The 144,179-nt window shown below is 42.4% G+C and overlaps 2 protein-coding genes and 1 long non-coding RNA gene across 6 annotated transcripts; all 3 read right to left on the reverse strand.

The window, feature by feature from the left end:
- Positions 1-14,094: 14,094 nt before the first annotated feature.
- LOC118311204 (cadherin-12-like) lies at positions 14,095-78,658 on the reverse strand. Its single transcript, XM_035634831.2, has 13 exons — positions 78,499-78,658; positions 60,073-60,684; positions 45,549-45,673; positions 43,167-43,336; positions 39,238-39,357; positions 37,551-37,718; positions 37,273-37,460; positions 29,541-29,794; positions 28,526-28,662; positions 25,638-25,759; positions 25,278-25,392; positions 22,272-22,523; positions 14,095-15,596 (listed from the first exon to the last, which is right to left on the reverse strand). Exons 2-13 carry the CDS (start codon positions 60,367-60,369, stop codon positions 14,983-14,985), a joined length of 2,562 nt encoding a protein of 853 aa, XP_035490724.2. The 5' UTR covers positions 60,370-60,684; positions 78,499-78,658; the 3' UTR covers positions 14,095-14,982.
- Positions 78,659-114,733: 36,075 nt separating this feature from the next.
- LOC118311457 (RCC1 and BTB domain-containing protein 1-like) lies at positions 114,734-123,255 on the reverse strand. Its single transcript, XM_035635354.2, has 12 exons — positions 122,966-123,255; positions 122,225-122,375; positions 119,126-119,292; positions 118,606-118,764; positions 118,406-118,513; positions 118,102-118,244; positions 117,746-117,809; positions 117,347-117,473; positions 117,127-117,253; positions 116,688-116,839; positions 116,469-116,599; positions 114,734-115,618 (listed from the first exon to the last, which is right to left on the reverse strand). The coding sequence occupies exons 1-12, from the start codon at positions 123,089-123,091 to the stop codon at positions 115,478-115,480; spliced, it is 1,596 nt and encodes a 531-aa protein (XP_035491247.1). The 5' UTR covers positions 123,092-123,255; the 3' UTR covers positions 114,734-115,477.
- A 205-nt stretch (positions 123,256-123,460) lies between these two features.
- LOC118311611 lies at positions 123,461-127,854 on the reverse strand. Of its 4 annotated transcripts, XR_004794035.2 has the most exons (5): positions 125,991-127,853; positions 125,483-125,603; positions 124,908-125,327; positions 124,117-124,187; positions 123,461-123,630 (listed from the first exon to the last, which is right to left on the reverse strand). It is a non-coding gene; the product is annotated as an uncharacterized LOC118311611 (long non-coding RNA). The 4 variants fall into 4 exon arrangements; XR_004794034.2 differs by having other exon boundaries at positions 124,908-125,603; positions 125,991-127,854; XR_004794033.2 differs by having other exon boundaries at positions 125,483-127,852.
- Between the last annotated feature and the right edge of the window lie 16,325 nt (positions 127,855-144,179).

The following is a 144,179-nucleotide window of genomic DNA, read 5'->3' on the forward strand; positions in this document are numbered from 1 at the left end:
TCAGGTGTGCTGGTGTCTTTAAACGTCAGTGGCGACCATCTGACCAAATGTGTTCAACCAGTTCATAAACTCAACGCAGCACTTTCACAGACAAGGAACTTTTGATGGTTCAGATCAGTGATTGAAGGCGTCGTCTGTGCACACACATACAAGGCTGCTGATAGAAACATGAGTGAGGACAAAACCAGAGATGCACAAGACAGAAAAGTCCTTTATTCTTAATCCATCATGTGATTCTCCATATTATTAACCTGCAGCTCTGAACAGACGATCGGACACTGGATGATTTCCAGCAGGAACATTTCTCCTGAAATCTCATGTTTTATTCTTTATCCAGGTTAAGTAGCTGCAGGTTGTCAGCAATCAGCTGTTCTTGTCTGGCCTCAGCTCTGAAGTCCAACCCCTCCCACCTGAGACAACTGGACCTGAGGTTCAACAAGCTGCAGGATTCAGGAGTGAAGAAGCTGCGTAATCTTGTCCAGACATTCGTGTGTTGAGTCTGGATCCAGTGAGGTGAGTGGAGGTCTGGAGTCAGAACTGTACTGATCACAGTCAGTATCAGAGCAAAGATCCAGAGTTTGATTTGAGGGGCCACCCACAATAGTGATTATCATCACTATTATTTCTTACTACAGATAAAATTAGCAGCATAACTATCAAGATGTGTTCTTGGAATCATCTTGAAATCCATAACAATAATATATTTTATATTATAAAACGGGTAGCTCAAATCGATGTGATTGGTTCATAGCCATGGTATATTGAGCATATACCACGGCTATAACGTCGAATCAGTTTGCACAGGTCCGTATCACTTCGCGACTGAGGAAGTAAGGGCGTAAGGAGATGTGAGTATAGCAACAGAGTGAAGTTGAGGAAACTTATGAGAGCTCAAAGCACAGGGTGAGGATGAATGGCGTGGCCCACGCCAAAACCCCTGCAAACTTATAATGCATGTAAGTCTGGTTTGCTGTTATTCAGTTCTTGATTCAAAGAGAGTCACACTCGTCCATTTCATGTCTAAAATGCTTAATGATCAAATGAATGAGACAGTACAACTATTTCATGATTTGAATAAAATGAGGAGTAAAATATTCTGAAGCAGAGATGCTGTGCAGTTGTCTGTGGAGATTCTCATTGATGCAGGTCATAGGTCATTATCCACCAGGGTGTTGAATCAGGAGCAACTGGACTTGGAGATGTTTCACCTTCATCCAAGAGGCTTTGTCCAGTTGCTCCTGATTCAATACCCTTGTGGATGCTGTACAGTTAAACAAATGTATATATTTATATATATTTCATTCATCTAATAACTATTGTGTACAGTAATATTTTCAGCTCAGAAATGTTCAAACTGTGAAGCGGCTCCAGCTTCAAATCCTTTTACACATGAATACCACAGTCAGGTCAGAATAACCCAGATTCTGAGGGGATCCAATCAAAATGAAGCATTTACTGCTCCTTCACAAAAAAGGTAAAGTTGACAAAAGATGGAGATGGAGGAGGAGGAGTACAGACTGTGAGGCAGGAGAACGAGTAAGAGAGAAAAACAAGGAAGAAGGACATTCCCTACTGAGAGAGCAGAGAGACTGGGAAATGGGTGACAGATGAGAGGTATGAGTGATGAAGAGTGGAGAGAGAGAGAGAGAGTAAGAGCGAATGGAGAAAGATACAGAGAGTGTGTGTGTGTGCGGCAGACCTCGCGGCTCACGGCTCGCGGCTGCCGGCTGCCGGCTGCCGGCTGCCGGCTTGCGGCTTGCGGCTGCCGGCGGACCTCGCGGCTCGCGGCTGATGGACATTTGAGCCTACGGTCGTGAGAGTGATGGGGGAATCTTAAAGGGCAGTCTTTTTGGATCACAACTTCTGCAGAACACCCTGGACCTGCCACACCCTGTGAACCTGCCTGGCACCAACACCAAGATGCCTCATGTGTTCGTGGGAGATGCCAATCCCATTGCATGTGAACTTGATGCGGCCATATCCAGGTAATTATCTTAAGCCAAAAAATGTTGTACATTAAGGATGTCACCAGTGCTTGTGTTATAATATCTTTTCAGTCTCTTAAGAACATTATTTTCTACTTTTGCAGGTGCCAATCTGGATGATGCCCAGAAGGCGTACAACTACCGGCACTCAAGGGCCCGGAGAACCATTGAGAACACCTTTGGTATCTACGCAGCACGCTGGAGGATTCTGGGCAGGTCATTTTTCCTCACAGAGGAAGGACATGTTCCCTGGCAAACTAATGTCATAAGGAGAGGTTGCCTGAACTGAGCTGCTCTTATAAATTGTAATTTGTGGTTGTCTAATAAAAATGATGTTGATCTTACTGTGGTACCCTTGGGTCCTGTTTTTTTGTTCCCCATAAGAATAAGATTACAAGTGAGACTAGTCTTAATTCTGTGAAGCCCAAATGTGAGAAAATTATCATTTCTAATGACAAATGATGGCATCAGCTGATGAAATAAAAGGGTTTTCAATAACTTGTAATGTTAACAAGTTGAAGATTGGAGGTGACGTTTGGTAAATCCTGTGATGCTGGTGACTTTAACTGATGGGTTATCAATAAAGTCGTCATAGACATCATATAATTTTATTGGGTAAATTATGTATTTCTATATTGGCCCTAGTTTGAAGCTGAATTTCTCAACGCTTATGATACTAAATGGAATACATGCAACCCCCAGAAGAACTACGTTCATTCCAGGCCTTTTGCACCTCTTCCTGAACATAACTGTCTGGCTAGCTTGCAACTGATCATGTTAAAAGGAATAGAAGCATCTCTCCTGAGCACTCATCCCAGAACATTATAACCTGTCCATGGACAATGCAAAAACCATCCCCTGGGTAATTCCAGAGCATTCAGAACCTGGTTCCACCCAAAACAGGTGCAATCAGCAGTCATTTACTATTCAATGTCATCGTTAGGCTGAACAAAAGGGTCAATACACTATGAAGATTTGCCATTTGAAGGCCATGAACAGAATATCTGGGGTAGCTGATGTGATTGCAACTGTGGACCTTATCTCCTGCCCAACTTTTTAAAATGCACCTATGGCGAGATCACAACAGGGAATTATGCTGTTTGTTTTTTTAACAAATGTGGGGACATCTCCCCCTCTGTTTTCTCTCCCAATCTCCGAACTGGTAAAGTTTTTTTTCTCCTTCTCTGATGTCATTTTCATGAGTGAACACTTCTGACACATGAGGCAGGAAGTGCAGCCTTATATGGTGTTATTGGCGCTGTTATTATGCTAATGTGATATCCATCGTGCACGTTTCTCTAAAGACGCACAGGTGGCATTTATCATGTTTACGCACGTAATTTACAAATTTTTCTGAAGACAGAAGCGTTTGAGGAATCTGACATGGCCTGTTCATACAAACTCAGGCCACCAAAATATGTAGGATAAGGATGCGAACATGTTCTTGCATGAGGCCCATTGTTTCAGCATCAAGGACAACGCATAAGCTAACTTTACCTGCACTGTGCTCGGTGAATGGTTCTGGACCGAACCCAGAACGTGACATATTCTGTTTGGGGTACCACCTACAGAAGCACCCTACAATCATTATTTACACGAACACACACCAACAAACTTTTTATTACAGTCACATGCACTTAAAACCATGTACAAAGGAAGAAATCATTTACTACCTGGCAACATACAAAACTTGTCCATGGACAGAGAGGGGGGTTATATCTCAAGAGGAAGACTTAATTTGAAGAGCATCACTCTTAAAAGTATGTGCATATCAGCTTGTGAAGTGATCTTGTGGACTGAATGAAGAAATCAAACAAAGCAAAAATATATCTGTTCAAAAAGCTGTACCAAGAAATTATTTTTGGAGAGATACAGGAATGAGGAAGGTGAATTTGAAGCACACTGATGGGGATATTGTTGTTGTGTGGTGATTTGGATTATTATAATTTTTTTCTCTCATTTTTTTTCTACACTTGAACATGATATAGAAACAATTGATTATTGATTATTTACAGTATTATTAAAATTTGTATTGTATAGAACGGGGGTAGGACTGGATAAGCATATTGCTTCTCCTACTCCTTTTTGTTTGTTGCGGAATTAGAACAGGAAAACAAATATAAAACATTTTGCGTTCACCCACCCCAAGAAAAAGAAAGAAAAAAAACAATAAACATATAGAGGTAAGCAAAATATTTACAAAACAGACGTAAATCATTCAAATAACATAAATGATTACAAGAATAACCAAAGTAAAGTAAAATAGGGAGGACGATAAAAATAAGAGGATGTTCGGGGTGCTCACCACAAAGAGTGGATATATCTGATCAGTTCGAGTCCAGAGACGTAACAATATTTACATTGGCAATGATGGTTTGCCATCTCTTATAAAAATTGGCTGTTGATCCTCTTAAGGAGTATTTCACTTTTTCAAGCAACAGAAAAAACATTAAATCCTTCAGCCAAGATGTGGTAGAAGGTGGTTTTGGGCTTTTCCACTGCAACAGAATATGTCTGCGGGCTATGAGTGAGGCAAAGGCCACAACATCAGCTTTGTTTTTCATGAGACTAGTTGGTCTGAGAGGTACCCCAAAAATGGCTATCAACGGACAGGTTTTTATCATAGTATTGAGGGCTTCACTTGGACAAGAGAAAAACACGAGTATGATCTGCTGGTGATAAGCAACATCTATCACAAGTATCAGCTGTCCCTGGGAACAGCTTGCTGAGCCTAGCTTTTCTGAAATTAATCCTATGAAGGACCTTAAACTGGATCAAGCTAAGAAGGGCACAAGACGATGTAGAGTTGACTCTGATTAGTGGCTCCCTCCCCCACCCATCTGTCACACCAATTTCAAGCTCCCCCTCTCAACTACCCCTCACTCCTGCAAGAGAGGCCATACATGAAGATGATAAAAGGTCATATAAAACGGAGATCTTACCACGTGTTTTAGGGAGGGAAAGCACCTTGGTGGGCAAGGGATCTCAACGGAGGTTGAGGGACAGATACAAAATGTGTGCGAGCAAATCATGAACTTTGAAAGTACCGAAACCTTTGACATTCATTCAAGTTAAACTTGACACAGAGTTTATTTGTTTCCCTGCAGTATTGCTCTACGAGCTCTTGTGTTCTTGCCAGCCGAAATGAACTTTGAGATTGTTCTCTCTAATAACTGGAAGACATTGAAAAAGAAACAAGAGTCTGGGCAGGATATTCCTTTTGATAAAAGTTATTCTGCCTGTCAAAGAGAGAGGGAGGGAGTCCCAGCGCCTCAAATCAGATTTTACCTCCATAAGCAATTTTGTGAAATTGTTTTTATAGAGGGAGGGGAGGGAGTGAGTAATGTTGATACCTAATTAATGTAAACTGGTTCGGGCTAGTCGGAATGGTAGAGCACCTGATGAAATCTGTTTAGCTGCCTCATTTATAGGGAAACACTCACTTTTACTGATATTCAGCTTATAGCCCCAGAAAGATCCGAAGGTTTTCAGGATTTGCAAAATATCATCTACACCGCTACCTGGGTCTGTGACAAACAACAAAAGTTCATCCGCATGGAGAGATACTTTATGTTCTAATTCAGCTCTATGAATACCGGTGAAGCGTGGAGACGATTTGAGGGCAATGGAATGAGGCTCTATCGCTATAGCAAAGAGCAGTGGGGACATAGGGTAACCTTGACGGGTTCCTCTTGTGAGGGGGAACTATTCAGATATTTGGAAGTTGGTTGTGACACAAGCAGTAGGGGCAGATTATAAAAATTGTATCCAAGAAATAAATTTAGACCCGAAACCAAATTTCCCCAAAACCGAAAACAAATGTTAGACGATAATTGTCGTCCTCTAACAAATCCTGTTTGATCTTAAGAAATAATGTCTAAACAGCAGGCCAGAACTTTGGCTACAAGCTTCACATCTGAATTCAACAAGCTTATTGGTCTCCAGCTGCCACATTCGTCCAGGTTTTTGTCCTTCTTAGGAATAAGTGAAATGAATGCCTTATTTAAAGTTGGGGGAAGAGAGCCTCATTTTAGTGAGTCATTAAACATGTCTAATACTAAAGGGGCAAGTATATAGGAAAACCTTTTGTAAAAGTCAGCTGGGAGTCCATCTAATCCTGGGGTTTGTTATTTTGCATTAATTTAAGGCAGGTGGTTATTTCCTCTAACTGTATAGGTTTGTCCAAGTCTTTCTTGATATTATAATCTATCTTGGGGCTAACCACGGTATCAAGGAAATTATCCACTGCAGCCTTGTCTGCCGGTGGTTCAGATTTATAGAGATCAGAGTAGTGGAAGTGAAGGCAGAGTTGATTTTGGCTGGGTTGGTGGTTAAGGAGTGAGAGGAGTCATACATTTGAGGTATAAACTTAGATGCTAAGTTTGTGCCAAGAGACAACTTGCCTTTTCACTGATCACCATCTCCTTAAGGTAACATATTAAATAACTCATACAACCCCACTTCAAAATCCCTGAACTATCCCTTTAAAATCACAGGCCAGCTTTTAAATGCCAGAAATCAAAATAGAATTACAAGACAAATAACTTGTGCAGACACAATAACAAAAATCTAATTTTATGGGACTTCATGGGCTCCGTAGATTTTAATATCACTCACCTCTGACCATCACCTCTTCCAATTACTGTATATTTAACTCCAAACTCATTTAACATGAGTTGTCACACTGTTACACAAGACTTCAGCAACTCTGACTTCTCTGCCTCTGCGTGCCAATTATATGTTACATACATTTATCCATCAATCTATAATTATCTGTTGAGCGTGCTCAATTATTCCAGTCACAATTATAAAAAACAAACAAACACACACAACACAATTAATATCAATGTATTTTTTACTTTCAAAAAGATTGCAAACAATGCTGGCAAAAGTTATATCGCCGTGGTTTACAGGCTGCTTACAGTTTTCACAACAGCACCTGTGTGAGTGTGTGTGTAGGTGTGTGTACGTATACTATCCTTACTCATTAAAATGAAACCAAAAACTGTGTGAGGCTCACTAAAGCTATGCAGAATATCCGCATTTTATTACATTTCCAAATAACAGCTCAAGACCTGCATTTAAAGTGAAAAAAAAAGACTAATACATGATTCCTTTCCTCTGTTTGCTTCCTCCCTCAAAGCTCCCTCCTCTTCCTCCCTCAGGCATTATCATCTTTGTCTGGGTGTCCTACATTTGTTATTCCTCCATTGTTCATTGGCCCAAATTCCTCATAGTCTACCTTTCCACTTAAAAAGATCTCCGACTGACGTGCTTCTTTTGCTCCAGACACGTTCCTCCGCTCCTCTGCTTCTCTGCTTCCCCACTCCCTTATTTTTGATGTACTTCTTCAAGAATCTCACCTCTGTGTTTGCTGCAGGTGCAAACCAACAGTGAGTGAAGACGGAGAAGACAACATGACAGGGGAGGTTTAACAGAAGGAGATCAGGGGGGAAAGATTGAAGATGCAGCGTGGCAGCGGCTGGGAATAAAGTCGTGCTTCCCCGGCAAAGAGTGCAGCAGCGTCGGCGACGGAAGGCCCAGGGATGTGGTTTGTCTTTATTTGAGCGGACACAGAACAGCTGTAGGGAACAATGGCTTCAGGCTGCCACGGAAAAGACTCATGGCGATCGTCCTTTTTTCTGTTTTATTTTGATATCTATAGCAGATATGTTTGTCCTCCGTTGGACCCCAGTCTTGTCTATACCGATAAGTGACCAATGAAAGCACGAGAGTAAACAAAGGCAGCTGCTTTAACTTGGCAATCGATGAGTTCAGACTACCGCCGCTGCTGCTGCTGCTGCCGCTGAAGCTGCTGCTTATTAAAAATATAGCACAGCCCTGATTTCTTTAAGTCACAGCCACCAAATGCCTCCCAGGTTAGCCAAACCTGTGAAAACAGAGTGATTTGACCCCAGACTGTCAAACCCATCAACCCAGTCCATGTGTGCTTGTCGTGATTCTGCCCCCACAAACAACTTAAAAGTGTTTTGCTTCTGGACTATTTTGTTTCTTTGTGTTTGCGTTTATGATTATATTCTGTAGTTTTCCTTGTGTCTAGGTTTTAACATCACAAAGCATTTGAAGAAATCCATCACACTGCAGAATATCTCTGTCTCTCAGTCCGACCAGGCAGTAAGTTCGCCGCTAATGTGAGGAAGGTGATGCTGTTGGCTTAAGCGGCGATTCAAAATGAACTTGTTGACTTCTCAGTCTCCGGTGGAATAAAAGCTGCTCTCTGGAGTTGGATGCTTGAGCACTTCTTGGACTATGGCACGCTTGAAGCGGTGGTTATGTCTGTACCAACCAGGTTCATGTCAACCAAAACGTGGTGAAACTGTGACATCAAAAATAGACTCACAAGAAGCACGAGAGTACCCGACTGTCTAACAAGTCTCTGGAGAAGTGTGGATAAGCCTGATATGAAGAATTTGGTGTCAGAGGGGGAATGTAATTCCTCCAATTAACCAAATGCGAAGATATTAGCCTCAGGATTTTATTCATGGAATTCACTGTGAGATGACACGTCTACTCTACGTCTTATGGGATGAACAGATGCCTTGCAGAAAGCTGCAGTGAGCCTTTCTGTTCAACTGATTCTCTAAAGTAAACACTTTAAACACTGTCAATGCTCTTTTGTTTTTCTTTAAATACAAAATGAATCATACTTTTTTTGGGGGTTTTCTCCTTTTGACTGAGAAGTTTGATCGTCTGAATGAGTTATCATTGCCTGCATGTGATGAAAAGGAAATGTTAAATAAAAGCCTGTAAAATAGACGATGCAAGCGCAGCTTTGATAGCGAGGCCAGCCTGACTCCAGCATGGGGCTGTATGTAATTAGAAGATGACAGATACACTGAACCTACAACGAACATAATCGCTGTGTTGGGTCAGATAATCATTACTGATGAAATATGATTTCCTTCTCAGTTTTTTTGGAGTTTAATTCTTTATAGCAAGAAAAGAAAGTTAGAGATCCTAATTACCCATGTTCTGACTTCTTACACATTCTGTGGGCCAGGTGACAAGCTGTGGCCCGCTAGCCGCCAGTTGATTACCATTGTGTAAAATTACACCATATTTTTCCAGAAGGGTCAGTATGGTGCTGTTCTAGCAGTAATGTACATCAACAGTTTGGAATTACGTTCCTCCAAAAGATGGAGACCACGGTCTAACTCAAAGTCTCTTGAGTCTGTCCATGATGATGTTGAAGATGATTTTATGTCAATTGTTTGAGTTTAAAAAATACCAACTTTCACAGCCTGATCCTTTGTATGAAGCACCTGGAAAAGTATTCACTTAATGTTAGCTCTCTTTTTTCCATCTTGTCGTGCATCGGTTTTCACCTGGTACATTATTCAAAGACTCACAGGTTGATCATTTTTTGTGTGTGCCACCTGAGTTCATACCACCAACTATCACCACCTCATTTAATGGTACCTTGACTCCTACTTTCCCTTTTGTCTGCAGGATTGGGAGGACATAATCTGCACTCGAGGTTCCATTGTAGTGTTTCATTTCAGAATAAATTCTATTTTTGAAGCACTACATGTACTATTGTTGCATTTAATTGTGCTTTATTTATGTATTTTGCGTTTTAAAAACTATGCAGAAACTGCAGCACTCCAACGATCTGGTCTTTATGGCCTCTGCTGAGTGAAAGTTTGCAAGAAGCAACTAAGGGACAGTAAGATTGTCAGGAAACAAGATTTTTCTGGTTGATGGAAACCCATTTGAACCATTAGGCCTCTGGTCACCTCCAGGCATGAGGATTAGAACTTATTGTTCTTCTGTGACTTTCTCCCATCTCCACCCAGGATCCACCCTGGGGTCTGAATGCTTTTTGATTGCACTGTACATGTTCTCAGAACATACCTGACATACATTACATCGGCATTAGAGCTCAGCTACTTGGAAACTAAGCCTTCCCACATCCCTTTTCCCAAGATGCATCAGGCACACTTTCTTCAGTCACACAGGAATTATTGTTACCCCCAACCCTGCTAAAAATTCACCCGCTGTGAGTGGAGGAGCTCACGGAGGTCAGCCATGTCCTGAAGCTTGCAGAGCGGCTTGCATACTTGTGATGTAGAGCAGTATTTCAAAAAAGAGCCCTTGATGTCAAGGTGTGGAGGGTCTGGTAAATTCAGGGTCAAACCATAATAAGCATGTACTCAGGTCAGACTGTTCTTTGCCGTATTCAAAAACATCTGGCATCTGAGGTAAAATTATCCTGAATTCCCAGTTGGATGTTTGTGTACAAAATAACTCAACAATGCATGGATGGAATCACTCTGGTTTAATGTTAGGGTTCAGATTCTGGCTCTTTGCGTTTACCCACCTGCTGGATTCTATTATTATTTATAGGAATGATGAAATTAAATCACAGGTTGTGACGAAGCGGATTTCTGGTTGTGTGTAGATTCCCCTAGATGCACTCGGCTCCTGCGGCAGCGACTCCTCAGAGGATTCCCAACTTGTCTGAACACTGCGGTCTGTGAAATGCCTTGTGTATTCGGGAAGACCTGCAGTATATTTAAAGCCGAGGGTAAAATAAACCTCTGCAGAACCATCACACTCCATGGGAGAAATTGCTCAATGAGATGAATGCTTGGGACCTTTTTATAGAAAAATCAGATTTGTCGGCGTGCTCGTACACCTTTCCTTTAGTGTGCAGCTGTACTTCATCTACTCCTCAATTAAGTCAGCTGGGAAATGGATTTGGCAGTTTTCAATATAAACCCAAAGGTACTTCACATCCCATATATCAGCCTTTCCCCCCATCCCGGCATGTTCTGATTGGAACGATCATACTGTGGCCATAATTTACCTTCCAAATCAAAATGAGCCCCGGAATGAATTGACGCCATGCTGCCGAGCCGACTGTTATCCATTGTCACAGCTGAGATCAAGGCTTGATAAAGTGAAGGTCATCCCCACTGTCTGAGGCTATCAGTTACGCCGTAGCAATCAACAAAATCTATTCTCCATCACAGCAGCTGCAGAGGAGAAGATGGATTCGATGCACATAGACAGGTATTGATTTGGCAATTTCCAAGGGACAAACAAAATGGCCTCTCCAACTATTTAACTGTTGTTATTGGCCTCCGAGTAATGCCCCGGCCCCGCTGGGAGTTTTGCACACTCTTTAATCACAAATGAGCCTCTTGGATGGGCTTTTCACAGTTTTCAGATGAATGAGAACATCAGAGACTGTAAGATGGAGAATTAATGTGAGAAATTGGGGACATTCACAATAATGTTATTCTAAAGTAACAATTCAAGTTATATAAATTAGGACTCCATGGCAACAAAGAGGCAGCTCCCACAAAATTTCCTCAAATAAAAACTGGTCGTCAATAACGACCAGCTGACAGTCATATCAGCTGCTTTCCACTTAAGCTTGAGGTCCATTTCTACCACTTAATTCAATATATTCAACAACATGTTAATACGATTTGCAATATACAATTTCTGTTATCTCAGTATTATTGTCCTGTTTTCACTCACCGTTGGTGTATGTGTGTCCTCTTTGCTTTGTCGTCCTTTAATCCCCTCCAGCTGTCCTTGCACATACTAAACCTGCAAATGTTTCACAATAAAAGTCCACTGAAACAAAATTTGGGAGGCAGATGTATCATGATGTACAAAAAAGCCTGTGGGAGCCATACCCTTTAGCCAACAGGAAGTCGGCCATTTTTTAAAGATGTTTTTTGGCATTTTTGGCAATTTCACGTTTCATACATTAACAAACTTCTCCAACAGATTGCACATGAGCAACTTCACATTTGGTTTGTCTCATCAAAAAACCTGATGGGTGAAAAGTTGTTAAAGACCTTTTGATTTTTTCGGCAGAGGGCGTGGACGGCACATCAAATTTTGATGTATCGCAATGAAACAGAAAGTTGCTCGTAATCAAAGGTACATGGTCCGATCTGACCCAAACTTCTCATGCATGATAATGGTCCCACACTCAGTACAACTACATGTCAATATTGACCGAACGTCATAGCGCTACCTGCTGGGAACAGGAAGGTTTATTTGCTCAGAAAAGCTAAAACACTTTGATGAGGTGATATAGAAAAATCTGTGACCTTTCTCCTGACTCCCTCCCCGTGGCCTAGCGGTGAATTTCAATGTGCCTCCATCAGACTGTCATAACTTGACCATATGTTGTCATATTGCCAATGATTACAGTCCCCCCTCAACACATTTGAATGTCAATATTGAACCACAGTTAAAGTGCCACCTAGAGGCAACAGGAAGTTACAAGCTTTGTATTTTTAGGTCCTCTGCCTTGAAGGTTCAGTATAACCACCTCAAATTTGCTCCGCTAAATTGTGAGAACCTTTAGACCATGTAATAAAAGCTGTTGACATAGTGATGCATTGTTCACAGTCAAATACGAATGTGTTTGTGGTACTTGGGATGTTTAGAAGCGCCACTCATTCTCACAAGCCATAAACAAAACAGATATGATTGGTGAACAAGTTTAACTGAAGAAACGAACAACGAAATGCACGGAGAGTAATAATCAATTTTACCAGATTATTTTGTTAAAAGGCTCACTTGAACAAGAATCATCTCTCTAAGCCAAGTGCACAACCCGACCAGAATGAGACACTGTGAGAACCCACTACAGTTTGCATCAACGGGCCAAACAAGTTATAATGTGCTAACTAATGTGGATTGAGCTCTGTTTTTTGTTGAGCTTTGAATAAATTGCCTGGTTTGAATAATACTGTTTTGTTAAGTTTAACTTGGTTGTGATTTCCCCCTTTTTTGCATGCAAGTTTAAAATTGTCCCGATCAAAATTAATGAATATAATTAAGATTAAAGAATGTTTTAATACAGACATAGGTTGCAGGGACGACTAGAATCATCATACTGGTGTGATTGTATGAATCAAAGGGTTAAATTGTGCTTGAGATGAGATTTAAAAAAAATGTTGAGATATATATCGTGTATCACCATATAACAAAAATATATCACGATATTATTTTTTATCGTCCAGCCCTAGTTCAATGGTTTCACCAATCAAGAGAGAATATATTGACAAACCACAGTAAACTTATGCTGAGCTGCCGGCTGTGGCTCAGGCGGTCAGAACCCGAAGGTCAGCGGTTCGATCCCCGTTTCCCTCACTCAGCATGCTGAAGTGTCCTTGAACAAGATACTTGCTGTCCAGCGCTGTATGAATGTGAATGTGTGAATGTGACTTGTCCTGTAAAGCGCTTTGAGTGGTATTAAAAGTGTAGTGAAAAGTATATAAAACAGTCCATTTACCATTTATTATCCTTCCTCTATTCAAACTGAAACCTTATCATTATCTTAACAGCATAGAGAACCAACCCTGTATTTGAACAAAGCTTCTAGCAGAATCAGGCCTTAATCCCTAATCCCCACCGTTCCCTCGTCAACACTTGTTTACCTCCTGTCTTGCTACAGTCGGAATTATGTGCATTCCTATCACACTAATTCCATTTTACCTGCTGCTCTGAGGTTTTCCTCATACTGTTTTCATTCTATTCTGCTGCGCTGCCATCAGTGACCTGAACACTCCATGCTCTCTGTGACGTGATAATGCCGGCTGAGCTGTCGGTAGACTTTTAATGTGAAACATCTGCACAAGACGTGTTGAGCGTCACTGACAGTAGCTCAACTATAAAAATGTATTTTAAAAAAAATGCAAAAAGGGAAGCAGGTGGGAAACAATTAGCAAGCCATGACATAGCTCAGCAGAATGTTTTATATGACTCCCCTGCCTTTGTCATGGTCTGGCTACATCTCTTATTTGAGACTCGGCCATTGTTTCATTTTGATTTTAATTTTGCAATAAAATATACAGGGATCATATAACGTTGGGCAAAAACGGGCACAGAACCCCACTTGTGCAGGGCAATGAAATCATCAATGGAAAGGGATCATTCTGTGCAGCAAAACCCACAAAAAGCTCCTCCTGACATCCCGCGTCCGGCCAGAGAGCCTCAAAGAAACAGATTGTTAATGCGAAACTGCTTCATTCTGTGTTCCTACCAGTTTTAATTACTCTACCTGGTCTGTTTGATTCAGAGAGACCTCTGCAGATAATTTTGCCCCTGTTGAAAATCCTTTATGTCGGGTGATTAAGCAGAATTGAAGACATTGTGTAGTTGTAGCTGACATCACTTCACTCTCAGTTGACTTTGGTACAGTGCTACTCGAGAGCCCCCTTTCTCTTTGGGGGGGCTCTTTGCTGTTGTCAACTCAGCGATGCATGTCACCCTGACCACAACTCGTCAACATTCAACAGGATGCTCCTCAGATTTCACCAGTTTTGGTTCCTGTGGCCTCCACTTTCCTGCGGCGTCCAATGTGAATCTTAGTTGGGGGTGTCAAAATATTTTTTACTAGACATGCACCTTGGTTGTCTGCTAATGAGGACCCACTCAATGTATCAGAGGCCCCTGACCCTCAGACAATCCGGCACATTTCGCTTGGACCTGTGTCGATTCTGTCTGTGAAACCAATGAATGTCTGAAAAGTTTGCTTTCTCAAAGGTCATGGACGTTGTGAGTGGTCTGCGCCTGGTGCACCTCCCCAGACTGAAAGTTTTTCAACTGCAGTCAAGCTCGGACATTTTCAGCTCTGGTTTAATCACCACTCTGTTTCGTCTCGCTTTGCCTGGCGGCGGCCGTTTCACAGGTTCCTCGGAGATTCCATCGGCCGTCAAGAAAAGGAAATATAAAAAGTAGGTTCATAAAATGTTTTTTTATTAAGCAACATGAATTAAAAGACATGTAAACATACAGTACCTCAGGCACTTTGAGGAGTTTACCTTGTCACGCAGCTGAAGCTAGGTTCTCTGCCACAACTCTACCTCACATGGACAGTGTTCTGTCAGTCCTCACATCCATCTAGCCCGTCACAGTAAAAAAAAAAAAAAAAAACATGTCTGAAGAAAGTAAACTAATTCCCACATGGCTGCTCAATGTCTCTGCGCCCTTCACTGTCCCCTCAGCTCTCTTTAGACACAGCGGGCGGCTGTCTGTCCAGGATGCTGGCCAGTGTTTTGAACGGCTGTCCCCAGTCACCAAGAGAGCTAAAATCTCCTGAAGTGTCAATCACCCACGACCCCTCTATGGAGCTGAGCGAGCCCGCCACGGAGCCGTCGCCCTCGTAGGCGTAAGTGGCCAGGGAATCGTAGGGCGGCGCGGCGGAGCCCTGCTGGCTCTCCTCCAGCTGGTGTTCGATGAACCCCCGGATCATTTCCGCATTGCCCTCAGTCACCCTGCCACGGGACGATGGCGGGGCCTTGCCGTTCACGGCCAGGATGACGCTGGCTGTTTGCCGATGGATGTCCGGGGACCTGACGCCGTCGCAGCGGCTGGCGAGGTGCATCAGAACCCCGTCGCCGTAGCCGTTCTTCTCCATCTTGGAGGCGCTGCTGTGGCTGCTGGTGTGACGCGAGTGTGTGTTCCGCAGGGTGCCCATATCGAAGGCACGAGTGTCCGCCTCGCCGCCGCCCTCGTCGTCGTAGTGAATGACATTGTCGCGGATGTCCTCTTTTGACGTCATCAGGGTCTCCTTCTCTTTGCGGCGCCTCTGGCTCATGTATAATGCTGCCATGACTGCAAGACACAAAGAGAATGAGGTGCTGGGTTAGTTGAAAAGCATTTTTTAGTATTGAGCTAAAAAAGAAAAAGCTCTCAGTTTCCCCGAGCTGTTCTGCAAGTGTCTGCACTTGACAACGAGTGTGTCTGCTCACAATTTCTCTTTGAACAAACTTTTTCCCAATAATCCAGTTGTTCCACCATGCATTTTCATGAGTTGCTGCGATGGTGGGGTCTACCGGGGTCGCGCTCCACTCCCAGGTCAGATCGGGGCTAATTTGCTCCGCTCTCAGTTGGAGTCTGCATGTGAGGATACAAACTGCCAGAGCTGAGCACGAGCAGCTTTGAAGATAGCGAGCAGAGGGAGCCCCGCTGCTCGCACAAATCTCACAAGTCCTCTTACGGGCACAAAGCATCGATCACACTCACACTCGTGTCCTGGACTGCTCTCTGAAGTTCTGCCGTGTTAACTGATCCGTCAACACACTCTCCCACTTTCTGACATAACGGCTCCACCCTAAAGATCCTGTAGCATCTGATGACTTGTATTCTTAACACAACATGTTTTGTCCACACAGATACGTACGACTCCAACGCATTCTCTCACAGAGGCCAACCTGGTTCTGTTTCAGCATTTACAGTACGTAGCCCGGCCTGCCCTCGACCACACCTCATAGTCTTCCTCGTGGCGTTTATAAATGCGTAGTATAGTCACAGGCTCGCATGATTACAACTGGGTAAACTCCATCCACAGAGGAGCACAATTATTCCCAGAGAAGATGGGTAAAACTGTCTGTCTGTGGATTCAGATTTCAGTCCTCCGTACGAGGGGTTTTAAAACAGTGGGAAGCTAAAACTGTAGTTTTCATATATTTGACGCAAACATGTCACATGATATTCATCTCTACTCTGTGATGTGTCCAAGGTCCAAGACTGAGTAGGCTGTTCAGTGGGACAAAACACAAACTGCAGCTGCTGTCATTCTGCTCTACGTCCCAGATTCTCTCTCTCTCTCTCTGTCTTCATTTGTTTTAGTCAGATTTAAATGCATCCAAAACTGGGAAATTAAAGAATGACAGACAAGGTGACGCTGTAATGTATGTCAAACAAAATGTGTTTCATTGTCAGCATTGCACCGTTAGAAAGGAGGCGTTGCTCCCAATCTGGGAGGTCCCACTCGCTGTTCACCGACTCACTCAATCACTCGCTCGCATCGCTCACTGTGCCTCCTGTCATCTGACATATCAATAGGAGCAGGAGAACGCAGGGCAGCTGCTTAAAGCAGACGTTCAGTGAGCATGGTTAATGTCACCACTGCTGCTGCCGAACGGAGCACGCTGCAGCCCCATCGGACAGTGGAAAAAAACACTGACGCACCAGACTTCTCTCGGACTCAGGTAACTTTACGAGAATGTTCCTGTGACATGATATATTTCCGGCTCGACTAATTCCATTGTGGCGACGAGACAGTCAATGTGCCACAGTTGACCGACGAGTTTCACTTCTTGGTCATGTTTCTGGGAAAACAGCTTGTTTTTTTAACTTTTAAGACATTAACAATTCCTCTTACCCCTCCGTCGTAAGACATCCAGCAGTGGGTTCTCAGATGCTGGTGTCAGTCGGTATTACAGTTGATATAACTGTTCTAAGGTCAAGTTGTGTGGCCATTTCATGCTTTCATCCCTAGTTCCAAGCCTGGAGTGAAATGGTACTGTATTACACCAATAATAATAAAAAATAACTATACTTTAATACATAACAGAACTTTGATACATAAGCCATGAATGCCATAAACATCCTCTGACACACACATACACATTCCATTGTGTATGAGTATGGAAGCCCACATCCTATACAGCGGCAGAGTTTGACCTTGCTCGGCACCGATCCCGGCAGAACTGAATCCACTTAAACACCAGCAGCATCCGGCCACAATATTAAACACCCTCTACAGTCAGGTCGTTGTCATGCTCGGCGAGTACGATCCGATCGTCTGAATCCTAATCCTGCAGCCGCGTGGGTCCTCCTGCACCGGCCGACTCTTGACATGATGCTGTTTTTCCGTCTTCAAGTGTGAAGGACTGTGAGTGCAGTGATCAAAAGATCTCACGATCCGGGTGTGACTTCTTTCCACCAGTCAGCTGCTCAAAGTTGTCGCCGGAAGCTCCCCACAGCCCCCCTACTCCCGATTAGAAAACCAAACGGGGGTCTCTGTGAGGCACATCAGTGCACAGAGAAGGAAAAACAACAACGTCCCCCTGGGATACTGTATGTGCTATAGAAAACGAAACAAGGTCAGAGTATGGACTGGGGTCTGCGGAGTTTATTGACGCTTCAGGACGTTCGGCTCTTTGGGAGACTTAATAGAAGACGGTCTTGTGTCTGCTGCTGGAGGAAACAGTATGCTACAACTGAGGGTTGCCAGAAGTGATAACAGAGGCTCCGCAGTGGGTCAGAGGAGAATTTGAAAAAATCCATTCAATGGGAGCCGCGCTCTGTTAATCGGCTTCCTTTGTGACTCAAGTGAAAACCCAAATTCTGAATTGTTGGTGCGTATAGTTTTTCAAGAGCAGGAAACTAGCCCTGAAGTGTCAATATAGGAAAAACAAACGGTCAAATCTTCTCTCCGATAAAACGGGCGGAACAATATGAGATCCTACAGGAGTTTCTGATTCCGCAGGATCAGCAGTAGTTGGGTTTTATGCTGCAGATGGGAGAGCACGTCTGTGTTAGCTTTAGAGTGGGATTTGTTTAGAGCTCCGAGAAGACGAGTGGGAGATGGAGTTGTCGGCCTGGTAAATTACTGAACTCTTTCCAGGCTGTGATGTAGCAGAGAGCTGCTCTCAGACGTGAGAGACACATTTACAGAAGTTTCGGAGCCAAAGAGCAGGAACAAATAGACCATATGAAAGAGAACTGATCTGACCACCAGCCACTTTAATACGAATAAAACTAGGGATGGCATTAACTCTACTCTCTCATTGTCATTATTGTTAAAAGTGTACGTTGACACATTAAAATATCTAAAAACAACGAGACTTTTGTTATGGATGTCATGGAGTTCTTTGCTCACATTGTCCAAAATGTTTCCAGGAGAGCCTGACGGACAGGGTGCGATTTGCTGGTGGGGGATCCGTGGAAATATTCTCCTTTCTGGTCTACATACCCCCACCTGCTTGAAATCTCCTCCCCCCTCGAAATCCCAAATGGACCCACCCACTGTCGTCGCTCGCGTACGTGAGACATTATGACATTGAGCCTAATTTTCCCTAATGATCCTGGTTCCATCCGCCTTGAACAATCACCAGGCACGGATATTTGGGAGAGGGATTTCATTCTTGCACGTTCTGTATTGTTTGTGCGTGTGTCACGGTGGTCAGCCGGTCGAGTGCTGCGCAGTGTGTACACCTCACTGACACCCGAAGAGACGTGCCAGCGACAGATGCCAGCACCCCTCCTTGCTAGCACGTCCGTTTTAGATCTCCTTGAGTTTCGACCATTAATTCCCATCAGGAAGACCAGACTGCAGGGTTGGGGCAGGACAGGGCAGGAAACGCTGCGGACAAACCCCACAGATACATATTTGGAAGAGAGAATGAAGCTGAGAGCCCTCAGAGAAGGAGGTCTCTTTCTGGAGTGGCTAGTTCATGGTTTGACGAATACTAATACCTTAGTATGGACCAACTACCAGAGGACGTCTGTGAGCTCCTGTAGCCAGATGTGGAAATGCAGCAGGGAAGGCAAACGGTGTAGCGGCAAGCCGAAGAATCAACTAATGGCTCACATGGGCGAGCAACGACGAATGAGGTTCTTTCTTCCTCCCGCCCAAGACAATTCTGACCAATAGCAGGTGTGCGTGTTCTCAGATGGTTTGTGGTGACCCCTTTTCAGCTCCAGTAGATTTCTAGTTTGTGTGGTTCCGTTCGGCTTGAGACCGAACCAAGACCAAAGTTTACAAACTCGTCAGCTGATTTAGACGGACCAAAACGCCCGAAGGTTGTAGCTTTTGGTCTCAGACTGTAAGAAGATTGTTGAATCACATCAGAGACAAATACAAGCAACTTTGCCTCTTGTGTTGACCCAGACAAGACGGTCAAGTTTGCCACACTTCTTCATGTTATGATCTCAGGCTCGTGGCCAGAAACAAAAAGTTACCCAGAATGATCTGTTAGGTTTACTTTTTCTTTTTTAGTCCTTGAAGAACCAGCAAAGTCTGGTCACGGAGGTGTAAGAACTGTTCAGTCTTTATGAAGCTGATATTCTTACAGAACATATTTTTCTTGCTGTGTCAAATGGCGAATGAATCTGCTCCCCCGAGTTGTGCCTTATGTGTCAGCTATCTTGTCTCAATTCCCAGCTTAAAACATCCTTTCAATTTCTCCCTTTTCATTCCTGGTTTTGCTTGGGGACAAGAAGCTCCAGCAATTCATGAATCGGAGACGTTGATCAACTTTGGTCCGGTGCTAAAATCCTGTGTTTTCTTTGTTAAATCATTTAAAACTGAATGACATTGTTTTTTGGACTGTTCCACTGATAAACCATTACTCGGGTTATCATGACATGTTGAGAAAAACATTACTACAGCACATAAATCCGCTTTTCCTGGCCTTTCTCATTGTCTGGAGCTCTTGTTTCCTATCATTGGCCAGTTACTTGCTTGTTTACTGCATGTTTCTCCCGAGCTCGCTTGCTGCTGCGGTGCTTCTTGCCCTGAAGGTAACAAGAGTTAACAGGAAGTTAATACATGGTAGGAGATGCTGAGTCAGAGGCCATTACCCACGGAGCTTTGTAAAACCTCGGCTATTGGTCTGTTATTCACCAGCTGCGATTTTCTCCTTTGCATCTATTCAGGGGAAAAACGACTTCTCGTAACACTTTATGAATAAACGCCAAAGCCAGGATTCCTTTACGCCACCTCTTCCTCCTCAGAGTGTGATCGCTATCACCATCATGGAATATATAAGGAGACGTCTCTCTCTGGCAGGCGGGAGGGAGAAATGGATGTTGGATGTGTTAGCAGCTATTAGCCCATCCTCCCTTCCTTTTCTTTATGTCCTCCTCCACTTATCCTCCCTCTCCACAGAGGACACCAATAAAGAAGGCACAATGCCCTCAGGAGGCTGCGATTCTTCCCTGACATGCCATCAGTCAGTCCGCACACACAAACACACACACAGATAGGGTGAATCAGATGTGAGGGCGGGGTAAAGAACTGCTTTCACTCTCCTTTCTTTTCATTTCTGCCTTCTGTGTAATGTATCACGCACATCTTAAGAGAAAAATGAGTACACACACACACATTCAGACACACAAAGGGAGCTGTTCATATGTGTCCGTGCTTGTTTACAATGCGGTTATGTAACTCATTGCAGGGGAATCACAAATTTTTATGTGATGATGGAACAGGGGTGAATAAGGAATCAGCCAACTCAGAGTGAACCCAACAACAAACAAAAAAACTGTGATAATTGGAGGCATGTCATGGGCTGTTGGCCCCCTCTAGTGTTTACTAGTAAAAATCTTCAGCTGTTGGGCCAGAGACCTCAACCACGACAACAAGAATTGAACGTACAGTCTGGATACATGACGTTTTTGTGCTTTAACAAACTGTGGCAGGGCATTTGACATGTCCCTCATACAAAAATGCACTCAGGCTATAAACCATATTAATTAATAATACACTATCGAAAGAGGTGCAATACATATAGAACAGAGCCACTGTCCTGTGTTAACGGACAGTTCGCATTTTCACACAGGGACAGTATTCGCTCTCCTTTACGCTCTGTTGGTCTGCACCAACTCCTCAGGAAAAATTTGTTCCGTTTTGTAAAGCGCTTAGAGTTCCCTGAAAAGTGCTATCAAAATATCACGATTATTATCATTATTACCTAAATAAATATATATTTTTTTTTTTAAATGTTTGACCTATTTTTATTTTATTTTCATTATTAACCTCTATTTAATTCTCGGAGTACAATTGCGGGCAAGCCCTCATTTTCAATGCAGCCGAGATTACACAAAAATCAAACACGATGAAATGTAAAATCCCAGAACAACAATAGTGCAAAGGGTGCAGAATAGTAAATGTTTGGAATAATAAAGGACATAAATCACACAGTAACATGAAATCAAGGACATGCATCAAAAGAAGCACTGGACATGATTGAAAATGATAAAAAATGAGGACATAGAAGTCACTAAAAACAATTACAACCAACAACAGGAATATTGATCATCATTGCTCTGAACTGCCCATAAGTCTGAAGCTAATTCATTTTTAGGGACTGTTGGAGCGTTTTCCAAGTGGTTGGGACATTAAAGGGGAATGCAGACTGTCCTAGCTCTGACTGTGCCCCCGGGACCTTGAACGAGAGCAGGTCACTTAGTGTAGTTTGCTCAGGACCGGTGTTCCACTCTCACATTGGTGAAATATAAATGCTCAGCCATATTCTGTTGCCTGGTGTTGTGCAGGTGGCCGGATCGGAACCAGCCACCGGACCGGTCCCAGTGGGCCGCCACATGGCTGTTCACGAGCAGGTTTCCAGCCACACTGACACAGGCAGCATTGAGCTTTTCACGTGTTTGGCAGTCAGCAATCACAATAAAAAGATTTGTTAAATATATGAAAATATATGAAAATTAGTTTTCGTGTCTGTACTATGTTTGTGTTGTGGTCCTGCAGAAGGAGCTCACCGATCAGCAGCGCGACGCACAGCAGAATCGCCATCAGCGCCCCGGTGCTGAAGCCCACGGGCAGGAAGATGGCCTGGGCGGAGCAGGTCAGCAGTGAGCCCCCGGCCTCGCAGGAGCACACGCGGATGGTGAGGGTGGCGGTGCTGCTCTGGGCGGGGTAGCCGCTGTCTTCGACTACAACCGGGAGAAGGTAGACGTCCTGCAGCCGCCGCTGGAAGCCGGAGCGCCTGGTCACAACGCCGGCAGTGTTGTCTGGAAGCCAATAGAGGAGAACGCAACGTCACCCACCACATCTGTTCAACAACTCACCACTGTCTGATAAATCTGAACAAACCTCATGGATTACACCCACAGAATGGTGAATGCATGAGTCACCTTGGACAATAGGGCTGGTGTTGGGCTCAATTTTTCATATTGTCACAAGATTTAATGGAAAAAAACAACCAACAACAATATGTTAGTCCGTCTCTCAAAACCTTCCCTATCCTGTCTGGAGAGTGTGGTGCTCAACTCCGAGCCTGTTGGTCCCCTAACCCTAATATTATATAATATATTTGTATTTAACACAAGCATTTGTCAAATGGACCAAACACAAGAAACTTGAGCATTTGTCGGGTATAATTTCAATTCTTGGTCTCCTAGAGAGAAATTGTCTGTGTGGATATTGGTCTCAGCGTCCACAGTGTTGTGAAGAACCGCGTCACCCAGTGCAACTGTGTGGATCACTCATGTGTTAGTCAGGGTTTCTATTTCATGGAGGAATACGGTATATTAGTTGATCACTCTTGTTAGTCATAGTTTGTATTTCATGGAGGAATAAGAGAGATGAGGCTTTGGACACGTAATACCTGTTAGAAGGATTTATTACCTCATTGTAGTAATGTAATGTCATTTATACAAATGCTACAGTACCACAAATGAGTTAAGACAAAGAATAATCCTGGACCTTGTTGGCAGTAAACATGCTGTTTGTCACTTTGGTCGCATGCTCAATGCACTAGGCTTCGTGACGTACTTCTGTTTCAAAATAATGATTCTTGTCTGTTTCCGGTCTGTTCACCGCTACTGTTTACTCACGACTTCATTTACGCAGGAAAATGTCCAAAACAGGACATTTTAAAAAACAGATGAAGACGTACTCGGAGCGCTTCTGTGTCCCACTTTGTTCGGCGTCATCGAAATTTAATGGCAAACTAAGTTTTCATGGGTTTCCGACCCGTCCCGACCTGAGAAGGTGATGGCTGGTTGCAAACCGCGACCAACTGAGCATCCGACAGGGGACACTTTATAGTGGCCCTAACCCAGGAGACGCAGCGAATCAAATGTGAGGAGTTGTCCTCGGAAGTCATTTGTATTGAACGCGATGAAGTGGTACTATTTGAACACGCTGACATTACTGTATACTACAGAGATTAACGAAAGGGTCATAATCCGTCAGAACCAGATCTGAATATGTCTGCTGTCTCTAATACACTGTAGACATGTAATCCTGTGCTGCCAGGCATCAAATCAGTGACGTCAAGCGATTTTACGATGGGAGAATATTCAACATTCTGTTCAAAAGTCTTCAGAGCTTCTACGGGGCAGAAACCAACCACAGAACAGGAAGTGTGATGGTTTCTTGCCGGAACAATTTCAGTCCAATTCATTTGAATGCAAACGACATGGACTGTTGGTGTGTGTGTGTGTGTGTGTGTCAGAAAAGATCTGTTCTCCCCTCGAGACGTAGTTTGACAAAGTAGAGACCATTAAGGCACCTTGTTCCTGTTACACACACACACACACACACACACACGTACGTGCGCTCCAGTTCCCCTCGGGCGGCTGCAGGCCTGGTGTCTGACTCTATCAGACATGATGCCGACTGTGTAGGTAACAAATATACAAAAATACAGCAGTGACTGTGTTAGTGTCGCTGAGGTGTTGCAGGGGGGGAAACAGGAAATGTAAGGGGACTGACACACTCTTAACTCAGCAGAGATGAGGGTGCGGGAGAGACAATGTTGAATAGCGGATAGCATCCGATTATGCAAAGAACAGAAAAAACGCGGGGGGAAGTGGGACACGATGCTGCGCCAGCGCCTTCCACTGGTTTGTTGTGACTCCTGCACGCCTGTCTGCAGTTGGCGACGACAGTCACAGCACTACACTGTGAAACTGGATGTCCCACAGTGGAGCAGTGGAATCAACCGATGACAATGGGTGAAATAGAATAATAAAGAAAAGGGGAAATTATACGACATCATTTTTTTTTTTCCGCAAAGATTGAATGTAAATCACTGTTTAAACCGGTCTCATGACACACTTTTTTCATTCAGATGGAAGAGTGAGAAACCCTCATTCATTTAAAGGAAAACGTTGGATTGTTTAAATGTCCAGTATATATAAGAGGAATGGTTGCATCAAACAAACCTGTTTCAGTATTGATATGGGTAACTGACTATCATTGCAAGATGGACATGAAAAAGAATGAACCGACTGTTTCTTTTAAACGCTAACTAATCCTTTTCACCAGCTGATCTGACTTAGAGACACAGGGAGAAGGCCCAGCAGCAGAGACGTGATCTGCAACTGTCATGCTGAGGTCAGGGCTCCTTTCCTGCAATAACTGCAAAATGACACTGACGTCACCATTTCAGTTGATTTAAGACTTGCTTAATGACAAGTCCAGCTGTTAAGGAGCAACATTTACATTCATTTAGAGTTGTGTGTCTGCCTACCTCCAACATTCCCGCTCTATAAGCTCTGTTTTTGGTCTCCTCCAACTCCTGAGGGAACTATGTGGCTCTAGTTTCGAAATGAGCAACGTTGTTCAACAGCTCGTCACTAAAATTACACAGTAGGGGTTGTTTTTTTGGAGGGGGGGGGGGTGAAAAAATCCAAAAGTGACACTGCGAGTCCGGTGAGAGTAAACCAGGAACAGCAAAGTTGTGGGAAACTCATGAGCTCACACTTGCTCTAAAACTCTGTGAAGCCAAGGAGAGCTTTAGATCACAGTTTGCTTACTTCCAAAGTCCCGAACAGTGAAGTTTCTGTTGCGGAGCTCCTTGGGGACTTTGAAGAAGAACCTCTGGCCGACAGGTGGAAGGTCCTTGTCCACAGCGCTGAGCTTCTGGATCACCTGGTCAGGCAGCAGAGAGAGCGAACAATAAGTCAGCTGAGAGCCCGGGAGAAAAACTGTTGGTTCTGTGTTGATCTGTTGCAGGAGTAACTCTAGTCGAGAGATACATGTTTTACAGTGTTATATGGCAAACAGCTTGACTGAATATAACTGAAGTCTTAATTGTACCCAGTACAAAGTACACAGGGGGAATATTTAGCAGATGAGTGCTTTTGGTTCCCCCCCGTTTGATCCAGTCCACTCACCTGTCCCACTCTGGAGCTTTCACACACAAAGGATTCTGAAGGAACCAGCAGCTCCGGAGGGAACTCGTTCACATCCAGGACGCTGACCGTCACGGACACTTTGGAAGACAGCAGCGGGTTGTCTGTGAGGGTGGACAAGGAAGTCATCATGTTACACAACCAGTGACGGACTGTCAGCGTCACCTACACAGACATGAAGGCTACAGTGTGAACACAATCAATGTTAACACACCTGCTGTAAAATGACGGAAAAGCAACATTCAGAGTTACATTGAAGGTGAAGAGGTATTATTTTTTTTAAGTTATAATGGTTACAACAAGGAGAGCGTGGGTGTGTTGTCATCAGATCAAATGTAGGGGCTGTGACTTCCTGCTTGTTTATATTTCTTATTTTCTTTTGGAATCACTTGTCGTATGAGTTCATACCTAACCTACACACCCGATCAGCCCCAGTCAGTATCTATAACCGTTATCTGTTCTGTTTCCTGTTTTTGTTCCGAGTGGCAGCAGCCCACCGATTGGACGGTACCAGCTGTCAATCGCGCTGTTTCCACACTATGATGCTTTATCGTGAGACCATAATGAACAAAATGAACATCATGTATTGAAGAAGACTTGAAACTAGGGATAGAACCATTAACCATTAACGTTATAAATCCAGTCATTTTCTCATAGACTTCTATAGAAACATTCAGTTGAGTTGCCCTCTGCTGGTCAGTACAGACAATACAGGCTTCAAGCACTTCCTGCAGAAGTCTATGAGAAATCTCTAGTTCCAAGTCTTCTTCAGTACAACAAAACGAAGATGGCGCTGGACAACACGCTAAACTCAAGGCTCTTTACTGAGTCTAGATCCTAATATAGAAGAGCTGCTGTTGCAGTGCTAAATAAACTGTGTAATATATATATTTTTAATCTATAATGTTCAACTTTAGAATTCAGTTAGTTCAAAGGGAGTTTTTTCATTTTATTTATTGGGACCATGAAGTTAAAACTGCACTTTCCAAACATTGAATATTTTTATCAGAAAATATCCATATTTCAAAGTGTTCACTCAATAACACCCATCTCAAGGATTAATGTGAGCACATTAACACAACACAAGCAGGTTGTGTCCCTCACTGTTAAACACAAAATATGAAATACCACTTTCTGTTTATTGATTCCACATTACCGATCACTTTACAACATAACGTAATGTAACCCAAGAGATGTGGCCTGATTTTACGAGTTTCGTTATGTCTGGAATCTGTTTAACTTTAAGATTCTCCATAAAGTACAAAAAACAATCGCACTTACTTATATCACATGGCAAATTATTCAGACAAACCAAAAATTATGGTGTGTTCTGTCTGTGTCATCCCAGTTGTCAACACCAGTTTTGACCAGTAGATGGAGTCAGACACTCTCCAACACGGATTCAGAGGATTTGCATTGTTGCTCAGCCTAATGAGGAGGGGGTGTCAGATCTGTGACTTGACAGCCCACCGCCTCCTTGAGGAGCTGACAGCGGGAAATCGTACGGTGCATTCACTGTCTCGATGAGTTGTTAAAATGTTTTTTTGCACCACAGTCGCTGCAGCTGTTGGGGTTAGTCATATTCAGCGAGAGTCAAAAGGTAGTAGAGTAAGCCTCCTTCAAGAATTGAAATGATTGCAATAGTCTGTCTTTGTTTTAATTGTGTGCCCAGCACAGCACAGCACAGTTGTTTAATTTGACAGTGAAGGAGTGTGACAGTGGTTTTAAGGGTTTCAGCCCACTCACTACAAAATACTTTTCCTCTCTTGTGGTGAAACAGTTTTACTCTTCTCCCGCTTGAATTTGAATCAGTACGTGATAGGATCCAAAGCGGATCCCTGGAAGTCTGTTCTCCTTCATGGTCACGTCATCCATCAGTGGTTAAGTTTAGACTGGCACTGATATTCAATCTGTACCAGGATATTTTATCTTGATCATATGGTTATGTTTTCATGTCATGGGCTGCTAATATGGGTCCCAAGAGAGTTTGTCCGAGGGTTTCATGGTGGCCCCACGTGTTTGCCATATGGGCTTTAAGTGTGATCTAACTGGATTTTAGTTGAGGCCCAAATGGGCAATTTATACGAGACCCATGTGGGCCCCACCTTTGTGCCTTGCAGAGGAATCTGACTGGGCCTCAGGTGGGGCCTATTTGGGCAGCATTATGGGTTCCATGTGGGTTTGTCCGTGGGTTCCACGGTGGCCCCATATGTGTTTGCCCATGTGGGCTTCAAGTGGGATCTAACTGAGTTTTAGGCGGGCCCCACATGGACATGCTGGTTGGGATATAGGAGCCGACTGACTCGTCAACAAACATGGCCGCTCCTGTTTCAAGGGGAGCTGTTGGGCTTGACTTATTTGTCCTTTGACAAAGTGGTTGTCTGTAGAATTTTGCGTCAATGAGTAGGGCGACGTGAATGGCACGAGTAGCCGAGGGCTCGGCAGAGAGTGAACGAGGAAGCTACCTAGCTTGTTAGCCCCAGTTAGCACAACCGCTTTGGGTAGCTTTCCCATTCATTCCTGTCTGACTCTTTTACCGTCAACAGTTCATGTTTACCTGCGTGTGTGTGTTTGTTCAGATGAGGTTTGTCAGAGAAAGTTGAAGGAACAACAGGCAAATAATCGCGCAAATGAGCAAATTGTTAGACCAAACCCGCGCAAGCAAAGCGACGCGAAAATTTGCATTGCGTCCGTTGTGAACACAGCATTACAGTAGTTGTTAAGCATTTGAATCACATGATGGAAAAGCAGGAAATGAAAAGGAGCTTAAAATGTATACAGGACATTTGATGGATACTATGAAAATTTAAATAACTGTGTGCTTGTTTTGGTCGCACCGTCAAAGGGCGTTGGTGCTGTGGAATACTTACTGACTTTGGTTGCCACCACAGTGATCTTGTGCTGGACAGCTGTCTCTCTGTCCAAGTACTCATTGGTTGAAATGGTTCCCTCAACAGTGTCGATGTCAAAACAGCTGTCCGACTCTGTGTCCCATTCAAGAGAGTACCTGCAGAGATGAGAGCAGCCCACATGGGAGGGGAACGGTTTAATGTGGTGAGTTCAGGAGATCACATTAAAAACATTGACACAGACAGTGAAGGACAGACAGGAAACAGAGTGAGAGAATAGAGGATTGATGCTCAAGGCGTACAGTATGTCCCAGCCCCCAGAGCAGGAGTGGGGCCACTTTTTAGCCCAGGAGTTTAAGGCCGAAGACTGGCCCACTTTTTCCATGGTGTTGGAAATTGAATAAATGAAGCAACAGCTCTGACTATCGTGTAGTTTTTATTTATAATATGTTTAAACAAATGTATAGAGGTTAAATCATATTACACAAAGTCAGTGATCTTTAAGAGAAGATAAACTAATGGGACAATTTTCAATGTTTTTTTTCCGACCGGCCCAAAAGTGAAGTGAAAGTGAAGCGGCCCACCGCGAATTCTCCCGATTCTCCCGATTCCCGAAATATATTTTTATATTTATTATTAATGTTTGTTATATGTTTTCTAAGTTAGTTGCACTGTAACACGAAGATTTTCATCCTGAACACAGGAGCTGATTTGGCCATTTACAGCAGAGCTATTCAACTTAGTACATTCAATTATTTATCACATTTGTCCATTTTTAAAGATGCCTTACTGCAGCACATGTTAATTTCATGCTATTGAAATCAAACCATCGAGCTGTCAGGACAGTAGTATTCCAGGAAGGATTCCCTCAAACGCTGGCCTACTTGATCAGTACAGCCACAGAGATTATTGTATGAGACTGTGAATAACCATTGTTAAATATTGACACAGAATCTGCATCAAACAGTGTTTGTGTTATTGTGCAGTACAGGCTGCGGTTAATATCGTTCCCACAGAACAATGAGGAGTTTGCTACCTGACCGCGCTGCTGCTGGCATCCAAATCATGGGCGGTCACTGAGCCGATGATGGTCCCCGGAGGCGTGTCCTCGTACACCTCCATGGAGTAGGAGGGCTTGGTGAAGACGGGCGGCTCCTCCATGTCCAGCACACTCACCTTCACGGTCGCCGAGTCCTTGAAGGGCCCCAGGTGGAGGAAACGGGGCTCCAGCTGTGTGTTGGACGCCTCGACCTTGAAAGTGTACGACTTCTTGGTTTCATAGTCGAGAGTCTGCAGAAATGGAGGGACATTGAGGGATTAAATGGGATTAATATATATTTGAAATGGATATTTTAATAACCACTGGTTGGAAAGTTGAACCTCATTATGAGGCTCTGAAGAGTTTGTCATTGATGTCTTGTCCACAAAAATGAAAACCAACACTTGTTTCCAAGAGTTAAAAGTTATTATTATATTGACTATTTTCCTTTTATCGAGGCATTTCTGTAAATTATTTTACCCCCAAATCTTAATGAATTAATACATTCACAACCGCTTCAGATCAGTGTACACATCGTTATCAATAACTGGATACTAAAAAAAGAATCTAATCATATGACTTTTTGCATGTCAATATCACTGATGAGAAATTAAGCCCTGTTCCTCTGCGCTGATCATTGCAGATGTAGACACACCAGAATTCAGATAGTGAAAGGAATTGTAGATTTATAGTAATTAGAAAGATCATTTAGATGGTGATCCTTGTCAAGGGATATCAACTATCACAGCTCACAGGAAGCTCAGGCCTTTCACAACACAATTACAAGATAAGCATCATGTCATCTTCACATAATTGAAAGATAATGTCTCCTTTTGTCTTTTTGTGGATGCAGTGTACCTCCAAATATAGCTGACTGAGTCTAGATATTGCCTTTATTTGACCTGGTCTAACCACAGACTGTATATAAAGATGGACGGAGTATGCATCCATCCCCAACACACACACCGTTTAACATTTTCCTTTCTGCATTTCAAGAATGGTGCCGGGATATCCTGCCTTTTTTGCTGCATAGCAACCATGACTGCACCTTGATATATTAATTCCTCACAGTGGGGACTTCAAAGGGCAGCACGCTCGGTTATTGATGTCCAATCGCCCACTGACTGATTTGGACACAAGCAGATGGGCGTTCACACACCTATCTTTTGGTGAACGCACCGGAGCGGGATGCAGGAGACCGACTCTTTGATATGGTAATGTGGCCGCAAACTGTACCAAGACACATTCATATGCACATCAAACTCAGTTTGTCTCACCATGCTGAAGCCAATCCACATTCCTCAGCTTGACAGCTGCTCTCTACTGTACGTCAGAATAAAACCTTCTTCAAAAGTCTTCTTCAAGTGGAAGAGGAGACTAAGGCCCAATCCCATTTCTCATTTTTACCTCTACCCCTTCCGCTAGAAAGGGAGGTACAAGGGGAAGGGGTTGAAAATCTACCCCTTCGAAATGGGAAACCCCTTAGAATGCGACACGTAAGCAGACGCGACGAAACAGCAGTTGATATTGTTACGTATGTGGTACAAATATACCGCTGTTTTGCGACTAGCGTTTTTTTTTGTGGCTTTTATGAAGAAAACGCCATAACACATTGAAACGTCAACGAACAAAGTTTGTCACACAAATTTGTGAGTTTCTTTGGTCGCCCTGGAGATTTTTTCAGCCGACTTGCCAGTCGCCCTTGCCCTCCCCCTCGATGCCGGAGGGAATTGAAACACCCCTACCCCTACATGTGAACGTGCAAAACCGAGGGGCCGGGCTAAGGGGTAGTGGCAAGGGGTGAAATGGGATTGAGCCTTGAGGATCAGCAACTGACCATCGCAACAAATGCTGCTGAGGAGGCTCTTCAAAGCTGAGAGCTAAGCACACACACACACACACACACACACACACACACACACACACAGACAGACCCAAACATGTGCAAATAATCTCCAACCTACACAGACACACATTTGACTCCTCTGCTTTCATCCTCTCACTCCCTGTGACCTTGTGGGAAAGAAACCAACCGCCGTTTCCCACATCGTACTGTCTGTTGATAGAAAACGCAGATGAGGAGACAAACAGTGGCGGACGTGCCCGCGCATCACAGCTTCTATGCGTGTGTGGAAAACCTGCGCATCTCTGTGAACATAGGTCAGGGGGTAAATAATTCAAGCCACCCGTACCAGAGGCTGTGGGTTTGAGTCCTGACCTGTTCAATGAAAACATTTACAACAACAAAGTGAGAAACAAGCTTTCTCCAAAATGGCTAATGCCCCTTTAACTTATTATTAGATAGCTGGTCAAACACTCTTTTTCTCACTAACTTTGTACATTGTGTCACACATTGTAATTGGCCTCCTGTGCTCACTGACGTGAGCTAAGGTGAAACCCATGGTGGATTTTTTAAGTTTGGTCCAATTCTCAAGTTTACTCAAAATTACAAGATGTAATCCTCTGGTTTTCGTGTTGTGTTTTTATTATTGTTATTATTATTTCCTGTAAAAATTGATCGTCCTTCCTATTGTCTTTTCCTAACCACTATTCCTTCACCTCAATGGAAATCGTCATGAAGGAAAGGTGTAAAGGAGAAGTCATAGGACTTAGGAAAAAGAGAATCCGACTCCACCTTCAGTAAACTTCGTTATCATGTGACGGTGGATGCTGTTGATGCATCTGTCGTGGTGAATGTAGTTTTTGTATTTCTGAAGATGAAATACAAAAAACATCTTCTATGCGACTTGGCCCCATGAATTCTTCAAGCGTGTTGATTCATGCTAAACATGAACAACGCGGTGACAAATATTTATTCATTACCAAGGTTGCAATTGAAATACTAAAACAATAATATAGGTTATGAAACTGAAAGGAAAAGGTTGTGACATTGCGAATGTTTGCTTTCGCTCCTGTCCACTCATATTCATCCACGACACAGTGTGACATCAGATTTATATGATTCATATGCAACTCATGCGTATGCATATCGCGTTCGAAGGGGTCTCTCATTTACAAGGGGTAGATTTTCAACCCCCTGCCCTTGTAACTCCGTTTCTAGGGGCAGGCGTAGAGGTAAAAATGGGAAATGGGAGTGGGCCTTAGTCTCCTCTTACACTTGAAGAAGAGAGGTACAGTTCCAGCCGCGTGGTTTTATTCTGATATACAGTAGAGAGCAGCAGTCAAATTTTAAAAGGATTGTGGTGGAGAACCTGTAATTGGCTGCTCCGGTCACAGAAGATATGACGAGATGAAAACATGTGTCCAGTGTGAGTCAGTCTGATGTATAACATTTTTGATCACCAGCCAACCTGGCTAGTAGATTTTTAAAGTTACCAGCCAATCAGATTTGCCACTAGCCAATTTTTTCCAGGGAAAATAAACCAGATTATGAGTGCCACTGAATACATTTAAAGCTACAGTATGTAATATTTAGAAGAATGTATTCACAGAAATTGAATATATTGTCCATAATTGTGTGTTTGTATATGTATAATCACGATATTTTTTCATCAATTTTGAATTAGTTAAATATAGTTACATTAGGTGGACGGACCTCCGCGTAAGTCTCCATGTTAGCTACGTCGTGTTGTGCTGCGTTCCGGTTCCACTGCGACTCGGGAGGTCGGAAAAAATCAAGTGTGAAATTTTTCATATTTCTGGCGGCAACTGGCGGTAAAGTGAGCATCCGACAGGGGACATTTTATGCCAGCGCACCGCTAATTCCATTTCCCGTTTCCCACGGTTGGAAATTCAATGCAAATGCGACGTATTCTGGACCGTTTTCTGCAACGTATTTAAGGCTGCGTTTCATTATACCTCAGAACCGCTCAGAACTTGGACCCCGGAAGTCGGGGTGATGATTATTTTCCGACTTCCCGAGTCGCAGTGGAACCGGAACGCTGGACAACACGACGTAGCAAACATAGCGATTTACACAGAGGTCAGGTCGCCGTAATGTTACTATATTTAACTCATTCAGAGTTGCAGGTGATTATACATATATGAACACAGTTATGGACAATATATTCAATTTCTGTGAACACGTTCTTCTAAATATTACACACTGTAGCTTGAAATTGTATTATTTGCGTTGATGGCAGGTATACATTAAAATGGTAAACATATATAAATTGTATTTGTTTCTTGGTCAAATACGAGCTGCTCACAACCCGACAGCCATTTAGAATTAAAAGTTCTGGTTTTCTTCTTTTCCCCTCCTCTTTCATCTACATCGCCTTGTGTCTGCAGCCTTCCCCTTTTGATCTTCTTTTTCTTATACTCCAGACAAATATCTCAACATGTTTCCTTTTTTTCCTAACTAACGTTAACTTTAAAACGTGTCCGTTTCAGCGTAGCTCGCTCGTAATCAACACCATGCGCGCTACAGGCAAGTAGCCGATGGTCGTGTGAAACGTCACGTCAACGTGTTCATGGGAAATGTAGGATTAGTTCTACAAGCTGTGTTGCCAGATAAAGATTACGTTTCCAAGACAAACACACATTTGCTTCATTCATCACGAGACAAATTGGCTAGTAACTTCACAATGTTATCAATTGTCAATTTAAAGCCCCGAGCCTAACAGCCTCTGCTGTTCTTTTCATGCCCCAGCGAGGGACAGTTAGTATTAAAGTTAGAGAAGACTCACCCGAGCATGTGAGACTTGTGAAGCTTGTCAAACACAAACCTGGTAAGTTTCACCAAATCCCTTTCAACACGTTCCCCTTTTGAACAATGACTCGAAGCACAAGTGACATGCTCCTCTGGAGTTCTGGGCACATCAAACTCTCATGTCCTCATTATATAACCCTCAGGTATGTCCCTAGAAGTCCACCTGCACGCTGTGGCTCATTTTCATCTTTTGCCATTTGAATGAGTAGGAGAATTTGAAGTAGGTACTAAATGCTAAATCTGTTCAAAGACACAGAGCAGGACAGAAGTCACAGTAAGAGTCAGGAGAGGAGCTGCTCTCAGAAGAGGAGAGTCTTCAACATCGAGAGGGACAGGTTTTTAGTAGCTTGTTCCACCGTTGCGGAACCAAATAGGACTACAGCCTGGACTGTGATTGACCAGAAGGGGCGTAAAGCCTGTATCATATGGTGCAGGAGTCGCTCTGTAGGCAAACATTATGATAAGATGGCCTGATACAGTACGTGGTGTAGTTTGCCCTCCGGTGTAAAAGTCTATATAGCAAACACAGCTTGAAATTCCCAGCTGATACTATAATGATCATTTACAGTTAATTCAGCTGTTATTAATATGTGTCTATAGGTACAGTACCACGTGCATGTCTGTGACTTCATTAATTTCATAAAATATATGCAAGATGCAAGATCCATGAATATTCCCTTGGAAATCTGTGAAAGGGTAAAAATGAAAAACACCCTATCTCACAAGTTTAAAGCTACAGTGTGTAATATTTAGAAGAGACCGGAAACGGAATCAGCGGTGTGCCACCATAAAGTGTCCCAATGTCGGTTGTTGTTTAGAAAAAATCAGTTACATTGTTTTTTTTGCGTAAAACTTCTGACAATCAATCAAACAAACAAACTACAATGGTGCCCAACAGAGCGTATACCTCTGTCAGAGCCTAACATTCTCCTTACAAAAAACATATTTGAAGCCAAATTGCACACACGCAGAGATATCGCATTTCAGAGATTCAGTGGAACTGAACGCTGTGGTTCACCAGGAGCCAGCGTCACTCGTTTCTCTCCGCTCTCCCCTCATAAGGGGAACTGAAGACTGTTTTGTGTGCAGCAGAGTGTGTTAGCATGCCTGTGTGTGTGTGTGTGTGTGTGTGTGTGTAAAAAGTCTGATCTAGCCTAATGAGCAGGTTCAGTGGAGGGTTAAGAGGCAGATTGATTGGGATCACAGTCAGATCAGCACATTCCTCCCACTCTCACGCCACTGGCAGCACATCACCAGCAACATGCCAATGACTGCAAAATTTCCTTATGCTTCTAAAGTCTTTTACTTATTTATTTTTGAATCATGAGGCGATACAGTCAGAAACTATATTAGTTTGTGACCTTTTTTCCCCACAATATTTTGCTATTTAAGCTATTCATTTGCTATTACACTCCGGGCTATGGAGCTGCAGGTATTGTTACTCAGTCAATGATATCAGCGAGGGTCCATGATACTGTGCTGTATCCAGTGTGTGTGTGTGTGTGTGTGTGTGTTTTTGGTCATAGTCCTCCTAAATGCTGTTTGACTTGTCCCCAAACGCCAGTCGATGCTGTTTGCTGGTATTGTCGATGTATGATAAATTCAGGATTAAGTATATTTTACTCAGCCTCATAATGGAGCAGCAGTCATGACTTACTTGTCATCTTGTTTTTTTAAAATAATGAAAAAAGCACTGCTGTGACTTACTAATTCCAGTAAATTTTTCATTTTTCTCATTTTTGTTGTTGTTGATGATTTTACTACTCCTATCGGGTCGTACAGTATGTGAGAGAGACGCACTAACCACGAGTCCAAAACCCCTGAGTCGTAGCGTCTGTCGCTAGAACGAACAGACAGCTAGCAGACCATAAAGAAATATTCATAAGGTCATCCACTAACTGGAAGGCTGATGGTTCACTTACATTCCTAGGGAGAGACACTGAATCCCAAATTGTGATGGACAAGTGCTGGATATGGAAGTGCTGTATGAATGTGTTTGTGAGGGTTGAAGGACAACTATGAGTGGTTGTTAAGATGAGAGAAGTTCTGTATGAATCCAGTTCATCTTTTCCATAGTCATTGATATCAGCCCCATGGTTATGGTGATGTCTCGCCTACTGTACGGCCACATCACAGATGTATCATGTTCTTTCTAACGCAGACCTTTCATTGTGCTGCTCCATAGGAAAACTGTACCAATGGCAAACCACAGGGAACCTCACACACAGCAACCTCAGACACAGGAACTTCACACACAGGAACCCCACACACAGGAACCTCACACACAGGAACTTCACACACAGGAACCCCACACACAGGAACCTCACACACAGGAACTTCACACACAGGAACTTCACACACAGGAACCTCACACACAGGCAACCTTACACACAGGAACTTCACACAGAAACCTCACACACTGGAACTTCACACAGAAACCTGACACACAGGAACTTCACACAGGAACCTCACACACAGGAACCTTAATGGTTTTGTTAGTGACAGATGTTGTTGCTTTATCCACACTGTGATGTTGAGCTCCAGGGAACAGGTTGCCCACCTTCGAGCCATCCCACTGCCACCAAACCAACCAGCAGTGACATCTGAAGGATTATCTGTCCCATCTAATGTATGCTTTACCTTAAAAATGTGTTTCACTGATGATAACACAGATCAACAGAAAATTTGAACACTTTCATATTTTAAGTGTTCAAATAGTGGCTGGTCAAATGCCTTTTTCATTTCCCCTCTGTTTAAACAAGTCAAATGAGACATACTTTGACGTCTTTAACTTAATGCATGCTTGTAATCCTTTCAAATTAAAAGCCCTCTAGCATTTCAGTGGACAGAAACACTGCATTTATTAACAGGGCTTTCATTTTGGAAGCATTTGCAGGCATTATTCATTCGACAACAGATGGGCGGGATTAAAGGACGACAAAGCAAAGTGGATACACACACGCATAGTGATTGAAATGGGACATTAGCACTCGCCTCGCTCTTTCTATCTATGTCAGCTGTACAGTACGAGTGTTCGCGCTATTAATGTGTACGTACCTTTTTCAAGACTACGACTCCCTCTTGACTTTGGCCACTCGAGACGATGTCAAACATTTTGCCCTCATCTCCCGGAACAATGGTGTAATGAACCTCTGCATTACTGCCGGCGTCCAAATCGTGGGCCCGAATCCGACCCACCGCCGAGCCAACGGTTGCAGACTCTGGCACCCGAAGGTGGAATATACCTGAGGGGAGGACCAACAAGCCACTCAATGGTCCAGTGACCTGTCCGAACATCACAAACCAATCAAACATCTCCAATGACACGTTCTCACTCTTAGCAAAGCGCGGTGGGTTGTCGTTGACGTCGCTTAGCGTGATGTTGACAGTGGTGGTGGATGCCAGCCCCCCCAGCTGACCCCCCATGTCCTTGGCCTGGAGAAGAACCTGGTATTCCTCTTTCACCTCGCGGTCCATGTTGGCCAGTGCTGTCCTGATCACTCCTGGGGAATGGCGAGTGGGGGAGAAGTGGGGAGTCACACAGAGAGAAATATATTCTTCATGTAGTCATCTTTACTCCAACATATTGCACAGTGAAATCATTATCAGTATTTAGCGGCGCATTGCATTTGAAGGAGCAGGTTCTGTGGACTATTTTCATGTCACTTCATGCACAGTGACATTGTGTCTGATGTTCCATTTGATGGTGACATGCGCTGGACTGGAGAGAGTTACAAAATGCCCTTTTGGGTTATTTTGACTCTTACTGTGAGCATTCATGAAAAACTTCTCTGCACTGAAAGACTCCTATTTTTCCTGCTGAACTTATCCGCTGTTTTGAAGAGGATTCTTGCAAACTTGGGCTCGGGCCAACCCGTGCCTGCCTACTCAGATTAGGTCAACATGGCATTATACAGTATTAGGTCGGTTATTGTTATAGAGTGAGGTTCCGGGAGTGAAAATCCCTTTCCCCAAATGTCAATGGAGAATATCTCCAACTCTGAGTCGGAGGTTGAAACTGGAACGCCTTATCGAGTTGTATTCTTACTCAGAGGGTCGGAGGAACCTGACCAACCCTGACTTCTGAGCTTCGAGATGTAATGGAATGCAGAATGAGTTACTGGTACCCGCTGCTTCCACTGAACTCTACAGTCGTTACACTATATACGCTCACAAAACACAGGCTGTAACACATCACAAGAGTCTGGTCAACAATATAAACTCTACAGTGATGATGATGAAGGTAAAGTAGTTGCTTCGCTCTTGAAATAATCAGCTATCGTCTTGTAACACTGCCTTTTTTTTCAATTTTTTTTGCTCCAAATAAAACATTTTATGGTAACGATCCATCTCGTAGCTTATTGTCTTGGATCCAGGCTTAAACCTCTTCATTTAAGGGTTTTATGAAATGTCAATGAAGTTGGACCTATTCAAAAAGTGGGCGGTCACTGTTGCGCTCTATTGTCTTCACTTCTACAGGTCGCGTCTGAATAAACCTCAAAATAATCACACAAATGATGACACTGGTCCCAGTCGCTGATCATCTCCTGACACTATTTCCCTGGTTTGACACTTTCCCAACTAACACCACCTTTGTTTCAGACTCAGTGGTTGATGCCGCCTGTGCGCACTAAAAGAGGCTGGATGTTGGGGCACGTTGCTCCTCGGAGGGAGAATCGAACATGACACCCCATGTTCACAGCGATTAGTTCTCCGCTGATATGACTGTGGAAGGACTGAAAATCTTTACGTCCCTTTGAGTGGCTGTTTCAGCAAGCAGGTGCAGGGCTGAGGAGGAGCTGCCTCTCAGAACCCCTCCCTGTGTCATGACCGGTTGAATTTCACGCTTTTGTGAGAGAGAGAGAGAGAGAGAGAGAGGGAACACGGCTGGGAGCGTAAGGCTGGAGGTTCACGGAGAAGTCACGGTTCTTTTATTCAAACCGTGCAAGTAACTTTTGGTTTACTGCAAAAGTTGGAATGGGAAAGTTGGAAACACGGGTCACGTGTTGCGGTCCTGCTCACCGGTCTTGGGGTCCACGGAGAAGTAGGGCTGTCCGTGAAGGACGCTGTAGACGATGCGCGCGCTGTTGCCATAGGTGGGGTCATCTGCGTCGGTGGCAGTCACCTGTGTCACGTAGGTTCCTGACAAACACAACACACAAAAGTTATTTTTTATTATAAGGCAGCCGGATGAATCATGACGGGAGCAAAGGAGGGGGTTAAGTGACATATGATACAAAGAGCAACAAAGTTTGTTTAAAGAAGAAGTTTGGGTGAATTGTTGACACTCGGGAGACTGATCAGTGTGATTTCTTTTATCTGTGACTCTTCCACAACCTTGACCCACTGTTCATTATTATAACCATGATGATGAATGTCCACTAACCTGAAGGAAACACTAAGCTTAAATAATATACTTTCCTAAACCGAACTAGGTAGGTTTTGTGCCTCAGGGTATTTTATCTCCTGCACATTTAAATTGAGATAAATCTATGACTGCAACAGGTAATCGATGAGTAATCGACTACTTGACTAATCGCCAACTATTTTGTTAATTGATTAATCGGTTCAAGGAGATTTATGGGGGAAAAATGTCAGCTTCTTTAATATGAATATTTTCTGGTTTCTTTGCTCTATGACAGTAAACTGAATATATAACACGCACAAACTCATTTGCTGATCAGGATCAGAATAAATTCACTGAGCAATAAGTAAAAATCCCTCGTCGGCCTATGTGGAATTATAGGTTGGTTATCTTTTTATCTCAAGAAAAAGAGTATTGAGATCAATATCTCATGAAGAGGAAAAAACGTTGTTGTTTGAGTAGCTCATAAACATGAATATGGCGATGGTCTAATCATCAGTGATGTTTCATCACCAGTTTTCAGTGAAAATGACTCAACAACTGCTATTTAATCTATAACCAGAAACCAGCAGAAACTACACACATTTTCCCTTCAGACTCACATCCTCTGCTCAACATTCAACATGTTCAATGTTGAACTTTGCATTATACTGTATGTTGGGGATAAGGGCACTAAAATAAACAGGATAAATGGGCCACTGTGAAAACACAAGATCAATAGTGTAAAGTGTAAGTCAGCCACTTCATAACAACAGCTAGTTAGGAATGATTTTATAGGTAGAGCTGTTTCGAGAGAGAGAAAAAAAATGGACATCTTTCCCTTTCTGTACGTGGAAAATGATTCTTGCTTGTTTTTATTCAAGCGTCTTTAATGTGATGGGTGTTTTTCTACAGAAATAATTATTTTACTCTGTTAAACTGAGCAAATATTGTCTATTTAACAAATGAAACTAAATCTATAGCTGTGATGTTGTTGGGCCACATACCAGCATCAATTGTAATGTTCAGATTAAAACTGAGTGGGAGGGAGGGGATTTAGATATGTGGGAGCAGGCTCTACACCCTCCACTGCCCAATTATGTAAAGCCAACTCTGGGAAATTGCAAAATGACATAAACAATTGAATTTGATTTCATAAGAGGGGACGTCTTAGTCTTAACTCTAATAGATGGAAAATAGCCCAACTCATACATTATAAGCAAAATATTCCAAAAAAAGAGAGTGAGAGGGAGTTTATTGATTTGACTCTGAATCAAGCGCTATTCGTGTTTGGTATCCTTCCTGGAAATATTCCAGAAAACAAATCGAGCTATATTTTAAATACATGGCAAAAAAAAATAGTTATTACAGTTTCCTTATTAAAACAGCAGGCATTGATCCATGGAGAAGTGGGCAACGCTGGTTCAGGCTCAGCCAGAACAAGGCGTCTAAGATTAAATTTTTTCCCTTTAAAAAATTATTATTGCCTACAGCAAGTGAAGTCTGTCAGCCGTCACCTCCGTGTCCGTTAGTTGCCTTGTAACTAAGTTGTAAATTGACTGAATATTAATAAAGAAACTGCACAACTGTACAACTGTACAACTGAGCCCAAAACATGACAAACAAAACTGCTGAACTTGTATATACTCTACGACGAGTCAGCAACTCTGCAGAGAATTCAACCACGCCACCTCCTCCCAGCAGTGGACTTCTCATAGGCAGGATTATGCTTTTATTACATGGACGCTTGTTGCTGTTTGCTACCGCGGCTAATCCGCGGCACCGCTTGCTGCAGTATTTCAGTGCAACAAGAGATGCACCAGGGTCAACGCTTCTCCCCGAGCACTTTGGTCCTCAGCTGAAGCATTAACAGCTTATGGCATAAAGACCTTGACTGTTAAATTACCTCTGTGTAATGGTATTTAGCTGACAGATGGGCCACTAAGTCTGGCTTAGTGTGTGTGTGTGCCACAACTACAACTTAATACGTCCAAGCACAGTGAAAAGCAGCAAGCTGAACCAAAACAACGTATTTTAATGACAAATAATGAACATATGTTATTCTTTACATTCATTTCTGTAAGAAAACAATAAGAATTCATAAAAGCCACAAACAAGACAAATTATTACTTACTTACTTCTAAATGCAGGCAAAGATACGGAAGAGTATTAGGGCCAGGCATAAGAAGAAAAAAAATGAGGGGGAAGATTTTTTTATTTATTTAACATTTTGAGAATAGAGTTGAAATACGAAAATTAAGTTGAAATAGCCCTAAACATCCTTGTTGTGGTACCAGTTCAGCTGCCGAGTTAACTAATGTTAGCAAAGCTACGCTAGCTTCGGTAACTGCACGCCTTTATTTATTAAGAGTTGTTTGCAATTGAACATTATCGTGTCAGGACACACATTGACGTTCATGTGCAAACACCCGTTGTCACCGCATCGTTTCTTCCAGATTCAGCCTGTCAAAAATAATATCGCTACTTTACAACTTGGTTAGCAGCTAGCGTTAGCGAGGAAACTGGCTATCAAAACATCAACATGCAATGGTTGTTTGGTGCTGCTGAAAAGTGCTTGCGGGTCACAATTTTTGACTTTATTCTCGACATTTTGGCTTTATTTTCAAAGTATTTCCCCTTTATTTTCGAAATGTAAGATTTAAAAAAAATCCTCCTCCTCTAATTGAGTACAAAGAGGAGCAATGGTTAAATGCCAACATTTCCATACTAGTATACTTTTGCAGTGATAAAAAAAACTAAATGGTTTGGTTTCCAAATGTTTTGTGTATTCTGATTTTCTTCCAAGGCCTGGGAGTGATGGCTCAACTCAATGTGTCATACTCCACCAGCCCACCTGATTTCCCCAGACTTTACTCCTGGTTCTACATCCACCTGCTCACCTGCTTTCCCTTCCCACCCACTGCATCGTCTTCTTTCCCCTCGTTTCCCCTTGTGCTGTGACGCGTTTTTCCTGTATTCTGCGTCCTGTTGTCCGTTACCTCCTGTCTGTCTGAAACGCTGCTCAACACTAGTTCTATAAAAGTAAGTTCCCATCGGCGTGTTGCTCTGAACCTGAGTGTGATCAGGCCCCGGTGTTGGCACATTGGGATCTTGAAGCAGCAGAAACTTGGTCTGAAGTCAGTGGTGCAGTATTTCATTGTTATTTTAAGACGTGTGATCAAAGTTGTGATACGTACAGAGTGCACAATGTGTACACACGGCTTGGTACACACACCTGTGATCTGCACGTGCTTTTCATTTTGGGCATGAACTGAGAATTGAACTTTCTTATTTCCTGTCAAATAGCCCATTGTCACGGCATTAAACTTTATGGATTCTACTGTCGTCCATTTCAGTTCGGATAACTGTCTCAGAGCCCACAGCACAATTATAAAGCCAAGTTCCAATGAATTACTCTCATCGGCAAAGACATCAAACAATTTGTCCTGGATACTTCACATGTTGTGCCTCTTCTTTCTCAGTGACCTCATTGTTCTCCTTTTTGGGGAATTGAAGTGGGCCATTAAATATTTATTCTGTGTACAATATAATGGTACACACAGTGAGTCTTCATATAAGTGGCCTGGTCTCTTCCTCGTCGTCCTACCTGTGGGGGACATCTCCGGGACACTGGCGCTGTACGGTCCCTCTGGGAACCGTGGCTCGTTGTCGTTGATGTCCTGCACCTTGATGATGAACTCAGACTCCGGCTCCAGCGGGAGGCCTGTGTGGACGTCGACGGCCTGGGCCCTCAGGGTAAAGTAGGACTTCTCCTCCCTGAAAAACATTGCATATAACAAACCCACTGAATATTTCCAAGCAACAGAGATGACACAATAGAGACTGCAACTGCGCCGTGATTTCCTCTGACAGTTTTCTGTCAGAGGAAATCACTTCCCTAATGAGATTCAGACCGAGTCCAACATATTTGTACTGTGATTACAAAAATTTGTAAATAGTCATTGCCTGACATGGTTGAGCCTCCTTATAGTCAATATGTGGAGCATTTGTGACTGAAGTTCTGTTCCCCTATGTTACCTTTAAAAGACCCTCTCCCCTTTTTTTCTACTGTGCTCCACGGGAGAGGTACGTAGCATTGTGGTCTGTAATTCTCTTGTTAGGTTCTGAGGTTTATCTGTCACCTTAAAGTTCAGTTTAATGTGGTGAAATGTTTTTAATCATTTGATTTGTGTAGGGGTTTTATGACCAACATTGACTGGAGGATGTTTAGATTTTTTCTTTCCATCATCAGTGAATAAATGTAGACCACCTCCAAAGATTGCCGCGGTCTTGGTCTCTTCATTACACAACGCAGACAACGATAGATTCCGCTGGATAGAAAAGTCTAGGTGAGTCTGATATGTTTGTTTGATAATTTAGTATGCCCCACAAAGGATGTTTAAGAAATTGAATTGAATCAATTTGCTTTGAGTGATGGCTGCTCGAACAAAGCAAGTGAATATTATCAGTTGACATTATTTAACTTTTAGCCATATTTAACTAAGAATTGCTTTCCCAACTATAACCACCAGGGAACAGAGTTACAATTGTCATCTTCTTACCTCTCGAATAGAACCTTCTCTGCCCTTATATGCCAGTTCCCCTGTTGCCCATTTCAATTGTGGGGTTCCTCAGGGGTCCATTCTTGGCCCATTATTAATTTCTATTTACATGCGTCCTCTCGGCCAGATCATTCAGAACCATGGTGTCTCCCATCGTTGTTATGCCGATGACACAGTTATATGTCCCTCTTCAGTCCAGTGATCCCAAGCAGTAGCTTAGACAACCTCCTTGCCTGCCTCAATGATGTCAAATGCTGGATGTCGCAAAACTTTTTAAAATTGAATGATGCTAAAACCGAGATCATAGTCACTAGTACAATTAACTCTCCCAGTCGTGTTCACAGCAAGCTTGGTTCCCTCACAAAAAATATGAAGCCGGCTGCCAGAAATCTTGGGGTAAAACTTGATGCTGCTCTCTGCTTCGATGCTCAGTCATGCTTCTTTCATCTTAAAAATATCTCGAAAAATCCCTTCTTAAAACATTCTTTTATAGCAAAGCGTTTATTAATATTTGATTAATTGTTGGTATGTATCATCCCTCCTTGCCCTTTATGATACCTCTAGGTTTTTTTGTATTTTAATGCATTATTGTTGGTTGTGATGTTCTTGGTTTTTATCTGCTGTTTTTTCTGGAAAGCACTTTGTAACCTTGTTATAAAAAGTGCTATAGAAATAAAGTTTATATTATTAAAAGTGTTTAACCAGACCTCACCTACAGAGTATTTGGAAAAACACTGACAGGATACCCTTTTTTTTGGACACATATGAATGCATGTACAGTATGAGGATGTTAAGCTCCTCACTCGTGGCAGATTGCCACTTCACCTGCCTCCACCTGTTTCCCATTAGCTCACCGCTTCGTCTTATTAACTTGTTAATCTGCAAATTATGCAGCGTCTGTCAGGAAGGAATAACATCAAATGATGCACCTTCAACACGCATAACTGGACATATTTTACTCTGATATACACAGATTATAATTATAATCAAAGCCAACGTTGTCTGCATAACATACTGTGTACATACACATTATTGAGCTCGAGCTGGAGCTATATTTGTGTGCATGAAAATATATAAAACGTAACAACGTTGCAAAATAATAATAATCCAAGTCCCCAGTCCAATTTCTGTTTCAAAAATCCCCATAGATTTTCTGTGTGTAGTTTGCCTTAAAATTTGAATAGCATAGGCAGTCACTGGAGGTGGAATAATTCACACAGAATTGCTTAAGGCCCATTCCGAGACTAAGGGCCTCATGTACTATACACATAATATATTATAAACAGGGATACATTATTGATACTACTTCCGTAACCAGTAGCTATAGCGAACTCCGAGATGAAATATGAATATATCCATCCTGATGATGATCAATCTGTGATTAGAAACAGACTATTAGTGTATTGTTATTATTGATGAGTACTGACCTGTCCAGCCCCACCAGCGCATGTATGTCTCCAGTAATTTGATCGATGGTGAAGATGGACCCGGCTCCTTCTCCTGACAAAGTGTACTTCACCGCATTGTCTCCGTGGTCCATGTCAGTGTGGAGCTGTAGGGACACACACATATGTGGCTCCGACTGTAGCAGCGATCCGTCACAATAAAGCATCGTCACTGCCAAGGTCAATGTCATTAATAATTAATGTGTAGAAAGGAACCTGCGCTGTTTACGAAGAGCTTTCATTTAAAAAAGAAAAGGTTGAATATGCAGACACATTCGATTTACGTGTTATGTTGATGGTGGACACATTTCACAGTTTATATATTTTTAAAAATATGTATATAAATAACATATAAACAGATGGGAATACGGGAATAAATACTGTAAACTACATCAACTATAAAATAATAAATAAAAACAGCATTTGAGAACACTTTATTGATCCAGGTTAACCATGTGAATATGTCAATTCATTGTGGTAATTTGCAGCGTTCGTGGTCTTAATTAAATCTTTTTAAAATGTGTCAGACAGTGAAAATGAATGAACAGTCAGGAAATATGCAGCCAAATAAGTTTTTTTTACCTATTACTGCATAGTTCATAACCTATTACAGAAGCACATCTTTACTAGCTTCTTACCATGTCTGTCTGCCAAAGTAAAATAAGTTTTGTATGTCTCAGAATCCAAGGTCGTATATGTTTAGATTAGCTACAGCTTAGTACGACCAAGATGCAACCACAGACTGTTACAGTCTACAGTTCCTGTAGACGCCTTTTAGAAAATACGGAGCCCCGGAGCGGACATAGAGAGAGATGTAGTTTTGCGAGATCTCTCAGAACTTTCAATGTGCTTCCGGGTCAGTTCGGCAAACCAAACACATTAGCGGAGTAACCGGACTTGGTTTATAATTTCTTAAAGACGTTTCACCTCTAATCCAAGAACCGAATAAGCCTCTTGGATGAAGGTGAAACGCCTTCAAGAAATTACAACAAAGTCCAGTCGCTCCTGATTCAACACTCTTGTGGGGTAAACTATGACCTGGATGAATGAGAATCTCCATAGGCACAACAGCGGAGTGCACACACTCGTGGCAGACAGGTGAACAGAGTTTTATTTTGAGATTGGCCTCAAATATAAAGACACTAATTCAGTGCTTGGTAGTGGAGACGCAGTTTCGACATAAGTGGGAGAGGTCTGAACTATTGACGCGAGTGGACACTCGTCGCAAAGTGTCTGGTACTTGCCAGTCCTGGTTAAAATCTTGAAGGGCCCATATTATGCCCCCATTTACACAAGTTACATTGGTTTTCAGATGTGTGCACTACATGTCTTTGCCATTCCATGTCAAAACACCTCAAGGGTCAAGCCACACAGCACCCTCCTCTTTCTGTATAAACAGCCCTGTGAGACTATGGTCGATTCCAGTGCTTTCCTGCTCACTCCTCGCCCGCCTCCCTTCGTGTTCCGCCTCGCTCTGCCTCGCTCCGCCTCGCTCCTCCCCGGGTCTGCAACGCAACTACGGTGTTGCGCTACCATGACAACAGTCGCACGTAACAAGGCACATACACGACGTAGTAGACCCGGGAGGCACAGCGAACACGTTCTCCATAATAACACAGAGCACAAGGGGCTGGGCGATAGAACGTTAAGGACATCCCGGCCTGCCGAGCTCGCGGCCGGCCGGGAGTCTAGCTACGCCCGCCGGTCGGGGCTCCAGGTTATGTCAGCTCATTATCAGAGCTGTTGTGGTTGTGGTTACAAACCAAAGTGACTCTGAACACAGTTGGACAGACCTTCAACCAATCAAAGCAGAGGACATGAAATGGCAGCATATAAAAAAAACACTGTCCTGTAGGTGCAGGTGTGTGATCCAACAGACCTCCCCACACCAATGGCAGCCATCGTACAAACACATGCTTCAGCCACGCCCCTCCGTCAGTCATCATGTCTAACCTGCCCCTGTTTTAGATGAATGGATGCGATTTGCCCGACCTGTTTCATGATGTGATGTCACTGATTGATTTTTAGAAAAGAGATCCTACACACCATAATGTAACTACAGTACAAACTATATTTACACTCTCTTCAGAGTTGACGACTTCCTGTCAAAATATGACTCCTTGTGTTCTCAAACTCTACAGTTGGCTGATAAATGATGCTGTCTATTGCATAATACAGAAATGCTCCATCTTATAGACCCTGGCTCTTCAATTTTAGGTCATAACGTCACATACGAGAAATGTGCAGCTCCTCTTTTCACCCTCTGTCTGAAGCGCCTGGATTTGTTTTAGCCCCGCCTCCCAATGAACCCCAGTCTGGTCTGATTTACCATCTGGCCCAGACTGTTGTGATCAGTCAACCGGTTTTAAAACATGTTGGAAATGTCATGACCCTTCAGCAGAGAAGTGGAGATTCTCAGATTGCAGATGGGGTTACCCCCAAAAGAGTCCAACTGTGACATCACAGTGGGAAAGAAATCTGAACCAGTTGTTCAGAGCTTCAGGCTGTAGGGTTTAGTCAGCTCACAAAAAAAACATAGGGTGGTCTTTTTTCACATTTTTACATAATATGTCACCTCTGATACAATGTTTCAGCCAGACACAATTTACAAGCATGCCAAGTGGCCGAAGTTTAATCAATGTGAATGTCGTTCTCACCTCGAAAACAGCAAAGTACCATGACACCTTCTGCTGAATGACAGACATTAAAGTCCTCCTAATCTAGCAGCACTGCAGTGATTAATCATATGAAACAAATGAACCTGCAGCAGAAGCAGGCATGTTCAATCCGCATACAGAGCGATGACACGCTTCCCCAACAGTGAATTCATTACATTTCTCAGAGAGCGATCCAAAAATGGATGTGAAAGTTAACAACGAGCCGGCCAGGCCCCGGCGGGATCCGAACACTAATGTGAACGGACCTGAATACTGATGTAATTTAATTACGATCCGGCGGAGCAGAAACGTGGATGTGAAAGCTAATGAGGACCAGAGGAAGACCGACTGCGGGACATTACACAGTCCTGAGGTCAGTGCACAGCAGAGCGGCTGTGGAATCACAGCGACAAACTCCAACATTAGCTCATAGCTTTTGAAATATTAGGGTAATGCAAATTTGAAAACGTGGAACACACATGTCTCGGGACATGGAGCAGTGACAGTCATGTCATGTACTGTATAAAACAATCTCTAATGCGATCGGGTTCAAGCGCGACTTGACGTGTCCTGTGCAGGGAGAGATCACTCTGCTGTTGTAACTTCAGTTTGAGACTAACTCAATGAAAGTGTGATGTGTGTGTAGTCCGTCAAAGAGCCGTGTAGAATACTGAACACGTTCGCGTTGCCTGTGCAGCATTTGAGGACACCAGACCTACGTAAATCAGGCCCTGTGCTGGGTGGGGTGTAGAGTTCCACGTATGGGTGAAATACAATCCAGGACGATTAGTTTTAATTATTCATGAACACGGAAATATTCTCAGTTGCCAAAAACGCTCTGATCGTATAATTCTGGAAAGCTATCAAAGTAGGAATAGTGGGTTCATGTATCAAATGAACCACGCATGACAATGTGTGTTTATATCACCAGCCAAGGCAGCATCCTGCCAAATGATGTTCCACTGCAGCAAAACGTTCTTTTTTTTGACGGAGCCCTCAGCGCTGACCCCCTGCTGTGTGGCAGGATGGGTCCCGAGGCTCGGGGCACCAGGCGTAAGCAGGTGAAAACTTTTAGACTCTGATAGTTATTTCCAGGAACGGATGTAAAATATGTAAAAGACTGGCTTTTTTTTTATTTCGAAATACATTCAAAGTTAGATGCCATGCTCTTTTTCCAGTAAACTAGACTACTGCAATGCACTTGATGCTGGATTGACGAAACAGCTGTTTAATAAACTCCGTCTTGTCCAGAGTTTTACCTAAAACCACATGGCCGTGGCTCAGCACTCCTGCACCAGCTCCCAGTAGAACAGAGAAACAAGTTGTAGTGTGCAACTTATCTGTTGGTTGGTTGAATTTCTGATTTTGGTTATTATGAGGTGGACTGGATAGCTCCTTTCACCAACCCTGCTGCTCTCTCGGACATGTAATCTATGTGCTCTATTTCTGTATCATTGCCAGTGTTGGGCAGTAACTAATTACTCACTAATATATTACTGTTATATTTTTCCCAGTAACTAGTAGTGTGATGGATAACAATTTCCGAAATAGTAATTATATTACAGTTACTGATCCAAATAACGCTGCATTACTTTCGCTTTTCGAGAATGCAAATTTGTATTTTGTCCTAGGTAGGCTTTCTTATATGATGACGTGCATGTGTGGGCAGGTCACGTCGGCTATGGCTACTAGCCAAAAGGTTTAACACAGGATGGAGGATGACCTGGAAAGGCTTGTCGCTGGGTATGTCATAGATAAGAGGTTTGAGAAGCTTCTGCTAATGACATACAATCATTGTTTCACATTTTAACTTTAGGACCTCGCTTAATATGCCAGGGCAGAAATAACAGAACAAGAAGCTGGACACAATATCAGCTTAAATGTGGTGTTATGCAACATTTTAAGGTTCTGTAAAACCATCAGATATTCCTTGCTTCTCTTATGACTGAATATGCAGAACCCACAAAAGTAATATAGTAATATAATGAGTAACATAACAAATTACTTTTAAAACCAAGTAATAAGTAAGGTTATATAATTACTTTTTGAAAAAGTAATAAGTAATAAGTAACTTATTACCCTTCCTGAGTAACTTGTCAAACATTGATTACTGCAGCATGCAGCCGAGAGTGATTTGGTTTTGAAAAATGCCTGTGGGGCAGTGAGCAGGATTTAAAGCCCTACAGGGCTTCTTAGCCCCCAGTCCAGGTCGCTGACTGTCCTCAGTTGATTCTGTTTGGCATTTTCCCATTTCATCTTAGTTTTTTGGTCGTCTTTGTCTGATCATTCCACACATCACACCGCAGACCAGGCAGCAGCTTGTATTTAAAAAAACTTTACAGAACCGACAGCTAGCAGACCCTGAGGAAATATTGGCTATGTTTGACAAAATATGCATTGGTTTAAAATGGCTTACTGACCCTTTAAATCACAATAAATCTCTAAATCTCCTTCAAGCACGGAAGTTGATGGAAGACCTACATTTATCTATTCTGCTTACCCCAGCGAATACTGGGTGAGGGGCGGGGTTCAGCCTGGAAAGGGCACAAGGCCCATCGCAGGGCTGACATACAGAGACAAACAACCATTCACACTTTCAGGCAATTCAGAGTTGCCGGTCAACCTGCATGTCTCTGGGCCGTGGGAGGAAGCTGGAGTCCCAGGAGAAAAGCCACATCCGCACAGAAAGAACATGCGAACTCCACAAAGAAAGAATGGAATCACTGCACAAGCATGCCACCCTTCATTCAAGACAATTTCACACCAAAAGACGGAAACTTTCCAATTAATATAATGTATGACATGATATTATGAATATGGATTTCAAGGATAAAGATGAACCCAGAGAATTATTACAGGGAATTATTATATTAGCCTGGATAGAGGAACACAGCTAGAACCTGTGACTTTTATGCTCACACTGTTCTGATGAATTGACCAGCCACATCGTGTGTACTCACTTAAATGCAGGCGTGAAAAGACAAGACTACCATGTTCCACACTATCCAACACCAAAAAACACACCAGATAGGTAGTTTTTGAAGCAGGTCCGTGGTAAGGAAGCAGGTCATCCCCTAGGATGGAGTTGTAGCAGCAGAAGTGAATTGCAGGTATGGGGGAAAACTCAATATGTACAAACATACTGTTGGACTACAGTTGTAAAGGGTTAGAGGTATTTCGCTATTAACCAGGTCACTAGCTGCAGCTGTTGTCTCTGACTGGGACCAGCAGAAGTAGAGTTTACTTTCACTTTCACTAAATGTTTCCACAGATCACTCGTGTTACCGCTTTTACTTGCAAAACATTAAATACACTTGTGACAACGATCCATCGTCGCAAGGAGCAGGTTAGAGTGTTCCGTCTGTGCTGCGCATTGAGAGCTGGGCACGCCCCCTTCACAGAACTCAGGTTTGGGAATAGCGAATGCATGAAATTCTACAATACCGTTAGCAGCACTAATAACATCTGAGCTTATTGATACTTTCATAATTTAGCCCCTGGGTTTGTTTAATACAGGGTTTCTGTTCCCATCCATCGATAAGACGGAGCCCAAAATTTAAAAAGTAAATTATACAAATTCAGCAGTGGCAGTCAAAATCCAGTAGTTCAGCACTGCCGCTCCTGAATGCATGTAGGGCAAACACTGCAGGTTATAACGACTTATATGGTCGTTTTAAAGATCCCAGACCACAAGTGGTAGTGCTGGAAATGATTCAGCGACACAAATCGTGCAGGAGAAGAATGCAGTGATTCACACACAACTTTCCCATAGGCCTTTGCTAAAAGCTCAAATGCCTCAGTTGCAAAAAATGACAATAATATAATTTATCGCAATAATTTCTTGCCTAATAATCGTCAAAAAGTAGTTATCACGACAGGCCTAGCTTCTTATCATGGCTTGGGTTTAAATAAGTACTTATGTGTGTACTTCTGAACCAACTGCTAACATCCATTTTTAACAGATTGATAACATTCAAAGCAGGGACCTTAAACCCACACGAGAAGCGTGGGTTTAATCTTTGCTGATTGGGAGTGAGAAGGTAAACTCTGGGCAGGGTAATAGGATTTACTTTAAAAGGTCTACTGTACAAATGGGCAAATGTCCTCTTGGACTCAAGGATGAACTGATTAGAATTTGGTGGTCACAAAACAACGTTCACGCATTGACTCAAGAATGCATTCACAAATGAAAAAATATATCTAATCAGATTAAGTATATAAAAATTCAGTCTCTATGACATATATCCTTGAGGGGATATTACATTGATGTACCGTCATTTCCTGGAGATTTACTCTAAACTTCCCCCAACCCAGTGGCGCCCCCAGAAATTTTTCACAGGGGGGGCCAGATGGGGCGGATCTCGAGATGGATTTGAGGTGTGGAGAGTTCTAAGTCTTTTGTTACCTTCGTTATTAAATACTCTTTTTTACTGCTTACCTTCATTTGGGTCGCGCTCCTTCAAACCGTGACACTTAAACCTAAATATACTATTTAACTATTATAGAAAATATACTTTATTGATTTAAATGAAAGGTACCGAATGTAAAATATCAGATAAAAGCATTTTACCACCATGTAGCATTTTATTTATAACATGTAACATAATATTTATATGCTACATGCAACTCTCCTTGATAGTGCCACTGCCCAAACCTCAAATCACGTCCCCTAAGAGATTCCCCATAATGAACAAAAGTCCCAATGACTGTATGAAAAGATTTTGGTCCCCAGAATCACCTAGACCACACACACAAACACACACACACACACACACACAGAGTTCTGCTGGGCTTGCACTGCTGGGCTCTGCACTGATGTGCAGAGAGAAATCCGGGGAGATTCCATCTCAACCCATACCCACAGTATATGTACTCAGCTGCGCCTCAGTGAGTGTGAGCAAACTGTAGCAGTGTGTGAATCCTCTCTCTCTCGGTGGAGCGGCTTTGTTCTGCCTCGGGTACAGAAAACCTTCCTTCCTCTCGAGGTGTTTATGCAGTTTCCCTTACTCCTTCACCACACTCCACCACTCTTCCATCCTGACAGATTTTACCTCCCTGTAATTCAAAACAGCTCAGTATGGAAAAAAAAAAAGACTTCCTGATTATTTCATTTTTGTTTAGGTTTTAAAAGAATTATATACGTCCACTGGCCATTCTATGAGGAACAACTACTTATTCATGTACCTATCCATTCATGTAGTGCAGTGCAGTGTATAAAACCCCTGCAGATACAGGTCACAGTGAAAACAAGAGGATCCCAGTGACTTTACTGTGACACGTGTTCCTGAAACTGCTGACCTCCTTACATTTCCACACACGACAACTGAGTTTTTACTCTTAGAGACTTATTGACTTATGATGTGATGCAGTCATGTGCACGCGGATCTCAAGAATCTCTTGCGGAATCATAGAAGAGAAGAGCTGAGACTGTTCTTATAGCAAAGGGAGGAAGTACCCAGTATATAGGTATTGGGTTCCTTTTAAAGTGATCAGTGTGATGTATGTTTTGGAAGTTGCTCACCTTGACCATCAAATCAAAAGTTCTCATGTGAGGAGCTTCACTGGTCCAGCACCCGAGAATCCATCCCTCTGACTGATCGTCCTCATTGTGGGCCCTTGGCCATGTTGTAGTTCAATATCTGTTATTATTGTGGTTGATAATGTAATTTTGTCAAATGCCGAGAGCATTTATCTCAGTTTGCTCTACATAGATGAGATGAGTCTGTTAAAGTGGAGCTGTGCTCGACTTGCACAAAAATATAAATTTAGCCGATGCAGCTTTCATTCGCAAACTAGGTGCATTAACATGCTTTTTAAAAAACCCAATTATATTCGGGTTAAGGAAATCCCCGGTCTCTCAAACGCCATGTAAACACCTCACCCCAGCCAAAATCTGAGTTCTCATCTAGGTTAACAGACCTAGATAACTCCTTCAGTAACCAGGGGATTCGTTCATGTAAACACCTTAACCGGTGGTAAACTCGGGTTATGCATCCGGGCATTCTCCGTAGGTTATAACTGCCCCTCCCCAACAACATCAACAACACAAACTGTACCTTTAAACCCGAGGACTTCTCCACGGCAAGTTAAGTTACTGAGGCGTATGAACGTATGAAATGTACAGCGCTGAAAAGTCCTCCGTGTTCTCCTCACGCTTGTTGTGATTTTGACAAAAGTCAACCAGGAAGAAAAAGCCTTATTCTGACCAGTTGTACGTCGGCAGAGCGCCACCTACTGTACCAGTTCAACCCGGTCACTGCCGTGCATGAAAACACATTGACTGTGGCATCGGACACAGGCTGACAGAGTGCTGAGCCGAGCTGCGTGGCTACAGAGGGAAATTGGTTTTCATCCAGCCTTCAGATCTCGCTCCTGCAGCAGGTGTGGTGTCTAAGCTTGTGTCTAAACCTGATTCTGTTAAATCAAAAGATTGGGCGTAGGAGCTCCACACACAACACTGGTAACGAGGAGAAATATATATAACATCCGCATCCCCTGTGTTGCTGAGGAGCTGGGTTATTTTCTCGCCTCCGCATCTCATACAGTATTTTTCATTTTGCTTTTATTACACCACATGTAAATATCCACATCTACAGTCACCACCAACACCTGTCACAGGGGAAATTTGTCTTTGTGGCTCACAAACATACATGTACATTTATTATTTATTTATTTGTGTGTGTGTCATGTTTTATTGTCTCACTAATTTCCAAGAAATTACACTAACGCAACAGCGTGTTGGTTTAGCTGGAAACATAATCTCTGGATGGAGTATATACAGAGGCAACATATTTTATTTATGAATCAACAGCTACATGTGTGAACAGAAGCAGAATCAGGGGGGTGGTACTTGCTGTTGTATAGAAACATCATTCTTAGCACACAGGATTGGCCCATGTACTAGAAATCACATACGCAGATCACAAACCCAGTGCTTGAGGAAATTTAAATGTGTTTTTCCTTCTGCTGGTTGCTGTACCATATGAAAGTATATTTGCAAAGTCTATGATTTTTTTTATAATGCATGCACACTGACTCACAATCCGGGTGATATTCAACAAATCCCATGTGTAGAGCCCAGACAATGGCCAATGTTTCCTCGGGGTTTTTTTTGTGTGTGTGTGTGTGTGTGTATGAAAGATATATCTTATTCCTCTTTGTCACGGATCACCATTGTTTATTTCACTGAGCCCCTTTAATTCCAGCTTTTTCCTCTCGGTGTTCAGTCTCCTTTGTGACAGGTGTCACAGTGTACAGTGTGACCGACTGTATATCAGATGTGCCTCGACGGGCATATAAAACTGAAAACAGTTCCGAGAGTTGATTGCTTTTCATGTCAAATTTCTTAGTTGAAACTAGTGTGAGCCTAAAATGGTTTCATACAAACAAGAATGTGACCAAAGCTTTTTAAACGCTTCACTAATTCTGAGGAAAATTTTGTCAAATGGTTCCCTTTTTCTCTGGATATAATATGTCTATAGAAGCTGTGAAATTAATCCAGAGCAACATCTTGACCTTAAAACACGCAAGACTTTACATAAGGCCATTATCCTGTTGTAGCTGTTGTCGCACAGCATGTGGCCTATAGACAATCTGTGCCTGATGCAGTTCACATTGGTCTGAGGGATTAGGGTGCAGCAGGGGTCTCGGTAAAAGGCTTTTCTTTATTTGTGTGGCCTGTTAGCCTCTTAGAAATAAAAGAGTAGCCATGTTCATTTCATCAGCTATTTTAATGGTTTAGTCTTAGAACTGAGATTTTTAAAAAGTCATTTGTAGTTTAAGTCATATTTAGACAATTTCTACCTTTTTCAATTGTAGTCTGTTTCCAGTAATTTGAAACGAGTCAATCAGAAAATAACCAGAAAAAAAGAAAAGCCTTCCCAATCAAAAAGCATCTAGAACATAAGTCCTGCAATAAATCCTAAACTTAGTGTCCACATCCGTCAGGACTGTGTTGATTGTGTCTGCCTTAGTGGCCGTGTTCTCCAATATTGTGTAATACACTGCGTGTTTAAAATATGTTGTAAAATAAAAACATTTAGAATAGAATGGCCTTTATTGTCATTGTATCATTAAAAGGAGTGCTACATACATAAATACATATATAAATAAATGTAGTAGTTTAAAAACTACATTCAGAAATTGCACAGGAAGAACATTGCACATTGGTGTAATAGTTATCCCCATAAAACTAAAAACGTTCAACTCACATTTTTTTGTCTGTTCAGAGTTCTTACAGCTGTGGGAAACTCTGAAGTATATTAAAGTACTAGACAGCGACAGTATCTGCTGTACAACGCACTTTATTCAGGTCAAAAATAATCTGAATAGAAATAATCCTTGCACTTTGATAAACATGATTTGACTGGCTTAAAAAAAATAGTCAACCACATTACACATGACTATTTTTGAGGGGATGCAATTTTATTGGCTGGTGCCTGCATGGGCTTGAATATTTGCATTAATGCAATTTGTTTGGCTGGTGGCTGCTCTGCCACTTGAAAAAGTTGAGCTTTTCTCAGCCTTTATCGGCAACACAAGCAAAAGCGAATAAATGGAACGACAATGCAGTGCGGCAAGGCATGACATGCTCCTACGTGAGCACTCCACCGTGCAACGAAACAAACAAATGTGTCCTCAGTAAACCATTAGCCAACGTAGCCGATTGGTGTGCCGACTTTCAATGAGACTAAATCTCCAATGCAGTAATGTCCTATCATTGTGAACCTGACGGATAATATTTCATCACTGCTTTCTGTAGTTAGATTAATGTGGCTTTAAAGGCAATCCTATACAACATTTTTATAAAGTGAGATCACCTCAGTTTTAGGTCAGTCTTGTTGTCATGTTGATGAAGTCAGTTAGTGGTGAATGACATAGGTGAATTCGTATCTTCGTCTTGTCTAAGTCAAGGAGAAAGGTATTGGTGAACATTTACATTTACAAAATGAACACCACTAATGAGACATGTATGCATCCTATTGTCTTCCTCGCAGACCCAGCCAGGGGTTTGAGCACTAGAAGCTCTGACTGAAGGGTCCTCTGATTCCTCCTGCCCCCCTCCTTCCACACAGCCCCTGCCTCCTCCTGTGATAATCAAGCTGTAAACCCTGCTGTTATCACCAACAGCAGATTAATCAGGAGCCCCTGGGCACGAGTCATGATTAGAGCCCGGTTCATTACGCCTAACTGCCTCTTTAACCCTCACACATGCTCTCCTGCCTGCCTGTAGTCGGGACTGCAGAGCTTCGAGAAGTTTGCTTGTAACAGTGCCCTCCATCAGCAACTACCACGTGTCCATGGGCGAAAAACTCTGAGGTATCAAAATCATGCACAGCCTAAAGACATCACATTGTTCATGTTTTACATGTCGGTGGTGAGCCCAGCTCATGGTGCTAACTCACTCGGACGATCTTGGGGTTCGACCATGTAAAGCACAGAGCCAAATCCCAACAATCTGTCACTTACTTTGATACGTGAGGACATATTTATTGTGTGTGAGTGTTGTGTGTCGCAGTGTTGCTGACTGCTGAGCTTCATGACAAGCTGTCTGGACATGCAAACAATGAATCCCTAACTCAGCAGCAGAATACATCAGAATGTTTGCTATAGGAGAAGGAAGAACCAGAGACCGGTCACACAAATGTGTTCCACACTCCCGCACTGACATATAATAATACTACAACCACAGCAGCTTGACCAATAAATTCATGGATCAATGCCTTTGTTGGTCAGTTTAACCTTTAATGGCCAAGTTCTACATCCACGCTTTGTAGCCGTGGCTAAAGGAAAACTGTGGCTTATTACAAGTTGGGTTGAACACTGTAGGTCGGACATGATCTCTACAGCAGCGGTGGCTTTCACTGTCTAAAATCACCTCAGGCTATATCTGACTCAATACACACATACTACTTGTTAGCAGGATACATTCGTTGCTGGTGTTGGTCTACAAGTGCCGTTACTCCATTGTGTGAAGGCACAACCTTTAGCGATGGCAATAAGGATTAATTATCGATAGTGTTGGTAAATGTGCATATCACATTAGACCATATGAGATGGATAAAATATGATATACCACCATTAGAAGTAACTCAAAATGAAATGTATTTAATCAAGCTCCAAGAACCTTTTTAATCTCAACAAGTTTTTTACTCCGGGTAAAATAAAGGTTATAGTAAAATATTAGTTTTTAGTTCATTTGTTCAACAAAGTTGGAACTTTTACCTTTCACAGTGTATCAACAGTAATGGAAAACCTATAGTACAGTATGCGAACGCTATGTGTTGTTCTACAGTATTTCATCATCATCAGATGCACATTCAATTTAAACACGCATTTAAGGTGATAGTAAGAGAAGATACTCAATTTCTCAATGTTATTTTTCTGTGAGGATCATGTACATGATTGTAAGGAACTGATATTTCAGTGCTGGTCTGCTGATCTGTCGCAGGAGGAAACAGTGCTGCTGATCAGAGTCTGTGCAGAGGGTGCAAATACATACTGGCCTTGATTTGTAAGTGTTGGACCGTTGATCGTTGACTGGATCATTATGCTTTGCTTGACCCCACACACTGTATTGCTGATTGTGCGCGAACAGCAGAAACTGACCTGACAGATATGGATTTGTCAGCCAAGCATTTTATTTCGTATTAGTCTGTCTCTGAATTGCACGCAGCATCCTGTTGAGCCTTCACCTGAGTAAGACGTACGCCCTGAAAAGCTCGCTTCCTTCTTACACGGGAAAAAGTCCATCTCTGGCCACTGACTAAAATTATTATTTTGTCATTCTCTGTCAGGACAAGGAACAAGTGCTGTACTCAATGATACTGGTTCCTCGAAGCAGAAACCATTTAATGATAAACCGTATGTAAATGTATTGTATTTATATAGCGCTTTTTTGGTCTTATAGACCACTCAAAGCGCGGTACAGTCCTGCTATTAACTGAGCTTTTTCTGTCACATTCATACACTGTCGAAAGAGCTGCCAGAGGCAATTTAGGGTTAAGCATCTTGCCCAAGCTATGCGGGCTGGTGGAGGCTGGGATCGAACCGGCAACCTTCGGGTTGGTGGACGACCGCTTCTACCTCCTGTCTGACATGATCTCCAATCGCAAAATAATTTGCAAAAAAAGAATCCCCTTGAAGAGAACACTGTACACACAACAGCTCTAAACTGGCAGAAGGAAGAAGATGTCAAATAAGGAGGAGGTCTGGGTGACCAGCATCAGCAGTCTCATATGAGTAATCGTGGATTAATGGTGGGAAGATTCTGCTTTTGATGACCACTCTGTGAATATATGAATATGAACGGATGTGACTGTGCATGAATGAAGCAACTGATGCCAATCAGCTGATGCAAGTGCAACTTCTGGGCTCTGCCTCAACGAGCACTATGCTCCATTGAAACAACACTGTGGTTGTGAATGGTCACCTGGCTGGCGACCTGTCCGGCATGTACCCCTGCCTCCCGTCCAATTTCAGCAGGGATTGGCTTCAGACCCCCCCCCACCCAGATCCACAAATACATTCATCAAACCGTGATACCTGCCACACCTGACTTGTCCTCTGTGCTTGATATTGTCTTATTTCATGATATTTTCCTGCAGGTAACCATTAAAAGAGATGAAATAATGAAAAACAAAATAATGTGTAAAAAGTTTGGCGACTTTTCTGTTGAGACAATAACCATTATCCTATATCATGACATTTTAATGGGCTCTGGATGCTGTACTATACTGTGGAAAACATTGCACAAAATGACAGCTTAAAGATAAAAACTCAAACTGGTTTTAACCTGGTGAGTTTAATTTGTAAAATTAGAAATTCAGACGTGACCAATATTTACTTACCTTTCCAACATACTGTGGTTCAGAGCCCATGTACTCCTCCAGGACAAAGAACTGGTTCCACACCCATCCTCTTTTAATCCGCTGGGCCCTCGACCTCCCATGTCTCCTTAGCCTCTTCCTGCCCTCCAGTGATGTCACCTTGCCAGTAGACACCCTCATGCTCTTTGGCCCTGTTGCCCCCCGACCTGACATCACCGCACCCTTAGTTCTGCTCTGGAGCGGAGCACTTTGGGAGCTGTAGTCCAACAGGAAGCAAGCAACCACCAGAAACAGAGTGACATATTCCCTTGTGATCATCAGGGAGTGTTGTCACGAAAATAAATAAAGGCAACTGAAAAGTTTAGAACGATGGCTGCTTCCAGGTTGGAAATTAACGTACATCCAAAACTGAATCTGGATTCCAATATTCCAGTATAATCCAAGATGATGACAGGGAAGTATGTTAATGTAGTGTCCTCTCTGACGTGTGCGCGTCACTCAAGATCATTATGTTGAGATGAGGGAGTCCCTAAGCACTCTGGTACCACAAAGAGCTGGTATCTAACGTTCTGGGTCTGGCTTTGTGATCCTGCTGATATCCGTTCTTTGTCATGTCAGTCTCAGCTTCGACACCTGGAGGGAAAAAAAATGAAATGTATGAAGATCATCTTGAGAAAGTAACTTAATTCTTTGAAACGGTTTCCAAAACAAGATGTATGGTTGCCATACACACACATGACCACCTGTGTCACCTGACCAAAATGACCCATTATGATAATTATCACAAGAAACATCATTCTGACTTGGTGAACATTAAAATGACCATAGTATGAAACCTTGCTGGCTCCAATTTATATTTCGAGTGCAGAATTAGAGGGCAATGTAACAGGCAATGTGAACACCCACGGGATTAATGATGAAGAGTGATATAACAGACATACATGCACCTGCACCAATAAAACACTTTCGTCCATTCGTTATTACTCACATTACTGTGATGTATGCAAGACATCTGAGAGGTGGAGTGTTTGCCCAGTCTGAGTCTGGAGCCATTGTCACCAACATATCAGGCCAAGCACCAAGGATTGGGTCCCAAATCAGATCAGAGGGCTCTAATTAGAAAAAGGCTTTAGCATGCATGGTTGGCAGCCTGGCTGGATTAGTGTGAAAGCTGATGCATGGCACGTGCACGTGCAGAAGGCGCTGTTTGCTTATGCGTGGCACTGTTAGAAAGCCTCATTAGTCATGTCATTTCTAATGGGATAAGATTGCCGTGTGTTGTAAAGCTTAAACCAGGGGGGCTTTCAAAGTCTGGAACCCATTGGAACAAATAGAGAACTACACCGCAAAGTTTTCTTGAACAAAGGAAGTGTTACCAAGGGGTTGTTGGGCTGTCACACGACAGACAAAGGTTCGCGTCCAGGATGACTGCCTGTGGTTTAGGCAATTACACTTTGGTTCTTTGGTTAAGATTAGGGTAAGATGGCGGCTTTAGTTTTAGGTTAACTTTTTTACTACCTAACCCTTCACCAAGTGCTGTGAGATTTAAACACAACCACACACATGTTTAATGATTCTGCAGTCACTACATATCGATATATACTACATGTCCGAGGTTAATTATTTTGGAGGACAATAAATACCAAAAAAAGTCCAGTATTAGAGTAATTGTGACTTTCCAAATACGTAAATCAACATACGCACATTTCATTGAGTAATGACTCCGGGACCGTGTCTATGTTCCCTCAGCCCTATGTTCCCTCAGCCCTATGTTCCCTCAACCATATGTTCCCTCATCCCTATGTTCCCTCAACCATATGTTCCCTCAGCCCTATGTTCCCTCACCCTATGTTCCCTCATCCCTATGTTCCCTCAACCATATGTTCCCTCAGCCCTATGTTCCCTCAACCCTATGTTCCCTCAGCCCTATGTTCCCTCAACCATATGTTCCCTCAACCCTATGTTCCCTCTATCTTTCATAGAAATAAGGGAACACAGCGATGACCCCATGACTCCATACTACAAACTACTTCACTTAGTACAGACACATTTGCATTCAACGTCCATGCAGCCGAGACACACAGAATAGGGCTCAGGGTTCCAATGATTCCTTTCACTTGGCAACATAAAAAGTATAAAGTACTGCAGGTTTTAACTTTAGTCTATAGGTTTTTTCTTGTACAGTGCCACATGATTCAACTGAAGCCATATCACCGGACACCTAAGGGTAAAAATAGTGCAGAAAGTGTGAATCTATGTAAATGAGATTCATAAGAGTCTTAAATAACAGCAAAGCCAAATAAGTGCCTACACAAGTTGCCCTGTGCACTATAGGTGCTTGTTGATATTTTGGTCCCAATGTCAAGGATAATGTGTCCATAGCCGAGTATGTGTTAAGTGGATAGCGTGATATCGGTTTGCCTGGTATTAATGTATTTCGTGGAGAGACGCCACCCCCCCCAGACCTTGTGTTAGACAAGCTTGTCTATTTGTCCTGATCACCTCCTGCTGTGTGTGGACATGGACACTGATGTCTTGGATCAGTATCTGTCAATCTGTCTGCAGTGGCTCAGCACTTTTTTTGTTTGTTAGTCCAGTCAGATTCAAGTGATAGGTGAAACAAGTTTCAATGGTTTGTCCCTAACTGAAGGAATATGCTGTACATGTACTTGTACATTGCAATGCCAGGGGTACTTTTTTATACAGTAAAAGACTACAGTGATACTATCGTGCACAGTTTTACATAGTGTACAATAGGAACTGCACATGGAAACGACAAAAGCAAACACACATTTGTCTTTGTATTCTACGTTCACTGGTGTGGTTCACAGATTTATGAACAGATTTATTCAGACTTCTGACCTTCTCTGTTTGCACACTTTACAAGGTAAATGGTATTTATATATTTCTTCTCTAGTCTTATTGACCAATAGCCCTCGGTTTAGTGGATGGCCTGGTCTTCTCTCCTGAGATGGAAGGCCTGTGTTGGATTTGATTTTAAATTGATAAAATGGCCATTTTGCAAATCAATTTAGGCACTCAGTGACCATGTTTTTGTTCTCAATTTAAACATACATTCTATCCTTTAAAATCAACAAAAAATAAAATATGCCAAAAGTAAAGCCGATATAGACTAATGAAACTCATGCCTAAAGTGAGGGGAGGGTATTTCTGGTTAAATATTGAAAACATTTTGTATTGGCCTCCAATATACTGTATATGTGTTAATAAATATGTTTTCCTACTTTCAACTATGACAATCTTTTTTTTTCAATTCCATTTCTGAATGTAATTCCTCAATTTGTTGTTTAAAAACATTATTAAGGCATAATATCCCATACAAAATAATTATATGTAAATATAAAAAAAGAAAATGTAAAAAGTCTGCTAAGATACAAAGGCCAGAGTCATTCTCTACCACAGGAAAAACAGTTTTTTTTTAGCATAGAGCATTTGTACTTCCCTTAGTAACATGTAACATGCCTGCCAACCAGCTAGTTGGGCACCAGCTGTTAGGGCAGAACCAAGATAATGTTACCGTGGCTACAGTGGTTGATTTGGCAGCGGGGTAGTGAGTGAGCTTTTTTGAAGGAGAACCAAGAGCTAAAACTGAGCATGTTGAACAGATGCTATGAGAGAAATATTACATATTTTGAACATCACAGATTGTAAACCTGTTTTAGTAGACCCCCAAATTAAAACCATGAGACTGTAAATGATCAAAATATGGGCACTGGTTTACTGGTTTCTGATTACACTGACCCACAGAGAGTGCGAGGGGCCAGTTCATGTCAGATACAGCACATCTGTCATTCTGTGTCCCACAAGGTTCTACTCTAGATCTAATGTGGCTCCCTCTATACTTTATGTTCCACCACTTGGACAGATCATTAGCTATTATAGCAGCATCTTTTATCATTTTAATGCCTATGACATTCAGTTGTATTACTCTTTAAACCTGTAACAACTTTTAACTTTAATTTTAAATGAAAGTTTAGCTGCTATCAGGATTTGGATTGCTGGCAACTGCCTTCAGTTAAATGCAAATAGGACGGAAATTCTTGAAAGTACTCATGTAAATTCAATACCAAACAACCCAGTATATAGATGAACTCTTCGTCACTTAAATGGCAAATCAGGCCTTTAGTCTTATGAATGAACATTTCTTCCTGTTCCTTGAACCTGGTGCAAAACCTGAGGTGACTGAGCCTGACAAGCTGTTGGAGCGCTCTCCCCTTACCACTATCCAGAGAGTAAGTAGATTCAATTTGTATAATATCTGTAACATGGTAACAACAGCACTGTTAAAGTCATTAAAAACCAGGAGGCAAACTCTGTCCTCCTGCATTCATATCAGACATGGGTCATCCTACAACCCCAACCTCCGTTTTCTGTAGAATGGCGAATGAAATACAAATTGTTGAATCTAAGACTGTATTCATATGTTTACAGCTGTACGACGGCAACAGGCCCTAAACATTGGATGGGACAGGCTCGAGCTCTGCTACAGAGGGTCACTCACCTGACAACCTAAAGCAGGATCAGTGTTGTAGGTACACTGCACACGCAGGTGGTGCACAAACAAAATGGAGTTAAATCGAAGTAAAATCAAAGATCAATACAGAGGATCTGTCACAGAGTCCAGAGCAACACTGTTTCCCAGATGTTTGTGTGCTCCACTGCCCCTTTCACCACCGCACAACCAGGCTGTCATGGATCAGTGCTCCCTAAAGCAGGAGATGGTCAAAATGCCTCTCGGGTGTGTGCGTGTTCTGCAGAGAGCCGTGAGCCCAGTCAGGCACATAACCTCAAAGAGTATTAGGATAATTCTCAAAGTAAAATGAAAGTGGAGTGGTACTTCATAGCAGATAACCTAGTTGCAGCTCTCGCTGACCTGGAACTTTCAAGCGTGTTACACAATTGGCTTCCCCACGATCACATCACAAAATATTTTTCACTTGTTCAAAACGTTTTCTCGCGCTATCCCGGACGACTCTTGGAGCATCTGAAAGAGAAAATCTGCTGCATGAAGACACAAGCGTGTTGATGGATTTGAAGCGGCCATGCTTTGCCTCTTGACTGGTGCCACTGGTGCCACCATCGCCAGACATACGTCATATGTTCTCTGCCCACATGTTGGGCTCTGATGAGGTGGCGACGTATTCACCACTGAGGACTGATGAAGTTTTGCCAGGTGCCGAAAAAACCAAACACAGGATTGTTGTGTTCAGAGCCAAATTTTTGTCGTGTGTTGTACATTCAGAGATGTGGGTAAATGTTTACGGCAGATTCCGGATCAGTTTTGCATAATGAATGAGTGCTATAGTTTGGATGAATAATCAGCCTGCTTCACTTTACCCTCACCGAAAAAAACCCATGTGCAATTAAATAGTATTTGACACTGTGTTCTCTATAGTGTATTAAAAATACACTCATTATTTGATATAAATGAATCAATTCAACCTTGGAGAGCAGTAATAGAGTGCAGTGAGGATTTGAACCACTGTAAAGCACAAGAGGGAGAGAGCTAGCCCCACCGATTACCACCCAAGTCAAGCAAAACGTGGCAACTCCCAGTTGCGGAACGCATGAGATGGTTTTACCTTCAATCCGTAACAACCGACAAATCCTCAGGCTACGAGTGCTGCAGCTTCAAACTGGAAGAGTTAGGAGAAACCCATGAAAAAATAAGGGGCCTGTCAGCGCCTCCTTTACGTTCACAAGTCCAAAAGCTGGAGACAGTCTGCACAGCTTGATACTGTTTTTAATTCTATATGTTCCTCACACTCCACGTGAGGAATATTTTATTTCACATTCACTGGGCCATCGTCTGTCAATCACAGTGGACAACCTAATGCTCACCTAATGCTGAGCTCACAGGTTTTCTTTGCAGCTGCTTTCTGTGGCCTCATGAAAGGTTAGGCCACGTCCACACTAATATTTTTTAGGTATACAACAAAATCACATTTGCTAGGTTTACATCTGGTGTCCACACAACTACAGACAGGACTGGGAAACAAAATTCTTCCCTGGCAATTTTGTCTGCACCGGACCCATTTTTCACAAAATCGCTTCACATTTAATCTGGTATTTTCACTACACTCCAGGTCGGTCTGCTTATACACAAAGTTTAAACAAAAAAGACTAATAAATACAGTCAATACATTGCAAAGACACTCCTAAAGAAGCTGCTGACGCTGAAGGAGCATCCTGAATGGAGAAGTGGTTTACTGACGTGTGCTGACAGAGCGTGAAAGTACGTGAGAAATGCCACTGCGGCAACTCTGGTGCCAAATGGACGGACGTCTCCTGTAATATTCCACACAGCACTGAACACTAATCAGCTCATTAATGACCCTGTCAATCACACGTCAGAGGCAGCAGCCAGGGAGGAGCAGGGCAGTGAACTGCAAACGCCTGCAAACGGTTTGAACCAGGAAACAGTGAGGGAAATTATTACACGGAAATTCTTTTAGTTACTTACAGCTATGTTAATATTTTTAAGAAAGACATTGGACAGAATCAATTCACTTTGGAACCATGTGATGTTCATTAATTAATGGCATTCACTAGCCAATGGGAGATGATGGAAGAAAGCTTTAAAAAATAAAATAACCAAGCCGCAATGTGTGAACATCTTTTCCACCTCGTGTACTGTATATAGACTGGAATTTGGTTGGAGATAATCATCATAATCATCATCACATTTTTGTTTTACACCAGCCCATGAAAAGAAATATTTTGGGGAAGTATATGGAGAATCATTCAGCATTTTTGGGTTGATCAACCAGAAATTTAAACAGGATATGAATTTTACCAACTGACTGACTGAATGTGATTGATTGAGTGACTGTTTTACTGACTGACTCACTCACTGACTGACTGACTGACTAACTGTCTGAGTCACTGACTGACTGAATCACTGACTCACTGACTGACTGTTTTACTAACTGACTCACCCACTGACTGACTGACTGACTGACTGACTGTCTGACTGACTGACTGACTAACTGTCTGACTGACTGACTCACTGACTGTTTGACTCACTGACTCACTGTCTGACTGTCTGACTGTCTGACTGACTGACTGACTGACTGACTCACTGACTGATTCACTGACTTACTCACTGACTGAATGTGATTGACTGACTCACTGACTGACTGTCTGTTTGACTCACTGACTCACTGTCTGACTCACTGTCTGACTGTCTGACTGACTGACTGACTGACTGTCTGACTGACTGACTGACTGACTGACTGACTCACTCACTCACTCACTGACTGACTGACTCACTGACTGACTGACTGTTTGACTGACTCACTGTCTGACTGACTCACTGTTTGACTCACTGACTCACTGTCTGACTGACTGACTGACTGACTGACTCACTGACTGATTCACTGACTGACTCACTGACTGAATGTGATTGACTGACTCACTGACTGACTGTCTGTTTGACTCACTGACTCACTGTCTAACTGTCTGACTGACTGACTGTCTGACTGACTGACTGACTGACTGACTGACTGACTGGCTCACTGACTGTCTAACTGTCTGACTGACTGACTGTCTGACTGACTGACTGACTGACTGACTGACTGACTGACTGGCTCACTGACTGACTGACTGTTTGACTGACTCACTGTCTGACTGACTCACTGTTTGACTGACTGACTGTCAGACTGAGTGACTGACTCACTGACTGACTGACTGTTTGACTGTTTGACTCACTGTCTGACTGACTGACTGACTGACCCCACTGACTCACTAACTGTCTGACTGACTGACTCACTGACTCACTGACTGTCTGTCTTCAATCCACTCAAATTTCTAGTCTCCTTCTCTCACAATTTCACGAGCTCCCAGGCCAACGGGGGAAGATGTCAATGAGGAGATGTAATTGTGCACTGAAGTGTTCAGTGGATTATAATTCTTCTTCAGCGAAATACTCAAGGAATGTTATCCTGAACATTTGGCGTTCTTGCAGGACTATCAAGCAGCATGGCTTGTGCAAATCAATCTGTAAAAACATACCCACCCGCACTGTCATTAGCCTTATACACATCCACCAACTACACACACATGAAATTTGAATAGCATAGGAGCTATTGAGTTTTAAATCAGAGGAATATTTGATGATCCCATGAGTGATAAAACCTCATGTTATGCACTGAATGGAAGGATTAACATTTTTAAACCATGTTGTTGTAGCCTCTATACTAGTGAGAATGTGTGTGTCATTGTATCATTAACATGAAAGAGTGTTTGAATTTCTTTTCACAGTCAAGTACAGTTCTTCAACAAAAAGTGTGTGATGGACACAGAAAAAGTTGTGACAGAATTTTCACTGGCCTGCTCAGTTGCTTTTATTAATGGTTTACACTTTACAACTTTACAGGGGAAAAGACTATATTTGATTATAAGTCTTGATTCATAATCTTAAGAACAAACAACCATAAATTAATAAACAGAGAGAGAGATATTAAGTCCTCACATGAACTGAACTAATTTACCACAGCTTTAATTGAATTATTTTTTATATTGACGAACAAAAGAATTGGAGTTGAAATTAGTGCCATTTGAGCGTTGCAGGAATTATTGTTATTTTGTAAGCACCACTCTATAGGATTAGTTTTAATATTCAAACGGATGAACTTAATAATTGAATATGAAGTACCAGAGGTGTGTGTGTGGTGTTGTAAAAGCCACAGTATCGGGGCACAGTTCCACTGCAGTGATCTTTAAAGAGCCAGACAGCGTCACAGTGATTCAGACTCAGCAGCAATGCATAATTTTTTTAGCCAAGACAAAGGATAGAGAGAGAGAGAGTGTGTGTGTGTGTGTGCGTGTGTATGCGTGTAAATAAAAATGCAGACATATTGTAGATTCCACCAAGAATTTGCAATTGCACAGATTTCCTTTTCATATTTCATTCCAAACTAAATTTAGATTCTACCCACGTTCAGCACTTCAATCACATAATGTGCCATATGAAAAACAATGCAACTACCTTTCTAACAAAAGTACACTTCATTACATATACAGGCAGGTTAGTTTTATGGTGGATGGATTTAATTACTATAATATATATATATATATATATATATATATATATATATATATATATATATGCATGTGCCTCAGGCTTCGTCTCTGTGGAGAAGACAACAATCAAATGCAAATAAACGCTGTGGCAACTTGACGATACTTCATCATTGCAATGTGGAGTCAAACCCCAACAACGCGTGTGAATAAAGATGTTCAGACAGGGAGCGCAATGCAGAAATCCCCCCATGGGTATATGAGAGTGGGCCCGTGTAACGCATTGAATATTTTTTGTTTTTTATTTTTTTTGAGACATTTCAGGACTAAAGTAGAAAGTTGGAGGCTGGGGCGGAGGAGGTAAGCTTTGCCAGCAGCCGCAGTGTATGATGGCATAGGTGTGCAGAGATCAGTGCAGAGAGAGTCATATTAAAATGAACTGGCTTGGGTGAGGATGGCTGTGATTGGTTTGTGCCAAGCTTTTACTGCCAAGTTACTTGACTACTCAGTGCTAAAGCAAGCTAACTAATACTCAAATTTATGCATATTGGTCTGGAACCTCTGGGTTCATTTTCGATTTTCCATGAGGTGTTACCAACGGATGCAGAGCAAAATGCCTCTGGATTCATTGGATAGCAATGAATCATTTGACATCTGTTGAGCGACGCAAAAATGTCAACAAACTTGAGCAGAGAGGAGATGTGTCCATGATGATGATTCCACAATGTCTGTGAACGAGTGTTGCCGTCTTTGTGGGAGAAATGTGAAAATATCAGGTACATTAAGTCAAATGCTTGTTCAAAAAAGTCACTTCTGTCCGTGTCGTGTTATAAACCCCGGCCATTATCAGATCATCGGTTGTGTTTGGAGTGGCAAGTTTTCTGCCGGACTTAAATCTCTTCCCAATGGAAGGGATCCAGACCGTATTCTGGCAGAGCAAATTTAAATTTAAAGGAGCTCCCAGAATTTATCTAGATCGCAGGCTAGTGGTGCAGTGGCTTCAGAAAAATATTTAGACCGCTTCATTCTTTGGACATTTTATTTTATTGGGGATTGAATGGTACATGTCATTCTTTCCATCATGCTTCAGCCATTAACCCATAATAATCTGGATTCAGGCATTTTATCCAATTGTTCCTGGCAGATCCTCTCCATCCGCTCCATCAGACTGGATAGAAAGTGTCTTTCAACGCTCAAGAGATACATTATAGTCTCATCAGACTAGATAATATTTGTCTTTATGATCTCAGAGTTGTGTCATTGTCGATTAGTAAACTCCAAGCAGGTTGTGGAAAGTAGCTTCTACCTATTCTCTCCACCATGAAGCTGCTGAGGTGTCCGTCCTCCTGGCTGGTTCTCTGTTTGAATCACTTCCTCAACACCTAACCCAGTTACTCCGTTCGAAGAAACTAACAACTCTGGAAAGAGTCCAGGAGGTTCCAAATGTCTTCCCCTTCACAGTTATTGAGGCCGCGGCACTCCTGGGAACACGCCGAGCATTAGAAATGCTTTTATACTCTTGTCCTGATCTGTGCCTCGCCAATGTTTTATCGTGCAGTTCCACAGAGACTACCTGGGTTTCTTGTTTCCGACATGCAGTTTGAATTGTGAGTCCTCGTATTCACCGGTGTATAGCTCTCCACACTGTGTGTGCACTTCAATTCAGTTTGCCACAGGTGGACAACAGTTGGGTTCTAAATACGTCTTAAGATTTAAGCAAAAATTGACCTTTTAAACTAGCTTAAGTGGATTTGGAGACCCACTTAATGCACTTCAGTGAGCTTTAGAACATGATCTCAAATCATTAAAACAGAGCCAAAAAGCAACAAGACATTTTCTAATTTACTTTGACAGTATATTTTCATGTCAACACCTTGAAATCTTCGCCGCGCCGCACTGCTTTGATTTTGAAAGGTCATTTCCACTCAAGTAAAATATTAGATTTAACTTTTTTACTAGGGCGACTACAGCCACCACGCCCGATTAAACATGTAAATATGATGAAATACCGGCAAGCAACTCTGCTAACAGGCAACATGCGTGAGAGAAAACACACAGTGTGTGTTTTGACTACACACAGCCAGAGCACGAGAGGCGACAGCGGAGCGGAGAGTCAGAAGAACAAAAACAACTGGTTAGTATGATTAGGCAAACTAGTGTATATTAATGCCAACACTTAATTTGGACAGTTTATATCATATCTTTAATAGTTTAAATGAAATATATTCTGATCATTGTTGACTACAGTGTGTGTGCATGTACTGGGTGATAATACCTAGCATTAGTGCAATATCACACATTAGCTTTCTTTCAGGTGCACTGCAGTTCACTGCCAACGCTGCTGTTTATATTCATGACATTTGCCGCTCATGAATACTAAATGGCATGTTTGAATAATGTGTAGGGAAAACGCAGTTTTAAAAAAACATTTAAACAACGTAAATGTTGATGCATTACACAGCGTGATCACTCATAAACATTTAATAGAGACAATGAAGTGGCAAGGAGAGGCGGGTGGGTGAGGCGGTGGTGAGGGGGGGTGCAAACAGGTGCAAATCCCAGAAAACCCAGAAGTCATCAATCGTCCACTGAGCTGGAACAAGTCGGGCTGCCCGCAGCCAATTTATCACTCTCATTCATTTCCATCTACCACCAGCTCCTCCTTCATGATTGCAATGTCCATTTGATAGGGAATATAGATAGAATTTATATCGATGTATTAATTCAGCATTTATTCAACGTTCATATTTTTGCAGCCTAGATTCTTTTAGGCCTTCATTTTTGCACTGTAGTCTTAAAAGTTCATTCCATCTAAAGGACTAAAGAAGAACCTCTCAGGCCTTCGCAGCTCTGGCGTCTGAGAATCACCAACCCTGGACCTCTTGGACATCAACAGGATCAGCTCCTCGCAGATACAAAGTAGGTCTCAATTGTAGAAGGGGAATTAAACAGTGCAAACATGAAAAACGAAAAACAGAAAATCTACTGAAATCCTTTGATCAACTGTGGGAAATAAGAAGACCTTAAAATCTGAGTATAACACAAGGACGTCGATAAACTATATGAATGTATACCTATAGTTGACCAATAGCACTAACACGACTGACTATACTGTATATTTGTATCTGAATATGAACCACGAATGAACTACATGAACTGTTCTTTTGGTGCAGTCATACTGATCGTATGTAGTCACAGGTGTGTGTTTATAGATATTTCACGATGGTTCAGCCAATCATAACAAAGAACTATCAGTTGTACAATGACATTTTGTGAACGACTAGTCTGTTTATGTAATTTCTATAAATTTTCAGTGATTAAGAATTGCACATAAATAAAGTTACTTCTGCTGTGATCGACAGTATCCCACTCTATTTTTTCCTCAGCCATGATGCCGGCCTCTCAGAACATCAGTGCCAGTCCACCACATTGGGGAAAAAATTGATGAAAGCCCATTGAAAATATGTTTGCCTTGATCAAACATTCATGATCCCCAGAGGGTGAATCCCAAGGACTTTTATGTCTCACCCCCAGGCAATTCCTCTGGCATTGCCAAGAGGTTGACAGTTTTTAGTTTGGAGTGAACACAACATTTTGGAAGAGGCATTCATGTCTTCCTCAATATGAATTCTAATTAATTTTCATCTTGTGAAATGATCAGATCAAAATGTTAATCCGACAAATATGTTGATTTGTGACCAAACACCTGCGGAACGAGTGACTTTCCACTCAGCCTCAGCTGATGCTCATTTGCCTTTTACATCTCAGCTCAGAGAGGTGAAGTCAGTGAACTGCAGGCGGCAACAGTGTACTGTACTGTACTGTACGACATTACAGCGGTAGACAGTGATACACCAGAATCTAACCAGACCTAAGTGACGCTGCAGGTTTGTGTGCATGCTGTTCAGTTTGCCGCAGCTGAGCAGCTCGTGAGCTGTCAGGTTGCAGAATGATCGTAGCAGTGAATGTCGGTGGGCTCATCCAACAAGCAAATCTGCGGGACGCGTTTACACATCTTCACGTTGGATAAAAAATTTTCTTCAGCAGGCTAATTTGGTTCAAGGTCTATGGCTCAAGGAAAGCAAAAACCACTAATATTTGAAAAATTCAAGATCACAGGAAAAACTAAACTGAGGGAAACACCAGGGAAGAGAACATGAGTACTGAACCTAACAAAGGCTGCAGTCGAACAGTCTACATATGCTTAGGAAGGCTCCTAAATGAGTGAAACGACCCAGAAGTATTGCAGCGGCAGCCATGATAAGAGCCATTCAAATTCTCAAAATGAAACGGAAAGGAGCTTAAACGCTTCCCACCTTTTCTCCTTTAGCATAGGAAACACTGGACCATCCTTTATGAAAGGGAAGGAGAAAAGGCCATCCCACAGTTCATTGCAGCATCAACATTTAAAGGGACAAATTGAACATGGCAGACCCACCTAAATATAGAATCAACAGAACGGCTGATTTATTCTCCTGACACGATCCTGGCATAAGTGAATGAGGGAATTCAGTCGAGTTCTACAGTTCTGTTGTCTGTGCAGAGGCTTCAAAAACTTGCTACTTCTGCCTCCAACACGTATTACTAATAGTCAGTCAAGGACTTGATCATGTATATTCCTCACGGATGTGCCCAGCCTGCAGCGTGAGGATTCACATTTCACCAAAGATGTGGTGCACTTTGTTCGCCAAAGCAAACTTGTTGTGTGGCTGCAAATGTTAAATCCATGAAAACCCACAACATTGACAGAAGTGTGCTAAAACAAAGAATGTCACAAGTGGATGCATGAGCAGGAAGCAAGCTGCAGAATCATTTTGCCAACCAGTAGGGGACCTGATCCAACATCCACTTTAATATCCCAATGAATATTGATATGGTGTCACTTCTCACTGGACCAACCGTCTGGAGATATTCCCAGTGATGTTCAAACAACATATGCAGCTTTTTGATTTTAAATTGTAACATTATTCTAATATTAATCGTAAAATCCATAGAGAACAGATCTTGTGGGGATCGACATGAATGTTGTAAACTCAACTGTACAAGGACTTCTTGATGATTGTGGCAAGGTTATTGGCAGCTGGAAATGAAAGTCAAGTCTCACAGTCTTTGGTCATCTTCGTGCAATTATCAACGCAATACATATATGAAATTAAAAAGTATACAAATAATTTTGTAATGATGTTGCTGTCGTAATGTGAAACAAAAGGGCTTTTAGTGCTTTAGTTTGTCAGGGGAAGAAAACCTGAGTGCATCTTTCAAAAGAAAAAAAACTCATAAATGTCAGAAGTGTGCAACAAAAACAGGGTTTACTTCAGTGGTGTGCAGCATCTTAGTCACCTTAAATTCAATCTTTGTCTGGATCTGATGTCCTATTCTTCCACCAAGTTTTGTGGAAATCTGTTAAGTTGTGTGTTTTCTTTTTGCCTGGTACTGCTTATAAACCAACCAACCAACCAACAAAGGGACAGGGGTGGATACATGACCAACTTGGTGGGGGTAATGAGATTCAAGAGAGCTCACAGTTCCTCTTGGTTTACTACCTGCTGTGATGATAGCGATATAAGAATATAGGTTGTAGCACCCACATTATAGGGGTCTGTCTATGCACAGAGCATGTAGGGGCAGGGGTGATATTAAGATTCAGAGGTACTGAATCAAATCTAACCTTAACCTAGGGCTGGGCAATAAAATGATGGAAATATAAGACACGGTCGGTATAACTTCGATAGAGCTAATTCCATCCATGTTTTGACAGACAACACGAACCGCCAATGATAATGAGAATAGTGCCGTGCTGAACCAATCGTGTGGCGGTAATAGAGTTACAGAGTTACAGCCGGCAGCACCTCACATGTTTATGTGTGGGCTTCTGTGGTAATAGTAGTAGTAGTTACTGGTAGGGGGAGTGTCTTGTAGTAGTAGTTACTGGTAAGGGGAGTGTCTTTTAGTAGTAGTTACTGGTAAGGGGAATGTCTTGTAGTAGTAATTGGTAAGGGGATTGTCTTGTAGTAGTAGTTACGGGTAATGGAAGTGTCTTGTAGTAGTAGTAACTGGTAAGGGGAGTGTCTTGTAGTAGTAGTAACTGGTAATGGAAGTGTCTTGTAGTAGTAGTAACTGGTAATGGAAGTGTCTTGTAGTAGTAGTAACTGGTAATGGAAGTGTCTTGTAGTAGTAGTAACTGGTAAGGGGAGTGTCTTGTAGTAGGAGTTACTGGTAAGGGGAGTGTCTTGTAGTAGTAGTAACTGGTAATGGAAGTGTCTTGTAGTAGTAGTAACAGGTAATGGAAGTGTCTTGTAGTAGTAGTAACTGGTAAGGGGAGTGTCGTGTAGTAGGAGTTACTGGTAAGGGGAGTGTCTTGTAGTTAACCTCACTACAGGTGAACAGTAGTTTTACAGTAGGTTATACAGTACTTTGTCAATGAACTCCATTGTGAACAACTGCCTCTGCGGGCAGCCACTGCCGAATTAGCAGCAACATCTCGGCTGTTCTCGCTGAGCTCGCCCTGGGGCCATAAAGTCATGACCAGATTCTTTACATTAAAAAGTGTGTAGTATGCACAATACATGATAAACCGTGTTACAATGTATCGCTGTTACATTGTGGGCAAGCTGTATCTACTTTCTCTCACTATTTTGTTACTGTGACTCATTTTCTTCTGATCTTCTTTCTCTAATGAACAGAGTCATCTCCATCCTTCGGGTGTCATGTTCACACCTTCTTCAAACACCTCAGGTGTTTTAACACAAACCTGATGTTGTTTGTATAGGATGAAAAAACGTAGCCACTTTTATGTTTTGATATCTGCAAATGCCACTTTGTGTCAACACACAGATCACATTTCTTTTTGTACGAATAACTCGTCAGTCCTGAGGTAGCAGTAATCTTTGAGGCTCCTCTCCTGTCTCCTCCTTTAAATGTGATTTATTCATTGCTGGCTCTTAAATATGCCTCAGAAAGCAGTAACTAAAATTGTAATTTCTGCTTGCTATGCATCCATTGCAGATGGCGTTTTGCCTATGTGGCCATGTGGGCGTAGCTGCTGACTCTCAGCAATGACTTTCTCAAGTTAAGGACAAAGACTTATTGTGCAAAGGGATGAACGTGAACAGAAGCTGGAAACAGGTTCAATAATCCAACGTTAAACCTTGGTGTTAACACAGACTCAGACTCCCACGAACACCAAAAGAAATCCATCATTTGAGTGCAGATACTGAAGTTTCATTGCCCACATACTCGTGGTCGTGTGTTTTATCACCTCCGTAAAGGAGGCTACGATATTATTATTGGTCCGGTATGTCTCTTTATGTGTTAACAGGATTACACAAAAAGACAGATTGGCATGAACAAGGATGAACATTCAGCCTTGGCGGAGATCTTCACTTTAAGTGTTTTTGTTTCATCTGCTTCATCTTGAGTTCTTTGATTGTGAGTTAGAGGGATTACGCAAAAACGACCAAACCAATTTCCATGGACTTAAACATTACATTTTTGAACAACTGGTTCAGATTTCTCTCCCACTGTGATGTCACAGTTGGGCTATTTTGGGGGTAACCCCCGCCTGCAATTTGAGATTCTCCACTTTTCTGGTGAAGGGGCGTGGCATTTCCTACACATTTTGAAAGAGGTTGACCAAACACAACAGACTGGGTCAGCTGGCCAATCAGGGCAGACTGGGGTTTGTTGGGAGGCGGGGCTTAATGAAATCCAGGCGTTTCAGACAGGGTGAAAAGAGCAGCTGCAGGAATGGGCTGTCTGAGAACACTGATGCCTTTTCAAGTGGTCACACAAATTAAAAGTAAAAAACCTGAATATGAGCATAATATGTCACCTTTAAAGAAAGTGATAATAGACATTAGTCTTATAATACGTAACTGAACTGTTTCTGTGTACGAATCATATATTTTCACTCAGGATTCAAGATAATCAGCTTACAAGGGTTATACTTTCTCCTTGGTCCAAACTAAATCTACTCATCTTGGGATAATGCACAGTGACAGTGAATAAAGTTGAGCCGAGGGAATTCCCTTGAGAAGAATAAAAACAGGTGAGTTCATTCATTAGACATATCTGACTTCAGCAAGTCGTTTCTGTTTCTTATTTGTGAACTGAAGGTGACTGTAGGGGAACCACAGAAGAGTAACTGAACAAAGAGAGAAACAAGGTTTCTCCAAAATCACTTACCGCCGCTTGAAATGTCCTTAATTATCGTCATCACAGCTGACATGCACAACAGACACGCTATTTTTCAAGCGACCGGTTACAATTCCCGTGGGTATTCCCAATGTTCATGAGAGGTCATTTGTGTTATTATGAACTGAGATTATTTGGAGCTGAAACACTCGACTGGAAAGAGTTTTCACTTAAAAATTGGATGTAGCCATAGCAGCTCAAGAGCTACCTCCTCAAGAGTCCTTGGAGACCAAACCAGAGGTAAAAGGAGAATATTAAAATGAAACTCCAAATGAAAGCTAATGTTGCCCCCCGTCTGCCAACTTCATGAGGTCATGATGTTTTGTTTGCCGAATTGCAGCTGTATGATGAGATTCTTTGCTTTTTGTAAATCACAGGTGATTAACAGTACTTGCAAACAGGTGGTACGGGAACTGGGGATTGCCCAGCCTTGCCCCGTGGTGTTACTGGGCCTTTTAGTGATGAGACTGCACCTCCTAGTGTCATGACCAGAAGTCACTTAACGGAGGAAAATGTGAATTTTCCAAAATGCCTCAATACAACTTTCAGCAGCAGAGAGAAAGAGCAGGTTCCACTGAAATAAATCTTAATACTGCACGAAAGCATAAGCTCAGAGTGTGCAACAAATTCAATCAATGATGTCTATGTAAGTCGTGAAGGTGGAGCTGATGCATTGTTGCTCATTTTCAATTGCTCATTGTCACTTTCCCACAGAATTGTTTGCGTTGTTCATCTAATTCAACAGGTTTAATACTCGTTTCTTCAACTTCACTACCTCCCCTCTCTCACCACTGATTCATATCCACACAGACCGACTCCACTCTGCTGCGTCGCATCCCATGAACAACGTGATTCGAACAGTACCGGTGTACCTGAAAAACCTTCCTCGCCTGTTCGGTGAGTCATCCTTAAAACTGTGTGTCGAAAACGATGACCGTATGATAAGTGATTCCCCAGTAAGATCAGAGATAATTGTACAATTTTTAATATTTGTGAAATTAAAATAAAATATCATTGCAAGGGAATTTAGCATCACCGATAAAAAGTAGCCCAGCAGCCCCCCCTCCAGGCTCCCTGTCCCACCTCTCTGACCTCGGAAACATGTGAAATGAACCATCACTAAGTGTCACAGCGACTTTGTCGGTGGAGTCAGTCTTCCGTCACGTTCCCTCGCCGATGAGCAGATATGAGTGAATGAAGCGGAGTCGTTACCTCACACAAGCCTCAGTGCCCCCCCCTCCTCGTCCTCCTCTTCCTCCTCCTCCGTCTGAGCTGCTGCTGCCGCTGAGTAAAGTCCAACTGTTCCACGTGAACTCTCTGTGGTGATTTCTCTCTCTCGCTCTCTGTCAGTTCGTCCTGTTGAACTGAAACCAGGCTCTGTCTGCCTTCTTCTCTGTTTATCCCCTCAGCTCTGTCGCTCTCTCCCTCCCTATAAGTCCCTCCCTCCATCAGCCTCTTTCTCTCTCACACATCCCTTGACCCCCTCCCTCTCTCTTGTTCTCTCAGTCCCCTTTTCATCCGGTCCTCTCCCGATCCTCTGCCGTTCGCGCTCCAGGTTTTTCCTCCCAGAATCAGACTTGCATGTTTTGAAAACTATTGTTCCAAAAGCAGTTTTTTACAGTGATTAAAATATTACATATATCTGAAATCTTTGAAGGGATAGTTCAATGATTTTGAAGTGGGGTTGTATGAGTTACTTATTCATAGTTAATATGTTACCTTATGGAGATGGTGATCAGTGATGTCATTCAACGGAGTTTGGGGGAGAAGTGGAAGTAGCGTTTTCGACACTTTTAAATGCTTACCTATCATAGCAACTATGCAAAAGTAACTCATACAACCCCGCTTCAAAATTACAGTTCAACATCTATTTGATGATGAAATTATCAATCTCCTGCCTCTACAGATAATTTGAAATGCCTCATTATAAGAAATAATTGCAGATTACATTTTATTTTCATGTTGATTTTGGTCATATCTCTATAAATACAAAGCTCGCCAATTTTCTTAACTCAGTTTTTGGAATGAAAACCGTTTCAGACCCAATCCTACTCTCAACTGTGGCAAATACTAACTCAAAGACAAGAAAATAGGAAAATGTTAAATAAAAAGAAAATTTGGAATCGGCTGTATCAACGTAACAAATGACAAAACTGCATGTACAGCAAATATGGAGAAAATGTATTGTTCATTGGATTTGCGTGTAAACGTTTCACCAGGACTTAACAACAACTTGTGGGATGATGCATTGTAATAATACCATTTCATAATAAGGTCATCAAGACCTTACTGTAAAACATGTCTCTTATACTCGGTGACTTCCACCTGGTTCATGCATTTTTGAAGATGGTTATTCCCACAGCTCGTCGAGTTGTCAAGTGAAACTCTGAAAAAAACTCATCATCTGAACTCATTTCATTTTATTTAGATTAATCTACAAGCAGCGTTGGCTCACACTTTGTCATTTTGTCACTGGTTTGCTGACACTTCTTTTCAGCAAGTGGGAAAAATCACAGGTGTCAGTGAATCTCTGACTCTGAATTTATTTTTACATTACATTCATTTAGCAGATGCTTTGTTCCAAAGCAACTTACAATAAGTGCATTCAACCATGAAGATATTACCCAAAAGTGCAATAATCAATAGACATGAACATTTATCAAATAGGCAAAAAAACCTTCAGGGGCTCATTTTAGAAAGTTTCTATTTATTTTTTAATAAAATCAGCGAGTAAGGTGCAGTCTGATCAGGTGAGTTTTCATTGTGAACAGGTGAGTTTCAGCATGAACAGGTGAGTTTTCAGTGTGAACTGGTGAGTTTTCATTGTGAACAGGTGAGTTTTCAGTGTGAACAGGTGAGTTTTCAGCATGAACAGGTGAGTTTTCAGTGTGAACAGGTGAGTTTTCATTGTGAACAGGTGAGATTTCAGTGTGAACAGGTGAGTTTTCAGTCTGAATCTTCCTCTCCTCTTTCATTTTTGCCACTATGTTCGTGAAGTAGTTTATACATTCACATTGGTCTTGAAAAGTCATAACTTCAACTTTTTTTGCATGTTCACGCACGCACCATCGGCGTTTAAAATCAGAACAGGCGACTGTTGTCTCTCCTCAACACCACGTCAAGTGAAACTCATCAGCTGAACTCATTTCATTTTATTTAGATTAATCTACAAGCAGCGTTGGCTCACACTTTGTGATTTTGTCACTGGTTTGCTGACACTTCTTTTCAGCAAGTGGGGAAAAAAAAGGTGTCAGAGAATCTCCGACTCTGAATTTATTTTTAAATTACATTCATTTAGCAGATGCTTTGTTCCAAAGCGACTTACAATAAGTGCATTCAACCATGAAAATATTACCCAAAAGTCCAATAATCAATAGGCATAAACATTTATCAAATAGGCAAAAAAACCTTCAGGGGCTCATTTTAGAAAGTTTCTATTTATTTTTTAATAAAATCAGCGAGTAAGGTGCAGTCTGATCAGGTGAGTTTTCATTGTGAACAGCTGAAATCAGGTGAGTTTTCATTGTGAACAGGTGAGTTTCAGCATGAACAGGTGAGTTTTCAGTGTGAACTGGTGAGTTTTCATTGTGAACAGGTGAGTTTTCATTGTGAACAGGTGAGTTTTCAGTGTGAACAGGTGAGTTTTCAGCGTGAACAGGTGAGTTTTCAGCGTGAACAGGTGAGTTTTCATTGTGAACAGGTTAATGTTTTTCATTGTGAACAGGTGAGTTTTCAGTGTGAACAGGTGAGTTTTCAGTGTGAACAGGTGAGTTTTCAGTGTGAACAGGTTAATGTTTTTCATTGTGAACAGGTGAGTTTTCAGTCTGCGACAGAAGCATTGAAGGGACGCTTTTTGGAATAACAACCAGGAGGCTGATGAGTAATCAAAGTCCAATATCTGAATTGCTTTTATTAATAATATTGATGAATACAGGGAAATGTGTAAATCGTGCGAGTGCATGTGCCGCAGAAAAGAATCTAACGAGTTGAAAATAAGGTGGTACAGCAACATTTACTACAAATGAATTTACCCTGATAGTAATTCTGGGACATGGATCTTCCTCTCCTCTTTCTTTTTTTTGCCATTATGGTCGTGAAGTAGTTTATACATTCACAATGGTCTTGAAAAGTCCTAACTTTAACTTTTTTTGCATGTTCACGCACGCACCATCGGCATTTAAAATCAGATAAGGCGACAGTTATCTCTCCTCAACACCATGGACGCCATGAGTGCAGGATTTCCGTTGCCAGATATTTCGAAGGGCTGCCAGCGTCTCGCCAATGACTCACCCAGGATCTGTAACTAACACCGACTTCACACTGATACTGACTTTCATCTCACCCCTGGAAAGAAAGCGCAAACCACATTTTCTACATACATATATATTATATATTCTTAGTCTCACCGTGTTGTGACAAACTTTTAGTACTCTCTTCTGCTGGCAGAGTCACCCCCCCCCCCCCCCCCCCCCCCCGTCATCCCTCATGGTAAAGACAGTTCATAGCTGTTGACAGAGAATCAGTACAGAAGGTTCCAGGCAAACTGTTTTTCTGCTGGCTGTTTTTGTTGTATTGTAGCTGAGACGATATCCGACTGCATCTCCCCTGAGCTTCGCAAGCAGGGCTCTCTCCCAGCACTGAATCACACACACACACACACACACACACACACACACACACACACACACACACACACACACACACACACACAAACAAACAGTCTTCCAAGCGTGCCTGTTATGACAGCCGACAATGACTCCTGCATGAATATGAGCACAGACACAAGGGGACATTGCCCGCGAGTATGATTGTGTATGAAAACAAAAGAAGAATCACAGAAGAAAAGCTGACATGAATGTGCACAAATACATGTACACACGCGCGCGCACACACACACACACAATGCTCTTATGATCTTATGAGCCAAGTCTTAACTCTAAACAGCGCTTTGAAATATTGCCTCACATGCTTTTAATGTGACCAGCATTCATGGCCAAAAAGGCAGCAGGTGAACCCCCCCCCCCCCCCCTCACACACACACACAAAGACTAAATTGTGTGGATTAGCGTCACCCTCCCTGCCCCGGCTCAGAGCTTGTCGCTGCAGGGGTCTCTGCTTTAAAGACCCTCATCCACCTTCCATCTTAACCAATTACACACTTTGACACGTGGTTAGATGCAGTGTCAGTGCATGTGTGTGTGTGTGTGTGTGTGTGTGTATGTGTAACACATGAACAATGTTTTCATACACGTGTGCGTGCAGTGGATCACATGGAGCTTGTTGACTTGGCTCAGTCTCCTCGGGCGAGGAGTTCTGACAGATGATCAGAGATGTTCCGTATGCGTCTTTAATCTAAGTGCTAATCGGGAAAGCCGCAGCTCGTGCATTTTTGATGGGGGGCCTTGATGGATGAACGTCTCTCACTGCTGACTGACCTACATACAAACACTCCGACCCCTCTCTCTCTTGTAGTTGGCTTTCTTCTCTCCTGCTTGCATCTTGCTGATGGACCGCGATGGCGTCCCTGCCTGCCTCACCTCGTCCCGCTCTTATCCTGGCCCTTTATTCAGATCTGTAGAACTGGCGAGAAGGACATTTATACGTTTTAAGGAACTGGTGAAACTGAGATTGCAAGAGTTATTAAATAGTACAAAATTATGTCCTAACTGTGAATAGCTAATAGAGTAAAAGATGCCTCATATCTTTAGTATTTTAAGCAAGATTACTTTCATGTATTTACATATTTTCAGAAAATTATTACAAGCAAAAGTTTTGGCACCCTTGCATGAGCACTTGGTAGCACGACAGCTTTTGACTGCAGCTCAGGCTACATCCATACGAGCTTTGCAGTTTAGAATGGGGTTCTAAAAGGAAAACCATCCCCGACCGGACGAGTGTTTCTGCTCCATATCAGAATGTTGGTACATGCTAAAAACACATGGAAAGGCGTATCAGGGGACCAGGAAACAGGGAGCAGACTGTCTACTCTGCAGTCCATTGTTCAGTTACAGGACACGGCATTAACGAGACACAGTAATGGTGAAAATTAAGAGCAGAGGTTTATTTTCTTGGACTCACGACGAGGTGGAACTGTCACTGTCAATAAGTGTTTACAACACCCGAGCAGGTAACGAATGTGGGCGACTGCGTCATCGTTTTCTAAACGTCTTCATTTTTGCCCGCCCATGCTCCATTGCTCCCCGGAGTTTTCAAACTAAAAAAAAAGGTCCGGCAGTGTTTTTCAAAATTCTGAGTTTCAGGTCCTCATAAACTCCAGAGTATAGTGAACTGAAACGTAGAAATGTGGAAGTCGCCTCAGAGTCGTTCAGTTCTTGTTTGGGGGATTTTCTTCCTTGTCAAAGCCAAAGCTCTAGTTCTGTGAGATTCTTGCACTTATCTTGCATGTTCTGCTCTTTCCAGGTCTATCCGCAGATTGTTGATGATGTTTGGGTCAGGGGGACATCAGGTGGAACCCTCTTGAGGTCGTCCATTCTGAGGCGTGTTCAGGATTTGCATTTGTCACTGCTGTAACAGTTGAAGCCATCCTCTTGTCATCCACAGTTTTTGATTGATGTTTCTCCAGGAACTCCCGCCAGTGAAATGCTCTCTGTGCTACCGACTGCAACACAAGCCCGAACACTTGAAGAGGGTGATCTTATCACGAAATACCGGTTCCTTTTTGCTCCAAACATACCATTGTTCATTGTGGTCCCGTGGACTCATGAAGGTCCACGGGACTTACCAAAATGCATCAGCCTTGTTTTGATGTTCCTTAATGCCAGGCGACGAGAATGGTGTGAATGACATTTGTCTTTTGCTTCACTCGCTCAAGTTGAGTCGCGTTGTGCAAAATACTGGCATGATACGATGTTGCGATGGCACAAACATTTCTGTACCAACACCCGGCATGAACGCTGCATGTTGTATTTTCTCCAGGCCCCACCCTGACAGTACTACCATAGCAGGAACATTTTGGATTGCAGAATCGAAAACCAGAATTATAGCTTCTTGATGACAAGGAGCAAGCAGAGGCCTTTTTTTTAATGTTATTTTTTAAATGGAAAGTTCCGGCAAAGTTGTAGCCTGACGGAGGCTCACCGCCTCTTTGAACGCGGCCCTCGCCCCGATTAATTCAGCTCTTGAGTCCATTGCCACCACCGTGGCTAAACACACTTCTATGATTTCGGAGATGGAAATGGCCCTCTCGACCCACTCGGATAACATCACTAGCCTGGAGCAAGACGTAGTGGAGCTACGCTCCAAGCTAACCTCGATAACGGAAGAGATCGGTGCTCTCCAGGCTGCGGTGGAGGACTTGGTGTCTCGCTCAAAGCGTCAGAATCTAAGAGGGATTGGGTTATCCTGAAGACATTGAAGGTAACAACCCGAGACAATTCATGGCAGATTTATTCAAGGAAGTGGCTGCAGAGGCACTATCGAACTCCACACCTGAAGACACCTCTCAGACCCAAACCTCGTCAAGGATCCCGCCCTGTGATAGTGCGCTTTCACCGCTACATCGATAAAGAGAGAGTGTTGTGTTGGGCAAAGGAACACCGCAATATGACTTATCGGGGTCATAACATCAAGTTTTACAAGGACTTCAGTGCTGCAGTGGCGAAGAGGCGAGCTGCTTTCAACCAGGTGAAATCATTGCTTTTTAAGAAAGGGATACGATTCGGCATGATCTACCCTGCCCGGCTGCGCGTCACTTTCAACGGTGTGACCCTCATCTTTGACTAATTAATTACTTATGCATTTATTTTTACTTATTTGTTTATTTTTTTCTCTCCCTCTATTTATTCTTGGGGGATGTTCTTTTTCTGGTTCTTTGTTCTACTGTTTCATAAAACAAAAAAGGGTGGTAAACAGCTGTGGTATAACTGTATATCTTGTATTGTGAAAATGCTGGTCTCCAATAAAAAAAAGTTTAAAAAAAAAAGTTGTAGCCTGACGCTGTTTTCCACTGGATCAGCAGGGACATAATGCTGTCAGTCAAAGATGTTTATACCTTGAAGACACAAGTCAGTGCGTTGACATGCACAGCCAGTTCTCCCCGTATACATGAGCTGGGAAGAATGGAAAGAATGACGGGAGTAACTCTGCCTCCGGTACTGCAGGAGCCAACGTACAACTGGTCTTTCTTCTCCCGGTTGACCTTTGTCAAAATCACAACAACTTGGAAAATGGGAGGAGAACATGGACGACTTTTCAGCGCTGTACATTACATACATTCGGTACGCCTCAGTTACGTTACTTGTCGCAGCGACGTCCTCGGGTTTAAAGGTGAAGCTTCGTGTTGTTGCTGTTATTTTTGGCGCCGTTGCTTCCTTCGAGTTATAACCTACGGAGCATGCACAGGACGCTTAACTTGAAGGTGTATACATGCACGAATACCCTGGTTACTAGGTCTGTTAACAGGGGTATGAGAACTGAGATTTTCGCTGAGGTAAGGTGTTTACATGGCGTTTGAGAAACGGGAGATAATCGGTTACATGCAGTTTGACAACATGTGACAACATGTGGAAAACGTGCAACCCAAAAATGGGGGGAAAGTGATGAAAGAAAGGTCACTAATGTATTACACAAATGTAAGCTGTGGGATGATGACACTTTTTTGCCAAACAACTCACATCATAAATGAACAGTATTCAAACGAGAAGGTCGGAGTTCCTGTATGAAAAGTGCAAGTTTTCCTAGTTAATATTCTTACTGACAGTCTGTTCCACATTTTGTTCTATTCTTGTTCCTAATCAAGAGCAATCCCTCCTCTTAATGAGGTCCAGAGACCAGTGTGCCAACAGTTGTCAGAGAATGATACACTGGTTACTAATTAGAATGCAGCCAAATGAACATGCAGACGTGCACAGAGCCAGCACAGAAACAAGTCATCTATCATCTACAGTACAGTACATTTGAATTTGTGCCACAGTACGGTGGGTTCTCTGTCCCTGGGATAAGTATTATGCATCTGTGAAAGGCATTAGTAAATCAAATGCACTCTCTCCTCCATCTGCACAAATGAATTAAAAGCAACCTATAGCTCACAATTAAGTCCTGCCTCGTGGTCCCTGTGTGTGTTAGTGTGTGTGTGTGTGTTTGAGGACTTTTCACTACATGTGTACATGTACAATAATGTATATTTTAAGCACGAAGCAAATCATGACCATAACATACGCTGTTGTTGATTCATCTTCACTATAAAGATATTTATTTGTGGGTAGACTCAACAATGCAACAGTGTGTGTGTGTGTGTTCAGTCTTTGGTCTGTCCAAGCACAGATGGTATAGTGTGCCCCTTTAGAGATGCACAACTTAATCCCTCACACACGGTGGGCTTAAACGGAGAGTTAGTGTGTATGTGTGTCAGGATCAGGGAAAGATGGTGTGTTAATGTCATGAGACAATAGTATGTGTGTTTGTGTGTGTGTGGGGGGGGGGGGGGTGGACAGCATGTGGTATGTCTTACATGATGCTCTCAAAATGAGTTAATTTGCTTTCCCCCACCCACACACATGTACACACAGTTTTCCCATAGCCTTTTACATTTTTCAGTAATTTTTCAATATTTTTTCAATAATTAAAAACGTAAGGCTGTACCGGATCTTTGGCATTAATGACCACTAGCATTGATATCATTAATATTATTTAGTGGTTTAGTGACAGACAGAAACACAACAGAAAGTGGACAGACTCACTGTGAAAGTGCTGAAAGATATTTGAAGCTTCTCTGCGTTGCCTTCAGTTTGATTTGACGTTGTGTGTGTGGGATTATTTTAAATTATCGCTCCTCTTCTTCACCCGGACTGTTAGTACCAGGCCTGTCTGATTTGTAAAAAAAATAATTAGAAACCCTTTTAGTATGTCAAAGGAAACAGCAGTTACAGCTGCCAGGTATCTCGTTTCTCTGACATCAAAGACAACTGTAACCTGAACACGCAAGTGCTTCTAAAGGCAGTGAATGTCATGCTAAAAGATGATCCGACACGAAACAAGTGACACTCACATTCTGACATGATGAGTATCAAGTGACTGTTAGATGTGCCTTTTTTGCTGGGAGTTGGACTTTTACTCGTCCCCATTTGGGCAAAGCCAAGGAATCATCGGAGAGCTGTGTGTTGACAGGAAGCTACTGTAACTGAGTGGCATTCATAGGTTCATATGGGCTGACTGCCACCACCAGTTACTTAGCAACAATGATGGGTTTGTCAGTCTTTTATTTTCCAAGGCTTCGCTAATAGACTCTTTAAATGCACAAAAATGTATGGAGGAGGCGGGGTTAATGACCAATACTGAAGCAACCAGGCGGCGATCACGACAATATGGCGTCACTTTTGGGTGTCATCATGTTGTCCGTCTTATATTCTATGGGAGAAACTAACAGCTATTGGGATGCAAATGTACTCACTGTAAAGCTGTTTAAACATGATGGGTGCTGCTTCAATTTTTGGATGTTAAAAAATAAATCATGATACATTCTATATATCTGTAAGCTAAAATTATCAACTTTTAATGTGTCAGCATTGACATTTAGATCTGTACTCTTAATTTGTATAATAAACCAAAGCTGTCTCATCATTGACCCATGACTGTGTCTATTGAGTCGTGTCTTGTGAGGCCACAGTGCGCTCAGGGCTGTTTAGATCTCTTTTCTCAGACCAGAATCCAGTTTACCTCTTCTTCATCTGTTTTCAACCTCTCACTTGTTCCCTGTTGGATGCCACGGTCAGCCTGACATCCGGTTATCACCCAGAATCCAATGGACAGACTGAATGCCTAAACCAGGAATTGGAGACAGGACTGCGGCGTTTGGTGGCACAGAACCCTTCCACTTGGAGCAAACACCTTATTTGGGTGGAGTATGCACACAACACACTTCCTTGCTCATCCTCTGGGCTCTCTCCATTCCAGTGTGCCTACGCTTATCAACCGCCACTGTTCCCGTCTGTGGAGAAGGAGTCCAGTGTGCCCTCCGCTCAGGCCCTGGTCCGTCGCTGTCCTAAGGTTTGGAATGGGGCCCGTCAGATGCTGTTGCGCAGTTGCGCGGTACAAGAGGATGGCTGACCGTGGCAGAACGCCAGCTCCAGCATACTCGCTGGGCCAAAAGGTGTGGCTCTACACTCAAGACTTGCCTCTGAGGGTGGAATCCCGGAAGCTGGCTCCTCGTTTCGTTGGTCCATTCCCCATATCCTCCCCCGTGCCATGAGGGTCCACCCTACTTTCCATGTTTCCCGACTGAACTGGTCTTGAGCTCCCAATGGTATCCACCCTGGCTCGTGTCCTGCAGTGAGCCATGGTGTTTCCTGAAATATGTCACATTAACTGATTAGGGTTTAAAATTGTGACGCTTCATGCTAAATAAATTAAACATTTATTAGAGTGCTACCTGCAATCCTGTGGAATTCCTCTTTGATGATTCTTGTGGGCCTGTGACTTGGGAACGCCACAAAAGTGAACCGCAAGCTTTTTTAGAGCAAGAGTCACATTTCTAACGCCGCGACAGACTGGCATTGACAATGCTGTTCAATGCCAGGAGAGGAACTTCACAAACACAATTTCTGAGCTCTCCAGATGGTTTATGGATTGTACTCTGTTTCCATCTCATTTTGGTGCAAATTCCAGAGAGATGGGCTCTAATTTTTTTAAAAAAAGAAGAAAAAAAAAGCCAATTTCTGTTGGGATTTGGAGTTTACTGGACCCAGATTGCAGACGTCGTACAAGGCAGGTACTGTACAGCAGAAAATAGTATTTAATCAAATAGACAGACTTACAGTCTCTTTTTGTAGGTTGGCGGGCATGAAGAGAGCAGGGAATCAACAACTCAAAACTCAGGCAGCAAAACAGACAAAGTGACAACCGAGACTGGACTGCACAGCGTTGTCACAGGTGAAACACGTTAGGGGGCGGAGCAAACAATTACAAAACAGGGAACCAAGACAGACAGAAACAGAAAAAGTCCAATCAAAAAGAAATCACAAGTCTAACCATAAAAACCAGTCATAAAAAAAATAAACTATAATAATCAACAAGTGTTTGTAAAACCCAAACAAGGGGCCGATCTTAACATTCAGAATACAACATTCTTTAAATTTAACTATTATTTGGTATATCTTTAAAACAAAGAATCTGTTTATGATCTGCTATTGTTATGGTCATCTGGTTTATCTGTTGTATGTGTTTTTTCCTTTCTTTTGTGAGCTGCTTAACATCAAGAAATAACATCAAATAGAATATAACAAACATATATACTAAAGAGTTTATTATGCTGCATTTGGGAGCCGGGAGAGCCATTAAGAATGAACAACAGATTCAGTGAGACAGCAACTGTCTTATTCCTGTTTTTGGAGCTAGAAGATACGTTTTTTGGAGAAATAATAAATGTAGAATGATTGATATGTAAATTGGGTGATATTAGCCTCATAGTGAAATGGGTTTTCTCTCTTCCTAACAACGGAAGAGAGACAGCGACTGTCAGACATGAACATGAGTCCAGATGTCAAACACCTGATTTGAACAGAGCAAGTCTCAGTTTTGTGCAATTAAAGAACTGAACACTGTGCTGTACAGTACAGTACACACTTAACTCTCCACGGTACTTTGAGGGGAAAAAAATCCAACAGAAGCTATGTTTTCAAACCAAACAATTCAATTTGTTTCATGTAGGGGAAGATAAGTAACACTTTATAATTACTGAAATTCACCTGGGCTTCAAACGTGACTTGCTTCACACTTGATATGTTTGGTTCAAACATGGTTTGAACTGTTTCTAAATGTGCAAGGTAGACTATATTGAGCTGCAGGTAACTGTGGCTGCAACACATGGCTGTCACTGGTGAAATGAACCAACCAAAATGAAAAAAAAAAGCCATTTGCTGATGCTGCACACCAACCACATAACAAAATGTAGATTTACTCAAATAAATGAATATCATGTTATGATTATTTATTCAAGTCACTTCTTATTTAAAAAGTGTGTTGCAATGGTGACCTGCCCAGCAGACAGCAGCTTGTTATAGTCTCTCCGGGATTTGAAACACAAAATAGCTCTTTTGCAATGTTTAAATTCACATTTTAGAGTGAAAATACAGGCTAGTCATACACAAAGCAAACACACTGAAGTGAACACTGACGTGGGAAGAGTGGGGTCGATTTCCAATTTTGCTGGCACAGGAGCTTAAACCAGTTTGCTTTTATGCAAACCCGCTGAACCAATATTTGTCATAATGACAGATTCAAATTAAAAAGTAGCCTAAATCAGCCACCTGTGCCAATGGCATCACCATGCTTATTATAATAGCAATATGACGACCTGATTTACATATTATTAAGTTTATTCACAATATGCCGCACACAAATCTCTGCCGAGCCGAGGCGGCCATCATGAAGCGGATAAAATGTCAGTCTAGGGAAGGGTAAGATGCTAACTGCATCCTTTGTGTCTATTAACTGGAAACTACATGTGTTTTTTGTGGAGACTACTCCCAGACCTGGTCTCAAAGAAAAAACACAATGTCAGTGTCAATCAGTTGTCCTGCTGTTGACCATGGTGCCATCTCACTCTCTGCTTTTTCTTATTCAGTGCTTATCATCAGTTGGCAAGCCAACTTAGAGGTGGATTACTTTCACCAAGTGGTTTGGAGTCTCCACCTCATTATGTTTCAAATGGTAGCGTGCGCTGAGTCCAATGCAACACCTAGTGGTAAAATTCAACTTGACAGCAAACAAATTTGAACCTTTTTTACACCGGCCCAACCCTATGTTAGCGAAGATTATGGTTAAATATTATCATAAATGTGGTCAATGAAGAGTTAAAGATTTACTGCTATCAGTATAAGGTTATTACTGTGCATGTGTGTACATTTGTAACTCTGAACTAATTTAATGCAATTTGCAAATATATATTGCTTATCAGAAGAAGCACATTAGCCTGGTAGGTCTAACATATCATAGATAATTTGTTGCAATGAGGTTGCGCTACTTAGGATTGACATCTTAAAAAAACCCACTTATTTTGAAATACAAAATACATCAGGTAACATATTTTACAGTGTAGTCACAACCAATAAAATACATATGTGTCAGGTGAATCAGTGCTGCACTTCAGCAGACATGTTTGCTGAGTTTTAGATATGTTAAGGTATATTTAGGTGGCTCAATAACATACTTTGTTTCAGAGAAGTTTTTCTTTCTTAAACTAACCCACGTGAAGTAGTTTTGCAGATTACAACTCGCCATATGTTGGACATGTCTTTTGGAGTCTTGGTAAGGCATTCAGCAAATACATGCAGAAGGCTCAGAAATAGCGATTCAAATAGTGTCATCTCTGTGGGTTGTAAACATTATTTTGCACACAAACCTACGGCTAATCTCCTTTTATAGCCTGTTAACAGTCAACTCAAAGAATGTGCAGCAGTGTATATTAAAAGAACCACGATTTAGTCCAGAGTCTGGGAAGGGAAAGGGTTTTTTGCCAGATAAAGGATTATACTTTGTTATTCCAACAGTCCAAACCTTTCCTTTACACGTCATGTTCTTCACTTACCTTGTGTCTGCCTAGGCAATGCACCATATTCACAGTTTATGAAGTGCCTGCTCTGCTTATTTATTATTTCAATCGGATTTTGCTATGACCCCTGGGAGCCAATCATCTCGTTGCAGTCACACTTTAAATCTCATTCCTTCTCTGCTGCCGTCAGCTGTCAGATCTATGTGACCCACCTGCACTTTCAGTTTTATTTTAGTGTTGACGCCATTCTTCATAACCTCTTTGATCTTCTGCTGTCCCAGCTCAGATGACTATATCAAATCAGTTTATGTAATAAAAGGTCTAGAGAATTGTTGATGAAAACACATGCATTTTTATGATCTAAACTAAAAGCATAGACTGTTTGTGTGTTGAGATGAGGTTAAGAACTACGATAGTGTGTAGTTGAAAAATTGAAATCCTGGCGCTTTGCCTCACAACAGGGGTGTATTCTGTTAGACTTGGTCACCCAAAAGACTCTTGCCTTTAATGTTTATTTATAAAGTTAACTCACTTAAAACCATTCTTAGTCCTCATTGAGTATTAATTATATCTGTCATTTAGTCTGCTTCATTACAGATAATACACTGAAGTTTGAATTGACAGATATTTTGTGATAAGTGAAAAGTTAAATTCTAAATTGAAAGTTTGGGTAATGCATAGCTAAGCACACATTTGTCTGTGAGCTTGCTCGAGGCCTTCTGCTGTCTAAGTCAGCAGAACACACTTGAGGGCAACTGATGTTTGACAAAGAAATATTAAAAATAATGAATATAAAAACCCTGTTCTTTCACTGCTACGAGTTTCTTGCTCCTGGACGTCACAGATGTCTCCAGGAGTGTCAGCACTGAGCTTTGGAGCAACAATGGGACTGAACTGAGATGGTGGGAGCTGGAGTTTGGAGTTGGTCCTTTGTGATGATAATAAGTGAGGAGGAATGCCGTTTCTTTTTTCACCCTAGTCAGATGCAACTCATTTCCATTGTAACTGTGATGATGTCACCAACAATTTCCAAGTAACTCGAAATCATGAGACACCAAAGGCAGATAATATCATTGGGTTTTATTGTGTGGTTGGTTTTTTATCAGTGGCAGCTTGTTAATAAAGGGCGCTAGGGCCCCATCAAAATCCCAGAAAATTAAATAAAGACTAAACACGAAAATTATATTATAATTGTTTACTTCTTTACAATGTGCCAGCTTACTCATACGAACCACCAAAATGGTTCTATTTGTTTAACTATTTTCTATGTAGATGCATGATGTTTCATGGGCGAGGGACGCCGGATAAATAAATGTGTATGTCGGTCCTTCAACTTTAGGCAAGCGTGTGATCTGAGGTTGGCCTCTAATTGGTTTCTTCAAGATTCTCCTCCGGGCACAGCTCTTTGCGTCCATGGCCAATCAGAATTGGATGAATGCTATTTTATCCAATCTGATTAATCTCAACACCTGTCATTCAAAATCACCCTCTTGGCCACCACACGCGCTGGTGTGACTGTCTCTCTGCCAAAACACTGCAAGCTGACTATCACAGACCACTTCGTAGAGATAATAGCAGCAATTGAAGAAAATTCTGTCAATTATTTACAAAAAAAACCTTTCACAAGGCGTTCGCTGGAAGAAAAAAAAGAGGATAAAGGATCTTGGACCGGACCAACCCGATTTACAAATCCAGCAGCAGGCAAAAAAAATACCAGCCACCACTGGTTGTTATAAAGATGGACAACAAATCATAATTTCATGATCACAGATAAAATAGCATAACTATTTGTCAAGGAAAATAGTATGAGTGTAGGATCTTCAATATTCAGCTGAATTCAACTTCAGAGGACGACTCATCATCTGCTCTTGGCAGGATATCTGAGTATTCGTACGTGAAACTCCCAGAGGTATAGTAACACACTTCCTTTGAGGAAGTCTTCACACAGAATTATATAACTGTCAGTGCATCATAATGAAGAGAGATGTGTTTTGGTGGGCCATGACTGGTACAACCTCTAACACATCCATGTATAATGTAAGATTATACTTTTTTTTAATCCCATCCCTTATCCATGTGTCTCACTGGTGACTCACTTCGACCTGGCCATGAACATACAGACAAGTTGACACTGAACGGGCCCCCATCAACTTTTGATAACCTCTCATTCTCACACAATAACCCACTTGATCAGACTCACTAAATTGGTCATTATGAACATAGTTTTTTGAACATTCAAAGCCATCACATCCCTCCTTACATAATGTGATTGGTAATACAGCGAGGGCTTCTTTCTTTCCATAGATGGCATGGCTAAATGAAATGACAGTTCATGGATACATCTGAGTGCATTTCCAAATTGTTGGAGACAATATCCCAGAGTAGTTGGTTCTGTTGAATCACAAGCACTCATGGTTGGAACGCCTCTTTGGTCAAATCAAACCTTGGAGTGCGATACCACATTTCATTAATTGTCAACTGGTGGATAGTGAACAGTAGTCCACTGGTCTCCCAGTTTCCGTTTTAAACTGCAAATTATAATTGACACTTACCATACTGAAGGCTGTAAATTGGACGTCAACCTGGTAAACGTCAGCAGGTTTGTATTAACATGGCTGGCATACAGCCCGCCCACCTCAGCTGCTGCTGTGCTGTGCCTTTGTCGGTTTGTTCGCGGCCAACGAGGTGCGACGCTTGGACTGGCGGTTAAACCGCAGCAGCGCCGGCCCAGAGGCCGACCACGGGTGCTGGAGAACACGGAAGGTGATTCGGGAGACGAGACCCGCACGTGCGGCAAAGGAGGTGGTGGAGACTTGAAATCGTAGCGACGGAGAACTTTGACGTGACCCCCACAGTTGACTAATCACTCCCGGACTCTTGCCCCTCTCACACACATTGCCGTACAAGTCTTGCAGTCTGGAACCCTGTTGCCTTCATTTGCACATTCAACAGCGAGTGGTTGTCATATTAGTGACGTACCAAATCTAGCTTGTCCAGGATTCGTTTGAATTTGTGTACAGAAATATCCTCCTCCAGGAGAGGGATGTGAAAACACCTCTATAGTGACAAAAGTTGCTTAGATACAAGTCCCTATGGTAATAGAGGACAGACACAGAAGAGGGGGTCTTTAAGTAAAGTAAAAATACATGGAAAATGAACTGTAGTGGTGGAAAGTAACAAATTATTTGTACTTGGTCTTGGTTTATGTAAAGTTACTTTGTTGTGATCCCTTGTGTTTTGTGCATCTTGAGTTTTGTATTTCCTGTTTTATTTTGCCATGCCATGTATCACCTCAGTGCTTTTGTGTCAACGTCCCAATTTGGAGATAAATAGATGACATTTAAAAATTCTCTAATTCTATTTCTCTCTCTCAATCAGTCTCAGGAGTGATAACAAGGCTATTGATAACTTCAAGAAGGGGGTTCCAGGTCCTGTGAAAGGCTTCAAGGGATCCTTTACTGGAGAAACATATTTTTTCTAACTTGCACCCCAAGATTTCCTGCACCCATCTATAATGTGTCGGGGGGAGGGGGTGACATGTTTCCACTTGAGAAGAATGGCAAACCTAGCCAAAAGAGTAAATGCGATAACTCTCTGTGTGGTAGGAATATTAGGAATCGGAGGGAGACCAAACAAGGCCGTTAGAGCGTTAAGAGAGTCTCAAATATAGCTAACCAAAAGCCTATCAGCCCGGGGCATGTCCAGAACATGTGGCGATGGTCTGCCGGGGATTGCTGACATCTGTTACAGGCATTGCTGCGACTGTTACAAACATCGCTGCGACCCTTAAATATCTGCTTTGTGAAGCACCTTACATTGCCGCTCACCAGGTGCAGAATGTCACTTCACTGGTCAGCTGAGATGGTAACTCCTAGGTCAAGTTCCCGTTCGCCCTAAACCCTACATTTTTGACAAAATCTTCTTTTGGTCGAAATTAAGGGTCAGGAATTGGTTGATTTTGGATTCGGGAGGGCGATTGGGGAAATGGGGAAACTGTTTTTGTATTAAGTGTAAGTGCCTAATTTGAATAAATGAAAGAGATTGCTATTGGGTAGATTGTATTTAGCTTAAAGAGACGAAAAGGACGATTAAACACCATTTTCATATAGATCATTATCATATCCGAGGCCCTTGGACGCCCAGCTGCTGAATGCCAGCTCAGAGCAGGATGGGGAAACAAGTGGTTGTTTAAGATTGGAGTGCGAATTGAAGCTCTATGACAACCATAATGCTTTCTAAATCTGAACCAAATCTTAATGTGTTTGTGACGACAGGGTTGTTTGACAGTTTGGGGCTCGCTATTGGAAGCTCGGAGCAAATTACAAGCTGTGTCCCAATTCAGGGGCTGCATCCTTCGATGACGTAGCCCATGCGGCCGACGGAGGCGAGACTCCTTTGTGTTATATAATTTAAAAAGAAAAAGAAATGGTAAAGGAGAAGCACCCATCCACTGTCATCTTGTCATTATTCATGTATGAAGCTTATAAAGGTGTAAAATATTTTTTAATCCATCATTAAGATATATTTTTACTTTGTATCTACAACTCATAAACCTTAATTTGGTGAGCACTGATCTTTACAATATTGACATCATGAAGGTTATTTTCTCATGCTTTTCTCAAAACTCACATGGGATCATCTGACAACAGTTTCCATAGCACGCCTCATGACTCCTAATCTTAATGTGTAAAATTAAATTCCCTCATTAATATTCAGATTATAAAAGCTTTGATCTTCAATGTGTAGTGATACAACTTAAATATATGTCCACTAAGCATTTGGATAGTATCAAAGTGCAGTCATCAGTCTTATCCAATAAGATCATCTTTTTCTTTTTCTTTAAAAAGTGTTGTGCTCCCTGCTGTGGTGTTCTGACAGTTTAGTAATGGATGAGCAGAGCAGGCAGGCTGCAGTGGAAAAGCTTCTCCCAAGAGAGAACTGATGTCCTTGGATGCAGATGGCGTGCCGCCAAGGGCAGATGATGTTCTTTTTTTGAGTTCAATTCATGTTTCTGCAGGCGCTGAATTCCCTGCCATGTTTGGCATTATTTTGTTATTTCCCTCCAGTTCATTGTGCATGACTGATTAAAAAGGTTACATTCATTTATTGTCCAGCAACATAAACACAAAGGCAATAATGCGAAACAACAACAACTTTTGCAAGGGAAGCTTATTGTTACCTTAAGATAATTGCATGATTAAATTAATTGAAAGACCATCCCAATATGTTTTTATGTTGATACACTATTAGTCTAAAAGGAACTGAATTTTACTGAAAACAGCTGTGGTGCTTGATGTCGGTGTTTGATGCCCAGACACTTAAGATGACCAATATGCTTTGCTCTCTCTATTTTTTATCCAAAATCTGCCAAAACTTGAATGTAATTTTATTTCTGACATTGACAAATGAACCTGTTGGAGAAGATTGTATTATTCATGTCCTCCATAAAGGAGAGAATGTATAGGCACAAATACATAAATAACTCTTTGTAGATCACCATTCATCTTTGAAACTTTTTCCAGGGCTAATTCAAGCCAATTTGTTAGACAGGCTCTCTTCAGAAAGTCTCTGTTGATGTTTTAACATTTTATTACATTCTACAATAATAAACTCATAGTATGGAAAAAAATGTTTTTGAGGACCCACCAAGGCCTGCAATAAAATTTCCAAATATTATTTTTGTATTATACAACCAATAAATGCCCCCACATTAAAAGATGCCATTGTATTTTTGTGGGGAATATTCCATATCATTTACAACTAAGACAAAGTCTACAACCATCTTAGCAACTAGTGAGGCTTAGGCACAGCAGAGCCAAAAGCTACAATATGACTATTATTGTTAATATAAGGATATTCAACAGTAGAGGGTTAAGTGTCTTGCCCAAGAACACAACGGCATGTGGACTGGCGGAAGCTGGGAAGGTTGGCGGACGAACGGCTACGTACTGAGCCACAGCCGCCATGGGTTACTGACCTATACTGCAGCCAGCCACCAGGGGGAAATGAAGATGTTTTGAATTTGAATTTATTTAAGGGTAGCCCCTTTAGATGCAGCATCTCATTTTCAAGGGAGTCCTATAACACAGATAAGAATTCATACAACACAACATAAAAAAGAAACAAAAATTACATAAAAGAAATGATAAAAATACAAACACATGAATGCAACCAGCCTGTCAACCTCTCCCTCACACCCACACCCCAATCCTCAAATGTAAAATAATAATAATGATAATAATCATCATAATCATGAATAAATAAATGGAATGATAATTAAAAGCATGAACATGATGTTTTCAAATGAGAAAATGAAGATGTGGAAAGAGGTAATTGATCTCAGAGTTCAGACTAAATGCAGAGACCAAGATACTTAAATGAATTGACTTTTAAGAGAGGGGAGCCCTCATTATTATGAATGTGCAAACCATGGGGATTTGAAAGGTTGAACGTGTACCAAATACCATGCTGCAAGACTTCTTTTTGTTCAGTACAAGTCTGTTATTGTAAAACCATATTTGAAAGTTGAAATAATGCTGTGCCTCTCCGGGAACCATCACCTTACCGTGGTGGAGGGGTTTGTGTGTCCCTATGAACCTGAGGGCTGTGTTGTCTGGAGCCTAGTGCTCCTGGTAGGGTTTCCCATGGCAGAGTGGTCTCAGGCGAGGGGCCAGACTAAGTATGGTTCAACAAAGACACCATGGACAGCAGAGGAAGAGGAAAAGGGACCCAGCCCGGAGGAAGCCCGGGGCCCCCGTCTGGAGCTAGGCCCAGGCGGCGGGCTCGTCGGCGAGCGCCTAGTGGCCGGGTTTGCCACGGAGCCCGTCCGGGCACAGCCCGAAAAAGCTACGTGGCACCTACCTCCTCTCCATCCTGTGGGCCCACCACTCATAGGAAGAACCGCTGGTGTCGGGTGCGCTGCCACACGGGTGGCAGTGGAGGTCGGGGACCTCGACGAACCGGACCTGGGCTGCAGAAGCTGGCTCTGGGGACGTGGAACGTCACATCTCTGTGGGGGAAGGAGCCGGAGCTTGTGCGGGAGGTGGAGCGCTACCAGTTGGATCTCGTGGGGCTTACCTCTACGCACAGTTTCGGTTCTGGAACTGTACTCCTGGATAGGGGTTGGACTCTTTTTTTCTCTGGAGTTGCCCAGGGGGAGAGGCGACGGGCGGGTGTGGGGATACTCACAAACCCCCGGCTGAGCGCCGCTGTGTTGGAGTTTACCCCGGTGGACAAAAGGGTCGCCTCCCTACGCCTTCGGGTGGTAGGGGGGAAAACTCTGACTGTTGTTTGTGCATATGCACCAAACAGGAGTTCAGAGTATTCGGCCTTTTTGGAGACCCTGAATGGAGTCCTGCAAAGGACCCCAGTAGGGGACTCCGTTGTTCTGCTGGGAGACTTCAACGCCCACGTGGGCAATGATGGAGACACCTGGAGAGGCGTGATTGGGAAGAACGGCCTCCCTGATCGGAACCCAAGTGGTTGTTTGTTATTAGACTTCTGTGCTAGCCATGGCTTGTCTATAATGAACACCATGTTCGAACATAAGGATGCTCATAAGTGTACATGGTACCAGAGCACCCTAGGCCAAAGGTCGATGATCGATTTTGTGATCGTTTCATCTGATCTGAGGCCGCATGTTTTGGACACTCGGGTGAAGAGAGGGGCGGAGCTGTCAACTGATCATCATCTGGTGGTGAGTTGGATCCGGGGGTGGGGGAAGACTCTGGATAGACCTGGTAAGCCCAAACGTGTAGTGCGGGTGAACTGGGAACGTCTGGAGGAGGCCCCCATCCAGGAGATTTTCAACTCACACCTCCGGCGGAGCTTTTCTGGCATTCCTGTGGAGGTTGGGGGCATTGAACCCGAGTGGGAAATGTTCAAAGCTTCCATTGCTGAAGCTGCGGCGGTGAGCTGTGGTCTCAAGGTCTTAGGTGCCTCAAGGGGCGGTAACCCTCGAACTCCGTGGTGGACACCGGTGGTCAGGGAAGCTGTCCAACTGAAGAAAGAGTCCTTTAGGGATATGTTATCCCAGAGGACTCCGGAAGCAGTTGCAAGGTACCGACGGGCCCGAAGGGCTGCAGCCTCTGCCGTGTCAGAGGCAAAACAGCGGATGTGGGAGAAGTTCGGAGAAGTCATGGAGAAGGACTTTAGGTCGGCACCAAGATGCTTCTGGAAAACCATTCGACATCTCAGGAGGGGGAAACGGGGAACCATCCAAGCTGTGTACAGTAAGGATGGGACACTGTTGACCTCAACTGAGGAGGTAATCGGGCGGTGGAAGGAGCATTTTGAGGAACTCCTGAATCCGACTAACACGCCCTCTATGGTAGAGGCAGAGCTGGAGGCTGATGGAGGATCATCGTCAATTTCCCTGGCGGAGGTCACTGTGGTAGTCAAACAACTTCACAGTGGCAAAGCCCCAGGGGTTGATGAGATCCGCCCAGAAATGTTGAAAGCTTTGGGTGTGGAGGGGCTGTCTTGGTTGACACGTCTCTGCAACATTGCGTGGACGTCGGGTACAGTGCCAAACGAGTGGCAGACCGGGGTGGTGGTTCCCCTGTTCAAAAAGGGGGACCAGAGAGTGTGTGCCAATTACAGGGGTATCACACTTCTCAGCCTCCCGGGTAAAGTCTACTCCAAGGTGCTGGAAAGGAGGGTTCGGCCAATAGTCGAACCTCAGATTGAAGAGGAACAATGTGGATTCCGTCCTGGACGTGGAACAACGGACCAGCTCTTTACCCTTGCAAGGATCCTGGAGGGGGCCTGGGAGTATGCCCATCCAGTCTACATGTGCTTTGTGGATTTGGAGAAGGCGTATGACCGGGTCCCCCGGGAGATACTGTGGGAGGTGCTGAGGGAGTATGGGGTGAGGGGGTCACTTCTTGGGGCCATCCAATCCCTGTATACTCAAAGCAATAGCTGTGTCCGGGTTCTCGGCAGTAAGTCGGATTCGTTCCCGGTGGGGGTTGGTCTCCGCCAGGGGTGCGCTTTGTCACCAATCCTGTTTGTGATATTCATGGACAGGATATCGAGGCGTAGTCGTGGTGGGGTGGGGTTGCAGCTCGGTGGCCTGGGGATCTCATCACTGCTTTTTGCAGATGATGTGGTCCTGATGGCACCATCGGTCTGTGATCTTCAGCACTCACTGGATCAGTTCGCAGCCGAGTGTGGAGCGGTTGGGATGAGAATCAGCACCTCAAAATCTGAGGCCATGGTTCTCAGCAGGAAACCGGTGGATTGTCTACTCTGGGTAGGGAATGAGCCCTTACCTCAAGTAAAGGAGTTTAAGTACCTCGGGGTCTTGTTTGCGAGTGAGGGGACAATGGAGCGTGAGATTGGCCGTAGAATTGGAGCAGCGGGGGCGGTATTGCACTCGCTTTGCCGCACCGTTGTGACAAAAAGGGAGCTGAGCCGGAAGGCAAAGCTCTCGATCTACCGGTCAATCTTTGTTCCTACCCTCACCTATGGTCATGAAGGATGGGTCGTGACCGAAAAAACGAGATCGCGAGTACAAGCGGCCGAAATGGGTTTCCTTAGAAAGGTGGCTGGGGTCTCCCTTAGAGATAGGGTGAGAAGCTCAGTCATCCGTGAGGAGCTCGGAGTAGAGCCGCTGCTCCTTTGCGTAGAAAGGAGCCAGTTAAGGTGGTTCGGGCATCTGGTAAGGATGCCCCCTGGGCGCCTCCCCTGGGAGGTGTTCCAGGCACGTCCAGCTGGGAAGAGACCTCGGGGTAGACCCAGGACTAGGTGGAGAGATTATATCTCCACACTGGCCTGGGAACGCCTCGGGATCCCCCAGTCAGACCTGGTTAATGTGGCCCGGGAAAGGGAAGTTTGGGGCCCCCTACTGAAGCTGCTGCCCCCGCGACCCGACCACGGATAAGCGGTTGAAGATGAGATGATGAGATGATGAGAATAATGCTGTAGAGAATTCTGAATTTGTGAAATATCAGTATTAGGGGTGTAAATGACAGTATCATCAGCATAGAGATGAACAGAACAACTTAAACATACATGAGGTAGATCATTAATGAAAATAGAAAAAAAGAGTGGACCCAAAGTGGAACCTTGAGTAACACCCTTTTCCACTATCATATATATATATATATATATATATATATATATATAGATTAAACACAGAATGGAGAATGGGCGGGCCCATGGCCTTAAAATTGTCAGATAGAGAACCATGAACTGAAACACATTGACGTCAATTGTACAGTATGAATTGAACCAGAGTGGAGCATGTTGTTTTTGGCCAATTTTCACCTAAGAAAGATCCATGAAAATTGCGCCTGTAAGTTGGCCATTATCAAAGGAGAAAAACACATCTTTAGTTAATTTAAGAAGAAAGTTAGGCCTAAAACCAGATTGGGATGGGGATAGAACATTGAACTGATTGATGCACTGCGCTAATTGATTAAAAATTCATTTCTCAAAAGTTTTGGCTATGGAACAAATAATTGAGATTGGGCGATAATTCTTCATGTCAGATGGGTCAGCAGATTTGAAAAGAGAGATAACTTTGGCGGATTTCCATATGGCAGGTATTGAACAGGTTGACAAAGATAAATTAAATAAATCTGCGAAGGGATACATTATTATGTGAGCAGCAAGTTAAATAAATTTGGCTTCCAAACCGTCAGGACTGGCACTACTATTTTCTTCTAGATTACGTATTGCATGAAAAACATCGGTGGGTGCAATCTTTCTAGAAGAAAATGACTTTGAGGAGCCAGCCAGAGTACTGTATATGAGGGAAAATGCTGGGAACTGCAGATAGAAGAGAAATGTTGATTGAAAGCATGATAAATGGGTAAGGATCAGATTTTTTTCACTTTTGGGAGCCATCATGTTGTCCATCTTTGTAAACAGTCTATGACACACACATATTCACTGATATTGAACATAAGCTACACCAGTGTTTTGAATGACCTGTCGTGTCTGTGGTGAGGCCCTTTTTTATCCTCTTCTTCTGACCATGACCACCGTTCCATTTCGCCAGGCCAGAGTTGTCTATAAGGCCAGCAGGGAAGAAGCAGGTAGATAGCGTGTCCATCACCGAGAGACGTGATATCATCACCTTTGCCACTGTGGCGAGAGTGAGACCCACCTGATGCATGAACTGTGAGAGTTATGTCAACTCATTCTAGTTCGCTCTATTATCACAGGTCAGACCAAGACGACCAGGGTGACAGCCACTGGCATTTCATACTTATCCCATACACAATTTCTTCTAAATTAGACACCAGGTTCAGTCCGCTGTCTGAGAGTCTCCTCAATGTGTCCATCTCCGTCACATTCCTGTTTGTTCGTGTTGACATTTACATTTCTTGTCCTTTTCCAGCACTGCAGAGTTTCTTGCATTGTGCCATTGTCTGTGAACAGGGGGCTGTTCAGTATGTGTGAGTGTTCTCCCACTTCACCACCAACCTAATCCACGGCATCTCTTTGATCACCCACCACTTTGTTCTTGTTAGAGAAAATCGACAACGTGCGCTGTGACAGTCACATTTAGCTTTACATCTTTGCCTCTTCTCTCTTGCATAAATCGGGTGAAAATGTGTGATGTGTGTTATAAAAAAAACAAGGCCTCTTTTAGTTGTATGAGGAGGTAACTGCGGTGCATGTAAGCAGTTTCATTCTACGTGTCTCATGAGTTGTTCTAGCTTTAATTGTCATCATGAGGGTGGCATGTCATTCTTTTAACAAAGATCTCACATTTTTCTTTCTGTTTCTTCCTTCTTCGTTTAATGTATGGGTGTTGAAATTAATCGTTTCTACGATGCATCGAGATGCGGACATGGACGATGCTGCATCTATGCAGTGACGGACAATAAGCGATTATAGCTTACTGCTGTTACTTGTTGATTTTCCAACCGTGGCTGGACCATAAAGTTTTACAGTTCAAAATTACTTCCTGGTTGTAGTAAAGCCTGCCAAGGAAATATCGGACCCAGCTCAGCCAAGAATTGATGTTGTAACCGAGCGTTTATTGTTACGCCTGTACTGAATCATTTATACAAAATAACAAAAACTTTTTTTTATCACCGTCAGATTAAAAATGTAGCCATGATGTGCATTAATATTGAAAATGGAGGATGCATCGCATCGTGATATCAAATTGAATCATGAGACCAATGAAGATTCACACCCCTATTTTAATGACCACGCAAACCCTTTTTCTCCCCATCAATAACAGTGACTTAGAGTTTATTTTCCCTTCTCCACCATGCCTAACAAGATCCACAGGGTCTTAAAGGAGATGCCACATCAGAGCCCTCAGAAGTTTCCATTTTGACACGGCGCCGAGATCTTTTGTTCTTATTCCTGTCATTCTTTTGCTTGTTGACAGTGACAATGCACAGAAGCAATAACTGCTGGTTGCTGGGTAGACTTAAAGGTCAAAGATCTATGTCAGTTTTCCCCACTCCACTGACTTCCAAGTTCCAGGTCTCCTGAATTTGATCATCGGAAGGATAAGCGAGGTAATTTCCCTGTCATCGGAACCACTTCCAATGTTCTTATAGAGCCAAGCCTCGCCGGGCTACTAGAGTCCCATAAAGGAAGGACACGAAAAAGCTGGATGAAAAAGGAGCACTCTCATCATCACAGCCTTAAACTGAGTACTGTAAGGGTTTATGTGTCAGTGACACATAGTGACTGAAAGGCCTCTAGCCTTTTCTTTGATAGTTTAATAACAAAATGCAAACTGTACTGTTCTCATTTGCCAAAGAGGTTATGTTTTCACCTGTGTCTGTTGGTTTGTGATAAAAAAAGTAAAAGTATTGAACCGATCTGCACCAAACTTGTTGGAGAGATGCAGCATGAACCTGCTGTGTCCTCCGGCTCCTGGGGAAGAGAGCAGTCGGCTCTCTCAGTCCCTGAGAATAACCTTTATATTGAATGTTCCATCCCCTTGGGGATTTTTCAGTGCTGACTCTCAGGGCCAATGCAAGAAGCAGTGTGTCTTTTATATAGCAAGATGGATGTTTTGTGTGTGGAGGTCTTTTGAAGTAGATGGAACCAGACCTGCACACATCCTGTGATGAACCTGCAACCTTTGTTTTTTAAATGACCATAACCACAACCTTTGCCTTCTTTCCGTCCAACTTAACCAAGTGTTCTAGTTATTTAACTGTGAAGTAGCCATATTTTAACCATAATTTGTGTACCGTAACCACAATACCACCTTTATTTGAACCATTACATACAGCATGTTCTTGTAAAGACACAATTGTCACTGACATTATCGCAGGTTCTTTCCAATACAGATTTTCTCATCAGATGCCTGATGACCAGAATAACATCACAGTACTATGACCTTCACAGCACTCACTCCTGTGAGAATGAGTGAGAAATGCTCAATATTTCAGACTATTTGTGCTTTACATGTGTCGTGTATATACTGTATTTAAAAAGGATCATGCCATCACAATCATCACCACTGCATCGATCCTCGTGTTCTGTAGATCACGAGGATGCCTCCACTTGCACTTCATCCTTCCAAAGGCTTGCTCCTTGACCCATCTTCTTCGGTCAGGTTGAGAAGGAGTTTGAGGACCCCAAATTCCTAGCATCATTTACTCTCCCTGGTGGTCCAACAAAGATGTTGATGAACCGCCCCCCCCTCATCTACAATCCCCTGAAGGAGGATGGAGTAGAAGGACTTCCTGCTCATGTAGTCCCCTCTGCAGCCTGATGTGGCACCCATCAATTCCACCGATAACATCACTGATGCCACAGAGGCGGTGGAACCCAGCATCAGTTGCTGCTTTCTCACAAGCATTTGGCCAGTAGATGAAGGTTGGTCCCATCATGCTAATGGTGCTAAGCAGCTCTAGAATTATCTTGGGTGATGACTGCGACACAACGAATTCATCTGACATCTCCCTGAAGCTGTTCTTATTGGCCATGTACCACAGGAACATCAACACCTTCTTTGTTACAGGTACTGGTGGCAGATCTTGAATGTGTTCCTTGACCTTAAAACTTCATCAGATATTGAAATGGCTTTGTGACTCCAAAAATGGCATGCTAAAGTGTAGTCATCCATGTTCAGCATCACCTCCCACATTCCACTCCTAATGATGATTCGCTGCATTGAGTGCAGCATAGTGGATATCAGTATCCTAAATCAGAGAAAAACAATTGAAGTGAATCTGACACTTAAATATTACATTACCTCGTATTTACTATCACTCGTCTTTATTCTAATTTTTATCTTCTTTCAAAATCTTAAGCACACTTGCTGTTACATGTATAACAGACCAGTATTAGTCATTACGTTAAAATGTCCTCGGCCATCAAGGTCACTAGTTCCGTAATGGCCGATTAAATGTAGCCAAAAAATATCTTTTACACAAGAAAATAAAACACATACCTTCTGCATTTTCTGTCTTCTTCTGCCATTCTTTGTAGGTGGATGAATCTGTTCTGGAGTTGTTGTACTCTTAAAGGGCAACAGCAAGAAAGGCTTTCCTTGAGGCATCCATTGTGTTTCGACTTCTGACCAAACGTGCAACTGGAACGCAATCAGCTCTGGTAATTCGGATGTGACGTCATTCCGAGCTCCGAGTTCAGAGGTATAATGGAACACATGGTAAGTGTACGTCACCACGTCCTTGACTGCCGCGTCTCTCACCCACTGTGGCGGATGGCCAGTCACAAAGGTATGAAACTGATGCAGTCGAGTGAATAACGTTAGATGTTCTTATTAGCCAAGCATTCGCATTGACAACCAGATCCATCGAGAGTGTAATAGTTCACATAATTGCTATGTACTTTTACTTGAGTATCCCGATTCCCACCAGAGGGAGAACCACAGAACTCAGATCTTCTGTAAATAGAAAACATGCCTACACATGAGGAGTTAGCATATGGTTACTTCTGAGATCACAGCAGAATAAGTGATTGCTGTGCTATTGTAGATGATGTGAGGCCCATAAATGAACATTATGACAATGACGAGTATCTGCCCCTACCTTTCATGTGCGTTGCAAATCATATTTATTACTGAGGACGTGCAAACCAGCGTACAAAGGACATGAGAGGCAGTTTGGTTAATAAATGTACATGTAAACAGCATTATACTGTAAGTAATCTCCTGTTTTAAATTAAAAATACCAACATGTTTATGTTGTGCAAGTAAGGCAAAAATCACAAGATTACATTATCCTGTCCATACATTGTGTTCTCTAGAACAGTGGTTCACAACCTTTTTCTTCAGGGACCCATATTTTAACTATAGTATACATTAAGGACCCCCCACCCAAGTAAAAAGAGTATAGTAGTAACTTACTTCAATTGAAATATCTTTTTTATGTTTCTTTTTTTCTCTGCATAAGGGGTGCTTAAAGTGTTCACAGAGGAGAGCAGGGTTAACGCTGGAAACAAGACTTACTGGTGCACAAACTATGATAGTAGATTAGCCGTAGCGTTTACCACATGTGACTATGGAATGAAATGGCAAAGACTGAAGAGATGACCAGGTATTTAAGCAGGAGCAGGTAAGTAGTAGCAATCATCAACCGGTGATGGACAATGAAAAGTACATTCAAGCACAGTAGGCAAATCCCGCAAATGTACATAACTGTCAATCACATTCACCATCCATACTCATATCCTCACGTCACTCGTAGACCGGGCTTGTTTACACCCTTTAATATTCCACACAGATAAAGGGTTTGAATGTACTTTGGTAGAAGATGCATCTGACTATGATCTTAATGCATCTCTCCCCCCTCTCACAACAAAATCTTAAAGGAAGTATTAATCAGAGAGGAACAACGGTGGCTCCAACCTGCAGAAGCGTGCATGTTAATCTGATATTACAAAAGAGCAAGAACGGGACCTTCTTAAGCATCCCTGTGGCCATCCAGCTGTGGAACTCTAGAAAGGGACAAAACCAGATAAGGTGTCATGATACAGGGTAAGGGTTAAGGGTCCATATTTCAAGGAGCCAACAACAACAACAAAAAACCTCTGGAGAACTGGGCATGGGCTTTGCTGGGGGGTTCAGGACGACCTGGAGGTCAGGTGGCCGTGCAGGCGGGCGTAAGAGCTCTGGGGGACGGCTCGGAGGCCGTGCAGGCAGGCATAGGAGCTCTGGGGGACCACCAACGAAGGATGTGTCAGTCGGCCCGCCGACTGAACATGAGGGACGGGGGTCGGCCAGACCACCAACCGATGAGGTGTCGGTCAGTCCGCCAGCTGGACACGAAGAGCTGGGGTCGCTCGGACCACTGACAAAGGTACTAGTCGGGCGGCCCACCGACTGGCGACGAGGAGCAGAGGTCGGCCAGACCACCGACAAGGGACGTGTCCATTGGCCCACCAACTGGAGACGAGGAGGGGGGGGCGGCCAGACCACCGACGAGGGACGTGTCGATCTGCCCACCGACTGGTCTCCCATGGTCCATGAACTGACGTTTGCACTGAGGTTTGCTCTGCTGGGAGTTGACCTTATGGGCAGTTTTTCCCAGCGCTCTAATGGAAACCTCCATATCTTTGTTCTCTCTGTCACAGATTCCACCTCCTTTTCCTCTGTAGCACATTATGGGTTTGCGAACTGCTGACCATTGGTTTGCGAACTGCTGCTTTGAAGCCTCAAGTTTGACATGTTTTGGCCAGCGCCTTCCTGGTTTTTTGAAACCAGAAATAACCATATTTGGATGGGGGGATGGGCCTTACTGAGAGCTGCCTTACCCTTACCTGCACCGATTGGATGGTACTAGCTGTCAGTCACACGATATCCACACCCCAATGCATGGGTGTATGCTTTATCGCGTGTTTTACTCTTAATGGGACCATAACTTACTAAATGAACATCATGTGGTATGGAAGAAGACTTCAAACTAGAGATTGAACCATAAACTCTTGAGGAAAACTGAGGTTATAAATCAGGTCAGAAGCAAAATCATTTTCTCCTAGACTTTTATAGAAACCGACTTCTCTTTGCAACCAGTGGAGTCGCCCCCTGCTGGTCATTCAAGGGAACACAGGTTTCAACACATCCTCAGTGCCCCACACTTTCCAGACCTGGAGTCTAAGTTCACTTTTATATACAGTCTATGTTTGTAAATTGCCAGATGTATGCCTAAGTATCTTCTATGGTTAACTCGATATGTGAATTAACACAAATACAGTTGTTTATTAATTTAGCTGTAAAATGATGAAGTTATTAGATGTAATATTTAATGCAATGTTTACTGTGTGACCACACTGCCAGCCAGTAAAAATGAAAATGGGATTATGACTGTAGGTCTTCATTTAATCTATTCAATTATCTTCATTATTATTTTGAATTAATCAGTTGTTGTTTTTTTTATACCTTTGGTTTATCCATTAACAGTATTGAAGATCATCTTGATAGTTAACTGATGCACTGTGATTACGAACTGTATGCTGTTCTTCATATTCTTTATACTCTTCATGTGTGATTTCTGCGCGGGAAACTTAATTCATCAAATTTAAATCTCTGCTCCATCCTTCCTGGACTTCTCAAAGTCGCTAGAACAGCTAAGCAACCTCATCAAGTCTTGCATCTATCCATCTATAAATTACTGTACTACCCTTGAACCCATTTTTTTTGACCTTATTTCTCAGGTACTGCCTCAAGTCTTACATTGAAGAAATTAAATGAAGCAGCAGTCCATGAAAAGCATGTCTCACCACAAAAAGATGTCAGTTATTGGCCAGTCTACAGCAAACAGACATATCCTGTGTAGGTCTGCCATCTTGTGGTATGAGTTGAAATGTCTAAACTGCAGTGTTTGAGCCTTTTTCAATTATGTTTGTGTGTATATGTATACATAAATATGTATGTGGCCAGTTACCACTACTAACCCCACAAAGTGACTAAAAAAAAGACGAGTATGAAAACACAAACAATGGAGGGAGGCAAGACAGAGCACAATGCATCAACCAACCAGTTAGGAAGTAGGAACAGATCAATTTAAAGAACATTACATTAATTTAGCAGACGCTTTTTTGTCCAAAGCGAATTACAACAAGTTGATTTCCAAATGTCCCCATTGTGGGACGAATAAATGTATATCTTATCTTATCTTAATTGAGCCATGATTACCCCAAAAGTGCAAGAATCAAGAGAGTATAAACATTTTTTTAAAACAGGCAAAAACAGCTTCAAGTGCTCTTTTTTGAATATAATAATAAATTCAGGGAGTACGGTGCAGTCTGAACAGCTGAGTTTTCAGTCTGCGACGGAAGCATTAAAGGGATTCTGCAATAAGTTTGAATACAGTTAACAAATTAGTTCAACAAAATAAACATTCATTATTCGTTCATTAGAGTCAGTTGTTTCGTCACACAGTCAGTACAGACAGAGTTGCTCTCCTTTTACAGTCCTGTTTGGTTGGATATATAATTACAGCCCAACTGTACCTTATGCTCAAAACAAAGATTTCAGTGTTTGTTGAAAGCATTGCAAAGCACCCTGACTTTGTGCATGATAAGCAGATGCTTTGTTATGCCTGATTTTTAATAGCCTCAGAATTTGAGAGAACAAACGCGATGAAAGATTTGACCCTTAGTCACTTTGAATGATTCTAGGTATACCAAATATGGCAACAAACTGAGTCAAAGCCTCAACAACAGACTTAGCTGTGATGGTATGCAATGGATAGGCAGCAGGATAACGTGTAACCTAATCACAATCAACAGCTATCAGATCCAGATTTTGACTTAAGCAAAGGCCCCACACAGTCCATGATCAGATGTTCAAATGGGTTATTATCACAGGAATCGGACAAACTGAAGCGGGTTTAATAGACTGATTTGGTTTACCTGTTACTTGGCAGATATGACAAGTTTTAATGTGAGTTGCAACTTCCAAAAATCTGACTCCGCTTAAGTCATTGACTGTGTCACAGCTCAAGCTGTGAAAACATCATGGAATTTCATTTGACAAACATCTGATTCATTTAACAAAGGTGCAGACTAAACAGGTGAAAAGCCGTCAGCTCGGACACAATGCCGACCAAGTCATTCCCCAGTGGATTGATCACCTCAATCCCATCTATAGTCAAGGCAGGCCTAACCCCAATGTGGACGTCAGCATCCACAAGACCAAACACAGTCTGGCTTTGTGCAATGGTACATACAGAGTTGCTATACCCATTCCCCGCACCAGCACACAATCACCAGTCTCTGAGTTCTGAGAAAAAGGAAGCGCAGAAGCTAAAATAAAAGAATCTTTTGCTCCCGTGCCTCGTAGAATTTGCTCAGGCACTGCACCATCATTCCCAGTTAGAGATAGCAACCCATCTGATACAAAATCTTCAAAACCAGAACATTTCTCAGTTTTAGGTTTCAATGAATCAAACATCTCAGCGACAACTGGACATTTGTTCCCTGGTGCACTGAGAGAAGCTGGTTTAATGTATTTATTGCCTGTGCGATTTAACCTTGTTTTTCAATTCCGGACACTCTGCTTGGCGATGTCCTCTGTCATGGCAATAGTAACAGATTTCACCAAACCAAACAGCACATGAACCACGATTTGGACTCGAATTGCTCAGACCAAAATAACTTAGTCGAGTAACCATGAGCTTTTGATTTAGTATTGTCTGGAACACTGTTTTTTCCCCCTCAAATTTAACCTGATGTGCTAGCACTTATTCATCTTGGGCTTTCCCTGTTAAAACCTACTGTCAGTGACACATTCAAAAAGGGAGAAAAATGTGTCTGGATCGCTCATCAAACTTTGGTAGAAGGCGTAAATTACCCACATCAAACTGAGTTGTTTTTTTTTCTGGTTTTGAGAAACAGTCTCGCGCAGTTTTTCCTTTTCCAAAGACTGTCTCAGGCGTTCCTTTTCTATACTCAATTTTTCTTTCTCCATTTGCAACAATAACAGCTCTTTTTGTTGCTCATAGGTTAAAGCTACTGTAGAAGAAGCCACAGAAGTCCTCAACATTCCTTTAATTTCCTCCTTCAACCGTTTACCTCCCACATCAACATCTTAATACCCAACAAGCTTCAAAAGTTGCTCTTTCGTGCAGCTATTACAAACTTCCTCAGAGGGAGTCTGAACAAAACTTGCAAGAGTAGCGATAACAGGACAGCAATGATTTTGGAGGTGCAATATAAATTTGTCAATTCCACTAAATATAAATCCACTAAATCTCAAAATATCTATCATTAACCATGACACAATCATTTATATTTCCGAGGTACATGACTTTACATTCTTTTGGTATTGCATATCCCAGAACATCATTAATTGTAACATGTACTTTTCCCAAAATGTGTGTAGTTTATTACATTGCTAAAAAATGTGTGTGGTTTGCTTCTCTGTTCCCACACCTCTGCCAGCATACCTGTTGTGTACCTGTTTATTTACTCTTTATTTTAGGTGTGATGAAGTATTGAGTTATGTTTTTCCATCAGAGCTCCCTCCATATCCTTGAATTTGTGGTGGTCTGTTTCACACATGTTGAACCACACTTCTGCTGTAATTTCAATGTTAAGTTTACAATCCCATTCGGCCTTGATACAAAGTCTTGATGTTCAGTCTCTTCGATTTTTGTATAGCACTGAGATTGCCTTGAATCTTGAAGGTTTTTGAGGTTCTTATTTCCATAAAATAGTCCCTCAACTGTAGATATCTGAAAAGGCCCCCTTTTATGCTGCATAGTAATAATCTTTTAAATTTGGAAGTGCCATACCACCCTTCTCCTTAGCCAATTTGCAATGTGCAGTATTTTATTCGTGTTTTGTACTATTCCAAATAAATCTAGAAATCATCCTCTTGAGGGATTTTAACAGGAATAGATTGGAAAAAGAAACAACAGCCTTCAATAATTCATTTGAATGTCTGATGTCAAAACTGACGATTTCTCAATATCTCTTTTAATCTGAATATGGATCTTATCATATTTTGTTTTATAGAGATTAGTTGGTACTTTTGTTACAGTGAAAACAAGATAGTTTCAGTTTTCCATTTCAAGTCCCATTTCAAATTGAAGGTAAGTTAAAGGCCAAATCTGTGTTTTATTCACATTTACACTGAGTGGCCACCATATCTATTTATAAGATGCATGAGCTGTCAAGGTATGCAGGAACATGCCAAATGCAAAGTGCAAATAATATAATAATTTTAATTAATTGAAAACAAAACAGACTTGCAGTCTCAAAATGTACAAATGACGAAACGCAATAGAGAATATAAATAAAACAAACCAGGACACAAGGCACGACATCACAGGAAGAGATTGGAGGAGTAATCACAGGATAGGAAACAAACAGGTTGGCCAAAAATCAACAGACGAACTGCCAAAGATAAGGGACAGAGACTAAATAGAACCCAGGAAAGATTGGACACAGGTGAGACACATCAGGAACAGGTGCAGACAATCGCAGGAAAATGTAAAGTGAACAGACAAGAGACAGGGAAACAGGAAGTGCGGAGACACGAGGATGGAAACTACAAAGTAAAACAGGAAATTAATTCAAGATATCAATCTGTACAAATGTATTTAACAAATGTGAATCATCAAAGCATGGACAGAATGTCCAAACAACCCAACAATCTCTCAAAAATGTTCCTTTTAAATTCCAGTTAAGTTCTTGAGATGGGTTAAACTTGTATTAGGACTTTATAAATATGTTATATCATCCGTGAGAAATAACTTTTAATTCTGAGTCCGAACCTGTCGTATGCGACAGAATAATGCATCATGTTATAAAAGTTCTCATAAAATTTGATAAGTTGAAAGTAACTTACAGTTTATTTTGACAGGAAGTCAACACTTGCGCCGTTCCAGGCAGGGCTTCCATGCGATTGTGGCCCTTTCAGAAGATTTGTAGTTCAGCCGGGGATTTCAGTGTCTTTGCTGAGACTTTGTACAACATGTCCACAATGATAATTCCAACATTGAATGACTTTGATGATCATTTTTATACTGATTCAAGACATAAAAAGCTACTGTTGTTGTCTTGCCGTCCATTTTGGATCAACTTTGACCAATCAGAGGCTTTGTCCGAGACTTGTAACAATCAGATGCTGAGTTGTGGACTGGTCTAAAAAAAGATTTTGCACTGAAAACAGGACCTCTCCCTCCTCCTGTTTACTCCTACTACTACCACTGACACTCCTTTGTGTCACTGCAGACAGGAACTGCTTTGCAAAATGTCACAAGCGACACTTTGGGATGACACAGTACATACCTTTTGATTTGCATAAGTAAGAATGTTTTGAATTGTTTTCCCTCATAGCCAAGGCTTCAAAGAACAGCTTTCAAGACGGACAATTTCTTCAATATTGTTGTTTGGTGTGTCACTGTAATAGATTTCTGTGAGATTCAATTTCTGTTTGATTTTTCATTTGTCTTTATGGTCATACAACTATTTATACATTCATGTAATATCACTGTATATATATTGTGATAGCCAAGGTTGTCCTGAAAAAAAGATGTATATAACTTGACTGGACATCACAGGGATGAGGTTCAAAGCGTTATTACCCAAGGTGACTTGGCGGACCAAAAATAGGAAATTAATGGCTTACAGTTCAAAGGGAACTTACTTCCCCATCTTGAATCCACAATGTAAACTTTTTTTTTAAATTGTGCTTGAGCATTTTCATAAAAAAAAAAAAAACTGTAAACCTTGTCACAATACTAATCAGAAACCTATGCTAAATCAAAACTCTGCATCTGAATTTGTTTCCTGTGCTTCTTTGATAGTGAAAAAACTTCTATTAGGTGTCCGAGTGTCGAGAGCCAGGAACCAAACAGAGGCAGCATCTACTCTGAAACATTGTGCTGCAGCAGATATTCTCCACAACCCCCAGTGATGCAGCAGAGAGTAAAAACTAGGAGCTGCAGGCTTCGTTTGAGATTAAAGAATCATTGTGGTCTTACTAACCATTTGCCCCTGAACACTAGCAAACACAAACAGATGAACCGTCACTTTGAATAATTTGGTACCAAGGAAATATAGATTTATTTTTGGAATTAAACGTTTCTGCCTCAGACACATTTTGTACACTTGTACTAAGAGGAGAAAAATCTGCTAGAAATGTTACAGTGCCTCATATTGACTGTTAATTTTGTAAAATTTCTAGTGTCCTGTCTTCCGCAGGGTTTCAAACTATTTAAGCTGTTATAATTTTTACTGAACGTGAGGATAAACTAAGTGCGGTTTCTTAAAGTGCCATTGAACAAAAGCTTCAGTCAGTCAGAATAAACTTATCAAAAAAAAGGACCTGAATATAAAAAAAGAAAATATATAAATGTTTCTGAACTTATAAAATATGAACAAGTAAAATAACAGAGTTTGATCTGGATAAAAAGACTCAGCCTTTCTCTCTCAACTCAAGAATTCAAAGGTTCAACACGTCCAATAGTTAGTGTTTTTCCTGACCACAACGATTACAAACTGATTGTAAGTACAAATACAGAAAAATTCAAGACGTCAGTTCGTCAGAAAAGGTGCCGCAAGTTTGTCGAGTGACTCTACAGGAACTGGCCCGGGTGCTGATCTCAGGTCCATGGGTAATGCAGTTGTAAATTCCCCGTTCAGCATCCGGTGAATGACGCTGCTTATGTACCAAACAATGTCCCGAGGCTGGGCCGTAGCATTCTTTAAGGAACGTGATCAGAACCGATCAGACTATAGTTTCAACTTTGTACAAATTTGGGAGAATTGTGCGAGTTCCACTCAGTTCTTGAAGGCGCCGCAGCGACTGGCTCTGCTGATGAACTCCTTTAGCATTGCTCCGTCCGACTGCCAGAAAGTTTCAGCCTGAGTCACCCGAGTCAGATGGCCGACACAGAACCTGAAACAAAACTCTTCTAAGTCCTGGAAAAAAGACAAAAACTGAGGATTGATTAGAATATACAAAATATAAATGAAAATGGAAAAGAACAAATTGACAAAATCACTGTGGAGAATACATTGCCACGGCAGCAACACACATGGAACAGTACAGTGTAGGAGTCCTTTCTAGGAGAGAGGTGAATGTAATATTGTCCTTGTAGGTCACTACGTGTCACATTATTCTTAAGTCAAAAAAGGAACTTTATATCTCGTGTTGCAAAAACAAAGTTTCATGGAGAGTTTGTTGACAGCAGCAATGTGTCTCATTAATGCTGCATTTACAAACAAAAATAGATACGTCTGTTTCAACACCAACGTCCACATACTTTCATGCGTCCTTAATGTTGGCACTGTTGTTGAGAGTCTATAGTTTGACAATAAATATGGCGACTGTGCAAGAGGTTCTGGTAATGTACATCTCATGAAAGAAAGCATCTCCCTTAAAAATTCTGCCATTGCTGGCTTCCTTCCTCTCACCTGAGCTTTTGGCTACACGCCCATAGTGGTACCTCAGGGTGACCGCAGAGAGCCGACAGGCTCCGTCTGTCACGTATCTAACATTGAGCCTATTTAAGGCTTGAATATAATGACTGAACGACAGTATAGAGTTAATTTTGACCACACATAACACGCTGTGTTGCAATCCACGTGTCAATCACCGTCTTATTCATGCAGCGCCCCTGGTGCTTTGAATTCAGACTTGGCTGCTACTGTAAAGAATATTTAAACTGGATAAATCTGTAACGGTTAAGAGAAACCATCACAATTAACTATCACACCTTAACCCAGCATCCCAGTATTGCTGCGCACATCATGTCTGCGTATACTGTACCTCTGCCTCATGTCGTATGGCGCTTGACAGCAGGGCGAAGGCATTTTCAACAGTGATTCCCTTCTTGATGATCTGCCCACACAGCCGCTTCAGACGGCTTTCACTGTAAGAGGTGGCCAGGTCCAACAGGCCTGCAGATATAAATGAACACATCTCTACACGCACTCCAATAGATTAGACACAAATGAGATGACATCAAGAAATTGCACGAGTGCTCACCGATGGCGTCATCAAGTGGAAGATCAACCGTGTCTGTGTAGAGAAACTGCAGGAAGGATCTGTAGACGGAGTAAGAGAACTGTCTGATCTCGATCACTTCCCGCTGATCCTCCGACGACTGGGAGCGGAACACTGATCGGAAATGCTCACACCTATTGGAAACAAAAGACAGATCGTCGACCCTCCAATCATTTTTTCCATAGTCTTAAAAAAACTGTGAAGTTACCAAAGTAGGTTTGGAACATCTGGTTATTATCTATAATAAAGAATAAATATAGTTATATGTTCAGATGTCTTCACATTTGAGAAATTTGGCTCAATTTGTTAAAATGGGAAAAAATTGTATCATACTGAAACTTGGTTTATTGTAGGCAGTACTGTCAATGCAGCCCGAGTTGTGTTGAAAAAGATATCAATATGCACATGAACACACGCCCACCTGATCTCCAGCACAGCTCTGTGAACGTGAATGCATTTGCCATCAACACGGAATGTGAGGTCGGCCATGTCGGGACTGTCGAACTCTTTCCACAGAGCCTCAGCAACTGTCGGGACGTCTTCGTCCTCTGCGAGAAAGCATGGCACAGTAGGCATGTAAGCCTGTTGAATTTTAAAAACTAAATATAAAATCAATTTCCCTTAAAAAAGATGAACCTCACCTATTGACAGGAGCCTCCACATGACGGAGGGTGTGGCAAAGCAGGCAAAGACGTCATCGGTGGCGGCGAAGTCGGTGAGTTGTGGCAGAAAGAAGGACTGACCCCTACAATGACCCCACATATACACCTGGAGAATAAACATCACAACCACTGACATGATCATATAATAAAACTCAAAAAGGCAAAGACATGTGGGCGGTGAAGATAAAAAGCTCATTAACCATGAGCCTTTATCAGACTTTAACCTCCCAGGCTAAAATTAGTACACTGATTCATCAATTCAGCCAATGTAGAAACTGTCAAAGCAGGAAAAAGACACCCACATAGGAACCAATCCTGTACAGAAAAACAGAAGTGCCTTTGTGAAACAAATGCAGACAAGATCAATTGCATGTATACCTGCTCACTGTTCGTCTTGGCTGCTGAAGTGTGTGTTGAATGGCAGGCAGCGACCTCCACCACCCTATCAAGTGAGAGAAGGCGACATGTTAACACGAGGGCCAGTGAAGAGTTTTTCGTGTATCATTTGTCAGGATTATGTCTATCATCTGTTCATGATGGGGAAGACAGGTTCTTTGTGTTCACCGAGATCACCTCGAGACCAGGAGAGGAAGTGCAAGTATGGAGGAGGGGAATGATGACAGGAAAAAGGAAGGGAAAGTGTTGACAGGATGAGGAGAAAGTACTGTGGCCTGTCTACTCTCCAAATACAAAGACATGCTGCTCTAAAAATGTTGCTCTCTATCTCCACCTACCTCCCTATGCTGGCCATGATTTGTACTGGGGCGTGGTATTTGCCCTTTTTGCCATTTCCCAATTGGCCAAAGGTGTTTGCTCCCCAGGCATACAGCTGCCCTTCATCTGTGAGCGCCAGGCAGTGGCTGTGACCGGAGACGACCTGGAAAGGAGCAAAAGCTTTGAGTTAAAACCATCAGATGGGAGTGCGCTGGTTTGAGTTGGTTAAAAACATGGATATATCTACAAGAGTCATGCAGGGAGACAAGTATCTAATGGCCATCATCTTAATTCATTCAGCATTACATCCAGTGATCTTCTCACCTGTTGAATGTTCAGCCCCTGGAGTGCAGTGAGGCGGCGAGGCGTCAGCTGCTTTTCACTGCTACCAAATCCCAACTGGCCACTGTTGTTGTTGCCCCAGCCATAAATCTAGATAAACATAAAAACAGTCCTCTTAAATATGTGAAGCTCAGATTTTTTCCCCGCAAGAACCTTTAGACATCAGGGGAACGCCCCTTCACCTCTCTGTTGTCGACCAGAGCCATGGAGGAGGTCTGGCCACACGTGATGCCCACAGCGGTCTTGCCCTGCAGGCAGCTGCTGACTTTCTTGGGGAAGGGCTGGTTAGCTGTGGAGCCCGTACCAATCTGGCCATGGTTATTATAACCCCACGCGAAGACCTGGAGGGGCAGGTAGGTGGTAGAGTCACCACCAGGAAGAAATAAGTTTAAACTGTCAACATGCCCCCAAACAAGATCACAATCTTGTTGAATAAAAGCACTTCTCCGTTCGAGCTCCATGAATCATTTCCTTTGACGCACAAACAAACACATAAAGCAGACAGACCATTCATTATTCTTACAACACTGAAATGTATAAGAGTTACTATCATTTAACATAACAGCCATTCCTGCTTAACACATGAAGGGTCGACCTCGACAATGACTTTCTATGGAGTTCCTCCTCCAAGCAGTGGGTACAAAAACAATATGGAGTATTGCAGAATAATCAGTTAAGCATGACGATGAAAACAGCAGTCACCTCTCCGTCCTGAGTGAGAGCCATGGAGTGATGTGATCCACACGCCACCTCTTTCACCTTCTTGTTACGCAGGTTGCCGTTGAGCAGCACCGGGCACCTTCCCTGGCTGGTACTCCCATTCCCCAGCTGACAGTAGCCATTGTTGCCCCATGCGAACAGCTGTCCATCTGCAATAAGTCGACACCAAGATGACACGGTGGTCCGAGACTGGGAGAATACTACAGATGGATTACATGAGGTGGACACAGCTAAATATGGCCTTTATTAAATTCACACATGAAGCGAACTACACAAACAAAGATCTTGTATCAGCAGAAGCGACCTTGTGTTGCTACATTGGTGCTGCAAGCTAGCAGCTCAGGTAGTAAAGACAGGTCCGCCACCGCGTTCCACCCACCACGTCCCAGCCCACCACCACAGAGAGGAGGCCGTGGGGGATGAGGTGCTGCCTCCTCGACTACAACAACTGCAGGCGAAGACATGGGGCCTGTTCCAGGAAGTTTGCTAAAACTCTGAGTATTTGAACCCTGAAAAGAGGGAAACTCTGGGTTTTCCTTTACAGAAAGTTAGTGAACTAATGCTGCATTCCAGTTTATCTCGGAACTCGGAACCCGGAAGTCGGTTTTTTTCCGACTCGCAGGGCCGTTCCATTTGCAATTTCCAACTCGGAGGTCGTCATTCCGAGTTCCGAGCTGAAGTCTCTCTTGAGGTGTCATAGTAGAAGCGAGATGACGACATTACCCTAAACTAACTACACTACAGAGACTGGGATCAGGCAGATTGTCTTGGGGCGCCATACACTGACCACCTTGTTGATCTGTGTAAACGAACCAGAAATCTCCTTGATATATATTGAGCTCTGATAATAAATACTTCTGCTTAAGACATCTACAGTTTCTGTCTCCCTGAATCAGCATAAACTCCTTCAATTATTCCTTTTCAAAACTAGAACGATAAACCCGAGTTCCGCGTTCCAAGGTAAACTGGAACGCAGCATTAAACTGTAGTTGAGTTACCGTGGTAACTGACGCTGTGAACCTAACCTGCTCGCCGGCAGGTTTTCTTGGAAAAAAGATTTCTCCATAACTCTTCCCTTTTCTTGAACATGATCTAGCTGTTAAAAAATGACGTGTCCTTTCCTCATCAACCCGATCGATATGGAAGCAGAATTAATTCAGCAGCCTCACGTCAGAGAGGATGTTCAGACCTCGTATAGATGCTTTCATTCCCAGACGACTACTTAGTAGAACTTTTTCCGTTTCTCTCACAATCTATCACATATATGAACAATATTCTCCGACCTTATTTCAGCATTATAATGTCACAGACGTGCTCCGGCAAGATCAAAGTCAATGCCCTTAGATTTTTTTAAACAGGAGTTTTCTGTACAACAAGTTAAAATAGCCACTGATGTTTTCTTTGTGGAATCTGATTAAAACCATATGCCTTACCAATTTGCACGCCATGTTCTTAAAATTCATTTTCAGCTGCAGCAACGTTATTTTTGTGCCCGTGGGATTGAAACCTAAATTAAAAATAATTCTATAACATTGCGCGTTTTTCAGACGTGAGCAACAAGAATCGGACCACGGCCTCCAGCGCACCGGACAGTGTCAGAAAACATTATACCATCATCTTAGACAAGATATTTATCAGATATCAGATGGTTTTAAATCATTTGATTATTTTATTCAGTCTTACATGTCGACTCGGGCAGTAACTGTCTCCAACACCAACTGTCTCCCCTCATCAGCTGCAGCTGTGATGCTCGTCTTTCTCAGAATGATCTTATTTTCTTTTACCTTTCCATAAGTACGAAGTTGTATCTCCAACTCTAACGGCGTGACGTAGGAGGACCTTGTTTTCGCATCGGTTGCCATGGTGAATTGTAATATCGGAGGTCCATTGATGATGGCTTTTTATATTCTGTGGGCACATGCTTAACTCCGTGTGAAAACAATCAGAGTTGATCTAACTAACTCAGAAATGCTTTTCTGGAACTGAAAACTCTGAGTTTCCCAACTGAGAGTAGATCAAGTCACAGTTCAGGTTTAAGTTAAAAGTTTTTTAAACCCACTTCTGGAATAAGCCCATGGACCCCAGTGAGCACTATTTACCGGCAGTACGTCGACAACACCAGGTTACTGTGGCGCATGTAACTGACAATCCCCTGGTCACATGATTAGCGTCAAGTCAGTCTCATCTGCAATTACAGTCAATGGTGATTAAAATTGTGGATGATAGTAAACTCAATGTTAGACCTCTAGATGCACAGTGCCATAGTTCAACATATATTTATTGTTTTGACATTGTAGTAATGAGATGGCTCTGTAATAGTTTGTCATTATGAAAAATACACTTTACAACCTGATACACACCGTGTTTGCCTCATCTTGAATCTTTTATATATTCATTCATTAGGCCTATGTAGGACAAATAATGTCAAATTCATAATGGAACACCCAGGCCTACAATATCTGCTGCAAATCAGCTGTTCCAAGTTAAGGTTTATAAAATAAACTCCTGGTCCATAGACGACTTACAAGATGAGAAAATAATGGTCTGGTTTTCATGTGTGGATGAAATAAGGAATAGTTTCACTCAAACTGCATAATCGTGTTTTTGTCTCACCCTGATACCCTGTGAGCCTGTACTGATGCAATATCTGCATCTGACTCAGAAATTAAGTGACAATGTGCGAATATAACTGGCACATTTTGGGTGAAATGCAAGAGTCGTCTTACAGGTGACTTTTTAAAACAGCGCGTTTGTCCGCTTAAAAAACAGGGCATAAAGAGTATACCCACCTCTCTGGGGACCACTACGCCACTGATTATGGGTAGACTATCAGTTTTACATTGCACAAGCTATTTCTGTTCATAGTTTAAAAAAAAAAAACTGCATTAAATGTTCCTGACAGTTGGAATGAACCTCAGCTACAGGTAACAACACAACTAAGGAAATTACATATCATGCATGATATAACTTTGTTCTATAAGAGATAGGAGCAGTTATACTTGGCCTGCTTAACGGTGTGAGGTATGAGTTTGTGATTTACTGTTTAACAGATTTATGTAGCTAGAATGAGTAATAACCAACCTTCAACAGCCAACAGGATGTGAGGTCCGCTGCCATAGCTGAGGCTGATTATCTTCTTCCCTCGCAAGCAGTTGAGTTTCTGTGACACAATGGTGCTGTGACTGCCTCCTGGACCAAGGGAGCTTCCCCACTTCACCCCAAACACAAATACCTGGGTAATCATAACACGCAAACAGACTTACTACTTAAACCAAAAAAAGGATGAAGTCAGAATTGTTCCACAACTGGTTTATATTTTTTAGTCAATATTTAGTCTCCATCAGCAAGGGCTTAAAATTAAGGTGGGAGGTGAGGAAAGGCATCGGTTTAAGACAGTGAGTCTGTTGTGTTGTTTTATTTTGTCAAGTTATTATAAGTAATTGGACAACAATTACAATCGCCACAAAATGCAAACAGAAATCCAGGAAAGCAATTTGTTTCACAATTTCACAAAGAATTAAATCTGGGGATTATACACATGACGTCATATTTGTATACTATCTTGTTTTGGAAGCTAAAACAAGCTGGAAGTATATGTTGCAAGTATATGTTGCTCTTGTTGAGCTAAAAACTAAATTGTCAAATTTGGTTTGAATAACATTTCCACCAGATGACACAAACTAGCAAAAGGGAAAACATTATGATGGAAACAAATGACTCATTTGAATTAAACAGCTTCAAAAATAATAATAACTATGCCTTAAAAGTTTTTCATGTCGAAAAAAAATGGATTTGTTGGTATATGTAAGATTCACTCTTCACCTCATTTGCATGTGTGACGTAGATGGCTTCATTAGCCGAGGTTCCAAAGACACAGGCCTGTCGGATCGTGGCTAGTTCCTCAGGGCTGAGCAGAGAGAACAGTGGCCACTTACTGACTCCCACCATGGCTCGTGAAGAACACAGCCATGCTTTTCGGGGAAGAGGAGCCTGGGCTAGCGGGGGAGAGGAGGAGGGAACAGGTCGAGTACATTGACCAAGAGGAAGAGCAGGGGGGCTGCGAGGAGGAAGAGCAGGGGGGGCATGAGGAGGAGGAGCAGGGGGGGCGTGAGGAGGAGGAGCAGGGTAGACCAGAGGAGGAGGAGCAGGGGGGACTTGAGGAGGAAGAGCAGAGGGCACTTGAGGAGGAAGAGCAGAGGGGACTTGAGGAGGAAGAGCAGGGGGGACTTGAGGAGGAAGAGCAGGGGGGATGTGAGGAGGAAGAGCAGGGGGGACTTGAGGAGGAAGAGCAGAGGGGACTTGAGGAGGAAGAGCAGGGGGGACGTGAGGAAGAGGAGCAGGTGGGACGTGGGGAGGAGGAGCAGCGGGGACTTGAGGAGGAGGAGCAGGTGGGACGTGAGGAAGAGGAGCAGGTGGGACGTGGGGAGGAGGAGCAGCTGGGACTTGAGGAGGAGGACTTGATGTTGGCAGAACCATCCTTGCTGACACTTCAGATGGGACAAGATGAGAGGTACTTGTTAACAAATGGAACACAACAGATGAAACTTTCACATCTTTGATTAAATAAATCTTTAAAGGGCCAGAGTTACTTTTTCTCCCTTCTTGAAGTCTTCTGGCAGCAAAAAATTGAAAACAACAGAATGGACTGGGGACTCAGAATTACAACCAAAAATAAATCCAGATGTTCCACATCTATGTATGAAAACCCGAAATGACAAAGAAACTATCTAATATAAATAGGCTTTGTGTCGCATATTTTGCTGCCAGTGAAATGGGCCTAACCTGGCTTAAATTAAACTCTTCCATTAATTTCTCATTTAAATGCTATAAAAGTGTAAAACCACAGAAAATACCTGATATGTTACTTTGTTGCCCGGCATTTTTGGAATTCCGGGAGAAGTGGCAACACGCATGCGCATGCAGTGAACCAATGAACGAACTTGTTCTAAACGTGTTGTCGGCCTCAGACCTACCTCAGAGATTGTGCTCGTCTTTCCGGGCGGCGGTCTCGGTGTCTCGCCTCTGCTGTCATTCAAATGGGATGCTGAAAGGATTTGAGACCATTTATATGCGATGAAATCACGGATCACAGGAGTGTGTGTGCGCCTTTGATCCTTTGATCATTGAATCAACGGGGATCACATCACATTTGAACACATGGTGCGATTTGTCCAAAAAAAAAGCAGAGGGGAAGACGACTCCATCATGTGTCACGGGGTGGCTTCGAACCCCGACCTCCGGCATGGGAGACATAGCTAAAACTAATGAGCACTAGCATTAGCCGCTAGCACATTTCTTAACGTAGCCGCGAGGGATGTTTTGGGAAGAATTAAATCCCATTCCAAATATTCGTGCTTGGTGACTTTCTAAAAAGCCGTGCAGTGATCAAGGCTGATGGAACCAGGATCTATTGTCTCAGTGGTTTACTTAGTTTAAACATGTCTATTTTATGTTTATCATAGTCTTTTGGTGAAGTGGCATGGGTCCCTTTGACCGGGGGAGAAATTTTGCGTCCCCCCACGGGGAAAAGAATGCAGGGGTGGGGATACATTCACCAGAAAGTGGGTAATCTCACGCAAATCGCACCCTGTATATGTATATATAAGGAAAGTTCACTCCACCCCAGGATGAGTCCTCTGCCAGACGAATCTGTGTTTCTACTCGTTCTGCTTCTCATTTAAGAAGTTCAGAATGAGCGGAAACACAAAAAAACAGGTGCAAATTATTAAAAAATGTATATACTAGATGGTAAAAATGCACTCACAGGTTTACTTGGAGAGGATCTGTGTCTGAACCCTGCAACCTCACTACTGGGGTCCCTCAAGGCTCTGTTCTGGGCCCCATCCTCTTCTCTCTGTACACTAGGTCATTAGGCTCTGTCATTCACTCACATGGCTTTTGATACCATAGCTACGCAGATGACAACTGACACATATGGTCCTTTCCATTGAGAACTCTGTGGTGAAGGAACCTGGGTGTGACACAGGACGACCAGCTGTCCTTCGCTGCCAACATCGCACTGACAACCCGCTGCTGCAGTTTCATACTCCACAACATCAGGAGGATACATCCGGTCCTCACAGAGAAAGCGACAAAGGTATTGGTGCAGGCTCTTGTCATCTCACGCCTGGACTACTGCAACTCCCTCCTGGCTGTTTTCAACAATACAATCTGAAGGTTTGATCTGGATTAAAACCAAGATTGGATTAGGTGATCTACTTTTCTAATTTTGAACAACCCATTTTCAAGATTTGATCCGATCCATTATCCCAAAATCCAATCTGACAACTTTTGAACAACTGTAAATAATAAAACATGGCTGTTGCAAGGTAAATTTACCAGGTTTCAGTGGGCGGAACACACCAAGCCCGGGGAGTGTCACCTCCCTGGAGGAGGTGATGTGGCCCCTATAGGACGTGTTGAGGTCAAGAAAGCTGACCAGCGTGTTTGAGCGCGTCTTCTGAAAGTGGAGCAAGCAAAAGAGAGAGAGGACACACATAGAAAGTAAGATAGTTAGAAAACCACGAAAAAGTGCATTTTGCATAGTATGGGAATTTTAAAGGTGATCGACAGTATCTTAAAATCTTCTATAAAAACAATAACCCTCTATGAACCTTAATAATATAGTTGTTAACAGATGCAAGGTCATTTTCTAAGTTTTTATGGTGTTTGGTGACTGAAACAGTTGTGATAGTGTTTGATGATGTGTTAACAAAACCACTTCCACATCACTTCCGGGTCACAGGTATAGACATATATATTTAAAAAGTAAATTAAATACTATGAATGAATATCAAGTTAGTCAACATTTTTGGATTTTTTTCAGGGATTCTGTCTCAATTTAGACCTCAATGCCCCGCCGTCACTGGCAGATGTATCATATCTGTGTTATCTATATGTTCGGAGGAGTGAGGCAACTCTTGTGTTTTCTAATTGATCAATAACAGGTTTAAATCTGTTTTCAGTGTTGACAATGACACAGCTCTTTGCGTTTTACATTGGAATATGATTTGGACAGTAAACATGCAGAAATAAAGATTAGAAGAAGAAATGGAATCCTGATGATCAAAGCTAACTTCCAAGGAATTCCATCTACCATTGTGACATCATCAGCTCTGATATGTATATGGGAATGCAGCTCTGCAGTAAAGTGATAAACAATCGGGGAGGAAGAAAAAAATTCTTAAAATCCTAATTCTACCACCACATTCTACAGCATAACCCAGTGCTGGACTGGTAATCTGGCATAGTATGGGGAACTGAACTAACTGTGGTTCTCTAAGTGAAGATACTATCTTCACCCAGCTACATATTCCATATTTACAGAGAATGTCCCCCACCTGACAGTTGACGTGGATATTGTTTAAAACACACCAGTAGTACTGGCACGCACGGGCATATAAGGCAGAGGTGTGTGTGATTGCTCTGTTTTTTTATTAACCAACACCAGATTCTGAGCGATGAAGAAGTGGAGAGACAGTCTCTTCACTCAGAGAACCACGGTTACAATGTAACCTACAGTTCTCTATCATGTTGAGACTTTATTGAGACCAGCAAGCTACATATTCCATATGTACGGAGTATTCTTTTAGACACCTCGCGAAGAATCGGAGCAGTCCAACACACCCAAACCATCATCAGTGCTCAAAGTCTACACTTACTCAGTGGGCTCAAGCCCGTGCAATAAATTAACCTTTTATAAATGTACAATATTTGCACTTTTGCGTAATATCTTCAGGGTTGAAAGCACTTATTTCAATAAAAAATGTGTTAATGGTAACTGGCTAGTGTTGTTAACATATAATCAGGATCTAAGATATAAATTTAATCCCTTATGAATTAGAAAGAGAGAGAAGACAAGACAAGGTTGTAAACATACCAAACCAATCCAGGAAAAACAGACATAAATGCACTTCACCGTCCACATACTTTTGGCTATAGTGATTTTATGACTGCATTATCTTACTGTGACCAGGAGAGAGCACCCACACTCTTCACCAGCAGCTTGTCTTAAGGTAGAGACCAAAAATACTGACACCAACCACTGGGTCAGCTGATTATTAATGAGATGGCAAATGTCAAAAAATTTCCCGGATCAGTATAATCATGGTAACCATGGAAAAAACCCGGGGCTCAAAAGGGCTGTGGGGCCCCGCGACTAGAGCTTCTGTTTGAAGTGACTCATTCAGCTTTCAAATTCTATATTCATTTTTATTGTATTTTTGTCCTTTTCCTATCAATGCAGCCGGCACAGGGCCACACTAATGACCTATACTATTTCGTATCAAAGTTGTGGAAAAAAATCAATCTTCATTGGAGCATGGCATGTGGATAGTATGTATTTCATATAATGTATTTCAACTGGAACAACAATTATCACAAGTGGTGGGTGGATGGTGAACACAAAGACAAAGATGTAGGCATCAAAAACACTTTGATAAAGTTCCAGGAACGATTGTAGTTTTGATTGAATTCAAATAAACAGGTTGTGTCAGAAGTCACTGTAAACTTCTTTCTGTATTGACCACACTCCACCCGGCCTGAACCAGGTGCTGCGAGATTCTAAACAGAACCATAAGTAGGTGTGATTTTGCTGTAAGGTTTCTGATCATGTACACAAATCAATGATGCTGTTGCACAACTTGCCTTGAGACTGGGTTGTGTGGGTTCAAGATTAAATGTTTGATTTCATGTCATAAATCTTTGTGTATCATGTTTTGTCACCATGACAACTAAATGGCTTTCTTTTCAATGCGAAACAACTGCAAATGTCACATACCTGTCATGATTTAAACCATGAGCCTCTGACTTGTACTGAAAGTCTGACTCAGAGATAGAGCGAGAGAAAAGCATTCTAAAGTTCAGTGCAGCTGATATTAGGCTTTGGCAAGTTTCTTCCAAACCTTTTTGTGTAAATTGTTCCTCTGTGCTTCATTGCCGATCTGTGGCCCTCAGAGGGATTGTGACACCAAGAGGAAATGGTACAAACAAAGACACAGTCCTTTCCTGAAAACTATTTTTAATCCCCTCGGGTTAAAAGAATACTGAAACTCATGGTTACCCTTCTGTGCACATGAAATTGTTAACATTTATTTGAGCCAGTATTTCACAAAGGCATGACAAACATCATGAGTAAAAGTCTCGGCCCCCGACCACAGACCTCTAAAATTAAGAATCTTTTTTTTTCTTAAGATGAAGGTTTCAATCAATCAATCAATCAAACTTAATTCATAAAGTGCCATTCGTGCAAAATTGCAATACAAAGTGCTTAACACAAAATAGAAACAGGGCAATTTACAATGGGATATGATACAAATGCAACCCACATAGCTTACATAAAAGTTAAGTTCATACATACATGAAAATAAAAATGTAAATCAATGCATAACAAAAACATCATATAAAATATAAGGGAAAATGGATTAAGAGAGACAACACTTTTTTCAAGTGTTATTGGATTGTGATACCTAGTTCCTGAGGTTTAAATACTGTTTCAATGCCCTCTCTACAATACCAGGAATAAAACTGCTAAATCACCTTTATTCATAGGATATTTATTCAGTCTTTAATCATAGCCATGGTCCGCGCTTTCCAACAGTTGGGGTTCATATATCTTGCTGACACTGGGCCCCACACTGAAATGACCTGGCTGCTCTGCCCAAATCCTTGAGCTGTACAGGGAAATGAAAACCAGAGACATTTCTTATTCTTTCAACCTGCTGCTGTGCCTCTAATTGACAACCTTGTAATGCTCAAAGCGTAAAGAAATGCTGGCAGCAACATGAGCTAATGAGTTGCACCCCACAGGAGGATCATGTTTATTCTATTGTCATGAATGCCGGAGAAACACGACGAGGCTTCGAAGGCTCACCAACCTTCTGCTGGAATCCTCTGCTCACCGTCACAGCTGTCAGTCAACATATAGTCCTGGCTGAGCTCTCACAGTGTTGTTTTTGACAAATTACATGCCTCCTTACAACAGGCAGCAGAAAAAATAGACAATCATTATCGCGTTAGCGTATGTGCCTTTTGTTCAATTCAAATCCATTTTGGTATTCTCTGATTGCTGTGACACACCAACCGTTCAGCCTGAGTTGGTTCATGAGCTATGTTTTGTTTTGTCTGCCTTTCCTTGCAAAAACCATCTAGCACACAGGAATTGATGTATATTATGTTTCCAGTTGAGCATTTTGCAAAGCAGCGAGCAGGGTTTACTTTTTTTTGGGCTCTCACCATCAGTTGTGTTTCAGGTTGTGAGGTCAGGGGCTACTTTCAGTCCCACAGAACTCAAAGGCTGCATTCCAATAGTCTGTTTTGCTCAGGAAGGTTCCTAACTGAGGGAAGTGACCCGGATAGATTTCCATGAAAAGAGATGCTCGAGCTTCAATGCTTCCTATCCTATTTCCTTAAACCCCCAGTGTGGCATCTGGCGGCATCTGGTGGTGAAGTTGCAAACTGCAATCAACTGAGCGACCGACGGGGGACACTTTATGGTGGTGCACCGCTGATTCCATTTCCGGGTTCCGGCAGCATCTGAAAATTCTACGTAAATGCAACATATTCTGGACCATTTTGTGCAACAACCGTATTCGGCACGACGTAGCAGATATTGAGACTCACACAGAGGTCGGGTCCACCTCATGTAACTATATTTAACTCATTCAAAGTTGACAGCAGATTAGTCTGAATTACCAACTGAAATCAAAATGCAACTTTAGAAATTTTGATAATCATGTTCTTGTAGATGTGAGGGACATTCAGCTCCAGGATTTCCCCGGTAGTGGCATGTTGCACACACTGCAGTGACTTTAGGCACAAAGATGTGGTCCACCGTTGTCACCTTGCCTTCATCATGCCAATGCCAGAGTGAGCACCCTGGTGCCAAGAACTGAACCAGTGTAACCAACAAATATGTCAAGAAATGTGCTGAAGCCAGATGGAGTGGAAGAGTTTCCTGTTCAGGTAATCCTGTGCATGCGGACCCTGAGGAGCCTTGATGAGGATGTGGCATCCATCAATAGCCTCAACATTAGCTGTGTCACATTATGACAGCTGGGCTGTTGGCAAGGCTTTGAAAGCCATGGTTAATTTCAGAACACTGTGCCAGCGTTCGTGTGCCACCAGTGGACCAGCAGGAGGACCTCCATATACTGCATCCTTCTACGGGTCTTCTCCCTCCCTAGAAGGGCCTCAAAAGCAGCCCTAGACAGGTAGGTAGTCAACCTGCATGTACTTGTCTTGATCTAAATAGATTTACATGTAAAAGACAATGTAAACTTGTCTATTACATTTTGGTCATCTCCTGTAAAAGACAAGTATAGAACTAGTGTTCTGTTTTTCATCATACAGGTATATCTAGATCATACAATTTATATACATACATACATACAATTTATTTACTGTGGTGAATAGCTGTGATGAATGTGTGTGAATGGATGAATGTGACCTAAGATAAGATGAGAAAAGCATCTATATAAATATTATCCATTTATTGGTTTTGATTGGAATGGACTGGAACGTGCGAGCTGACTGAGTTACAGTTGTAGTGGAGGGGGAAACAAAGTTAAACAGAGTGGGATGCGTTTCCCTGATTGAACCCTCACAAAGCTTGGGGAAAAAGACTTCCATGAGACAACCGTGTATTGAAAAGGAACTCAACTCTCTCACTCAAATATATGTAACATTTGTAGTGTCTGTCCGTCCTGCGCTAAACCTTAGATGTGGGTTACCGGGCGGATCAAAGAGGGGAAATCAGCGGCTATAGTTTTACAACCTGACAAGATGAGCATCCGTCTGTCCGCTGGTCTAAATACATCTTTATTTACATTCTTGTGTGTCTGATGGCCTCATTGACCTGTCTGTGTGACTGCACATGTGGAAGCACATCTTCTGAGCTGTTTCTGTCATTGCCTGTTTGTTTATTTGACTGGGTCTTTGAATTGCCTCACCCCAGCTCAGTAACCATGTTTTCTGAAAATCTTCATATCAAACTAATTTGCAGCAGCAAATAAGTTGTGGTCTATTCATAATGTTGGATTATATTTTTTCATCAGCAAAATGGGGGAACATTCAAATCGAAGGAGCATCTTTGATTTAAATAGCCTTCTGGATATGAGGGTGTCTGTGCTCGGCTCTGTCGCTGCTCACCAATCCGGTCTTGTCCTACCTGTCTTTTGTGTTGCTCTATTTGCTATTCTGTTCATTGAAGATGGGGTTGCTTCTTAGGATTAAAGCCTGACACTGACAAGCTTTTAATGTAAAAGAGCTGTACCAAGGTTGCGGTTCAGGAACAATGGTGGTTTTGGTTACATACAGGGGGGATGCGTGGTATTTTCCCCCCTTCTGGTCTTAACATCCCCACCTCTGTTGAATTATTTTTATCCCCTCCCTCAAAGTGATCAATGCTACTTCACCAACAGACCATATTAAATGCCTAAAATATAAATGTTTAAACTATATAAAGCGCTGTAACGTGAACAATATCTGTCTATAGTCCGATAGAATGATAAACTCCGAAATGGACCACCCACTGTCAGCGCTCGCATTCCTCAGGTACTTCCATCTCAAAATATAGCTGCTTCCCTGTTCACAGTTACTGTTTACTCACTACTCAAATTTTGTCATAAGTGTTACACAGCAAAATGTCGCGCTGCTGTGTCCCACTTTGTTCGACGTCATCGAAATTTCATGGGGTACTAAGTTTTTAATGGGTTTCCGACCCGTCTCGACCTGAGAAAACAAAGGCTGGTGAACATACGCCACGATCATTTCTCCCTCACCTCTCACACGAGGGTTCTGCAGTAGACACTTCGTTACCGATCAGCTAACGAAACAGTTGAACTGGACCGGAAACAGTTGCGCAGTACTAAGTGGAAATAGCAAATGTCATGAATACCATATTTATGCTATTTCTTTTTCAAAATGTACCGTATTCATATTGTCTTGTTTTCCCACCGGTTCGTCTCCACAAAGCAGACTGATTCTGCTGAAGTCTTTATGAGCTTTGTGGCTTCCAAGCAGCACGAGGCAACCAGAGCCCCGTTAAAACAAAAGAAACAGATGGAGGGGCCGTAAAATGTTCTCTCTCACATTACTGTCTTCGCTCTCTCTGTCCTCCTCCTGTCTCAAGGGGTTCGCTGTGCACAGAGCGCCTCATTTGCAAAGTGAATACATCAGCAGCAGCGGGGTATGACAGTAGGACAGTGTGTGTTCATGAGCAGCAGAGCCGTTTGATAGGAAAACAGTAAAACTGGATGGATTTTATTTAGTTCTGTCAGATCATAGTCTGGAGAAGTTCTCAAGCAGCCATAATAATAAAAGTACTTGTATCCATTTTTATTGACCACTTCACTTCATGTCTCGCTTGTACAACCAGTGCTCCCTTTCACTTTGACTTGTTCCTGATGCTTCAGCGGAATAACCTACGAATGACAGACCTAAAAGGCTTCTCATCATGAAGAAAGCCAGGCAGGAGACCAAGGGGGGGGGGGGGGGGGGGGGGGGGGGGGGGGGGGGGGGGGGGGGGGGGGGCGTTGTAGCCACCCTCCGCTCTCCTTCTTCCTTTTCATCTTGCCCCCTCGCTCTGGCTGTCAGCTTCACTTCCCTGCTCTGCTCCGTCTCGTCTGAGCGGAGAGCAGGTGAGACAGGCTGATGATGAGTCATCAAGCAAGTGTGAGAGGATCCGGGGGGGGGGGGGGGGGGGTTAGAGGTACAACATCCGACTCACCGAGGCCTCCTGCAAGATGAAGTTTTATTGAAGGTTCAACCAGCTTATGCCTCTCAATGGTTCAGGCCCAGGTTTCATTGACAAGTTACGGAAATGTCTTTTTTGTGTAATTCCTTTAGATTGTTAAATTTTATATTCAACATATATTATCTCCTTTTAAACCTGCAGCGCACAGAGGGTGTTGATGGTTGGGTCCTTTCTACAACAGGAGAAGCATCTTTGAAAGAATAAAAAATGAAAAAGACAACATTCCCATATTGCTTTACTTTATTAATCCCTCACTCAAGCATAATAATAAAAATATCAATTTGAAACGATGGGATTTTATGGCTGTCTTCACGGACCATTTAAAGTTGATAATACTCAAACTTCCCTTGCTCCCGGCCCCGAGACAGGTTCCTGCATTGGATCTGTCTGTACCGTCAGTTTGTCAATGGATTAACAAACATGACATGAAATGCAAACAGTATCAGATTTGTCAGGGTGGAATCATACAGTACAATTTGTGGCCGGTACAGTCGATACTCACGCTCTCCAGATCACAATTAGATTGTGTAGACATACGATGTACCAACCTCCATATATTATTACTTTTACCAGCCCTATAATGTACTTCTCCCTCCCTCCATCTCTGTCAGACATTTTCTTTTTTCATAAATGCTTAAAACACTCACCCCACTGACCTCGACGCGATCCCTCCTGCCGGCCCCCCCATCTGTGGAATACCCTCGCTGACCATCTGAGGGCACCACAGACCACTGAGAGTTTGCAAAACTATCTTAAAAGGTTGCTTTTTAGCAGCTGCTTTCATGCTCACATTTCTACAATGTTAGCTTTTTTTTTATCAGTTTTTCCTTTTTTATATTGATTGCTTTGACCTTGGAATTTGAAATTTGTTTCAAATGTAAAGTGACTTACAAATTAGATGTATCATTATTATTATCATTATTACTGTTTCTTTTGTCTCTCCCTGAGGTTTCCGAGTCTTGTCTGAATTTGTTTTTTGGAAGATTTACTCTAGTCAAGGGTTAAGGACAGAGGATGTCGCACTTTGAGGCAAATTGCGATTTATGAATATGGGCCCCACATAAAAAATGTGATTGATTGATTTATTGACACTACGACTTAGTTACCTTCCCTTTGGAAAAGAGTAAAGCCTGAGATGAGACAGGCACAGACTTACAAACAAGCGCATGGCACCGACACAATGTGTTTTCCAGGTGACTCATCGCTACGCAACCTCGACTCGGTGGATGATAATTTGTGTCTCGTCTTTTGGCTTCTGACAGTTCAATTTACTGCGGTTGCTCTTTAAGATTGTTCCCCTCCTCTGTGTAATAGTCAAAAACACTGCTTTCTGAACGATGGCCCTGTGGAAGTCTGAGAATAATATATATATATATATATATAACATACCACTTATAGCAGCTTCACCGAGTGATTCAATGTGCAGCTGATATGAGGAACAGCTACACTGACTCACAGTCTGATGGATTTCTTTATCAGAAGGCTGCGTCGGAGGAGCCTGCTCTATTAGTGATAATCGTTATCACTATGACGTTATCTGCTGTTTCAAGTTCACAGATTCAATGAAATACATGCATGTTGTCAAATAGATGAATAACATATGAGATAGATAACCCTTATCAGGTGCATGCAAATGGCAATGTACTGTAAAGCAGGTAGTTATGGTTAGGTAGAGTGAAACATGAATGTGGAACATAACAAATACATTTCACTTGGATGTTTTCTAGTCTCTCCGTGTTTTCTGATTTTTCAGTTTGAAGAGCCCACTGTGTAGAGCTGAGGGGATGGACTGTTCTTCATTCAGTCTGACCTCTTTGGCCCAGACGGACATAGCAACTTTACGATGGTCCCCAAGGACAATCATGGTCCCCAGAAGACGACTAGACTCCCATTGACTTTGGTGGTCCCCTAACCTTTCCTCGGGTCAACACTTTACGATGCAGTTTTGTCGTGATCTGTGTCCCCCCTCAGAATAACCTTTAATAATCCCCCGCACCTACAAAACTAATGACATTCCCATTAGCCTCAGCTGCACGTTGTGTTGACTAACAAATGTTTGCATAATATTTAAGATGTTCAGTGGTGCAATATATAAAAGACAGGAACTTGAATTCATTCAAATGGCAGGTTCACCTGATTTATCAGAGCAGGAGGGGATACAGTGAGTCTGAGACATGCGCAAGACACGCAGGCATTCTGAGTTCCTTTCCCGAGCTCTTTCCTCTGCAACACAACACAAAGACAAATAACATCTGTTATTTTTAATAAAGTTTTACATTTATGTTCGCAGCAGTCGCCTCCGGTTTGTTGCCACTGACGTGCAGAGGCTCAGAGCCGCTGCGATCACGATCGAAGCGGACAGTTCTGTTTTATTTGTCAGGCTGTTGTGTTGTCCGTCTCTCTGCTTAAAGAACTAATTATATCTGCGGGGCTTTAACGTTTTACCACAAATCCCTTAGCTCTTAGTTCTCACATCTCATTCAATCGCTGTTCTATGTGTTGAACCGGCGAGTGTAACTGGCAACTGCCCATGAACTTATATCTCCTCAGGCGTAATCTCCCTCTTGCAGAGGGTGAATGCATGACCGCAGAAGACACTGCACTCGCTGAGTGATCACTACAGCATTAAATTGCCCCTTGTTTGGGAATGCGCTCTGTTGACAGCAAAATTAGCATGTCAATTAGCTCCAAGTGTTTTTTGGCGGATGCGGATATGTGGGCTGACATTACCCGGTCCAGTGATCACACTCCGGCTCTGGCTACGTCTCTGTGCCCTCTGCGGCCAAAAACCTGCCGCGCTCATCTGATTGGACGGGGCTGGGCAGCCAGCGAACAGTTGCACTCCCCAATGTGAAAGGAGTGTCGGTGGGGGTTGGGGGGGCTGTCTGTTTATGAGAACATCAAGAATGCAAAAGCAATTCAGATGAGTCTGATCCACTTGGATGACTCTCCAGTGACCTCGGGACCGCGGCGTTGGTCCGGGAAGAGCCTGCATTAGCACTGAATCACTGCACCGTGCGAGTCATCATAAGATCTCTAGTCGGCTGCTTTACAGCAAGTGGGGCAGCAGGGAGAGGTGACGACATGTGACACTGGGGCCGGGGCAGGACCGCTGGTATGTTCTACCTGCCATCACAGAGCACAAGCACTAGGATACCTTGTTTGTCAGTCACTTCCACAGAAATGTCACGGCGGAAAAACGTTTTTGACAGCTGTCGGGATTCTTCTGCTCTGACAATTTTTAACAGATTCAAAAGCAGCTGGGATTCTTTAACCAGAGACTTTCATAAAAAAACTTATTGTAACAAGTTAAGTGCTAACCTCTAAAAATATTTCTCTCCATTCCAAAAATATGCATTATTGCACGATTGGATTTTTTATTTTAAAGCATCTACATAAACTCTCTCTCTTAGGCAAAGGTATCAGAGTTTCCAGACTGGTCATATCAACAATGTCATTAAAAATGCTTTTCTTATCTGGTATCAACATGTAGTCTGTATATTTGCACAATGACAATGACTTGAACCAGTCATTGATATCCATTCTTGCAGGAAGCTCTGTACGGGACAACGTGGAAGACGCTCTGTCCGGAACAACATGCAGGAAACTCTCTACGGAACAACATGCAGGACGTTCTGTACGGGACAACATGCAGGACGCTCTGTACGGGACAACATGCAGGACGCCCTGTACGGGACAACATGCAGGACGCTCTGTACTAGACAACATGCGGGACGCTCTGTACTAGACAACATGGAGGATGCTCTGTACTAGACAACATGGAGGATGCTTTGTACTCGACAACGTACAGGACGCTCTGTACGTGACAACGTGCAGGACGCTCTGTACGTGACAACGTGCAGGACGCTCTGTACGTGACAACATGCAGGACGCTCTGTATTAGACAACATGCAGGACGCTCTGTATTAGACAACATGCGGGACGCTCTGTACTAGACAACATGCAGGATGCTCTGTACTAGACAACATGGAGGATGCTTTGTACTCGACAACGTACAGGACGCTCTGTACGTGACAACGTGCAGGACGCTCTGTACGTGACAACGTGCAGGACGCTCTATACTTGACAACGTGCAGGACGCTCTGTACGGGACAACGTGCAGGACGACATGCAGGACGCTCTTTTTGGGACAACGCGGAGGAAGCTCTGTACGGGACAACATGCAGGGCAAGGGTCAGGACAGAAGACCAGTGGACAACTAGCTCAGTAGAACATCGTGGTCCTTTAGCGTCGCAGTAAAGGTGCATATGCGGGATTGTGTTTCCTGATAATGTCAGCACATGATACATAATCAGATTGCATCCACAGCAGACTGAAATCAGACATGACTTTGCGAGCCCCTCTGGCAGATATGGTCCGGCAGACTAGATGGTTCTCTGCATTAACATCGGTTGTGAGAATGAATGGTTGTTTGTCTCTTTTGCCCTGTGATGGGCTGGTGAGCTGTCCAGGATAAACCCTGCCTCTCGCCCAATGTCAGCTGAGATTGGCTCCAGGCGGTGTAGTTGTATCAAAAACTAATTTATCAAGGGGCAGATGTTTCATCACCATTAATATCACGTTTAAGTACCTGGGGAGAAAATGTGATTGTGTTTTTTATATTGTTAGATTATTATTAGTGATGCATTTAAACATAAGCAGCATTTCAGTCTCAACTGGATCAGGTGGTACTAGTTTTAACTACTTTTTGATGTTGTGTTTGTTTCTCAGAGCATGATCACCTTTTGTATGTAAAACCTGAAACCATAAACTTCAGCTGTCAAATTAATGTTGGCAAGTAAATACAATATTGAACTTAATAAAAACTTAAAATGTAGTGGAGGAGTTCAGGCTTAAAGTAGCATAAAGAATACACATTGATAAATTGCATTCCATCACCGGGTATTGCTTGGTTCCAGGGTCTCCAGGTGTATCTGAAGCTGCCACGTCACAAACGTGAAATGTCATCTGATCAAAGTTGCCCGTCCTAAGACACAGTGCTACAATAATATAAAATATAATGTCAGCGCTTTTAGAAATATGTGTATGCATTGCATTTGTATTATGGGTGTTCTCAATAGACATGGTCCAGAGTCAGTTTAGTCAAACCTCCCCGGGAAACCATCAGGTGAATGTTTGCAAACCACAAATATGAACGTATGAATATTATTCAATAACAATGAACAAAAGGAGGAAAGATGCTGAACATGCCTGCTGAAAAAAAAAAAAGACAGCTCATCTTTGCCTATACTGAAGATATTGTTTTTGTACAGGGGACCATGCAAATCAACATTTAGCACCATCCACAGAAAACTTTGCACTGGCAAGGCAAAGAAAAGAATGCAGAGGGGTTTCTATTTTCGAATCTCCCATCGCTCCAATTATAAAGGGACTGTAGGGCACAGGCTGCAGCCCGCTGGATTATATTTACAGCTGAAGCAGTTTGTGTGTGTGTGTGTGTGTGTGTGAGTGAGAGAGAGCAGGGATGAAGAGGCTATTTGCCCTCACACACTTCTTTCACTGGGTTCGTTTGTTATATTTGCATTCATTTGCAGGTCGTGTCCAAACTTCACAAAGACAAAGATTTTATGATGACGAGATGACCGGGTGCATCTGACCTGACACCAAAGTAAACTGAGCTACTGTATTTTTGTGCCTATTTTACATATCCGTGTAAACCATGAGGTTAATTTAATTAATTAAAGACTTGATTAAAAAAATAGCAACACAGGATTAATCTCCCATCCTATACATCTTTTTTGTGTCAGCCACAAAAGAGATTTTTCAGTATCACGCATGATTGTGTTAATATGTATGAATTAGTGTGAATTAGTATGAATGTGGTCACATTAAACCTTGCTGGTCACTTAACCTGTCATTCATACAGCGGATTTCATAAATAAAAGTTATTCTATGTACTTCTCATGTACTCTGTTGTGAGAAAAAAAATAAGCAGCACATCTTGCTATTACACAGGGTTTAAAGATTTGCTGCCATGCCAGACCATAAATGTTTAGTCTTGAAGTTACAGGTGTCGCAGCCTTCTGCTGCTCACTCTCATTCGATTCCACATTGTGCCCGAGGCTACGAAGGAGTTATTATTCCAACACAATAACATGGATAGAAGTGAGAGCCTCTTATTTTCCAAATTCTTCGTTTTTTTTCAAGTGGGTATAAGTGGAAAGAAATAGTAATAGCACTTTGTGATGGAGATTTTATTACTGGCTACATACTACAGATATATTACTAAAATTATTAGTAGAGTATTACTTTGAACCAATAGGAAATTTGCTTCTTTGTGTGAGAAATCATTTTTTCAAATATCTATTGTGGTGGCAAATATGGAAAGAGGACTTATGTATACAAATAGGGTTTAAAAGACCAAACAGAACTTCAAGCTACAACAGAGAAAAAGTCTTAGTGTTGGTTTTTTTACCCCGACAGTTTATCTTATAGTCACTACTTCATGTCTAGACTGTGAGCTTTTTCCAATCAATAGGGTCACTTCCCACGTGAATGAATCTTTCTGTACACTCTTAAAATGAAATAAAGAGGAAATTCATATGACTTTTGCGTATTTCCTTTGGACCAGTGTACCAGGTTCAAAAATAAAAGTCATAAGATTCGCGTTTACTCCCTCTGTTCCCGATGCCGTCACTGTGCAATCCCTTTTGATAATATGATATACAGTATCATCCTGTTAAGATGAAACCGCAGCAGCTGTACAAGACGGATCTTATAAGATTTAAAATTGACCTGCATAGATCACATTCTCACCTGGAGCCCTGGCTTTAGAGTCTCCATAGCAACAAACATAACTAATAAATAAACATCTGCCACTGCATAACACTGGTCACCAGGTAGAGTTGGTGTGTGTGTGTGTGTGTGCTGGAAGTGAGTGATGATGATGGCTGAGGAGTTCTGGCCGTGCCTCCGACAGGCCTGGCAGTCTGAAGAGTAATTGTGATTGGTCCTTCAGTGTCTTTCAGTGGGGGCATCAGTGAGGACAGAAGGATCAGATGAAGAGTGAGTCCGGCAGCTGAGGCTCATACAACAGAGACTGAGCGGTGGCGATGGCTGCACGTCATCGAGACAGAGGGAGGATAGTGTAAATCCTCTCGCATCAGAGTTGCCTTAACGTCTGTCTCAATGTTCATTTGTGAAGGTGTTTTCTCATGTAAGCGACACATGGCTGCCTGTTCGGTTGCTGTCGGTGCAGTCGGTTCTACTCAGCTGTCAGGAGGCAGCAGCTATCAAGGAATTACAATGAGAACATTGTCATTTTACCTACCGGAGCGTCGGGAAACATGAAGGTGTTTGAGAGGTGCAGTGGTGCTTAGGGGAATTAAGGTTGGCAATTCTGAGGGAATTTACGATTCTAAGCAGCTAAATTCAAAACATGGTGCAGTTCAAACTCTGGTGTGGTCGCTTGTTGGGCAGGATTTATTTATGCTGGTGTGACAGCTGTCAGTCGACAGACAACTGAGACTCAGGTGCACAGAACACACAGGAGACCAGGGTGTAGGTAAAGAAGCAAAGGTCTTTACTCACAGGCATTGGGTCATACACAAAAAGTCAGTCCAAATCAGACAATCAATAACAGGCAAGGAACAAGCAAAATCCGATAATACTAGCATGGGTCATACACCATGATAGACTGGATAGATTGTGATTTGAACCAGGCTTATTTCACTGGTTCCGGCTAATTTTTACTTGTAGTACTGGCTTAAATAAAGGTGCCCAAAAGGTGCGTTATATTTCAGAATTAATACGCCTTTTCAGTTGCATCATTTAATGGTATCAACCTGTAATGTTAGTGTTTGAACGCTTTCATTAGATGTCAGATGTGGAGGTGAAAAAAGGACCCAAATTCAGGATGCAGGATCAAAAAAGTAAATTTCATAAAAGGAGAAAAACAAAAGCAAAATACAACTCAGGTGATCCATAGATGAAGCACGAGGAGCAAAAACACAAACTACAATAAAAAGCAGAAGACATCAGAGGGAGCCATGTGGGAGCAACACGCAGCAGAAGACATGAAAACCACACACCCTACTCACTCGCAACTGCTGAACAAGCTCGCTCGACAAGTTGAGTTTTGAGACTTTGGAGGCGGGATCAGTGGCTGATGCTCCCCTCATGTGATTGGTCACTTCTTTTCAGTGCCCAGCCTATCACTGATCTCCTAACCTCCCTCTTGAGGCAGGATCATCAAGGATGTGTCGAGGAAATGTCAGAGTTGGAGTTAGAGAGGTACATTCCGCAAACTAAATAAGAAAAAAGAAAGTAACTATCTTATGCATTGAGTTTATATTTTCCTGTAGCAATTGTAAACGCATTTAATTTCTGGTTTACTTTGCAGAATTCACTCCAGCTAAAAAAGTCATTTGATTCAACCAAAGATGTTACTTTTTGAGATTTATAAACAAAAAAAGAACAGGCCTCCCTCCGGCCCTAGTAGCCCTATTAGGCTGGGCTTCAGGGACCTTGGGTTAGGGTTAGGCATACGCTTACTTCTTGGATCTGGGTCTAGCAGGCCCGATGCTAGCCGACGTGGAGGCTGGTCGGAGACTAAGAAAGTTTTTAAGCCAGCCAGGCAACAAATTTTTCAGCCTGGGCTTCTTTGAGACCTCTTTGAGAGCCAGCCGTAGAGCAACCTCTTTATACTCCAGTCTTTTTTGTACTCTCCTCAAATGCAAACCAAGGTATTGACTAAATCATAGAGTTCCATCTCAAATAATACACCTGCTGGGTCCATTCTAGTCGCTTAGTACTATCACATGTCAAGGAGCAGGACCCAAATGCAGAGTGCAAAAAAATAAGGATATTTAATAGTCAAACAGAAAAAATAACTAACAGTCTTGGGTGCAAAACAAAACAATATCGAAACTCGGGCTAAAACAAGCAGGAGGGATCAGAAGGGTAAAACTATCGACTATACACAGACCAGGAGACAAGACAAATCCGATGGGTAATAGGTACAGACAGGTAGCAAACAGTTTGGGGCCAAAATCAAAAGGAACAGACTGGGGGGAAAGCACAGACGAACCGACAAAGACAAAGGGAAGCACAGAAACTAAATAGACACAAGGAGGCACAGGTGATGGGAAACAGGTGAGACACATTAGGAACAGGTGTGGACAATCACAGGGGCAGGAGACACAGGAAAGGTCATCCCAACTCAGGAACTCGGGGGTCAAAACTATCTGTTTCCTGCTCGTGATTACGAACTGATGGGGCGTTCGCGTGTAATTTCCAAGTAGGCAACTCGTATTTACCATACTCGTATTTATATATTGCACATCTTAGTTGTCGTACAATGTTACATTTCTTGCATTGCAAGTGGTTATTAGTGTTGGAAAAATAATGGGCTCTCATGCTACGTTCAATTACATCTCAGAACTCTGTGTTCGGAGCTCAGAAGTCGGGGTTGGTGGGGTTCCTCCGACCCTCTGTCGGAATTTTGACTTGACAAGCCGTTCGAGTTGCAACCTCCGACTACAAGGTCTGTTATTTTGAGTTCTAAGGTATAATGGAACGACAACCCCACGCCCGAGCACAATGGAATGCATCATCACTAGCCAACATGAAGTTTGCGGGTGTAGTAAGTGCTCCCATGTTAACGGCGATCTCCACTAATCATAGACTTTGATGTCACACTTTAAGATTGTGGGTAGTGTAGTATCAATGACAACGCAAATAAAACATATTTTTCTTAAAACAAGGTTGATTTCATACAGACTTGTAGCTGCTACAGGTTCATGTTCCATCATTTCACAACCTCGTAGCTTGGATGGTTTACGACATTATGACTAATAAATCAAAATGTCAATGGAGAATATGAATGGGATTTTCACTTACGGAACCTCACTGTTGCACTCTACAGCAAGGAGGAGGTATGCAGCCAGGGAACAGAGAACTAGTAGCGCAAGATAGGGGAGCAGACGTGTCATTACTGTTTACAGACAGCACACTGGGCCAGGGACTGTCTGTTAAAGAAACTGAGCCAGTGTCAAATGCCAGAACAAACTCATGGTAATTATGGTCAGTTTTGCAAGAAATTTACCTGATCCAGCCCAACAAACAGCGTATCCTATTGCTAGGCCCTCTCAACAGTCAGGAACAGGCGGCCCCTTGCAGCTAGCAGCCTTTAGTCCTGTAAATCAACAATCTTCATTCCTATGGATAAAATGTTAGGAAAACCAACAGAGGGACTCGGACAACTTCACAAATTGTATAATTACTGCTCAAGGAAAAATTGCAGCATAGATTTATTTTATGCCCCAACCCCTTGGAATACGCTCCAGCAGTCCCTAAAAATGAATTTGCTTCTGAATTATGGGCAGTTTACAGCAATAATACTTATATGTCCTTATTTTTAACACTTCCAATCATGTCCAGTGCTTATTTGATGCATGTCCTTGATTTCATGTTCCTGTTTTTTACTGAATTATATCCTTTATATTCCAAACAATTACTTTTCTGCACTCTTTGCACTATTGTTATTTAATTAAATTTTACATTTTATTGTGTTTTATTTTTGTGTAATCTTGGCTGCATTGAAAATGAGGGCTGGCTCTCAATTGTACTCCGAGAATTAAATAAAGGTTAAATAAAATATTGTGAGTCCGTTCCAGTATCGTTAGGATGCAATTCATTATGTAGACTTAATGCAACATTTTCATGCTCACCTGATTGCATTGAAGTTCATATTCCAGCAACTACAACATATCAATTATTATCTAATAATAATTGTAATGTAAACAAGTATTCATTTATTTAATTGAATTTTGATTTTAGTTTTAACTTATTCACAATGAACAGAATTAAGGAATTGTCAAGTTGCCAAGCTGCAGCACCAAAGATTCTGAACATGAAAGCGGATGCACTATTTTCAAATAGATCTATTGATCAAGAAAATATGCAAGAAATGCCACACTGTTTTTATGGATTTCCTTATGGAATCTGACTTCTTTAAAATAATTGTGATGATGTCGAACCCTTTGTTTGTGCTGTAAGAAATTACTTAACAGAAATCTATGCTCTGTTAACATCATGCTATCATTATCTTAATATGCCCCCAGATAATTTAGATCCACATACAATTTATATTGTCTGGTTGTATGAAAATAAACCAACGCATTTTTAATATTAAAGATTTTCAGAATAATATTAAACCACAAAATTATATGGATAATGTTACTGATCTTTCTTTAAAAACCCTCTGTCTTCAGTCCCATTTGAACTATGGGCACTACATTAGATGTCCCACCATATCAAGCC

Source organism: Scophthalmus maximus, chromosome 5, assembly GCF_022379125.1.
Source record: "Scophthalmus maximus strain ysfricsl-2021 chromosome 5, ASM2237912v1, whole genome shotgun sequence".
Taxonomy (NCBI): domain Eukaryota; kingdom Metazoa; phylum Chordata; class Actinopteri; order Pleuronectiformes; family Scophthalmidae; genus Scophthalmus; species Scophthalmus maximus.

Coding starts and splice junctions, on each gene's coding strand:
- LOC118311204 (XM_035634831.2), bottom strand. CDS start 60,369: ATGATCACAAGGGAATATGTCACTCTGTTTCTGGTGGTTGCTTGCTTC. Junction 25,760..28,525: donor TGTGGTGGCAACCAAAGTCA/GTAAGTATTCCA, acceptor CCACCCTCACAG/ACAACCCGCTGCTGTCTTCC. Junction 15,597..22,271: donor GTGCGTCGCGCTGCTGATCG/GTGAGCTCCTTC, acceptor TGTGTCTTGCAG/TCATGGCAGCATTATACATG.
- LOC118311457 (XM_035635354.2), bottom strand. CDS start 123,091: ATGGTGGGAGTCAGTAAGTGGCCACTGTTCTCTCTGCTCAGCCCTGAG. Junction 118,765..119,125: donor CTCTCACTCAGGACGGAGAG/GTGACTGCTGTT, acceptor CTGCCCCTCCAG/GTCTTCGCGTGGGGTTATAA. Junction 116,600..116,687: donor TCCACTTGATGACGCCATCG/GTGAGCACTCGT, acceptor TTATATCTGCAG/GCCTGTTGGACCTGGCCACC.